General features: G+C 39.3%; 1 protein-coding gene and 1 long non-coding RNA gene across 2 annotated transcripts; one reads left to right on the top strand and one right to left on the bottom strand.

Moving 5' to 3' along the window:
* Positions 1–58939: 58939 nt before the first annotated feature.
* npy2rl (neuropeptide Y receptor Y2, like) lies at positions 58940–121073 on the bottom strand. Its single transcript, XM_042401802.1, has 6 exons — positions 120566–121073; positions 77647–77875; positions 76018–76150; positions 65823–65988; positions 62189–62342; positions 58940–60768 (listed from the first exon to the last, which is right to left on the bottom strand). Exons 2-6 carry the CDS (start codon positions 77824–77826, stop codon positions 60175–60177), a joined length of 1227 nt encoding a protein of 408 aa, XP_042257736.1. The 5' UTR covers positions 77827–77875; positions 120566–121073; the 3' UTR covers positions 58940–60174.
* Positions 121074–125893: 4820 nt separating this feature from the next.
* On the top strand, positions 125894–139457 carry LOC121889818. The gene is made up of 3 exons (XR_006093645.1): positions 125894–126620; positions 126730–126801; positions 137510–139457. It is a non-coding gene; the product is annotated as an uncharacterized LOC121889818 (long non-coding RNA).
* The last annotated feature ends 4722 nt before the right edge of the window (positions 139458–144179 follow it).

Raw genomic sequence — 144179 nt, 5'->3', positions numbered from 1 at the left:
AACAAGATTTTCAGGGGTATTTAAGTCACTCTTTCTATCAGAATAATTAAATTGTCCAGGTTTTATTCAGCCCAATGCCGTCATGTAGTCCGTCTTCTGTCTCTCGTGACACCTGTGACGAGGTGCTGCAGGAGGCAGCAGCTCTTACCGCAGTGTGAGCAGTGATACGGTTTCTCTCCAGAGTGAATCATCAAGTGCTTCTTTAAGTTGTTCCTGAGGCTGAAGGCTTTGGGGCACAGAGTGCATTTGAAGGGTTTCTCTCCAGTGTGGGTGAACTGGTGCGCCACCAGTGACTCCTGGAGTCTAAACTGCTTTGGACAACACAAACACTGGTACGGTTTCTCCCCTGTGTGGATGCCTCAGCTGCTTCAGTTTTGCCAGCTGCTTGAAGGTTTTGGTACAGTAGTAACACATGCTAAGTGTGTCTTAGCATGTGTTACTACTCCTTTCAGATCTCCTTTCCAGGCGCAGTTCTTGCCGCACTGCTCGCATTTGAAGGGTTTCTCCCCCAGTGTGGACCAGCTGGTGCTCCTTCAGAGTGCCCTCTCTCTCTGCTTTTCCCTCTTTTTGAGTTCTTTAGTGGCTTTAAAAAAAAGAGAATAAAAACTTTGAATAGAAAAAAGAGCTGTTAGAAATGTTTTTTAATAAAACTTCACTAGTTCCAGATAATGACGATCAGTCAACTAAACAACTGCTGGTTTTAACTGGAAAGTTATTCTGATGATTACACAAGTAGCCATACAGGAACTCTGCCTAAATAAAATTGGCTAAAATTAGCTTTTTTAAAAATTTAAATCATGAACTATCTGATAACAGAAACAACTCAAATAACGATCATATTAACTTTGGATTCATCTGCTGAGCTTCTTTTAAATGAATTGTCTGAAAACAGTGAAAAGAGAGAATAGTGACATTTTCCTTGTTGATGTCATCTAATTTTTTTGGATGTTTTGTCAACCAACAGTCTAAAACCCAAAGATGTTATTATTCTCATTATTCATTACTCTTTGATTATTTTCTCCATGAATCATTTTGTCCATAAAATGTCAGAAAAAAGTGAAAATGCTGTTATAATTCAGTTTATGACACTTAAAATCTTCACATTCTCACATTTGAGGAGTTGGAATCAGGAACTGCAACGAGCATTTGATTATCTAAATAGTTTTATTAGTTTTCCAACAATCAACTAATTGATTAACTGACTAATCATTGCAGCTGTACGGTGTTAACCAACAGGGTGATACTGACATCTGACATATTTGGAAGTTTGAATATTAAGATATAAGTCATGATATGAGTCCCGTAGCTGATATGAAGCTTCAGCGTCCAAATGAGTCAAATCAAGTAGATATCTTTCAACGTTACAGTCTTTTTAGTGCCAAAGTCCCTCTTTTTGTTACTATACTTCCTTCTTCCAAACACAAAGAGGGAATTTGATGCTAAAAAGACTGTAAATGTGTCAGATATCCACTTGATATGACTAACTCAGACTGCTGAAGCCTCAAATAAGCTTCACATCAACTTTTAAATGACTGTGTGGACACACTGTGGACGCCTGACTGATCCTTTAATGTCAGAAAACCTAAATGTATCCAAGTAAAGGTTTGTGTGGCTGCTGCATTAGTGACCTTTACTAAATAACCGTCCTGAACAGGTTATTTAGATGAAAGCTGTCGGGTGTCAGCGGCTGCCGCTGTTAGACTGGAAGTCAATAAACCTGCTGACACGAGAGTGATTCAGCATCGAGTGTTTGTGTCTCCTGCTGAGAAGTCAGAAAAGCTTTTATATCTACAAAGACTCACTTACCGTCTACATCCAACATCCCGTCTCAGCCTTTCCAACACGTTTCAACACCACACAGAACCAGCTTTAATACCTGAAACCTATTATTTATTATTACATCACATCAGATGATGTCGTTAATTCAATTAATGGGGCCTGAATACAGATGAGCAACAGGAAATGAATGAATGTTTTAACTATTTCAAATACAAAGAAAAGTTACAGCTGATGTTATTGTCTACAGCAGGAAATAAACAGTACTTAAGTGTTTAATTTAAAACATTTTAATACTTTTTACAGACTTTTTCTTGATGAAACTGAGTTTTATGCTGTTTTAAGACATTTTAAGAGCTGCAGACCAGTCAGAAGCCTCAACGCAGCAGTCAGTCAGTCAGACTGTGATTTTATATTACAGCTGCAACTTATGATTATTTTAATTATTGATTATTTTCCCAGAGTCAAAGGTTTCATCTTTAAAATCTCTATTTTTGGTGAACAAACAATCTAAAAGCCAAAGACATTCATCAACTTTTAAATATATTTTTGCACATTTGAAGGATCTTTTAATATCCAGTATGAACAGGAGGAATGATTACAGCGAGGAAAACCTCTTTCATTGTTCATATGGACACCTGACTGCTGGTTTAAGACACTGGAAACACTGGGAACCTCCTTTGAGTAAAAGCTAATTTTAGCTGACAGCACCTCGTTTAGGACGAAAAGAACACAATATGCGTTTTACCTGAACTAGCTAAAGGTTTCGTAACACTTAAATTGCATTTTAAAAACTAAATCTTTAAATAAAGTCAGGGTATCTACAGGTTTCTAAAAGTCTTAAAAAGCATTGAATTCACTTCCCTAAAAAAGAAGACATCTATTTAAATTTCTTAAAATTTAATTTACAAAGAGCTTTACTTTTTTCCTTTCCTGCTGTTTATACCCAGTGGAGGAAAGTAACTATGTCCATATGCTCAAGTACTGTACTTAAGTACAGTTTTGAGGTACTTGTACTTTACTTGAGTATTTCCATGTGATGCTACTTTCTACATTTCAGAGGGAAATATTGTACTTTCTACTCCACTACATTTATTTGACAGCTTTAGTTACTTTTCAGATGAAGATTTGACACAATGGATAATATAACAAGCTTTTAAAATACAACACATTGTTAAAGATGAAACCAGTGGTTTCCAACCTTTTTGGCTTTTGAGGTCTTACAAAAAGCAGTGTGTAGTCGGGGTCACATTTCACATGTCTATGAGTTGTTAACAGCTCCACCAAATAGTGATTTTTCCCTCTAAACTTCTCACATGCTTTCATTTCAATAAATGTTCAAATGATCCAATATTTCAGCAAAAATCAAAGATTAGAGAAAAAGTCCAAAAACTGAAAACAGATTTGTGTATCAGAACTTTGTTTTTTCTTCTTTCCTCTCCCATTAATCATCTCACCACCCCTCAGATTTATCTGCTGACCCTTTGGAGGGGCCCGACCCCTAGGTTGGGAACCACTGGACTAAACTAGTTAACTGTATATAAAGTAGTTGAAACTAGCTCCACCTCCATAAAACAACATACACATCACAAACTTGTCCATATGAAGTCAATACACTAAACTAAAAAAATACACATTCAAAACAGCATGAAACATGGACATGCAGAAACACAATCAATCAAATCATAAATTAAAATAAAACAAACTGCACAGGCAAGATGTTAGACAGAAAACTGAAACATGTCCTCAGTCCTTGGGGTGGCTTTGGCTCCACTAATCAGAGGATCGGTGGTTCAGTCTCTGGCTCCTTCAGTATCGTGTCAAATCTTTAGATCTCAGTTGAAAAAAGTTTCAGATCAGCTCAAGAAAAAAAAAAACTTCTCTTTGGTGTCCAAAAAAGAATCATCAGGGGTTCTGAGCAGCAAAATGTACTTTAATGCCGGCAAAAAAGCAGAGCAGTTACAGCGCACACAAGGTTCACCAAACTCACTCTGAATCATAATATTTAGCGCCCCTTCTTTTATACTGTTTTGGCACGCATAGGGCACGCCTATTGTACAACCTCTTCACACTTGACCAATTACACCATTATAATCTCTTTACATCGCCTGTTGCAGACCCAAAGTCCTAAAAATAGGTTTTGGGCAGAACAGGACATGTCTGGGAATATCCTGTTCTATCCAGTCATGTCCTTTTTTATTCTTTATAATTGTTCAGGTTTATTTTACACTATTATTTCCAAATTCTCCTCTAGTTTTAGCTTTAGTTATTGTTGCCATTTTACACCCTTATTTCTTGATCCTCTCTTGAGGTTATTTTTATTTTTTAAGTTTTAATCCAAACACTTACAGTTTCACCCAGTGCTCTGAGTGTGATTATCTTTAACATACTTTGTGCCCTTACATCAATCACATGTTTCTGTGAGGTACACATACAATATGATAGTAATTCAGCATATTTCCACTTAATGCTTATCAAGGAAACAGTAATCATTTGCATTGCATTTTTATCTTTCTTCCAGCACATCATATGTCTGGAAAAATTATACCACACCAGTCCGCATGTCGAAGTGTCCTTGAGCAAGATACTGAACCCCAAACTGCTCCTGAAGGCTGTAACATCAGTGTGTGAATGTTGGCATGTAGTGAAGCACTTTGTGGTCATTTATTCTGTGTCACTTCTCTACAAACCACTAGATGGAGCCACATGATCAGTGTTTTGCTCTTTACAGTCACTACTGTACATCCTCTGTGCAAAGGCTTTGATTTGAAGAAAGGGTTTGTAATCATTTAAAAAAAAAGACACAAGTTGAGCTTCATGAGAAGTTAAAAGTCACTGTTCACTGTGAAGAGAAACATCTGTCCACTGTGCTGCTGCAGTGGATCAGTGAGATTAAAAGAAAGGACTGAAATAGATTCAGAGCCTCAGAAAGAAAAGACATCCTGCCTGCGGGTCTTCAGGCTGATAGCGGATAAAGACTTGAACAATCGTTGTACTGCAACAGCACAAGAGTGACAAACACACACTGGCGCTCAAACACACTCGAACGCCCCCAAACACACACAAATCCACTGAGTCCTTTGATAATTTGCTCTTTTGAAGACGGACGTTATTGAAGTCCCTTTGAAGTGACTTTTACTGATGTTGTTAAGTTTGTGAGCCTCAATTAATTGACTCAATTATTTCAAATTCAAAGACTTGTCTTTGTGCGTATATAATTGATTAATATATAATGTAGAATAGCTGGAATATGCTGAAAAGTGCAGCGCGACATGAACATGTCTTTAATCCTCTGAGCGGCTGGAGCACATCGCCACAGGACTGGCCTACTGGAGAACAGCATGTGTGCTTATTTGCTCTTGAAATAAAATAAAATAACCTTTTAAAAAATGAAAAAAAAGCTTCTATGAGAGCTGTGTTTATAACCCAAGAGACGAATGCCCAGGTAGGAAAGAGTAATAATACCCTAAAACAATCTGAGAGGAGAAAATTGCTCTTTAATTGAACCGCCCGCAACGAGGAGATATTGCTTCATATTAAAAGGTTAGAGGCAAAAAAAAAGCTCGAGAACCAGTGAATTAGAGCAAATCCAGCAACCCTGTCTCCCATAAATTACATTTACTAAATTGTTTTTCTAGTTATGTTGCGTTGACGAGGTAGACACAGGCAACATTTATGTAAAACACTGAGGTCGTAAGGAGACGGTCAAGGTTGAGTCCTGAGTCCTGTGTGTGTGTGTTTAGGCCACAAAAGCACTTTGATTAGTGAAAGATTGTGGTTTCTGTTGATAATGAGTGCTTTTAAAGATAGATGAGAACTCCAGCAACACTTGTAGTACCGACGCGTTTCGGCTTGTGGCCTTCATCAGGGTCATCCAATGTCATCCAATGACCCTGGTCGGTCAACTAATAAAGTTGTTCTTTATACTACAAGTGTTGCTGGAGTTCTCATCTCTCTAGACTTCTTTCCCTTCTCCGTGCACCTTGGAGGTAGGTGAAGTTGTGCCAGAGACCCTCACTCTGCTTTTCAAGATACTCAAAGACGTTTTACACAACAAGTTGTACCCTCTTCCTTTACCAGACTTTGTTTACTTTTGTTCGGAGAACAAGAAGAATAAAATCCTCCACAATATCCTTGAAGAGAGATTGTTCTATATGCTTCTATAAGCCACAACTCAGTGGAACGCAATACCAGACAATATAAATACCCCATTTACACCTGGCGTAAATGTACTCTGAACACATTGTGATCAGATCAGCCAGACCACATTTGGAGGTGGTCTGGCTGGTGTTGTGATCGGTCCATTAAGTTGAAAGGTCAACTATAGCTCCGCCTCTTCCTGCCAGCTAAAGCGAACCCTGTAAAAACTACAAGTAGCAGCAGCAGCTAGAAGTCTTCCCATCAAACAGTGATTTAGAAATGACTGACGTCCGTTCATGGTTGCAGTTTCCTTGAACTGGGAGTTGACAAGTCTGTGTAACTAATTAGCATATTGAGATCCGATCACAATGCTGACACAGCTGAGCAAACGAGATATCAGATGTAAATTCAAAGACCCATTGATTAGATGTCCAGATTATCCACATAATGTATCCAGACAGAGATCACATGTCAATACCAGGTCGATATGGGGCCAAAAGGTCACCAAAGTCGGTAGTATTCATCCTCAAGGGACCATGAATGTACCAAAAAAGAGTTTTCTAAGTGTTTCTACAAATGAACTTCTACACACGTTGTCATTTTTAGATTTTATGATTATTTTGGTCTAAAGATGCTTTTGGGAAACATTGAGTTCCTGCTTTGAAGCTCAGCTGGGTCTGTTTACTCTGTCAAACCAGAACAACTCTTTCATTGTGGCTTTCATGGCTTTTTTTTGTGCACAGTCATCAGACAACAAACACTAGTGGACACCTTTGGGACCATTAAATGACATTTCTGTACCACTTTCTCTGCACTCTCTGGGATGCATTTACTACTTCCTGTGTGGAGAGGAATTTCCCAGCAGTGCGAGCACCAGACACCTAAATCCTAATTTGGCGAACAAAGCAAATCTCCTGTGTCTTAGTTAGTGGGGATGATGTTGTTGTAGTCGCAGCTCCAGTCTGTGAGTTGATGTTTGCAGAAAACTCTTTAAACGGTTTAAACAGTTTTAACATCTTAAACAAACTGATCAGCCAACAGGAGCCACACAAAAACTAACTTACTACCTCGGCTAGTGTGGATCCCAGTACTGCTACTGGTTATATTAAAGTGATACACATCAAACTCTTAACATGCTAAAGTAGATCAATGCCAGTGTCTTGTGTTCAAAATCTTACTTAAGTAAAAGTACATCAGAATTAGTTGTAAAATGTACTTAAAAGTACTCATTATGCAAAATGGCCCCTCTCAACAGAAAAAGACCCTTACAAGGTGAAAAGAAATCTTTATAAAGTAATTTAAATTAATTACAATATAAAATATATGATCTGTTCTACTCATAAAATCGAAATCTGAAAAGTAACTATAGCTGTGGAGTAAAAAGTTTAATATTTCCCTCTGAAACGTAGTGAGGTGGAAGTATAAAATGGCATCAAATGGAGATACACATCTGGAAAGTGCTTGCAGTACTGTGATTGGCCACTGGGGGGAAACTGGGAGCGAGGCTAAGTGGTGTCTTAACACATCCATGTTGTAAGATTTAACTTTCACAGTGGCTGCATGTCGCTACTGTGCCGTTTTCTACTTGCACGTTTGTTCTTGTCGTCTTTGTAAACACATTGATTATCTGTGATTATCAGTGTTTCAGGTGGAAGAGGAAGTGATTGAGGTCAGAGGTCCCAAACACAATCATCGACAAGTTGACTGTTTGCAGAGTCTGCTGCAAGACGCATGAAACCAGCTCTCTGGATCACAGGTGTCTCCCTTCATTCCTCCCAATCAGCATCTAACCTTTAAATAACACAGATGGCTGCTAGCTGCTCCAACTGACTCCCATTTAAAAAGCCTCAACTTCTCTCTAGAAATACTGAGTCAATCATTGTTTTCCAAGTAATTATAGTCCCGATCTCTAAATGTGGACCCTCTAATAAGTGTGCTGGTGGTCATTTTGGAAATTATTGCTCCGTTAAGAAGATATGAAGACTTATAGTAGCTTTGATGTCTGCTGTGTGGGCGTTGATTGACAGCTGTGATTGACAGTCGGCTCCAGGACTCACTGAGTCGGACTATTGTCACAATATTTCACTAAGTTTATTGTTCTTGATAATATCTGCCCTGTTAGTACAGAACCAGAACCAGAAGGTCACGCAGGTTTTGAAGCATGACGAACACACAAACACTCATAAGAAATCCCTTTAACACGGAGATGTTTAAATTCACTTATTAGTATTCAGTCTGCGAGTGTTTGCGTGAAGCAGTCTGACATTTTGACCTCAATTTCACACATCCCCCCAGCGAACGTTTAACACACACACATAAATACATACAAACACACACACAAGCCCCCTGGTGCCCTGCAAGATTACAGAGGTTTACATCTTCCTCCATCTTCAAAACCCTTTTACAAGTTAATACCTCAGGTGCAAACATGCTCAAATACACGCACATAAACAGCAGGCAGGTCAGCATTTGCACACAAATTGCCTTGGCTGCTGCCGTGTGTGTGTTTTGGTGAAACCTCGGGAGGATTCGAATCTTGAGATGCCGACATATTTTCAGGGAAATAAAATCCCAGCAGGAAACCAGGTCTGTCTTCAGATCATCTCTGAAGAGCTTCATATAAAGAACAATCACCTCCCCCGTCGCCGTCTGTCTCACCTTCATTCATGACTCGCTCCCTGCAGAGAGAGCAGAGAGGAAGGTGGAGATAAGTTTCAAAGTTTTCTTCAACATAGTTTCTTATTTTTAAGATCTGACCAGGACGGCAGGATAAAACGTTACAGACAGGACAATAAAACATCAGGCACACATTCAAATATAGTAAAAACCAGGGAACAATACTAAGAAGACTAAAATTACCTCAATAATAAGCAGTTCTGAATGTGTTCTGTATGAAATGACTACTTTATTTCAATATACAGTATTGATGTTTTTCCTGTAATAAAGTTACACCTGTAGAGGCAACTGTAAGCTGAGCTCTTAAAATTAAACATATCATATGTAAACAAGTGTATTAAAGTAGACTAAACTCCTTTGCTGCATTATATATATTAAACTTCAATGGTACATTGTTGCACTACTTTCTTGTCGGTATTTATGCACTAGTCTACTTCCAATCATTTCTTATTCTAATAATAATGATATAAAACTTCTGTCTAGTGTCTTTCTCACTTGTTGTATCACTTGATTATCTCGTCTGGCTTGTAAGTCTCTTTGGATAAAAGCCAAATGACAAAAATGTCAAAAAGTTTGGGATTTAAGTCAGTTGTGAGCAGTTCAAACACTTGTATTGAAGTATTTCACAAGAAAAAAACTAAAGATTAGAGAAAAGTCTTTAAAAATTAACATAATTTTTTATATTTTGTATCGTCTCTCTGGTTTATCTTGCAACCTTTTGGGGGTCTCAACCCTCAGGTTGGACACTGCTCTCAGCTGACGACAGTGTGTTCACCTGCGACGCAGAGCAGAAACTTTAGATGCAAGTGGACACAAATTCACATGAGACGACATGAACTGAGGCCCAAGTTTATGAGCCGAGCTTAACTTCATGAACGCAGAATCCCTCACTGCCTTCAGGTTTCACTTCCTCCTTCCTTTTATACTGCCTCAACATCTTTCTTTCTTTCACTTCTCATATTAATCGTCACTTCCTTCCCTTTTTCATGTCTCTCTTCCTGCACATTTCTGTCTTCCTCCGTCGTGTCCACGTCTCTTGTGATCTCTCCTTACTCGCTTGTTCGCGTTGTTCTGGAGTCTAATTGGCTTCTGATGCATTTTTAATGTCCAGTCACCCGAACCCCGGTCTGCTTCCACCAGGTTCGGTGTGAGCATCAAAGTAAGTGTGAAAAAATAATGTAATTGTGTGTTTGTGTGTCTGTATTTATACTGCTGTTTGTGTATAAGTGTGTGTGTGTGTGTATGTGTGTAATCTTGTGACAGGAAGTCAATTTGCACTCATCTCTTCTTGCTTCAATCCACACTCTCGGCGGACGCCTTAATGGCAAACGGAGAGAGTTGAGTAACAGACAGGAAGTCAAGAGTGTTTCATGTCCTTTGCTGCTGAAAGTTGGTGGTTAACAGCTTTTCCTCAAACTATTTGACGGTGGCTCAGCTTCATTACATGAACTCACAGTGTCCCGCCGAGCTGCCAGCAAACTGGGTCACATCAATGTGTAAGTGAGAGTTGTTTTTTTTAATTTTTTTTTTTAAATTACATTTATTTTTCAGCTCCACTCACCCTGCCATCAATATAATACAGAGTGTTTGTGTCACTCTCAGGGGTCCAAACTAGAGATGTCCTGAACCAATATAGATCTCCAAATATATTGGATCGGCTTCATTTCAGCTGATATTGATCCTTTAATATTTTAAAGGATCAATATCAATATCAATATCAGCTGAAATGAAGCCGATCCAGTGTATTTGGATGTTAGGGATGTGCAGAGAGTCCAGTATTTGTATTTGTATCTGTATTTGTTGAAGCAGCACAATTATTTGTATTTGCATTTGAATAAAAGTGGAAAGAGGTTTAAAAATCCTGTTTTTGCCTTTATTACGCTTTTAATTTTAGAAAATTAAATTGTTACAATAAGTGTTTATGAATAAAACTCCCAGACTCCCAGATCATAGACAACTACTGAGCTAAACTTTACTCTTCACGTCTTTGCAGACAGACCTCTAACTAACAAATATTTTTAAAAATATTTGTATGGAACAAATATTCGTAAAAAAACCCACTATTTGTGCTTTGCCAAATAATGTACTTGTATTCGGGCACACCCCTATCGGATGTCTCTAACTCTCTCTGGGAGGGTTTTTTTTATGCAATCTCTCAGTTCGCACATTAAAAAATGTGAGTGGAAATTTGATAATTAGCATGTGTGATAATCATGATTGGATGAGTCTATTTTCATGGTGTAAAGACAGTAAACCTTTCATTGCTGAAGTAAACTTACTGGAAAATGAGGCTAAAATTAGAAGAAGAAGAGAATAATTATTAAATGACAGATATTATATATAGTATTTAAAATGCTGATATGTCTCTGAAGGGTTCCTCTCTGTTATATCTGTATTGAAGCCACAGATGGTTTTTGTTTTGCTGACTTGAGCCTGTGAGTCTTGGATGCCTGCTGGACTGGTAATATTTCAGATTTCAGTCGTCCTTTTGGTCAGTTTATTGTACATTGTACTTTTTGCACAGAGGACATAATCTGTATGAATTTTTATTTATTTTGTTTTTCTGTAAAACTTGAAAGAAAAGCAGGGAACCTGGTAAAAAGTGCTTCAATGCTGTTGTTCAACAAAGAGTTCACATTGACAAGATTTACGTTTATTTTTGTATAATGTATTTATTAAAATTAATTTTCTGTTTGCAGCTCAGAAATCCTAACAGAATTTTAAGTTTAAGTGAACTTTGAAGTTCAAAATATTAACTTGATTCATATTGTGATATATATCGATATCGACTGATATGGAAAAAATTACTGTAACAAATTTTTTTGCCATATTGCCCAGTTGTAATAGAAACACACATTAATTTGCATTTTCTTTTATCAATTTTCTGAAATTTTGGTTAAATTTGTGATACATTTGGATGGAAGTCTGACTTCTGTCTCATTAGCAAAGAGCAGCAGAGTAAAAAAAAGCTGATTGCTGAACTTTTACCAGTTAAAACGACAAATGTCGCCAGCAGCGGATCATATCTGCTGTCACTCATTAACTCTGTGAATAACCTGATGAGTCGCCATAGTGACGGTTTTGTTCCATTTACAGTAGATGCAGCACATTTGGACTCTACCTGTGGAGCATACGTCCTTCTTAAAATCAACCTTAAAAAATCTACTCAGATATGTGCTCATGTTTTTTTATTGATCAACTTTGACTTTATTTATAGTGTTTTATTGTCTGATTGTTGGTTGTTAACAGTAGTTACTGTTTGTGCTTATTTTGATTTAACATCTATGAATCAAGTGCTTTATCTATTTGTCAATTTTAAATTGGTACTACAAGTGCAAATTAGCTTTTAAGCCAACCCCAGCACATATACATTGATGTTGTTGATTAATGTGCACTATCCCCTATAAATAAACAAATAAATAACTACAAATACAAAAACCACAACCTTCGCTCACTGACAACCTACATTACAGCTGGACATGCTGCACATTCGACTGGGCGGATGGATACGCTGTTGTTCATCAAAACATAGTTCCACTACATAATTCCCCTCTAACACCATAAATGGTTGGTTGGTACATTTTCTGCTCTGAATAAATATCATGTGTGAGAGGATATACTGTGTATGGGTCTTAATTACCATATAAAGTGTGAATGTGTTCATGTAAGTGTGAATTCTTGCTTGGGTCTGCAGCTCATTAATGAAGTGTGGACGTGTGAATATGGTGTTATGTAAAAAAAAAAAAAACTCTGAATACACAAAATTGTGTATGTGGATTTTGTCAGAAGAAATTAATTAGGTTGACTGCAAACTGTGTGTGTGTGAAGCAAAGAGAAGATGAATGATCCAGAATGAAGTTTCCATTAATTATTCTTGAATAATTTCTCACACATCACTGATTTCTACGAGAGAGTGAAGAAGATAAATTGCAGACAACAGACAGATTCTTGTCACAATGAGATGATCTTGCTTTTTGTGTTCATGTTTCAGTTGTGGGTACGTTCGCCTTCATTATTCTTGCATTGTTAATGATTGTTGTTTGTTTTCATGTTGTTCTCGAATGATTTTTTTGACACAACCAACTGTTGTGCTTTGTAATTTTCATTGCATTGCAATAACTGCATTATAGACGCACGCATAATGAATTATGAATCAATCAGTCAGCAACATTTCCCGACAGATCTAGACTATGAATCCAGTCATTAACTTACCAATGCTCTTGTGTGTGTATATATATATAAAGACAGGTAAGAATGATACAAGAGATGAGATAGACAGGTACATTGCACACTTAATTACAGTTTGAATAGGAAGATAGCTTCAATTTTTCTTACATGGTTTTTCATTGTGTGTGTGTGTGTGTGTGTGTGTGTGGGACGGCTGTACTGTACTGTCAGCAGGAAGTTGTGATGCGTCCAGTGCTTTCTGCTAAGCGAGCTATTCCATGTAGAGATGCCTGCAATCCACCTCCTTCAGCTTCTGCCGCTGGCAACCCCAACCAGGGTCCATGAAGGAAATGTTTATGTCTTCTGTGGTCAGTACGTAGCTTCTCCCTCACCAAGACTCCTACTATGCCTCCTTGTGGTGCACCATGGGAGGTATGATGGTTGCTCCCTCCCCCTAAAGCCCTGTAGCAATATGGAATGGCAGCAGGTACAGGCCAAAGATGTTCCTAGCCAAACCATGCACACGGGTGGAAATGGAGTGATGGTTATTGAGATTAGGGGATGGAGCTTCTATTGCGTCTGAGCAGCCCCACACTGCTCACCCCTGATGGGGAAGGACTGAGAAAAGGTGGTCCAAAATTCATCTGCTAACTCCAGACCGTAAGCAAACCAAAATTTACCTACACGTTGCTTTGTGCAATGACTGAACACTCCTGGATATGGCTGAAACACCTGGCAGCACTTGTGGCCCTCGAACTTTTCAAGTACAACGTTGACATTGCAGCACTCAGCGAGACCAGAGGACTCCCTGACAGAAGTTGGTGCCAGTACACTTTCTTCTGGAAAGGAGTAGCCGAAGGTACACGTCACCTCCACAGAGAAGGCTTCGCTATGAAGACCCAACTGCTGCAGTGCATCCCAGAATTTAACCTTAAACCTAAAACTAAACCACGTTAACCCTCAAAGTGCTGTTTGAAGAAGTGGGACAAAATGCCCTCACTTCACAAAAATGGCCACACAATCCACCAATGTCCTCACTTTTCCAAAGGGGCTTTTTTTCCAGAAATGCCTTTGTAAAAATATTGTCACTTTCTTCACTGTCTTCACTTTACAAATATGTACCCATTTTCCAGAAATTTGTAAATAAAGTCTTGACTTTACAAATGTCCTCACTGTCCAAGAATGTCCTTCCTTCTTAAAACTGTCCTTTCTTTCCCAAAAGAATCCTCACTTTTTAAAAAATAGCTTCACTTTACAAACAGATCCTCATAGTCAACGTCCCCCCTTCTCACAAATGTCCTCGCTTTGGAAAATATTATCACTTCTCAAAAATATCATAATTTTCCAGAAACATCTTTTATAAAAATGTCTTCACTTCCCTCAAACGTCCTCATGATCCAAAAAGTGTCCTCAATCTCAAAATGAGCTCAATTTACAAAATCTTCACTCTCCAAGTATGTCTCCTCTTTTCCACGTCTTTGTAAAAATGTCTTCACTCTTCTTCAGTGTCTAAGTATAAAACTGTAATTGGCCGTAGAGAAATACAAGTATAATAATAGCACACACACACACACACACACACACACACACACACACACGTAAATTACCCTCCAGCGAGACCACATCAGTGGTTTTTCATGCTGGTGGTTTTTCAGTGTTGTGTTTTTTTTTTTTTTACATTACTGCCCAAGGTTTTAAATTAATGTCATACCTTCCAGGGACCCATCATTCAGTTATTTTCAACACATTATGAAAATGCATATAAATGAATAAAAACACTTTCTCTGTTCATGGAGATAATACAACACACTTGAGGTTAAAAAGGCAGAAAATGTTTATTTTACAGAAACACTGTTTCTGTTTCTTTGGACAACCCACAGACCTTGTTGTGAACAGTTTTTATTGAGAAAAAACAGAAAAATAGCATCTTACATGGACAAAAAAATAAATAACAGAAACATCTTTTCAAACTGAGAGGGGCCACAGGAAAGCAAGGTCATAGTTCAAAGTCTCCTCCTGGGTAACCTCTGAGTGTTTCCTCCTTCTTTAACATGAAACCTGCTGCGCTGTAACACACTGAGCTGCATCTGGGCCTCAACATTCATTCTGAGAGAAGAGTTACTTCCCCACAGAGCGCCGAGGAGGTCAAGAGTTCAGTACAAAACAAAAACACTATCTCCTACATCATTATGACACTGAGGGAGATTTAATAATTTCAGAATGTGTTGTGGGATTTGAATCCAGACTCAGAATCTGGTGAGCTGATAAATTATGGATGGACTGAAGGGTAGGTCTTGCAGATGGAACATAATCTTTTGGCATCATATCTTTTCTCTGAGGATTGCACTGTATCGCAATTTACTGACTCAAAAAAAACAGGCGCTACATTGAAAATGTTATATCCCTTGTATCTATGTGGCATCAACAGAAACTAGAATGAAATTTGGTGGATAAACAGGAAGAGAAACTTTATCAAGTTATGTTTATGAAAAGGAATGTATGAAGGTAAGAAAGGAAAAATAAATACCACACAAGCCTTGTGTGTATATAGGGCAAAGTAAAAGAAGTAGTTTATCTGTTGGAGGTTTGCTGGTCATCTGCAGCTCTTCTTCAAACAACATCATCATCATTGTGGCTGTTTCTGCTTGTACTATTCTTACCTGCATTATTACTAACTGATCCACTCAACAAACAGCTCCAAATATCTCCATATCTTGTTGTGTCGCCCGGTTTTTAGCACCACTAATGAAGCTTTGCTAGTTCAGTGAGGAACATGTTTCACTTCCTGTAAGTTGTTCAGAATAAAGTCTCCTATTATTTAGTCATTTAAAAGCTTTTAATAAGAAGCAATAAAGCAGGAAATGTTGGGTTTGCATCAGCGGTAATTTAACACAACTCTGATACGGATTCCCCTGGGCAGGCTTCCTGAAAGCTGGCCAATCAGAAGAGAGTGGGCTCATCAGGAGGCGGGGCCTTAAAGAGACACGAGCTAAGACTGCCTGTTAGAGACAGAGGCTGAACTGAGGGGCTGCATAAAGGACCAGTATGAGATAACTTTTTGAACTGTAAATTATGCAAAGCTGCTCTAGTGGCATAAAAATATAGAGCTGGAAATAAGCATAATAGGTCCCCTTTGACTACGTCTCCCAAGGTGCATTTTGGTTAGAAACAGCCAATCATCGAGCTCACAAATATGTAAAATATTGTAGATGACGTGAAGCTTACCAATTTACACACCCTGTTAGCTCTTAATTAGCTTAATTGAAGCATTCAACAACTGTCCAGAAAAAACAGAACAAATGTGATGCCATTAACTTTACACTTGTTATACAAACGAGATATAACTGTTGTGCAGTACTTGGTCATATGTAAAAAAAACTTCACCAAGGAAAGTAAAGAGGTGATGAATTCCATGCCTTTTACAGCCACCATTTAGAAAAAATAAAGGCAAAACCTCCCCAAATGAGACCAAAACAAGGCTGATGGGAATATTTATGACCAAATACCTGCAAGTAGCGCTGGATGAAAAGTTGAGGGATCACCAAACTTATTAGAGTTCAATCTTATCTCACATGTGTGTACCAAATTTCATGGCAATTCATCCAACTTTTAAGTCAAAAACCATTAATGTGATCTTCACAGTGGCATTAAATCAAAAAATCAGGAGAACACCAACTCATTAGGATGCATCATCTGGGAACAATGTCTCCACAAAATAATGTGCTAATCCGTTTAACGGATGTTGAGATATTTCACTTGATTAGTGAATATTTTGACCTGATGCTGGCGCTAGATGAAAAGTCATAATCAGGCTTCATGAATGTCTGTAGTTGTTGAGATATTTCAGTCTGGAACACTTTGGTGGCCATCATTTATCCAGACTGGTAGACTGATCGATAGACCATCCATGACACTGTGCAGAAAGATAAAAGGATACATTTCTGTTATAAAATATACGAAAATGAACAGCGTTTAGTTGGCAAAAATAACCCCAGGACACAAGATAACATGGGAAATGCATTTTTCATTTCATGGGACCTTTTTTAATTCCTGAGCATCATGGCTCAGTTGTTCTGTTGTTGTGTATTTATAAGTAGAACTGCTTCCCCAAGGAGAACAGTGGTCCTGAGTTCAGCTGTAACAACAAAGCCTGTCTCTTTGCATTATCCTGGCGTCGTGAGGTTTTACCAGGCCACGGCCTCTGAAGCTTCCCTTTGCTCTGCTCAGCTCATATTCTGCCTTGTCAAGCTTCTGTCTCAGGACTCTGCCCTGTGATGACGGTAATCAGGAAGCAGCAGTGTCCTTCTGTTTGACTCTATGGATAAAAGTGCCTGCTAGAACATAACTAAGATGTAAATGCAAACAACTGTATAGTATTTAAAACTGCGTTATTCAATTTTTGGCAGCCAGGGGGCAGAATCATTAATCTGGCTAACTTTAGCAAATGTTGTCCTCTCCAATCAAGCAGACACAGAGTGACATTATCACCCCACTGCAGTCATGTTTTTGTCTCTTTTGCTGCTAGATGCTACATTTTCTTCACCAGCTAGTAAACATATCACAACCTCGTGACTTTGTACTGAAGTTCTTTGAGAAATTTGCCATGTAGCACAAAGAAGTTGTGATATGAAGCACAAAAAGCTAGTAAAGCTCTGTAAATGGAACCGAGTTCCCGCACATGCTCAGTGGCGTCTGCCTAACACAGAACTACTCTCTGGAGACTGACAGACATGATCACTGTTATTAGTCTTTGGAGTCGTTTCTAAACAAACTCTTATGACCAAACTCTTCATAATGAAGGAACATGTCACCCAGTGCAGCGGTGTGACTCATTGACGTGTTTTTAATAGTTTTTTGACAACAACAGAGGTCTACAGCACAGAGGAATAAGATATATCAGGCTTTGGATACACACACAGTACTTGTTAGTAGATCAGTTCATTGTTGATTTGACAGCTATATCCGTTAAGTAGATTAAATATTTCAAAACATCACACATTTTTGAACAATCCCGTCCATCCTATTCAAAGAATTTACCCTTTTTTCTCCATAACTGAAGATTGATCCCTCACTGTTTCAACAGGAAACACATAACGTGGACTTGTTTGTGTTTTCTTGTGCTTGCATCTCAGTCACTTAACCTTAAAAGACCTATACCCTTGCAAAATCATAATTAAGATTAATAACAATCATAATTCTAATAGACCTCTCTTGTGTGCCCAACGAGGAGGACTATTTCCCTATTAATATACATACTCTAATATGAGTTATGTCACTGGGTGAATAATTTCATGTTGGAGTTGTGCACAATAATAATTCATAATTCCCCTCATAAAATCATAAAGATATTTGAGTGCACAAATTCCTAGAACAGGATTTCATGGGACTTTAAATCATACCCTGAGTCAGTAGTAGAAGGTCTAGTGGCTTTCAGCTACACCAAGAGAAGCTGGATGCTTGCCAGCACCTTGTTTCCACTGATAATAATCAGGTACAAACATGTTCTTTCATAATTGTTTGTTTGAATTGGGAGAAGATACGACAAGTTGAAGAAAGCAATAAAATAGAGAAACTTTTAATGATTTCTAAAGTCTCTTGACTGTTAGACCAGATAATATTTTGACAAGAAATCTGTCTCCCCAACCTGAAGTGAGTACCTAAGCACTCACTAATCTGGGATCAGAACAGCCCAACACACATATACACATATATACACACACATGCACACTGTTACCTCTCCCAACATCTCAAAGTAATTTGGAGAAACAAACAGTGGTTGCTGCAGGGAAATAAAGGCAGGATGAAAGGAGAATGCTAATGATGTCACTGTGGGACATCTGCACATTGCCTGCACACTCGAACCAAACCTCAGATGGACAAAAGGAAATGAAAGTCTACAGTAAAATGTACCCAGACACAACCCTATCACAGTGGAATCCAATAAAAAAGATTAGTCTTTTATAGATATATATCTAATCGTCAATGTGTGTTCAGAATGAATGCAAAGCAATTTTAGAAGCAGCACAATTTCATTTGCCTGGTTTAAGACATCTGTACTACTTTCCCCATATCTGATTCATCCAGCGTTTCACATTGGTCTGGTGTTGGGTATTTGTGGCTGTTTTTTCCTGTTGAAGAAACAATTGACCAATCATAACCTTGTATGAAGGATTAAGAATGGAAACACCATTTTCCTACATATCTACCTGGCTTCATTAAAAAGTATAGAAAAACGGCCACAAAAATGGAAACAAATGTGTTTCTTGTAAGTAGACTTGCAGAGTTTAAGTTAAGTGTTCCTATAGCAAATGCTTCTACAGCTTCTGGGTTGATTGGAAAAAGATTTTGGTGGGACAAATATATAAGTCATAGCAAAAAAAAAAAAACACAAAGCCCTGCACACTTGGGCTAACGTTAGCTAACTAACACAGCAGGCATTATAATCAAGTAACATTCAACTTAGTGAAATATTGCGACAATAGACCGACTCAGTCCTGGAGCCAACTGTCAATCACAGCTGTCAATCAACACCCACATGGCAGACATCAAAATTATTGTAAGTCTTCAAATTTTATTAACAGAGCAATAATTTCCAAATAATTTCCAATTGTCTCTCATTTTTAGAGTCTATTGTAGCATCTTGCGGCTGCAGTGGCACTTTACGGTACTTCCGCATTAGCTTCAATTTCAAACCGTGGTTGTTGTGGCTTTTTTCAGATCTGCCCAAACTAGCCACACCAAGGAGGAAAACCAACCAAGATCCTCTTCAACCAGACTAAACTACACAGGTTTGAAAACAGCCAAAGTCCTGCGCTTTGAACGCCCACCCTGGCACACCTATGAATGAAAGGCATGTGGTACAAAAACGTAACTCAACAAAATGTTGCCAGTGAACATAACTCAGGGAACCCTACGCTTCCCTCAAAATGTATTTTGTAAAATAAATTATTAGTATAGAAACATAATTTCTAGAAAACAATGGCCTTACCACTTTTTCTGATCTATCCCCCAACATTTTTCATACAGTCTCTAATTCTGTGGATGGCAGGAACAGAAAATAAACCCAAGCAAAGAAGAAGATGATTAAAGAAAGACATACAAAAGAGGGAAAGACTGACCAGTTTGACCACCCTACGAACCCTCTAATCTCTTTACGTTGCTGTGGAACTGTGTTTGAATAGCTGATCACTATTTGAATTAAGTTTCTGGAAACCCAGCAGTAGGTTTCTTCATGGTTTAGAGATCTCAGTATGCAGCTCAGCGGGCAGCAGAGCCTGGATCCTCTGCTTGAGGCCATTGAAGTTTGGTGTAAATAACATGTTCAGGGAGTGTTTCTGATGCTTTACTTTTAATATTTGATATATTTTACCCTGAATAATTGATCAGCTCTCCCAAATTGTGAAAAACATACAGTATTTTTATCACTTACCTCTGCTGGTATCCATCCATGATTCACTGTGGAAGTTTTTTTTCCTGAAACGGAACAAATTCTGGTGGGAATATTTTCACCAATGTGAAATATGGGAGTCATACCAATTTGACACAAAATAAGAAACTGAAAGAATAATTACTTTTCGGCGGTGGCCACTCCACTGTGAACTGGAGGTCTTAGAGGATTTAGTCAGGCTCGAAGGGGCTTCGCAGGAATCTAAATCAAAGAAGATAAAGGCACGAATGGCCTTCTGTTGGGCAAAAAACAATAAGAAAATCCAAAATCAAAACATTCTTATCAGCTTAAAAAAATGCAGACTGCTTAAAAAAGTAATGTCTCTATCAACTCCAGTCCTGCTCAACACAGTTTTACTCAACGAGTCTGAGTGTGGATGTGTTGACAACAAGCAGAGGGAAACATATGTGGTCATAGCTAAAACAAGAGCAGTTTGGCTAGCAGCAGAGTTAGCAAAAGAAGGTATTTTCTAAATATAAATGAAAATATATAAACATCTACTTTTAAGACTGCTGAAACTGTGAAATATTAAGCTTGTCAGCATTGTGATCCAAATGAAATAGTCTGTTGTGTTCAAAACGTGGCTCAGACAGCCAATTTCAAACTTTTCTTTCAACAATATTCTCAATGTTACTTAACATAGAAACACAGGACTCTCCTGAATGATCCTATAGGTTCATATTATAACCACCAGTTTCTGTTTCTGAGAAAGTATGTTTTATCTGACTGCTCTAAATACCACAATACCCATGAACCTTAGCTCGTTCATTGAATTAAAAGTGAACTAGTTCACAATGTTCTGCATTTTTCTTCCCTGAAAACACAGCTTTTCCAAAAGAACTACAGAACTACTCTCTGGAGACTGAAAACATGATCACTGTTATTAGTCTTTGGAGCCGTTTCTAAACAAACTCTCATGACCAAACTCTTCATGATGAAGGAACATGTCACCCAGTGCAGCGGTGTGACTCACTGACGTGTTTTTAATAGTTTTTGGACAACAACAGAGGTCTACAGCACAGAGGAATAAGAAATATCAGGCTTTGGATACACACACAATACTTGTTAGTAGATCAGTTCATTGTTGATTTGACAGCCAGATCCATTAAGTAGATTAAATATTTCAAAACATCACACATTTTTGAACAAGAAATGACCCTTTTTTTCTCCATAATTGAAGATTGATTCCTCACTATGTTTCAAGAGGAAACACATAACGTTAAGGAAGTAATAACAGGATTTCATGGGACCTTAAATCACACACTGAGTCAGTAGTAGAAGGTCTACTGGCTTTCAGCCACACCAAGAGAAGCTGGATGTTTGGCAGCACCTTGTTTCCTCTGATAATAATCAGGTACAAACCTGTTCTTTCATAATTGTTTCTTTTAAGTTTGAATCAGGAAAAGATACGACAAGTTGAAGAAAGCAATAAAATGAAGAAACTTTTAATGATAGATTTCCAAAATGGCCTCCAGAGTGTGTAAATGTGAAAACGCCGGCTTGGTGTTGTAGTGTGTACGCGGAAACACACACACTGTATGTGTGAGGTGTCATTAAAGATGAATGTCTTCAGTAGCTGAGAGTCACAGACAGAGAGTTTTGAGAAATGGATTAACACACTGTTGGTGTTGGTCTGTTCACGGGGTTTGTTGGCAATGACTCACCCAGACTGAATGTTTAATGGATGCAACACCTGAGACTCACCTGAGAGAGAGAGTGCAGGTGTGAGCCCCCGGTGGAAACACTGTCAGGATTAATGGAGCTCTCCGCTGCAGGAAAGCAACATTAAAAATGTTTTACATGAACAGCGGGAGAGAAAAATGTTGCAGCTCACAACCTGGTTTGAACTGTAATCATGTGTGTGTGTGTGTGTAGCTAATGTGCCAAATGAGGAGGAAAGAGTGAAAATGTGCTGTTAATTATTCATACGGACACGAGAGAAAAACGGGGGTGTGTGTATGCATCTGCGGCGTCCTGCCTGAGTGCGTCTGCACACTTATTGAATCTTTCATCACTGTTAGTACATAATTGTGTTGTTGAGTGAGTTTTATCAGTCTGATCACTGTTAAGAGATGCTTGAGTCCAGCGCTGCTCTACTTGGACAATAACCTCACACTGCAGCTCCAACTTCACATTTTAAACTGATCTGATGTTTTGTAAACCAAACATTTGCATGAATTTACATGATCTTGCTCAAATGAACATATGGCATCAAACCATACTGTATCATCTGGCGTGCAACATGCTAAAATCTGAATTTCTAATGAGTAAATCTTGCCCCGCTTATGGGAGAAGTTGTCATTTTTTTGGCAACTATGGCAGCTTATTTGTTGAGATGCTTCGTTTCAGTCGGAACAAAGTCCCAAACCGGAACTGAAGTGTGTTGGAGACGTGTAACTGCTGAAATGGATGTGACGGCTCTTGTTATTCCTGTTCCCTTGTTATTCTGTTTTTTCTTCATAGCTGTCAGTTCTTATTGGTATCAAATATGCATTACATCCTAGATTAGGGTCATCCATAATAAAAAAGATTTGGAATGGAACATTACTGCTTTCTTTGGTTAAAAAAAGGGATGTTTTAGTAGATTTTGGAGACATTTTAGAGGGACTTTTTTTCCCAAAGAGGACATGTGTTTTAGAGATGAGACTTAATTTGAGCACCATGTCTGGAGAATTATCCCGCCTCCCAAACAGCCACAGGGCTCTGAAACTGTTGGACTCCTCTACAGAGTTGCCCTCCAAATAATTGATTATATTATTTATGTGCGAGTGATACCGTTAAATGTTAACAGTATTACTACCATTGTTACCAGTCAGAGACACTTTCTCTCCAGAAAAACAGCTTTGGTCATTTGTTAAAGTGGCTGGAAATTAACCATGATTCCTGTCAAACCAACCTCTTGTAGTTTTGAGAATGAGTCTTCTTCAAAAAATGACAGAATTGGGTGTTTGTTTAAACAAGACAAAGCGACATATTAAGAGTCCTCCACTGATTTAGCACTGCACTCCAATAACACAATTGGACTCATGATGGACAGTTTTTTTTAAAAAAGGGGTCAAAATTGATGCAGAACCAGAGATATTGTCTTTTTTATTGCACCACCTGGTGCCTACATTACCCACAATTCAACTCAAACCCTGGCCAGTCTTCAGCCTCAAGTGACATCATAAAACTGGAGACACAAATGACTGTATACTAGCCACAGTGCATTACACTGTATAACTCATAACAACTGACAAACTGTACATCAGGGCTTCTCAAAGTCTGGTCCTCGGTCCGCATCGGGACTGAACGGCAAGTCAATCCAGACCCAGCCAATACCTCCTGTTATGAATACAATATGTTATGAAGTGTAATGTTTTCTATTTTGAAATAAATTTTCTATTGATCAATAAATCATAAGTGACGTTGAATATACAGTGTAGCTGGAGATCATTCACAGCGATCCTGTCCTCAGATTAATGTGGTTTTAATGCGGCTCATGTCCCTATCGTTGACATTATATTATTTCTGCCGAGTTCACGCATTAATGTTACACTGGAGAATTTGCTATCAGCTCCTAAATCACATTTACAGAATGTGTCTCATGTTCTCTAGTACACAATCTCTACAACTGGTGTAAATGTAGTTGTAAGCAGAGTGAGACCCGATGGACTGGTCACTCTGTGGGCCGCTTGAGCAGCACCATTATACAAAAACAAGAGCCAGAGAGATGCGTCGTTGGCCCGCTTTGATTATGTGCACTTGAATTGTCTTTGGATGATATCATATGAGCCAAAAGTGTTTGTTTTTTTTGAGGAATATGTCATAAAGTATGCAAATTTAAACATAATATTCTATGTGTAAAACTTGTGTAGTTGTGCATGTATCCATATATGAATGTTATATAACGGTTTTCGAATGACAGGTGAGAAAAAAGCAGGAATAGCAGTTAGAGGATGTATAAAGTAAGTCTGAGGTTTTCTTTGTGTGTTTTTGTCGTTGCTGTAATCTTCAGGGACTCAATTAGAAGCGAGTGATGCTCTTCTGAGCTGGAACCCCTCTGTGTGACTTACAAAAACAACATGCGCAGTGCAGCTTTAAGGCAACACACTGAGTTTCAGATCACCAGGACGACACCTCTTTGTCTTCAAAATCTTCCAAAATGTCTGTTTCTTGCTCCTTAAGAAGCCTGTGATGCGCGGAGGCCGGTGGGCCGACTGTGGGATGTTTTAATTGTGTCCGGTCATCTTCGTCTGGCCTTTGAAGGTCTGAAGATTGTTTCTGCCTCTGGGAGGTAATTAGTTCCACCACAAGACCAGAAGGTCAGCATCTATATTATATGAGAAATGAACCAGCAACACTGATAATGACGTTTGTGTGTCAGAGATTAACTGTTGTGTAGGATGGAACTTTTCCACTGTGACATAATTTCTTCATTAAGGATTTACTGCCACTACTGCTGTGACACAGCACCTATGTGTTTTATAGATCACAATATAGTTAATTAGTGATGTAAATGTTGAGTCATTAGAATGAATATTATTTAAAATCATGTTTCTGCTCATCCCAGAAGTCTTCTTCCTCTTAGGATTTCCTGTGGATGCCCTGCGTTAAGCCTCGCAGGCAGAAATCCTTAAATTCAACTATGGTCTGAACTCTCCATGCGATCACAAGGTCACAAAAATTTGAATGTTTTTTTCCCCATTTGGCAACTTGTATTTATTTTAAGTCCAGTCTTGTGTGGCTGTAATCTTTTAGTCTTGTTTTCTTATCTTTCACCATCAGTGACGAGTGGATTCAAGGTTGTTTTCACTGAGTTGATACACAAGAGATGTTGAAACTGACATGAATGTTTTCCCCATTTTTTTTTAGCTTGTATTGATGCTAAATCTAGCATAGTGAATGCAGTGTAGCATCCTGAATCTCAAGGATGTGAAATGTTTTAATAACTATGACTTGAATCAAACACTGTATGTTTTATCATTTGCTACTTTGTTAGTGGATGATGCAGTTTCCCACTTAAAGTCCAACTGAAATGAAACCACTGTTTTTGTCAGCTACAGCAACATATCTGCTGTGAAAATCAGTTGTCCTGTTCTCCTTTTATAAAAAAATTAGAAACCAAAAAGGGAGAAATTTATATTTCAAATTCTTTGATTTCATGATGGCGCCTCCTACTTTTACCTTCTTCTGATTAAATACCGTTCCATCGCCTGTTTAAGTAGCTGGAGCCTTTATTTCTATACAGCAAATCAAATCTTTATGAAGTGATAATGTGACGTTCTATGACAGAGCAGATGGTCACACTGAGCCTGATTGCATCCTGCTACTCTGAACAACAACCCACATTAGCTTTCCTGCTAAAGTCTCCTTCTTATCTAACTTACAAACGTGAACACATGTCTTGTCCTGCAGCTTAGCCATCAAACAAACATTCACAGAGGAAAAGTGCACCGCTAACGTCATTTAGCAGCTAGATTAGCCATTTATCTGCTCAGCTGCAGCACAATAAACAGCGTATAAACATACCTGCAAATGTCATTTTGGGCCTGTTGGATGCTGGTTTGGTTCTTACTCTTTGATCCCACTACTAACTATGTGCTGTCTGTCCACGGTTTGTAGCTACAGCAGCTTGTTTGCTTTGTCTCCATTCTGTATTATGTAACACTGGTAGCCTGTCAGCTAATGTCAATGAAACACAGACACCGACACGCCCCCTCTCAGCCAGCTGAGACAAAAAGAAGCACTTTGCACTGTTTCCATGGACCTTAATTCTTCATTAGCAGTACATTTAAAAACAAATCATTATTCTTGACTGCAAAGAGGGATTATTAAATGTGATCTCAGTTCAAACTTTTATGCAACACAGTCTGGACATGATGTTTTTAATGTCAGAGAAAAACTCAATGAAAGCCGTTGGCAAGAAAAGTTTGAACATATTAATTTCAGGGGTGGAAACGACGTCAGTGTCTGAGATGGAACAATGAGTTCCCAGAGAGGGAGGAGAGACTCCGACAGAGATAAATGTCATGAAGAAAAAGAGAGACAGGATGACAGGGAGAGGAAGAGATGATTAATGTTTACAGATGGATGATACCATAGAAAAATAGAAAAGAAAGACAGAGGAAGAGGAGGAGGAAAGAGAGAGAGAGAGATGAAGATGAAAAATAGAAACAGAGAGCGACTGACGTGTGTCTATTTTAAACGGCACTGTCTCATTCTTTCTTTATCTGTATGTGTGTGTTGCCTTTGATCGCCGGTGGACGGGTTTGTCTGACAATCACATAATTAATGAGGACATTTATGAGGAAGACATTTTGAAAAGGCAGGGACATTTTTGGAGTAAGATGACTTTTGTGGAAAGTAAAGATATTTTGGGAAATGAGGACCATTTTTGGAGAAAAGGGACATTTTTTAGGAACTGAGGACATACATAGAAACTGAAGATATTGTTGGAAAATTAGGACATTTTTACAAAGTAAAAAGAATTTTTTTGTAAAGTCAGGACATTTTTTTCTCACTTCTTCAAAGGGCTGTTTGAGGGTTAACACTTGGGTTGCTTTAAGTTAATAAGAGTTAGGTTTAGGAAATGTATTACATCAAGGAGAGTCTTCTAGACATAATATAGAGTATAAATGTGTGTGTGAATCTCTAACCAGCTATCACAAAGACCTACCTGATCCTGGACTTTGTGTTCCTGCTGTTCCTGTGGTTTGAACCATTTTGCCTGTTTATCACCTGCCTATCTGCCTTGCCACTTTGAACTGGTTACCTGTTTCGCCTTCTCATTTCACCGGTCTGTCCTGTCCTCATTCGTGACATATCTCAGAGAAATGGTGCTTGATTCTTGTTTTGTCCCAAACAGATTGCTGGGCTAGCAAGGGGTCAGTAACATGCTCTCAATTATTTACAAAACACACAATAAATTCATTTAGAACAATGCAACAATAGAACAATTGTTGGACATGGAAAGATTAACTTTTACAATCAGAGACCACATAAAAAATGGAATAAGATTTACCCCAGAGATAGACTAAAATAACACATTTCAATCTACCCAAGATTTGCAATAAACAGGTACTCCTCCACCACCCTCCTTTTTGTCGTTGTTGTTGTTTTTGGTTTGGTTGACTTTGTGTCTCTTAGGTATTTTCTGTTATTTATTATCTTAACTTGTATAAAAAGTATAAAAATGTGCAATGGACTCTGAAGTATACAATTGTCTGGAAGATGATGAAAGGAACATATTGCAATAAAGTAACTTTAGACTCCAATTCGTTTGCTGTGAAATATGTCTGAACTTTTCAACTTGTACACATGGGGAGGGAAAATCTGTAGAGACAACAAGAGACAGCAGGGGGGAGAGGAATGAGTGAAAAATTAAAGATTTAGGGAGAGAGAAATATGAGTGATGAAGGAGAGAGAGGGGTCATTTGGGGGAAATTGACGTAAGCCATTTTCTTCCTTATTGATGTCCTCTGATCCACCCCTCCATCCATCCATCCAGTCATCCCTTCATCTACTATTTGAGCTTCATAAACTTTATCAATCATTCAAACTTCAATTCATCCACGTTTGCATCTATAAATAATCCATCAATCCTGCAGTCCTTTTTTTCAAGTGTTCACTCCATCCTTTGATCCATCCATTCATCAATTATTCCATTTATGTCTTTGTACTCATCCGTTTTATTTTTCCATCGTTCATTCACCTAATATCCATCCTTCCTTTTCTTCCCTCCCCATTCATCTCAGTTTTTCATCCATCAGTAAGTCAATCCATCCATCCATCCATGCTACATTGGAAAGCTTGACAGGCATAACAAGAGTAACTAAGGGGCTTTTTAGCAAGCTAGCTAGCTTGCTCTGTTTCAAACTGGACATTAAAGCCTCAGGAAATTTGGCTTGAAATAGTAAAAATACATATGATAGCAAAGTCGAGTGTCTCATTAAGCATCCACAAAAATATGAGTGAAAATAAACATTCAAAACTGTTAGAACACCTAGTTCAAAAAACAGCTAAATTTGCTGTAACAGCACTAGCTACAGGGAGCGGGCTAACTACACACGCTAGCAACTGGGTTTCCATGGTGCAGAGCTGCACTTCGAACTCACTGAGCCTCTCCAACACGGTAAATATACTACATTTATTACATGTATCATTATCACTAAAGGAGGCAGGGGAATAGCTAAACATAACATGCAACGAGCAAGAGAGAGCAGGAGAGCGAGAGGGAGAGAGGGAAGCCATCGCTAACTGCTAAGCTAACAGAACTTGCCGATCTGAAAAGCATTTAAACAACTGTGTGATTGGCAAGTAAATCGTTAAATCAAGGAGAGAGCTAAGAGTGCTTAAGCAGAACTAGTTTACTGGGTTGAGATGCAGAAACGCTACCAATAACAGACACTCCGGCAACCAGAAATGAGACAAAATGCTAACGTCAGCGTGTCACGTCCTTTATGATTGGTTCACGGAATTTATTGCTTAATTTTCATAATAAACGTCCAAGCATAACCGCGCCCAAGCCAAACCCAGGAAAGTTAACAAAATGTATTTGTTGTTGTATGTTTAAAAAATGACAATATTGTGAATTTTGATTGAAACTAATTTCTAATACTTTTTAGATGATTACTAATATGTACTCAACTATAGGCAGTCACATTGTGGCTCATATTTGAAAAGAAAAACAACTCACTTTCAGTCTAAATTTTGATATTTTTTATCCTTTGAAGCCTCCATTCTCAGTGTCGGGTCAAATTGACCCGAACAGTATGTGTGTATTATAAAATTGGAGGGGTGCAAACACATTAAATAAGTCATTCTCCATTTACATATTCATTACACTAATTAAACCCAGCAGAAAAGGTTTCATGCTCCAAAACTTATAAAATATATATATATATATTTTTTTTTTTCCCTGTATTTTTAAACTTTGATATGAGTTAATTGCACCCGCAGCATGACAGAAGGGTTAACTAAGCATTTCATCTGTCGTTATCTGACAGTCTCTGTTGTTTTGGTTCGAGTCACATAATCTGACGTTTCTTCACTGTTGTGACTGTTTGAGATGAACTGAGTGATGGAGGATCAGGTTTGTTATTTGACTTTCTTGTAACAAATCATGAATCTGAGCTGCATCACACAACATGCAATCATTTTCAGTTTTACTCCAGGAACACACACACACACACACACACACACACACACACACACACACACACACACTTCATAAACCTTAATCTTCTACACTTGCATTTCATCTGCTGGCTGATAAAACATCTGAAATGGCAAAACATTTCCTGGTAAACCCTCCAGCGTTAACTTTTTCAATCCATTTGATTGAAAACTCAATAACTCGGATCTCATTGGTTTTTACATCAAAACTGTCATTCCTGCTTTTACTCGCTCCACTTCTCCTCCGCGCTCACTCAACGTGAGCTCAATAAGCAGAAATGCAACAGTCAGATGAGAGAACACAGCATTTAAAAGTCATCTCTGAAACGATCACTGATGTTGACAAGTCATAAGTTCAGGAAATTGATTTGCAGATTGAGATTCCTTTTAGGTTTTACTAAAGCTCACAGCTGACTGAAACGACCTTCCAAAGTCCCAAATGCAGAGGTCACTGCAACTTTTAATTTAGCGCATAATCAACGAAAACATACACAGACATGGCATGTTGGCATGATGACCAAATACCATCCATCTGCTGCCCAGGATATATTTAACCTCAAAACCGAGACACGTATGGATGCACATATGGATCACATCCATACAACAATTAAAATCCTGGACACGATAAGGAACCCTCTGGGGTTTCATTAGCTGCCTCGTGTTGGGTTTTAATCCTTGCTAACAAACATTAAACTCTAATCAATCACAGTCAGATCTGTGTTCACTCTGCTGGTTTTCAGTTGGCTGCATGAGAAGAAGCCAAAAACGCCCCATGTGACTGACTTTCAAGTATCCACAGAAACTACTAATGGTGGGAAACCAAGAAATCTCTACTTGGAACCATTTTACACTGGTTGAGAACTGTTATTTTTACTGTTCAGAATATAAATTCCCCTCAAAAAGTGTTGTCTCTCTTAACCCTCGTTCAACTTGATCTTTTTCTGATGCTGAGTCAGAATCAGTACAACCAGCTGTCAAACCAAGACTTGATGGTTCATTTCTGACCATGGAAGCGAAACCACCTCATTGGAAAAGATGGCAGCACTACTTATTTGTTCCAACACGTAAAACAACGCTATATTTACCTTTTCCTGACAACTTGTGATTGTACTAATACTGACCGTCCACTCAGAAACAAGTATGACATTGTTATAGCACCAACCTGTTATGGTGAGCCTGGTCAGACCAGAACCTGGCCCAGCAAAATCCATTTGTACGTAGTGAGGAGCTAATTGGAAAGTTACTGTGGCTGGTTAGCTAAATGGTAGCATGCTAGCTAGCCGGTAACATGCTAGTGCCAGGCTGCCAAAACTAGCTTGTTAGCAAAACTAACAATGACAAAAGTGGAACAATTTGTGAAATAATTTGAATGGTGTGATACAGCTAGCATGATAGTTTTCTCCATTTTGGATTCCTTCAAAGGTTAGCATTGTCAAGAGGACACAAATTCACCAAAGTTGAGCTCCACACAAAAGATTTTAATAATAATAATAATAATAATAACTACTTTTGTTCTGAAATTCTGTTTTGATATTTGATCTAAGAAAAGGAGAAATGTACAAGCTTCTAAGTTTATATTGCAACTTTTCGACCTGCAAGGTATTTGTAGTTTATTGAAACATTGCAATAAATACTGTTTTTCTTCCTGCACTTGTATCTAACCATGGTTCAATGAGCACACTGTCCACCTCTTTTGCTTTCTTTTTTGGGGGGGGGGGGGGGTTCCTTATCCGAACCACTGGTTTTACGTTAGAGGGTATCATATACTGTATATGATTGTAAAGCCCTTTGAGGCAAATTTATGATCTTGGGTCTCATAAATAAAACTGAACTGACTTTATTGGACTTGAAAGTATCTGACTTTGATATCGGAGGCCATGGTTTGAATCCCGTCTCCTACAGTCAACGCTGGTGTCTTAACGATGACCACAATCTTTCTCCTTAATAATTAGTTTTAGTTGATTTATGCGTCTTCAACCATAGAGGTGACTTCAGAAAATGCTCACATGGGTCGTGTGAAAGGTAACGACAAACCACTGAATCTATTTTGCCTCTTTGCTTTGGGGACTTTTTAGAGTTTGGCTCCTTAAACAAAAAAAAAGTGTTGATCAAACAAAATATTTGCAAAGCCAAAGTGTCCTCCAGTGCAAGTTTCCCTAATGAATGTGGATTTGTAATCTGTTGTTAAAACTTAATTCAAAAATAATTGTGTAATTCTTCAGCTGAAGCTCAACTTCAACCATTTGAAGTTTCTTCTTGTGTTTCCTGTAGATCTGTACAAAATGTCATTAAAATATGCAAATGTTTCAGCAGTTTATCATATCAGCGTCACTGTGCAGCAGGTTCAGGGTTGACCCTTTCTGTAATATACACTTAAGTCTTAAATTTCCTGCTTTCAGAGTCCATGTGTGAACATGATGTGAGTGTTGCTTTGCTGTAAACGTCTGCAGGCAAATCTGAGGTGTCAAGTGGTGTCAAAACGTTTGACAATCTCAGCTTGAGCTTCGTTTTTGACTTCTGACATGGACAACGGCATGATGTAACACGATGAAGCAGATTAGAAAGTACAGTGGAGGAGTTTGTTTTCAAGATTTATTTTAGTGGAGCTTTAAATGGAAAAAAAAAGCCTTTCTCTCTCTTTGCTCTCTCTCCTGTGTCTGACACGTTTTTTCTCTGAGCCAGTGTTTCTGCTGTTTAAACAGCAAACACAGCCATCAACACACAGGCTCTCATCTGGTAAGACAGCTCGATTGAATTTCAAAATGAGAATGAAAGTCTCTTTTTTGAACGAATAACATCATATATTCATATAAACAAATTGCTTGGAGAAAATATTCTGCAACCCAGTAGCAGCTTCAAAAGCACCTTTAACCAATGCTAACAATAATTCCATTTCTATAGATGTGCTGTGCAGCCTGTGCATACAGAAGACTTCCAATTACAATAGGCTGCGCAAATATATTCTTACTAGAACTCATCAGAAACGAGCACAATACTCATGCAACCAAGACCAATAAATGAAATAAAGAAGCTATGGACACCACTGCAGGTATAACATGCATAAATACATAAATCAAATAACCTGGAAACTTCAATCAACAGCAGAATAGATTCATATGAACATAACAGCAGCTGCAGCTCAGCACACTTCAGAGCAGAGAGCCTGCACTTTTTTGTACGCTGCATAATGCAAACCAACAAAACCATCTTAACATTGCAGCCCATCAGCCAGGAAACATGAGCCTCAGGCGAGAACCACAGATCTGTACTTAAGAGGCATGTCTGAATGATTTAAGGAAAAGTTGTAGCCTTCATCAATTTTAGAATTTTCTTAGAAATTCTTAGAAGGCACAAACTAAATGTACGAGTTCAGACCTTCTTCACATGAGGAGAAACCAAGCAGCAACCTCCGGGGCTGTAAAATGAAGCCAAAAACTGCAGTTCCTTGAACGACCACTTGAGGCTCCAAAAGTGAGTCAATCCCCATAGACCCCCATGTTAAAATGTCCAACTTTACAGCAGAAATAAACATGTTTACAGTCTGGTACAAACAACGGTTTTGGTCTCTGTAGCTAATTTCCTCTTTCATGACAACTGTACGGGGGGTGAATTTTTTTATAATTCACCCGTTTAAATTTTATTAAGCCGTAAAGTTATGCATAATGAAGGACATGGCTGCTTTGAGTGACAGGTCCGCCAGCCGCTAGGTGGCTTGTTTCAGCCATTCGGCCCCGCCTCTTTGCCCATTTTTGATTGGCTGGGAGTTAGGCAGAGTCACGCAATGCCAAGATGGCGACGACCGGAGCGGCTCACTTTGAGCTTCAGAACCGCTCTTCAGAAACCAACGAGTGACGTCACGTTAACTACGTCCATGTTTTTATACAGTCTATGGGCATAACCCCAGATTCACAGAGTACAGGTGTAGCTGTGAAACCATGAAAGTCTTGTTAAGTGTTTGGTTGAACTAAAAGACCCTCTAAGGAGTCAAAAAAAAAGTCTTAATCTGAATGAATTTGGAGTTGAAATATGATACGAAACTAAACTAAAATAAAATATATAACTAAAGCAAACTTAATGCAAAATTCACATTCTGATCATCATATATATCACAACGCTAAGTCCTCCAAACTCGGAAAATGAGCACAACACTGACTGCTGTGAGTGATTTTGAAACTTTCTACTCCAAATTCTGCCCCTCCTCTCTGAGCCCCACTGGTTTCTTTGTATGGCTGCAGTATTTTAGATGAACACGCCGGGCATTCTGACATCTGACAATGTGAAAAAAAGATGAAAAGCTAAGAGCTCAGTCGTTTTCACATGTGATGAGATATAAACAACCTTGAGATGCTCTTGCAGATAAAGAAAAATCTCTTTTTGTACTTTCACATCTAGTTTAGTCTATGGCTGTGTGAGAAGAACATAATGTTTACGTCGAATTCGACCCATTTTTACATTTGAGAGCAGTAAAACACAATAAACACTGTTCTTTTTTTCTTTTTATATTTTTGTACATGCTATAGAGAGTGTTTGGGGTTAAATATGACCCGTATTTATTAAAAAAAAAAACACTTTTCAAAACCACTGTTGCATTCTCTACATTCAATAAAATTCACTGAAATAATTTTAGCTGTTATGTTCTTCTATTTTAGGCATGAATGTAAAGGATCTCTGCTGTCTGAAAGCTTAAGGATGAATCACCCATTTATTGATGACTGATGAGGTATTTATGAATGAAAAACAGAAACTGGTATAGAGATTAATTATGAAGGGATACTGTGAAGGGTCAGAAGGGTTAAAAAGTGGTGATATAGGAGAATATTAATAAACCATTGAGACAGACAGCGAGTCGTCCACACTGACTCACTTAAAATATTAATTCTAAAATATGATGTGATTTATATTACAACTAAAATACAAAAGATAATGAGGAGACACTGAAGTTTGTCCTGTTTTGCCAAACGTGTGTGTCTATGTGAGACGTAATTAAAGTAAAGGAAGCGGCGCTCAGTCTGAGGAATGATTCATCTTTCAGTCAGACACCTGGAGACTCAGGAATAATTCAGTCTTGACATACCAAACAGAGAAAATAGTGTTTCGCTCCGACAACTTTTCTTTTTTAATGGGAACGTGTGGATACATGTAATGAGCAGATAAAATACAGATTTCAGGAGGTGTGTATAAATGTAAAGTGCACTTCAAGAGTCAGTGAACATCAGTTTAATTTTCTTTTATTAAAGTCACTGACACGAAAAATTAAAATATTCTAACTTTATTGGCTGTTTTTTAAATGCAGAACGAGAAGATTTAAACAGACACCCGCCAATCACATTGTATCATCTATCTATACTGTCACATTTATAATTTAAATACTTAAAAAAACAGACATTTTATTTTGTTTAAACCATTTAGAAACATACAAGGCAGGTTTACTTACTATAAAACTGTGATTAGTGGGTGTCTCATGGTTTAACCCTGAGCAAGACTGAAGCTGTGCTCAGAATAAATAATCAAGTGAATTTTAGCAAATGCCTATAAAGTCAAAAAAAAAGGTTTCTCAGTTTGAGTGAAAAATTTATTCTTAGCCTGAAGCTTTATGGCTGCAGTTCATAAACATACGGAGACAAGAAGAAAACAACATAAGAAGTCTGAGGCTCAGCTGACCAGCACACAGTCATGCCAGTCGTACCAGTGAACAGTTGTATTATTGATATTTCAGTAACAGGAAGTGTAAGAGATTACACATTACAGTCTGTGCGTTCAGCTGACAGACGCTCCAGACGAGGAGAAATTAGACTCACGGTGATTCCAAAAGTTGTGTTGTAGCTTAGCTGTCTTGCTAACGTTAGCCTACGTTCAGGACTCACCTGACGCTGGTTTAGCTCGTAGTTGGAGGGTTTGTGAATCGTGCAGCTGAGGTCCAAACTGTCTCCCGCCTGCTTGTTAAACCAGAAATGTTTCACTTTCTATTTCTACGTGTTAAATGCAAAGATGCAACGTGTGGATGATTCTGAGCTGATGGCTGAGTAACAAAGTAATGAGTAATACAACACGTTACTTTTGCAGCTGAGCAGTAGGTTAAGTAATGTAATTACTTTTACAATGCGTAATGTGTAATCAGTAATGAATTAAAATTTTTAAGTAACTTGCCCAACACTGGTCGGTTGTCGTGGAAAAATCTTCAGATGGGCCAATAAATCACCCACAACTTAGTATAAAACTCAAAACTTATAAGAGAAAGACTCAAAAAAGTGAAATGTGAATAGGTTTACTGTGTATATAAAACAATACAGAGCAAACCGAGGCCTTTTTGTCCCGGGACAAAGAAAAACCTGATGCAAAATCATTAAACTTCATATTATATACTTTTCATAATTCCTCCTACTGTGGAGCTTAGTTTCTAGTCTCCGCCTCATTTTTAATTGAATTCAACCATCTGGTCATTACTTCTGAGTTCATAAGTGACCTCAACGCTTTGGTGATAATACAAAGGTGACTTATCTTCACACATCTTCTTCACACAGAAAACCAAATTGCTATATCACAGATTAGCCTTCTTGCTAACTCCCTGGGAACTGTGTCTTATTGGCGTAATGCTATCTTTGCACACTCACTGGCACATTCGTCATGGGAAGGCAGTTTCAACCACACGGTACGTTAGCTGTTCAGGGACAACACTACTTATTAACACTAGCAAGTAACTATGGATTTCGTGTTCAGTCTGAACACATCTTAGCGGTCTACAGCCATGCTAACGGTTCTGACTGGCGAGACTTGAAAAACCCAGAAGATCATTTAAAGACACCGTTGTTCTGACGGTATTTTCAGAATCCTCAAAGATTCTTCTAAAATATTCCATCTGCTGCACAATGAAGAAGATTTTAACCAGTTTTCCAAGTCTGTTACCTCTACAGCTAGCTGACGGGCTGCCATCTTTGTTTTGATTTGGAAACTGAAACAGGCTGATTTGTACATTGTACAAACTAGTTTGTTTCAAGGATACTGAATCCTTCAACAGTTCATGTTCACCATCTTAGTTTAGTGTGCTAGCAGACTTGTATTTGTTGACCCATAAAAACACAAAGTACAGCTGAGGCTGATGGGAATTCAGTAGCTTTACAAATATTTAGTCAAAAACCAAAGAATTGGACAAACTGAAAAAAGTCAGGGGATCACCAAAGTCATCATGATTCATCTCGAGGGAAACATGACTGTGTTTACCAAATTTGATGGTTATCCATCCAGACTCTTCAGGAAATCCAGACCAACGTTGTGGACCGACCCACCGACGCGTTCCCCAGAGCTGAGACTCAAACCTGAACCACATCACAGAATTAATGTTCTGTTAATTTAACCTAATGTTATGTGATTTTACTATGACTTATCTTTCTCTACAATGTCCCCATGTAGCATCAAGTCAAATGCTTCCTCACCATTGATTTGAAGAACTGCTTGCTAGTTTTCTTCATTTTGCACCACAGAAGAGAACAACAACAGCCTAGTTTACAGATGAACACTTAGACAATATGAATTTAGAATTTTATCAGATTATTCCAGTTTTCACACGTATAATCTATAGTTTTACTTTTGAATTGAGTTTCAGATAAAATGTGACAAGCTTCTACTGCCACAAATCAGGTTGTTAACTACCCCCTCCCTTCCTGTGTGGAAACACACCATCAACAGGCTTTTTGAATATGTGACAAATGGAACACGTGTAAAAACATTCAGCGAGGTTACATCCCAGTGCCTGCTGTTTATTTTTAAAACCCTGTTTTTGGCAGCTCGAGCTTTCACAGTGGATCGCTTCACAATGAACAGTGAGCATTTCCTTTTTCCCCTAATCCAAAACACTCATTTCTGAGCTGCCGGTCCGTGTCCTGAGCCAGCATCCTATTTTCAACTGGAACTCTGTCAAATCAATCCTGAACACCATCAAAACGCTCTTTGCCTGCAAAACATAATCATGGTTCTGCATGTTTTAGTCCTCTAAACACTTTACCTAATTCTTTTTTTTCATCTCTGTAGTTTTCTGTCTTGAAATGAGCCTTGAAGTTGACTTTCATAGCAAATTGAAGGGAGGTGAAGCTGTTGCTTGTGCCTGAAATCTAAAAAAACATAAGAAATGCTTTTGGGAAATGGTCAAGCAACAAACACAATTTGTAGTTAATGGACTAAAACCGGGCTGCATGCTCTTGAAGTCAGATACGATTTGTAGAAAATGATTTCCTCAAGCACAAACTCATTTTCTCATGATAAAAAGGCTGAAATCAGCACTGAAGTGGAAGCGAGGCCTGAATCTGCCTCTGAAAAGCCGCAGAGACGATTGTGTATCATCGTGTTGACGGCGCTCACAGAGAAGGAGGTTAAAAGCAAATCCAAGTGACGCCGGTGCCAAGCATTGTCTGGGCCTCGCGGGGAGAGAACGTTCCCCCACGATGAAGACGGCCAACAAAAATCCTCTCATTAAGCAATCAGCTGAACAGCAGGAGACTGACGCTCGGCAGGGACAGAGCGGGACTTGGCCGAGCTCGCAGACAAGAAGAAGCCTCAGACCAGCGAGAGCCGGGACTCTGTCTACTTCTGTTAGAGTTAAAAACAAAACACCTCCAGTTCCAGTCGCTTTAACTAAGGATGATGGACTTTTCTGCTGTGTCAAACCGAACCGTCTCTGCTGCTCAAACACATGCAACCACTAAACCTTGTAGTGTAACGTCCAGGCTTCCAGGCAAGAGTGGCTGCTGAGGACAGATACATAACATGAAACCTGCTTAGTTCATGAGTTTTACAAAAAAACTAAACAAAACATTGGACAGATCGGTTGAAGCTGCAACTAACATTTATTTTCATTGTTGATTAATCTGCCAGTTATTTCCTCTATTGACTGATTGAACATTTTGTCTTTGCAGTGTTAGATAATTGTGAAAAATGCCCAAACAGTTGAAGGTAATGTATTCAAATTACTCGTGTTGGTCGACCAACAGTCCAAAACTCAAATATATCTATTTATTCAGATATTATCAGACAGTAGCAGGACGCAGGACTAATGAGACGGGTGGAGAAACTCAAGTGAGGAGATTAAGGAGAACAGGAAAGAAGCTGATAGGGCAGAGGAAAACGCTGAGCAGGTGTGGAGGGAAAAGTAGGACAGATGCAAGAAAAACCCAGAACAGCAGAAAATTACTATAACTAACTACTTAATTACAATTTCATAATGATGCAGTTCTTCTCACACGGCAAACAGAAGCTGCAAATTATTCACATCCAAGCAAACTTTAATATCAGCTCGGAGGGCCGACTGCCACTCAGGGAGGAAGTCTGAGGGCATCTGGCCCAACTGGTGGAGGGACATGGAGCCAGACTGGGACAGAACCATCATGTATTCTGTTTTCAGAGAAAAAACACAATTAGAGACCATCTGGTGAACAAGAGCCAGATATTTCCCTCAGGAGTTGGTGGACACTCGGGGTCAGGAAGGGGTCTTAAATGAAACCAAGTGATTGAATCGATCCATGAAAACAAGACCACGGAGCGACCAGCAGCACCTCAAAAAAGGACAGAACGCTTTTTTTTTTTTTAACGAAGATTTTTTTTTTTTTTCATGGAGGAAGATTTGCATTTGATTGGTTTCTCTCTCGGGAAACGACTGAGTGTAATTACAGGCAGCAACCGGCAATTTAACCGATCAGAGTGATCATTGCCCGTGTAATTTGCATAATTTTCTGCACTTTGCTAAATCCGTTGAAAATGTTGAGAGGTGTAATCAACCGTCTCAGCCTCTCACTGCCTCTCATACAGGCTCCCACACACACACACACACACATCTCTCTATAAAGAACACACACACACACACACACACACATCTCTCTATAAAGAACACACACACACACACACACAGTCTATTGTCTGTAGACATCTAAGACTCAAACTCTTACTGAGTGGCAACAAACCACAATTAAAAGTTTAGCAACTTTAGTGTTGGAAGGGTTCAGTATAAAGTATGTTTATTTTTTTAATTAACCATCCTTGAGTCCAACAATGTTATATAAATGCTAATGCTAACTTTATGCTAACACTCCACAACATTTCAGAGGGAAATGTACATTTGACCCCGCTACAAACCCTACGATGAGCTTATAAAATATGATGTATTATTATCTATTACTACTCATCACTACAGTACCAGTCAACCTCCAGGTGGAGATAAAATAATTCACTTATGCAGCTCTTTAAGACTTTCCAAGCGTTATTGGACCGAATGGCTCAAAATCTGATATGAAAATGAGTCATTTTGCTCAGAAATATTCATTCACTGTTTCACAGCTGCTCCTTTTTTCAGTTATTATTGTGTGTGTGTTTGGGGGGGTGAAATGCTTTTTGGGCCAGTAAGCATCAGGTGATGGACTGGTACTGTGGTACTGGAAGTTGTCATTACACAGTTTGCTCATAGCCTGACGATGTTACTGAGGGTTTAAGCAAACACACCTGAATCTCAGCTGTTTTTGGAAATGTATGGTCTGTTCTCTCAGAGTCACTGGCATTAGCATTAGCATTAGCATTAGCGTTAGCATTAGCATTAGAGCAATTACCATATTTGGATGATTTTTGTCTGAAACTATCGCAGGAACACACTAAACCATGTGCATCTTTCAGAGGCTTTAATATTGTTTCAAAACCAAAATATATGCATTCAAATGATTTATTAAGCCAACAATAATAATTTTTATTATTCATGATATTAATTATGATGGAAATAACAGCTTCTTTTTAAAAAAAAATTGCAGATAAGACAATCTTAACTTTAGGTTTCTTGAGGGCAGTCCACATTTTGGGCTCTTAGTAGTTGGTTTCCTGCATTACTGTCCAATGACCCCACAGGTTTAATACATTTTTAAATACAGATATATTACAAAAACTTATTAGATCCATATATCCTCCCAGCTCTGACTTTACCTTCACACTTAATACTGTTTCAATGTCAAACTCCTGCCTGTTTTCACACGTCTCCTCTGCCTTCACGTCTGTGAAACTGTTTCATGCATATAGAATATATGTTCAAAGGGGCAGAGAAGGTGAACCCAAGTGCAGACACTCAAGGTGAGCAAACAGGGATAAAACAGCAACAAGTTTTATATTTTCAAGGCTGTGGAAAGGGAACACAGTCCTGGGGAAGCTGGGGCTGGGGTTTGGGCTGGGGTGTGCCTGAATACAAATATGTTATTTGGCAAAGCACAGATAGTGGGGTTTTTTTAACGAATATTTGTTTCATACAAATATTTTAAAGATTATTTGTTTTCAGGAAGAAAAAGAAAAGCATGTCAAATACCAGCACGCAGGTCGGTTACATCACTATCTCAGTGTCTCTCCTCTGCTCCGCTGTGACGTCTATCAGCAGGTCTCAACGAGGGGAGTCACATCCACCTGCTACATGACGCACATTTCCTTATTTGGACATCAGTCTTGGAGTTGGGGGTGTTCCCCAGAGATAAAGCTGAACTACTGACACATGCAAAGTGCTCTCAAGAGACTCTCCATAACCTGTTGTTCCTCTTCTCCTTTCTACAAAGTTACGTTGTAAAAAATAGGCAATAAATGAAAAGTGCAAAGCAATAATCGCCTTTGAAGTTCCTCCCTACACATTACACGCTGTGCTGTCTCTGTGTTATGGGTGTATAAATAGGTAGAGGTCTTGTGACACTTTAATTTTCTAAAATTAAAAGTGTAATACAGATACAAATACGAATACTGGGCTCTCTGCACATCCCTAGAAACAACTGGCAACCAGGAGCTGAGACTTGGGCTGGAAGCTGGGTAAGAGTGGAGACAGAGAAGACGGGACTGCAGCGAACAGGAGACAGGTTTAGGTGAGGGAAAACAGGTAGTGAATGAAAAAATGAAGCTACAATCTGACACCATGGAAGTGGCAGAGCTGAGTCTTCATAGAGGATTGATTAGAGATGAGGTGCAGCTGGTGCGGTTCTGCTCCGACTCCAGCACATCTGTCTCCACTCACATTATCACCAGAAAGAGCAGCAGCAGTGTCAGACGACGTCCCAGGAGCAGATGTAACAATATATTTACATTTTAAAACACATCCCTCGCTTCTTCTCGAGTCGAGCAGAAGCTGCAGAGAAACACTGGATCATGATGGAAGTCGGTTTCAAAACGGTCCTGCGGGATTAAATATTCGCTAATGTGTTCAGTGGATCTGAATCACGCAGGAACAAGTGAGAGTCCCACAGCCAATCAGAAGCGAGAATCCCAGACCCCGGCGTCTGTATTTCCGGAGGGAATTCACAGAGATGGAAAACAATCAGAGAAGAAGAGCGGCAGCAGCCCGGATAGATTTCACCAGCATGTTTATTAATAATCGTCTTAATGGATAAATGAAGTAAGCAACTCAGCTGGGAGATGAGCTGCCTTCTGAAGAAATATGCATGAATAAAGATAATAATAATGAATAAAGATATTCCATCCGTGTGTGTGTGGCTTCATTTGTGTATGTTAATATTGAAAAGGACACTGAATATAGAATGAATGTAAATGTTAAGCTGTTGCCTCTTTAATGGCGGGAAAGAAGAACTTTTTTCACCCCTTGAGACGCCCTGAAGACTAATAAACAGGATAAAACAAGAAATATGGCGTTTTACCTCCTGGCTTCCGCATTAGTTAGCATAACAAGCAATTATATTTCCAATAAAGTGCAATTATTGGCACAGTTGGTGAACGTCCTTGGCTGAAAAAAAGAGTAAAACCGGTTTGCTGCTGCTTATTAATCAATTACGCTGGAGGCGACCTCGGAGAAACGAGCGTATAGAGCAGGAGGTGTGTGACCATGTTTAATCAAGGTAGCAGAGGAGAGATTTTAGATCGATACATGTGAATTTGCAATGATATTTCAAATGTCAATGTGTAAAAATTCCCTTAAACCCTAAAAACTTTTAAAGGAGGCGAGATGGCAGCAGGTACGTCAGGTGTGCTGGTGGATCTGTTGGTGTTACTTCTTTGTTTTAAACTTCTTCTGCTGAGAATTCGACATCATCGACATTGACCTCGGTCCGACAGCAAGTAACTAAGTACATCAACTCAAGTACTGACTTAAGTACAGTTTTGAGGTACTTGTACTTTACTTGAGTATTTCCATGTGATGCTACTTTCTACATTTCAGAGGGAAATATTGTACTTTCTACTCCACTACATTTATTTGACAGCTTTAGTTACTTTTCAGATGAAGATTTGACACAATGGATAATATAACAAGCTTTTAAAATACAACACATTGTTAAACACACAATATGTAATTTCTGCCACTAGGGGCCGCAATCATAACATTAACAAAAGACAGAGCTTGATGATGATGATGAAGGATGAAGGATCATGGGAGTCGTTGTCTTCATTGTTAAACTCTCCTGGTTGGGATTCCTTCATTCAGGATGTTTTAACCGGTTTCTGCCTCTCCAAAAAGACAGACCCGGATTAAAACAGGTAAAAACACTGAATAAAACAGTTTCATGTCAAAAATCAGTGTTTCTCCATCGATGTTCGGCAGACACTGGACATCTGGTAGGGGTTGTTAACTCTGATAACTTAAGATCCAGACGTCCGATCACTAAATGGGCGGCTGTGGCTCAGGAGGTAGAGCGGGTCGTCCACTAATTGGAAGATTGGCGGTTCGATTCCCGGCTCCTCCAGTCCACATGCCGATGTGTCCTTGGGCAAGACACTTAACCCCAAATTGCCCCTGATGGCTGTGCCATCAGTGTATGAATGTGTGTGAATGGTTAGCTTCCTCTGATGGGTAGGTTGGGACCTTGCATGGTAGCCCCTGTACCCATTCAGCGTATGAATGTGTGTGAATGGGTGAATGTGATTCGTAGTGTAAAAAGCGCTTTGAGTGGTCGGAAGACTAGAAAGGCGCTATACAAGTACAGTCCATTTACCATTTACCATTTACTAAAATCCTTCATCCAGTTAAAAGATATAATCAAAAACAACCAAGATCTAAAAAGTTTGTCCTAAAAAATGTGGCTTAAAACTGAATAAAAGTCAATTTATGACAGTTTCTGGCAGACAACCACAACACTGATGTATTACCTTGTGTTTGATACCCTTTGATAGAGGCGACCAAATGAAACAGATCGTTACCTTGATTAAAATGACAGATTTCTCTGAGTTTGGAGATTGTTGGAAACATTTGGAATAATGTAATTTACACAACTCATAGGTCTAGTTGTTTTTAGACCACAAAGCAGTGGTTTCCAACCTTTTTGTCTTTTGACGTCTTACAAAAAGCAGTGTGTAGTCGGGGTCACATTTCACATGTCTATGAGTTGTTAACAGCTCCACCAAATAGTGATTTTTCCCTCTAAACTTCTCACATGCTTTCATCTCAATAAATGTTCAAATGATCCAATATTTCAGCAAAAATCAAAGATTAGAGAAAAAGTCCAAAAACTGAAAACAGATTTGTGTATCAGAACTTTGTTTTTTCTTCTTTCCTCTCCCATTAATCATCTCACCACCCCTCAGATTTATCTGCTGACCCTTTGGAGGGCCCCGACCCCTAGGTTGGGAATTGCAATACTTTAACTACATCAAGCTCAGTAATTCTTCCACTGCATCAGTCTGATTGGACGAACCTTTCAGGAAGGTTTAAAGAATTATATTTGATAAAACACACAGGAAGTAGAGTTCAGCATCCTGACTCTGGGTAAAAGGTTGACCCAGTCTGCTCTGGCAGGTCAGAGTGTTAAAATGATCAATAACAGTCCACTGTGTATTGATCGATGCTTTTAAAAGAGTGTGCGTGTGTGTGTGATGTGTCTGTGTGAGTGCAGGAATGTGTGTTTTCTGTCCTGCTATGTGGAGTGTTTCAGTGTGTGTGTGTGTGTGTGTGTGTGTGTGTGTGGTGACAAATTATTGATGTTTCCTCAACTGGCCCAGTGTGGGACTGACTGACAAGTTTCACACTGAGCTGAGCCTGAGGGGACAGTTGTTAGGCCTCATATCTGACAGACACACACCAGCAGAAAAATACTCGCCGGAGGAAACTCACAGATACAAACAGCAGCAGCGGCACAGAGGAGGAGGAGGAGGAGGAGGAGGAAGGGTGGTGGCAGCAGCAGTGTTTGTATTAGTAGAAGTTGTTACAGTTGTAGCACTAGTTCTGTTATTTAATAGTAGTAGTTTTTTATAGTAGTAGCACTGCTTTAATGTTTATTTACTTGTGAATGTTTTCTATATTTTCTGTGTGACGCTGCTCTTCATCACCATTAATTAAACTTTATCTAATGCTCACTACTACACTCAGCTGCCAGTTTACTGACATCATTAAAAGAGCAGCAGTCAAAGCTGAAACGATGGAAAAACATGATGGAAATATGACATTTCTGTTTGTTTCATTACAGTCTCCTCATCATCGCTCCACACAGATCTGGTGTTACCGTCCCAACGCTACTACTCATCTTTTCATATATGTCATCATTTATTCAGTTTCTGTGTCGCGTTTTGTTTTTATTGATACACCAACCTTTCTATCTCAGCCAAGAGTAAAAACTGTTTTGCGATATGTAGATTTATTTTTTTGAAAAAGTTTTCGGTGTTTCCACTCAAGGTTTTTTATGTGCAAATAGAAAATGCAAATAAAAACAAGTGGATGTAATCGCACCATGTGATGACGGCATTACTGCTTTGTTCAAAGATTTGATTGGCTGCTGCATCAAAACAAGGTCGTAATCTTGGTATTTCTTTACATTAATGCAAAGCTAGGGAGCGTCATCATGAACTCAAAAGGTTTAAATATAAATTTCTCCCTTTTGGCTTCTGATTTTTTATTTTGTCAAAGGAGAACAGAAAGTAACACATCTGGGCTAACATTAGCCATTTTAGCTAAATTGTGTTAATTGATTGATCGATTTTATGTATTGAACAGGACAGTGTGCAGTATTAAGCATAAATGATGCACTGCACCAGTTACCTTGAAGCTAATTTGCATCTGTAGTCCATTACAATTAAAACATACAACAGCGCAACAACAAACAGTACAAAGCAAAAAAAAACCCCACAAAGAACACATACAAAGTACAAAGCTACCCACAACAGCACATCACATACACACACAATGTCAATGAAAAATGAATAATTAATAATGTAAACTGGGCTCAGAGGGCTGGTAATAATATGAAATATTGTGATAACAGTCGGACTCGGGGCGAGTCCTGGAGGCAGGAGGAGCAGCAGGTGAGTCGACCGTCCAACAGAGATGTTAAAGTCATTCAGTACAATCACTCATCATGTTTATCTGCAACAACAACTGGCAGAAGTAAACTGCATCCGTGGGAGACTTTACATGCTTTACATGTGCCAGTGTGGTAATGGATGGCAGGAAACAGATGGGTAACAGCTGAAGGCCAAAACATGGAAACCAGTATGTAGTACTGGATTCAGACCACAGCTGCGTGGGGGAGACCAGTTGTCTCCATCTTGAATCTATGAATTTATCCTGGATCAGTGCCAGAGTGGAGGAGTGGAAGGAAGGAAAGCTCTGTTTATTACACTGAAAACACTGAAAACTGATTGAATGTTTCCTCTAAAGTTTTTCAGCCATCTGTTCATTTAATGTGACAGCAGCCTGATGAGCAGAGATGGAAAAAGAGAGAGAGAGAGCGAGCGAGTGCCAACAGTGTGATCTAGACTTCGATGCACCATTAAATGAATCAATTTGACTGCAACCATCGTGGATCAGTTTGTATTTCAGACTCATTCCAACATCAGAAGCAGAAGCAGCTGCTGCTCACAACTCCGGCAGAAACTCATTCTGACATGTTTGTTTTCTTAAACATCATAATTTCCACTGGAGACACTTCTCAGAATCTTTAATTTGTCAACTCCGCTTTTACAGTTTCAAGTTGATTTTCCTGCTAACATTTCTGTAAACAGTGTCGCCTGACAGACAACTCCAGATCTGAGCTGATTAAAAAATGTTAATATGTTCATCTGAGTCGCTGAGAATAAGAAGAACTTATTAAGAACTGTACTCATTAATATATATTTACATAGTATTAACTATTTATTCTACTAAAATTACACTGGACAGTAGAGATGTGCTGGTATATTGTTTTTACTGCCGTGATGAAACAGTCGTATGGTAACAATGTGAAACCATTACTGTCATTATCTCCATTTTCAGAGCGCAGCGTGAACACATCGCAGCTCTCCTGTCAACTTTTACACTAGTAAAACACATCCAGACGGGAAGCTTCTGGTCTGAAAAGTGAAGCCAACGTGGAAGTGCCTTAAACCTGCTTTCTCTCTAATGGCCAGCAGGGGGCGACTCCACTGGAGAAAATGATCCTACTTCTCTCTTGGTTTATTACCTCAGTAAACACTTTCCTAATGATTTTATGATCTCAATCGCTAGTATCAAGTCTTCGTCAATACATCATGATATTCATTTTATAAATTATGGTCCCATTTTGAGTAAAATAGACAATAAAGCATCCTTGTGATTGACAGCGTTGGTGGTGTAACCCCAGATTCACAGAGTATAGGCGTAGCTGCCGCTATTTCAAAGTGTGTTTAGCATTAGCATTAGCATCATCACAGTTAACAATAGACTGTAAATGCGCTGTGCTAACCAAGCTAGCAGCTAGCATCAGCTCCACCCTCTCGTCCAAATATGGTCACTTCTTGCTCCAAAGGTCAAAGATGGCTACTTTCAAGATGGCGACGGTCATCACCCAAAGACAATCAGAACTCAGTTAAACTTTAAACAACCAGCCTGCTCTTGTTTGTGTTGTTTTTAGTGTTTTTGACACAAGTTCATTACAGTTCGTTGTTCAGTTTGTTCGGTTCGACTAAATCCAAGCCAATTATGGTGCGAAGTCATTTTACTAAACAGTAGTTTGATGATTACTGTGATAATACTGTTGATATTTTTGGCCACAAATATTGTAAAATTGTAAATTGTAAAAAATTGTAGCATGACAGTCGATGATACATCCCTCCTAGACAATAAGTAAGGCGGTTTGTAGTTAAACTGAAAATACTACTGGCTGTAATAAGTATTTGTAGCTATTAGAGCTGCAATGATTAGTCAACCAACCGAAAATGAATCTCCAACTATTTTGATAATTGATTCATTTTGAGATGTTGTCAGTAGTGTGCAACGCTGTCATCAAGGCAAACAGTGGCTACACTGAGGAATCTAATATATGAAACATATTTTGGTTGGTTTAACACTTTGAGTTCTGTATCCACGTGTTGTTTCATAGTTTTGATGTCTTCAGTATTGTTCTACAAACCCTTGAATGAGTAGATGTTTGACTGTTACTGTACTTTTATTTATTTTAACAGAAAGTCAAAGTGAGCAGCATTAAAACAACCTGGTCGAAACTGGAGAAAGTCGAGCTTATCGCAGGAAAACAACCTTTCATTCACAAATCCCTTAATAATTTCTCTTTTTATGCTGTTATCTGATTCATTTCATAATTACCAGTCTTGTCTTTTTATCTGCAGAAATGTGCCTTTTTAAATCTCTAATAGACTTTCAGTCCGTGTTCAATCACCTCAGTAAATACAAAAACACTCGTGGCTTTAATTCATCAAAATTTGTTTCAAGAATAGCAAATCTGAGCACAACAGTACAGAGAGTTTGTCACATATTGTTCAATATTTCTCAAGGTTTCTCCTCTTTTTATCCGTATGGTGACATCAACAGAAGAGCAGGACAAAGCTGTGAAGAGGAGGGTAAACACTGGTGGACTGGATGTGTCCTTGTAGCAGCTGCGTAAATGGCTTTTTGTTGCTGAAGTCTTTATGCACACAGTAATAATGTAACTCTCAAACTGGGCTAAAAAAAAAAAAGAAGATAAATATGATAGAACAAGGTCAGTGTTGATATATTTTCACAGTGGCTCTCACTGTTAAGATCATTTTCAAAGATAAGGTGGTTTAGACCTTGACTTTTCTTCCCCTTCAGCTTCACAAATGGACTTTAATAAACTGATTCTGACTCTGTGAATAAAGAGCTCAGAAAACACAAAAAAAACACCTGACAGCAGAATCAAACCTGAAGTTTGTTTCGTTCGTTCAACTTTATCGTAGAAGACTGAGTTGTGACAAACAGGAGGAAAGTTATTGACAAGGTGAAGAAGAAGAAGGAAGACAAAGACAAGAAGGAGGAGGATGAGTGTGAGGAGGAAGAGATGGTTGAAGGTGAAACAGACTAACACCGAGTCGGCGTCAGAGGCGTAGCGTTAGCAGCGTGTTAGCACGTTTGTGTGTTTACAAAGGAGGCGTTCGGGTACAGAAATGAGTGTAGGTCACCAGTGTTTTGACAGCGTTCAGAGGACAAGAGGTCTCCCACGTCCCCCTCTCATGATTTGTGGGTTAAAAATACTTTCTGACCCGAACAGCTGATGTGTGGCGTGATACAGCGTAGGGATACAGAAGTTCTACAGTTGAGAAAATGTAGTGCCATCAATAAAGAGCTGTCTGACGGCAAGGTAAAGTGGTGAAAATATTCTAAATATCGTGTACACTTAAACTGATATTGATTCTTTTAGGTTTTTCTGTTGGTCCACCGCAGTACAGTGCTTAGCTTACGTGCTGATACTCATGTCTGCTTTTCCAAACTGGGAGCATATCGACTCAAATCTACTGCAGGTAACACAATGACTCATATAACTCCACTTCAAAAAATGCGAACAATCCCGTCAAAGGCCAATAAAAACAGTGCAGGAACAGTACGGGGGGGATCGCAGAGGGAGAGACACGAGCTGAGTCATAACTCAGTCAAACCTGAACACACAGACAACATAAACATATTTAAGATTCAGTATGACTTACACTTCCTGAACGAACCTCCCTAAACCTGCTTAGAGGAAATAAAAGAAGAGGCTCCCTGTAACTGTAGAACTTGCTGATAGTCGTCTGTACATCCACGTTACACTGCAAACAGGAGCTGATAACAGATCATTCACATGACTGTCAATGGAGATGGATTTGACAACATGTAAACAAACATAGGCTTAAATAAGTTGAATCCATCACAGCATCCATTACTGTAGTTCCAAAGAATAATAATAGAAGTGACAAAATCCATGAATATAAACTTTTATGAATATTTTTATCACATCACTAACGTGGAGAATATTATATCCCTGTCGTCATTCATATACAGATATTTGTCCTGTGTTGAAGGTCAGTGAACAGAGAGACAGCTCAGTTATCACAGTTTTAAATTGACTCGGGGTTGTGACGATATACGAGGGATGTTTGAAAACCTCGCTTTAACGTCAACGTAAGCCAATCGCCGCTCGCTGTGTTGACTTTCCCGTCTCTGCTCTGACAGCTCGACCTCTTTCTCTCTCTCAAATCAAACGTTCAGGTAATCCCGCTCTGTTCACCTGTCTTGTTAAACAAGAAAAACTTCGGCGCTCGGAGACTTTATTAACATAAACGTGAAGAGTAGTTGGAGCAATCTCATTTTCCTGCGGCGTGCTTGAACGCTCCCTCGTTTAATTTGTGGCTCCCGTGTGCTGCGGAGACGTTTAAGGTTCGATCGGGTTTGTTGTCTATCACAATGGGAGTGTGTGTGTGTGTGTGTGTGTGTGTGTGTGTGTGGGTGAAGGTGTGTGAGCAAAAGTGTTAAGTGGATGAATCACTCAGCGTGTGTTTGAGTACGCAGGCGAGTGAATCACCCCGTCATTCAGCCTTTATTAGAGTGAAGAATGAGTCTGAAACACGGTGGAATTGTTCTTGACTTCACAAATTAAGCCGCTTCATCAAGAAATCTGCAGGCATGACGGCTGAATTCCAACTGTTTAATTATCTCATTTAGCTTCAGAGAGTTTTATAATGACCTATCTGGATAACATCTTACTGAGCAAACACGCCACCCTGCTTCACACACTGTCTCATAATTAAAACTGCGTGTGCGTGTTTGGTACAGTAAGCCCAGTTGTGCAGCAGCAGGCCCCCCTTAAGCAGCTCCAGAGCAGAGAAAGCAACCTGCTGAAGGGCAAAAGAGTTGCTGTGGTGTTAATGAATATCAATCCACAACCATCTGTGGCATGTTTATGGAAGTCTGGACTGTGCAGATCTGTTTTATTTGACAGTGTGTTGAATGGTGTTTTGTACTGAAATGCAAATCCAGATTTTCATTTCCTTTTACTTTTGCTTATCTTTTAGAAGGTCGCGGAGCAAAATAAAAGGTAAAAATGCAAAGTTATACTTTAAATGTGCTGTTAAATAAATAAAAAAAATACATTTTTCAAGTTCTTGTCTATGTGTCTATATGTTAATTGTTCCATTATCTCTCGTTATATGCCAAAAAAATGTCCATCATCATATAAAACTGCACTTGATCGTTAGCTTGTAGGTCATTTAGCTGCAGCAGCAGAGCGATATGTTCATATTACCATAAGAATTACCTTCATATCTACCTGCTCATCTAACGTTGTGGGTGATCACAAAGTCATGTCAACGATCCGGTTATAAGGATTTGATTTAAATCCCCTTTGTAACTAGAACCTGCTCATATATTGTTTCACTTGAAAATACTTCACATTAAAGATGCTAAAATGTTTTTTACTGTAATTTTTAAGAAAAATAAAACGGTTTTTAGCTTGATTTAGCTGGATTTCTCAGTCCAGTACCTAATATAAGAATTGAGAGTAAAACATTTCAGTCATTATATACCTGCTGATGCTCATTTTTACCATTTTTGATAAGAATCCCTTAAATTTATTTCCCTAAAAAATGTAAACAAGCTCCGTACTGAGCAGGATATTTTACAGTTCTCAGTGCTCTCTAACAGATGATGTAATGGAGACACAGTTTCAAAGACATCTGTCTATCTACTGTATCTTTGGTAATTTCTTGCTGTTGTCTGACATATATGTCAATAACAAAATATCTGCGATAATCTCGAATCAGCTGATTTAAACAGTTGGCCTCTTGTTTGGGCTTATGCTTTAATTTTAACAGCAATTATTAATTTTTCAAACATAGAAATGTTGTTGTGCATTATGTGCACAACAATATAATTGGAGGTAAAAATTTCTGTTTTCAGTTGATTAATCATAAAAAAATGTCAGTTCTGGGCTTCCATACATACGTCTCTGAATAGTCTCAATTACTTAAAAAACAATCCGTCACAGTTAGTTGTTAGAGGAGGTGTTTATTTCCTCTGATGTTCCCACTTAGAGGAGATTCACTCCAACATCTCCTGCTCACTTATCTCAATAGTCTCCTCATGATGATTAAAACTGTAATAACTGAATGTAAAACCTCCCAAAGCTCACATTCAGGGTGTTTAGCTCAAACTAAATGTGCACCGTGTGGGTACACTACCTGGGATTACAAATCCTTGCTCCTTCATTTATAAGCTGTGTGTTTTTTTGTATGAATGTCCAGTGCTGCACGGTGAGGAACATTAATTACGACTGAACCCTGATCTAAAAACAAAAACACAACTCTGATGCTTCTGCTGGACTGAATCACCTGCAGCTGCCAGATGCGAATATGTTGGATGTTACTCTGGATAATAGCATCTGTTTTTATTGTAAGTTCAACTGTTCAGTAACGCCAGATGAACAAGGTCGTGTTCAGGGTCATCTACATACGGAATATATCATCACTTCTACAAATAATATTAAAATAGGAGGTAAAAATTCTACTGACGTTTTAGGAGACATTAGCCAAAACATAAAGTGCATCATAACTGAGCACGTTTCAGTATGTCAAGTACTTGTCTGTGTACCAAGTATGATTTCTTAAGCATGTGTAGTATTTGAGATATTCATCGACCAGCATTCATGAAATTATACACTGCTCGCAGCAATCACAGTAATTATCCACAAAAGTATCTCAACACCAAACAATACGGCTCGATGTAATCTTTGTTTACCCTCGTTGTCAACACAAGAAAGCAATTTAACAAATGCAACTGTGCGCTTAAATTACAGCAGATAACTAAACAAGTGATGCAGTTTGAAGAGTTTGGTGCTTAAATTGAGCAAAAGTAATTATGTATACTTAATAGATAGAGGCGGATAATAGAGGCAAAACAAAATTAGACTTTTTAAATTATCTTCAGGTGAATTAATTCACTATAATAACTAAGAGTTATACACACTCGACTGGTGCTGAACCAAACTGTTTCATCAAAAAAAGATTAATTAAAGTATCAAATATAAACAGAAAGGCTCATACTGATCTCTTAGTCATTCTGTTTCAGTTTCATTTCAGCTCTTACAAGATCGATATTTTATATCTCTGATGAAAAATTAATTATAATTGAACAAAATGTCTATGAAGTCTTGTGTTTTGAACCTAGATGAGTTTTAAATGCAAAACTAAACTGCTGAATCTGTATTCATGTCCTGCTGCGTTTGGACAAACACTAAACTTATAGCTCTCGGGTAGGTTTGCACGATGCATATCAAAATATATAAAGTTCTCCAAACTCTGGTCGTCATGGAGATCTGCATACTCTCACAGCTAATTAGGATCTGTTGAGAATAAACTGATTATATTTGAGATGTTGGAGGCTGCCCTGCAATAAACCCTGAAACTCTCTCACACATATGTTTTTACAACCACACACAGGCTCAATATGCAGTATATTCACTATACTCAGTGTTTAACCTTAAAGGGCCAATACGTTCTTTTTGTTTGTTTGTTTGTTTTGCAAATTCAATTATAATAAATAATAATATATAATTAAATATAAATAAAGATTTATAAATGTAAAATAAATATTTTGTTTGTTGGATGACCATAAATAAAAATGAGAAATATCAACAAATGTTTAACATCATCTGAAAACATTAATAACTTCTGTTATCAGATTATTCAGTGTTTTATGTTTTGTTGAGGAAGCAACTTTACACTTTTTAAACAAACACACAAATACCTTTGCTTTGGTCAACTTAGTTGGTTTTGTGGTGTATTTTTCTGCTTTGCAACAAAAAGTAATTTAGATTCATTCTTTTATAAAACTTAAATCATAATAATAAAGGAAACATCATGTCAGCTTCACAGTTATGGAATATTAAATGATACGGTGTGCTTGATAACAGAGTCTTGAGCGTGTAATCTAAGTTTTATAAACTTGTACATTCATGTTTGTAGCTTTAGTCTTAATTCTGTAAACTTGGATATTTGTTTGTAACTGTAATCTTAGTTTTGAAAATTGTACATTTACATTTAATGTACCTGTAAATTCTGTGCTTGTACGAGTTTATAAAGATTACAGGTACAAACTCTGTTCTCAAGCACACCTTTTTGAATGATTTAATATTCGCTACCCAGTAACCTTTTGTTTTGCAGAAAAGGACAAATTATAAATGTTGTCTGAAAAGCAAATGGCTCTCACTGTCCAGAAAGTCATACTTTATGTCTGCAGCTACAAACGTTAATGATCCATTAATGAATACCCCTGAGTTTCTCACCTTTAAGCCATTAACAAAAGTTAGTAAGTTATCTGCAAATATTAATATTAAGGTCTGATTCATTAGGGATTCATATCGGTCCACAGTCTCAGGTAATGTGACTAAATTGTTAGTAAATGGATTTTGGTCCTAATGCTCTCATCTTCCTCATTAACTGAGCTAAAAGACAAAGAAACTCAGTGTAAAACACCAGCTAAATGGATTTTATCACAACCTGGCAACACATAAATTGGTCTTATCAAGGCTTTTAACTGAGCTAGAAACATTAACAAATTAATGCTTGAATGAATGAATATTGGTTCTTCTTGTAAGGAAGTGAACAATGTTCTAAACTAAAAAATACTTCCTGGTTTGTTGCCAGTTGTTGTCATCAGCATAACCTTGGCAGCACAACTTTCTGTTATTGTGAAGACTTTGTTATATAGGCCTACTACTACTACTACTACTACTACTACTACTACTACACACACACACACACAGTAAGAAAGAGCCCAGAGTCGTGTTTGTGCTTGAGAATAGTATATCAGTTGTTGGACATGGGTAAAGGCCAACAGTTTGTGCTTGGTTACAGTCTTCCACACAGTCAATATTTACACAGAATTATACAATGTACAGTACAACATTACAGCCATGTTACAAAGCAGTTTACATTCATGTTTGATAAAAGTCGAGCAGCATCTGTGTCCTCCGGTCAAACCTTGTCACAATATATCAGAACAGTACCAGCGAGGAACTGAAGAGCCTTTTTTGATTATTTTCTTTAGATAATAGAAAACAAGCTGAAAAACACACAAGGAGCGTTTCATTGCAGAGGTTCATAAAGATTACAGAGTTTGATGGCATCTTGTTTGCTCTCCGTCCTCCAAGCTCGTTCAACAGTGCTAGCCGAGGCACAGGTTACCAATATACATAAGTCCATATACATAAGATGTGCAAATGCCAACATTTTGTAAGATGGGAAATAAGTTGCTTTGATGACCCAAACGGACTCCTTTAAGGAGAACAGTAAGCAAAATACAGGTGGGCAGCGTGGTCACACTAGCTAACTCGCTAGCTCGCCCATTCACTAGCTGGCTAACACTAAAGCTTGTTAGTCTCTGCCCTCAATAGCTTTATTGTTCAGCAAAGTTACATGACTCATTTCAACCGCTTAGACTGGCATTGAGTGACACTTTTCCTTTTTTAGTCATAAGTGCAAAGCATGAAAAACTGTTATAAAACATCTGGTTCTTTGATAAAAAGTCAAAGTCAGTGGACATAAAAACTGCAGAGTAGAAGTTAACTACGACTCCCAAGTTGCATTTTGCCAAAAAACATCAAAACACCAAGTGTAAAGTTACCTGTGCTGCTAACACCATGCTAATGATTATGGGATCAGTTTGGATGAATTCAGCAGTGCTGCGTTTTGTCAAAATCAAAGTTTTGAATTCGCAGCCGCTCTGATTTGTGCCTCTGACTGGCTTTTTCTCCATAGCAACGGTGGCTGAGACTCATGGGTATCGTAGTATTCAAACTGACGGACAAAACATGATTTCTCAGAAACAAAGTTGAAATAATGAAAACTTGTGTTCATACTATAAATCTATATGATTGTTACATTATCCATTAGAATCATGAGTTTCTGTGTTCAACAACATTTAAGATATTGTTGAAAAAAAAACTTGAAACGTGAAAACAGAAACAGAAACTTATGACGCCACTTTGCAGCTGTGCTTACTAGCAAGCTTGCTAACTACTAAGCTTCCTCGTTTATTTGTTTTTTTAGCTAATTTGTTTAGCTGCCTCAATAGCAAAGCACTTTTTTGACTTTGCTTTTGGGAAATACAAACAATTCTGACTAGGAAGGTTGACATGAACACTATTGGAAACCTATTTAAACTTGTTGGTTGAATATTTCTCAGGAAGGAATAAGGAGTTGTAGTTTACTTCTATCCTGTTATGTTTTTATGTCCACAAGCTTGTGCCCTTGAGTTTTTATCAAAGAACCAGATATTTTCTAACACAGTTGTTCATATTTTGCACTGATGATTCAACCAGGAGCCTTGAAGTGCTCCAACGTTTTCCTTCCAGAAACTTGGACGCCCAGAATAAGTCCTGACAAGAGCTGACATATCCTGCACTGCATTGTGGTATAGTTTTGTTGATTCAGAGCAAAAAAAAAATCAAGATGACATCAAAACTGTCTTCCTGGACCTCCATTTAACCTGCTACTACTTTTAAATATAACTCTGTTCAAAACTCAACTGTAAAAACATCCAACTGAAATCCAGAGATTTTAACTTTTTGCTGTCATTAAACTAAAGCACACTGTGGTTCAAATTTTACAAAAAAGTTACGTTTGAGGTGGATACAGTCAGGTGTGTTTAAAATATCAATTAATGACAACATTTCAGCTGTTTGGAAAATAAATATTTCATTGGAAGCTGTTTTAAAGGACCAGTGTTTAGGATTTAGTGGCATCTAGTGGTGAGGTCACAGATTGCAACCAACTGAATACGGTCCTCTCTAGAGCCAGTGTTTGGTTTGTCCATTCTGGGCTACTGTAGAAACATGGCGGTACAACATGGCGGCTCCCTGTGTAGATATAAAGGGCTCATTCTAAGGTAACAAACACAATGATTCTTATTTTCAGGTGATTATACACTAATTAGAACATACTTATGAGTATTATATTTAATTTCTGCCACTAAATTCTACACACTGGTCCTTTAAGATGTAGTTTTTGAAAACAAAGTTTAGCAGCAGCAGTTTTTTTTGAGTATTTTTTTATCAAGAATGTTGCACTCAGTCATACCAAAATATTTTTTTTTTTGTAGTTATCTTCGGTTCGTTCTTAGAGGAAGACACCTTTTCTATATTTTGAGGCATGCATTCATAGGGAAAAAAGAGAGCGGAGAGGAGGCAGACGAGAAGCCAGAGATAAACAGCGGGTAGGTTTTGGTGGGAGGGAACAGAGGGATTGTGGGATTGCGGGTCAGGTGAGGCGGTGAAGCAGCTCAGAGAGAGAGAGACAGAGGATCCACAGATTGAAAGATTTAAAGAGGAAAAGACAAGAGGGACACCAGGGCTAAGTCTCCAAACAGAAGATGGATTTTATCTGCCGAGTGTGCGTTTGACCACTTTTAAATCTCCTGATTTGCTGGTTTATTGAACAGTTTAAATTGAGAGTTCTTGTAATATTGATTCACATCGCGTGTGTCATTATTCAGCCTGTTGTGTTTACAGTAAATTAAAGTGTTGACACAGCTCCTGCCAGAGGAAAACTGAAGGTTGTAATTACAATTGGGCAATTAAAGTTTAAACACTTAATGAAACGACCTACGGTAATAACATTCTGAACAATTCATTAACTTGTGGAAAGTGGAAATTAAGACCTAACTGCAGGATCTCTGTGCGTATGTGTGAGGAAACTCAATGGGCCTCAAGCAAGAAGCACTCATCAACAGATTTGCTTTCGAGTGGCACGTAGGACTGATGTAAGAGAATTTGTGGCGTTCCATCAATTTAGAAAACTCTCAGACGTTCAGAGCTGTTGTACGAATCATGAACAAACAATCTGACTCTCCTCACAAGGGGAACATAATACCTTCATCTGAATGAATTTTCATCTTTGTGAATGAAACCTTTCCCACAAATGGAGCAGAACAATAGACTGTATAAAAATATGGACGTAGTTACCGTGATGTCACTCGTTCGTTGGTTTCTGAAGAGCAGTTCTGAAGCTCAAAGCGAGCCGCTCCAGCCGTCGCCATCTTGGCAGTGCGTGACTCTGCCTAACTCCCAGCCAATCAAAACTGGCAAAACTGGACGTAGTTACCGTGACGTCACCTGTTGAAGCTCAAAACGAGTCACTCCGGCCGTCCAGAGACTGTAATTGCATTCTGACTGTTGCCATCTTGGATTTTTGGAGCCAGAAGTGACCATATTTGGATGAGATGGTGGCGCTAACACTAGCTGTTAGCTTGGTTGGCATGGTACATTTACCGTCTATGGTTAATTGTGATAATGCTAACGCTATTGCTAATTTTCGCTAGCGAAAAACAGGCTTAAAACCATTAAAACAAAATAAACTTACCAGAAAAACTGAACATCTGACCCCTTAGAGGGTCTTTTAGTTCAGCCAAACACTTAACAAGACTCTTTTAGGCCACCAAAATGTTACAATTAACTTTCATGGTTCCACAGCTACACCTGTACTCTGTTAATCTGGGGTTACGCCCATAGACTGACGTCACCCGTTGGTTTCTGAAGAGCGGTTTTGAAGCTCAAAGCGAGCCGCTCCGGTCGTCGCCATCTTGGCAGTGCGTGACGCTGCCTAACTTCCAGCCAATCAAAAATGGGCGAAGAGGCGGGCCGAATGGCTGAAACAAGCCACTTAGCGGCTGGCGGACCTGTCACTCAAAGCAGCCATGTCCTTCATTATGCATAACTTTACGGCTTAATAAAATTTAAACGTACAGTTGTCATGAAAGAGGAAATTAGCTACAGAGACCAAAACCGTTGTTTGTACCAGGCTGTAAACATGTTTATTTCTGCTGTAAAGTTGGACATTTTAACATGGGGGTCTATGGGGATTGACTCGCTTTTGGAGCCTCAAGTGGTCGTTCAAGGAACTGCAGCTTTTGGCTTCATTTTACAGCCCCGGAGGTTGCTGCTTGAGCAGAACAAGTCGCCTTATATGGACGTTTTAGGGACGTCGATTATGCTAATGATCAAAACTCACTAACGTTCATCTTCTTCAAATGGTAGTGAAGATGTTACTGAGGTGTGTCAAACCAGGCAGAAATAGGCCCAAAAGTGCAACTGCAGAAAAAGGTTAAGAGAGTTTGTTGAATCCGAACACTTCAGAGAGAGATATATACGATAAACATACGATAATACGTTCTTGCATGAGGCCCAATCAGAAGAGGAGTTTCCTCCACAGCAGCTGATGGTGCAGAGTCGGTCTGGTCACTGGAGGGAAACCCACAGTGTCATGATCCTCTGTGAATACGGCTTTAGATTCGTCCTCCTGTGGGTTCAACGATCTGATTTGACGATTGAAAGGTGTAAAATTTCAACGACAGTTTTGTTTTGTTGACCGACAGCTGAGAAAAGTGTCTAATGTGCCAAAATTAAAATACAAACATTCATCTGTCTGCTTTTTAAGTAAGAATCTGAAGAATCTCTGCTGTTTTAAACTGCAGCCTGTTCGTTTGAAACCTCTCTCTCTCTCTCTCTCTCTCTCTCTCTCTCTCTCGTAGGAACAGGAACATGCTGTCTTTTTGCCTCATTATCCCACATTTCATTCATTTCCCTCCTCCCGCTGATGCTCTCATTCCTTTTCTCTCTGTCCTTCATCTCTTTAAAAAAAAAAAAAAAACAAAACAAATCATCATCATTTTAAATCTGAATCATTTCTATTTTGATCACTATTTCACACTCCTTTAAGTGATCATGTCTCACAGATTTATCCAACATTTGTCCACCTCTGTCTTTTCTGTCTTTGCGGTCCTTTATCCAGTGTCCTCTATAGGATAATCCGGGAAAACCGGCTTTCACACACACAGCTGTCTTCATTACGTAACAATGTTGGGAGATTTCACAAAGCTTGCATCAGACGTCCTCGTCCAGCTTGGATCAGTCCAAAATCATCAACCGTTGTTGATGTATTTATGTTTTTGGCTCGTCTTTCGCCTGACAAAATCTTTCTGAATGGTGTTCACTCCCAGCTCATATTCCTGCTTTGTGTTAAAACGTCACATTAAAGAAGGCGCCTGTTGCTGCTGCGGAAAGGTCGTAGGTTCAAACCTGTAAGCCACTCTGGGGTTAAACGTACGGGCTGAATGCTTCACGTATGGAATGACGATGGAGTAAAGCCCTGTTTTGTTAAGATTTGCATGAAAACTGAAGTCCAAAGTTGGCGTGGAGTAAGTTTTTAAAGTTATTTTCTAAAGTTTTCCGAAAAATGAGCCATTAAATATCTCGGAAGTTTTTCCATCAATCAAAAACCGAAGTCAGAAAACAAACCTCGTCACTTTTCCGGTGTCACAAAGCTGAATTTGATGTGATAAAATCCCCCCAAAAAAGTCCTCCGTCATAACGAGGCCGGTTTTACCAAGGAGACCTTGAGTCATTCACCAGCTCTTCTTCTTCTTCTTCTTCTTTTCTCCTGTCATTCTTCTTCTAATCCCTTCTCGTCTACGCCTCCTCCTCCTATTTTCGGCTTCCAAAATCGGTTTAATCCCCTCGTCTCCTTCCTCTCACTCTGTTGTTTCTATTTTCTCTCTCATCTTTATTTCCGTTCTAGATTTTCTTCTTCTGTTTTTCACCGTCACTGTCAACGTCACCCTCTTCAGTTCCTCCTCCCTCAGGCGCTCACACGTCGGTGGCGTTCAGACAGGTGGACACCACATCCTGCGTTTCGAGCACTATCTTCTTCGTCCTCCCTCCGCCGCCTCCTCCTCCTCCTCCTCCTCCCTTGACCGGGTGAATGCTGTCCAGCCGGCCGCTCCTCCCCCTCTCGCCTCCTCTGCGACACTTGAAGACGGCGAGGAAGGCGGCGCGGTAGTTGCGGTTCATCCAGCCGTACAGCAGCGGGTTGGCGAAGGTGGAGCACATGGCGACCACGTGGAAGACGGTGTAGAGCAGGCGGAAGTCGCGCATGTCCAGCACCGTGCTGTCGATGTCGGTGGCCAGCTGGAAGGCGTGGAAGGGCAGCCAGCTGACGGCGAACACAACCACCATGGTCACCAGCATCTTGGTGGTTTTGCGGCGCCGGCGGTGGCGCTCAGAGCCGGCGCTGCTGTTGACGCCGCTCTCCGCCGGGCTGACGTGGCCGCGCAGTTTGGACCAGATGCGAGCGTAGGCGAAGGAGATGATGGACAGCGGCAGGAAGTACTGCAGGATCAACATGGAGATGCTGTAGACGGTGCCGTCGGTGTTTTTACCGGGCCACTTCTCCGTACACACCTGAGACAAGAAACACAGAGATTACTTTAGCTTTGATCAGATTTATATCAGTCATGGATTTGGATACTTTTAAGCTGTGTCTCAAATCACGTACTTCTGTTAGTACACTTTCATGTAGTTCACTATGTACTTAATGGCGTAGCGCACAAATTTCTACAGGGTAGTGTTGTCTCAAATCAAACACGGCCGTTGTGCACTTAACCGGAAATGATGATGGCAAATTAGCATTAGCTAGCGTTAGCATTAGCTAGCGTTAGCATTCACGTTATCGTTCGCGCTACCAAATCATTACAGGCTGCTAAATTAACCCAACAAACATACTGATGGCTTATATCCAACAACAGTATAGTGGTGCTTAGTGCTAAAAACACATGTATAACTAATGATTTGTATAATGCGGCGATTTTCACAGTAATTACAACGTACTCCAGTTTGAAAAGTGGTCCCTCCCCTTCCGCTACGTAGCCAAGATGGCGACCATTGAGGGCGAGACGTGTCCATAGTTCCACACTCAACTTTTTGACCGTTTTGAGTGCACCATCCGGGTTCTCACAGTGCATTTCCTGTATTTCTCAGTGTAAACGCACTTATGCGCTCAAAATGTTAAGTATGAGTGCAGAAGTATGAGATTTGGTAAAGTTTAAATGACATTTATATGTTTATGTGTGTTTAGGGCTGCAAGTTATTCATTCAGTTAATTAATTTATTTATTTTATTTTATTATTTATTTATTATTGTAAATTTGATCAATCTAGTTTAATTGCGATTATCTGAACATATTTAAATTCAGTTTAACTTTGCTTAGTTTGGGTTTAGTTTATTCTGTCAGATTAGATCCATTTAGAATTAAATCCTAAAAGAGATCACTTCAATTATATCAAGTTATTTCAGGTTAGATATTTTTAATATTAGTAGATTGAGTTTAAAATTGAAATGATTTCTTTGGGGGAAACAGAGTCAAAGCAAATAACTTTAACTAAACATCATGAAACCAATAATTCTAAAATGGGAGCACATTGAATATGATGTGCAAAGAGTTGAGCAGCATTCAGACGGAGGAGATGAAAGGAGCTACAGCTGCTTCTAACATCATGTCTATGAGGCTGATAACCTCTGATCACGTCTAGACAACCAAGTGACAACATCCAAAATGATGACAAGAGAGGAGAAAAAGCGGAGAGAGAAGAAGGACAGTGAGGAGAAGAATCCGCCAGGTTGAGTTTGGATGAAAGGCGAGTGAAGAAGAGATGAAAGAGATGAAGGGAGGAAAGGTGAGTGGCAGTGATGGAGGGGTGCCAGCGGGTAACGAGACGGAAGATCAAAGAGCTGGACGAGCAGGGAGGCGAGAGGGACTGATCTGCTCGAGTGTTTGATTCTGAAACCCGGTGTTACAGGTGTGTGTGTGTGTGTGTTTATACACCTGTATGGTGTGTCCGGGCTCCAGAGTGAAGGAGCCGTACTCTCTGAAGATGGCCAGAGGGCTGGCGAGCACGGCGCTCAGCACCCAGGTCAACGCTATGACCCCGAAACACACGTCCTTACGCATCCTGGTCTCCAGGTGGTACACAATACACCTAAAACACACAAACATAGACACACACATCAGTGATAAAGAGGACATATCTGTTATTTAAATCCTGTTCTGATGTTGGATGTTAAAGTTCCAAAACATGAGGTGAACATATGTAGAAATGCTGCCTGCAAGTCAAAATCCAGGGCTTCAATCTGATCTCAACACTTCGTTTGCAACGTTATTTTACTTTCCCGACAAAGTGACGTCAGGTTGTCACATGCCCATAAACGTGCATCTGTTCCGTAGCCTTGGTTGCTAAGGTGGTTGCTAAGGTGTTTCCACGTGTCGTCATATTTCAGATGTGATTCAGCTCCAACGTGTACGGATGGATTTGAGAAGTTGACATTTGGAGTAAAGAATGACTATCTCATTACTATAGTTTGTTTACGTAGCCTCCGGAGGCGGAGAAAGCTTCCTGAAGCTGACCAATCAGAACAGAGTGGGCTCATCAGGAGGCGGGGCCTTAAAGAGACAGGAGCTAAAACGGCCTGTTTCAGACAGAGGCTGAACTGAGGGGCTGCATAAAGGACCAGTAGAAGATAAATAAGGAGTTTTTAACTGTAAATCATGTAAAGATATTCCAGTAGAGCCCCAGAATATAAATATAGAGCTGGAAATGTGCAGAATATGTCCCCTGGATTGCTTTGATACTGAAGAAAACTAAAAAATGTGATGATTCCCAGACGAGTTCTACAGTTATAAGGAGCGTGTTGTTGTTGTTCTACGATTTCAAAGCAGATTTATGGATGTTTGTCCGTGATGCACATGAGAGATGAAGTGTAAGTCACAATGAATCCAAAAATATGTCCATCATGTCTGTTTGTTCAGATTTGACTGAGTTATGACTCAGACGGGGTATGAGTTTTGACGCTCCCTGGGGAGGCACCTCACAGTTTGAAAACTACTGGTCCAGACGTACGAGCTCAACAACTATCAGGTGCATTGCCATGAAATTTGTACAAATCGCTCTGGCAATTTAGTTTTGTTTGAGGACTTAACAGACAAATAAAACACAGAATCTATGGCATTGTATTTCCCAAAAAGTTAAACAATCCCTTTAAATATAAAGAGCTCCAGGAACAGGTTTGGTGCTTTGTTAGGACTTAAATGTTTCCTGTTGCTTTAAAATCAGCTCTGCAGGGTCACACAGGTTGTTCACCTGAACCTCACCTCACTATTACTCTTCACACTTACATTCAAACTGCCAAAACAGCAGCCAGCCAAAGCCTGACTGTGCCATCAGTGGTGCAGTGGGGCCACCAGTGAGGTTTTGGGTTTACATGTGAATCTTCATAGTTACTCTCTTCAACAGAGAAGCCGTGTTAAAGACTTTACAGTTTTGGTCATTTAGTGGACGTCAGCCCACTGTTAGCAGGCAGGTGGGGGTTCAGAGTCCAGATGGTCGACACAAACTTTTTTCAATCTTGAGTTGTTCAACTTTTGCCAAAACTAGAAACACAGAAACGGTGCTGTTTTCCAGAGCACTGGTTCCAAACCCTGAGGTCCAACCCACCCAAGGGTAACCAAAACTTCATGGGGGGTCCATGAGGCCCTCTTGATTTTAAGGAGTGTAAAAAATTATTTTTTTTACATATACAGACAAATTAAAGGAAACACCAACATAAAGTGTCTTGGCATTGATGCTATAGTCTCTGAACCCTGCTGGAGGGAGTCCAGACGTTATTAGCAAAACAACAACCAAACAAATAAATAGCTCCTACACCCATTTTCAATCTTCAAAGTTCATAGTAAATAGTAAACAATGGTTCCTTAACTTCAGACAGAAGAAAACAAAAATCGGCATCATCATCAACTCTAGCTAGCTAGCAAATTGACGTTAGCTCCATGAGTTGGTTAGAAACTCTGTCTCTGGATATCTTTTCTTAAAAAGAGAAACCAGTAAAAGTGTCTTACTTGATGGCTACATACATGTTATCATGGTAAGAGACTGAGGCTAAAGCTAACAGATCCCAGGCATCCTCACCAGTTGTCTCTTGTAGAAGAAATGCACATAAATTAGCAGCATAATTCTTGTATTGCAGGGTCTGCAGGGTTTTCATGGTTACTATATGGTCTGAATGCTTGACCCCTACAGTGCTGGTATGGTTTGGGTCAACTTAGAGGGAAGGGTCACTGCAAATCAATACAAAGTGGTTGTGAATCATCACCTTTATCCTATGATGAAACATTTCTATCCTGATGGGAGTGATCTCTTCCAGGATGACAACGCCCCATTTCACAGGGCACAAGGTAGTGCCGGGAAGGGAGGTAGCAGGGAGAGTTCAGGGACAGTACGTGTGATCAGGTCAGGGTCACAATGGTTTCCAGCCGGTCTGGTTTGAGGAGGGTGGGGCTTTTTCCACCTGTAGCTACAAGCCATTCTTCAAAAAGATACTCCCTCATCTGGTGTTGTGATGATGGTGGTGGAGAGCGCTGTCTAACACATCAGTCCTAAATCTCCCATAGGTGTTAAAGTGGGTTGAGATCTGGTGACTGAGAAGGTCAAACCATATGATTCACATCATTTTCATACTCATTAAACCATTCAGTGACCCCTCGTGCCCTGTGAATACGGGCATTGTCATCCTGGAAGAGACCACTCCCATCAGAAATGTTTCATCACAGGATAAAGGTGATCACTCAAAACAACTTTGTATTGATTAGCAGTGACCCTTCCCTCTAAGGTGACAAGTGGACCCAAACCATACCAGCAAAATGCCTCCCACATTATAACAGTGCCACCAGATCCCCTCACTGTAGGGTTCAAGCATTCAGACCTGGACCAGTTTTTCCTTTAATTTATCATCCATTTCTGTATATATACAGTATATCTCTGCATGTAATTCATTTATATGAAGAAAACAACTCAATTTAAAGATCCCCTCCAGACATGTTTTAATATGTATATAAAATACTTTGAATAATAATTTGTGTCTGTTTTGGTTTTTCCACAAAAAAAAGTTTAATTATTTTGTTATAATCCTTAAAATTACATTTTCTCCCTCATTGAAAATTCCAGAATCTATAAATATGTAAATATTGTTCAAAAGTTAAACTGTTGGACACTAGATGTAAAATCCACTCTCAGTGTTTGTGCTCTGAAGGCTTCAAGTTCCCACATCACACTTGAGTAAGTTAAATACTGGACCATGATTGGCTGTATATAAAGATGAGCCAGCTGTCAATCACAGCTGTCAATCAAACGCCCACCACCTGTAAGTCTGCAAATCTTCTTAATGGAGAAATAATTTCTTAAATCACCACCAGCACACTTATTAGAGGGCCCACATTTAGAGATTGAGACCATAATGACTCGTTGGAAACAATGATTGACAGTATATCTGGAGAGAATTGGAGGTTTTTTGGGAGTCTGTTGGAGCCGTTGGTGACACTACTGCACTTTAAAGGTATTTCTGAATGGGCTCCACTTGCTCCTGATTCAACAACCACCAACCAGCTCCTCATCTTAAGCCCCACCCACCTGTGTCGGTCCAGGGCGATGACGTTCAGCGTCACCGTGGAGACGTGGACGGCGAGCCCCTGGGCGTAGGGCAGCAGGAAGCAGAGGGTGCTGCCGAACTTCCACTCTCCCTGCAGCGTGTAGACGAGGGTGAAGGGGAGGCACAGCGTGTTGACCAGCAGGTCGGCTGCAGACACAAGACAGGAAGTTCACTCAGGACAACTTACGGACAAAAAGAGCCTGATGTCTTAAAATAGAAATTGAACTCTTTTTAGATTTTGGATAATGTTTGATTTTCTGATGAGAAAATTTGACTTTTGGCACAAACATACTGCACAGTGTTTATATTCGGGGCTTTCTGGTGGGGAGGAGGCATGTGATGTGAGATGGTAACAATCTGCTGATGCTGCTTTTACATTGCAAGAAGGATGAGGAGGAGAGAAGAAGAGAGCATCAGCCTTTAATTACATCTTGTGTTTATCACTACACTAGCTGTGTTTCCATTAGGGATGTGCAGAGAGCCCATTATTTGTATTTATATATATTTGTTGAGGCAGCAAATTTATATTTGTATTTGTATTTGAATAAAAGTGGGAGTAGGTGTAAAAATCCTGTTTTTGTTTTTTATGAATTTTAGGATATTAAAGTGTTAAAATAAGTGTTTATGAATAAACTATCTTATGAAGAAGGTCCCCACACCGGGTCTTCCAGATCATAGACGACTCATTGCAGACAGACCTCGACCTATTTATACACCCATAACACAGAGACAGCACAGCGTGTAACATGTAGGGAAGAACTTCAAAGGTGATTCTTGCTTTGCACTTTTCATTTATTGCCTATTTTTTACAACCTAACTTTGTGGAAAGGAGAAGAGGAACAACAGGTTATGGAGAGTCTCTTGAGAGCACTTCACGTGTGTCAGCAGCTCAGTTTTATCTCTGGGGAACACCCCCAACTCCAGGAGTGATGTCCAAATTAGGAAATGTGCGTCATGTAGCAGGTGGATGTGACTCCCCTCGTTGAGACCTGCTGATAGACGTCACAGCGGAGCAGAGGAGAGACACTGAGATAACGATGTAACCAACGTGCACGCTGGTATTTAACATGTTTTCTTTTCTTCCCGAAAACAAATAATTTTTAAAAATATTTATACGAAATAAATGTATAAAACCCACTATTTCTGCTTTGCCAAATAACGTATTTGGTTTCGGGGACACCCCAAGTTTCCATCAATGTATTTTTATGTGCATTCTGAAGTATCACATTAGAAAAAGTTGATGGAAACAGAAAGATTTGAAAAAAACTTCCTCAGTTCTCACACAAACACATGATCCTCATGTCATTTGAAAGGCATCTCTGTAGTTTTAAAATGTCAGAACTAGTTTAAATGAAACTGAATTGAATTTACAACTTATTTACTTAAAATATTAAACAATAAATGAATGTTTGTCTGCCATTTTTTTTAACAGCTGTCTTCTTTGCACTCCTGTAACAGCGATATCAGGATCTTAAAATGGCAACTAACAACTATTATCATTATTTTCTCAAGTAATCGATTGGTTGTTTGGTCCATAAAATCTCAGTCCATGATTCAAAGATTACTGTCATAGAAGACAAAATAAACCAGAAAACATTCAAGCTGAAACCAGAGAATTTGGACAGTTTTTATTTAAAAAAATGACTCAAAATGATTAAAATAATTATCAAAATGGTTTTCCGCTGATCTACTTACTGGTTAATCAACTAATCGTTGCAGCTCTAATGTGGTTTGAACATATGGGATCATGGGTCTTTGTGTGTTTAAACCATTCAACTGGGTGCCAGTTTTAAGGGCTTAATTGTACCAGAGTCCAGAGCCAAATTGTCCATTTTTAGACGGTTGAAACAGGCCAAGCTTTGTCTACATTTGTGCTTCTTATCCAAACGGTATTTATGTGTGTATGAAGACACAACGTGCAGGAATGTACAAACTTCATCCTCCCTTTGGGACATTTATTTTTCCCCTCAGTCACAGATAATTGAACAGGCTGTGTGCATCTCTGCTGTATGTGCTGATGTTCAGGAGGTCATCGAGGTCACTTTCACATTGTTTCTCTTCTGCTAACAAGCAGAAAATAACAAAGTGAAGGATGAGGTGAAGAAACGTGAAACCACACCGACATATCAGTACTAGGTGACCATTCTTCTCTTTTATAACTGTTTTTAAATTCTAATCACTGTTTCATTTGTTTTCTATATCCAGTGTGGTCCTTTGCTTTGGCGGTACAGATGTATTTACATGTCATCTGAGGACGCAAACAGATTCTCAGCTCTGCCCCCAATCCTCACAGAGAGAGAGAGAGAGAGAGAGAGAGAGGCCCTCTGATCCGACAGACAGCAGGTCACATGACCAGCACGGTATGTGAGTCTCAACATCTGCTGCTGCTGCTGCTGTTGAGCGTCCATTAACATCTGCATCTAAACACACAGACTGATATACAATCCTCCAGTCTTTGTTCGGTAATAAAACACAAATCAATCCCTGAAATATTTATGTGAGTTTGTTATTTTATTTCAAGTTCGTGTACATTTTCTCTCCAAAAACTGGAGTCAAAGTCAAAGTTTTACAAGTCAAAGTTAAATAAAAATCCAGCTTTCATCTCAGAGGAACACAACAAGGATCCCCCCCCCCCCCCCCACATAACTTCAGGCAGAGCTTTGCTGCCAGTTTTGTTCACCCTTTGTTCAACAAGCTCCTCTGGTTGAACATTTTTAACGTTATCAAACAGTTTCTGAAACTAATCTTTTGGTTTATGGAGCTTGTTGACAGAACAATAACACATTGTAGATAGCACCGAGGTTGAGAAGAGTCGATCTGCAGTCTTACAGACCTACACGACACCCCCCTGAACCCTAACCATAACCCTAATCCTAACCTTTAACCCTAACCATAACCCTGAACCCTAATCCTAACCCTAACCCTGAACCCTAACCATAACCCTAATCCTAACCCTAACCATAACCCTGAACCCTAATCCTAACCCTAACCATAACCCTAATCCTAACCTTTAACCCTAACCATAACCCTGAACCCTAATCCTAACCCTAATCATCCCACTGCTCATGACTAAACCTAACCAAGCGGGTGTGTCATATAGATACTGTGAGAAAAAAAGAAAAGTAAAAAAAAAAAAGAAAATAAAAGAGAAACAAAAGTATCTTACATAGAAACATGTCTTTCTTTGTGACATGCAGTAACATATACATACATATGTTTGTCTTTCGGGAGGCTGAGAAAGTGAAAGTCTGGGATTTTCTTCTCTAAATTCTTTGTATTTTTGACAACTTGTGAGAAAATGAATTTCTGTCTCAACCTCTCCTGTTCTGCAGTGAGTACAAATCCTCTTAGTTATTTCTAGCCATTGTCTCTTATGGCGACCAGTTTCTATAGCGAGTTAATGGTCACTGAGTCTATATCTAGTCAGGGTTTGTCTGTTTACAGGATGTTTAATTTGGGTTAAATATTGGGCTAATTGAAACTTTCTGTCCAGTGAATTATAGCATTCTAGTTTATTTATTGATTGGATTTCTGTTTTCCACTGCTTGAAATATCTCAGTTTATTATCTCTGTATTTGTTTTATTTGTGAGTTGGGAATTATTTTCATAGCATCACTTTGACTTATGAATATGATTTCCTCATTTGTTCCATTCCAGATGTTTTTATCTGGGTTCAGACAGCTTTGCTGCTCTAAATAAGCTCTGTGATGGTGTGAATCTGAATCTGAGGAGAAATTGGCCCAGTTCTGCTCTGCATCCGTGGTGTGGACAGTTTCTGTGGACTCTCAGTATGTTTTTACAGAACTCAAGATGGACTTTTTCAACTGGGTTTGAGTCCCAGTGCTCTTGTTCAATTAACGGGCCCCAAACTTCACTTCCGTACAATACAATAACACTTTGGAAAATTTTAAGCCAAATCTTTACTGGGGGGTTTAACTGGAAGAGGACTTTTCTTATGCAGTAATAAGCTCTAGGAGCTTTATCTGCCTGTGCACTTACAGCCTTGATGAAATGTCCTGAAGCAGTGACAGTCAGGCCGAGGTATGTGTACTCCGCTGTATGACTCAATGTTGTCTCTCCCAAAATAAACTCATGTTTTTTAGTTTGTAATCTTGCTTTTTTTTTGAAATATCATAATTTTAGTTTTATCTAGATTTACTCTGATTGCCCAGTTTTCACAGTAATCATGGAGTATGTTTGTATGTTTGTGACAGCAGCAACAGGTCATCTGCATAGAAAAGACATTTAACTTCCTTCCCCTGTAAGTCCAGTCCCGGGGCTGCAGAGTCCTCCAGTTCTCTCTGTCTCTCAAATTCACATTCAAATTCAAATAAGCTTTACTGGCAGATCAGAAACCTACAGACTTTTCTCCCCACATAGATGGGACAGTTTCTGAAGATATATGATTTATTTTTTCAAAGAAAACTTCTCTCAAATCTTTATATTTGTCACAGTATAATAGGAGGTGAGATTCTGTCTCAACTTCTCCTTTATGACAAAGTGAAGCCAGCCTGTTCTGCCTGTGACGGCCTGTTTCTATGGCCAGACTGTGTCAGGTACTCTGCCACCATGTACTCTCTCTCTGTCTCCACGTCTTTTTCACTGCTGTGTTGTTTCTCTGCTGCTCCGAGGTTTTCTAGCAGGAGATGATTCTTCATGACATCAACAAAACATCAAATATGAAAGAAATCTGCCTGTTAAATGTTGGGGAGCACCTTGTGTTTGGTTATGTTTTAGGCTACATGCTCCTTATAAATAATATAAAAAAAAATGTTATTATTTCTGGAAGCTATGACAACACTTCTCCTCCTTGACGAAATGAGAAAACGAGGTTATGGATGTCTGCGCTGCCTGCAGGATGTCCCTTTCACAGACGTGAAGAATTTCCAAAAAAATACCTCGAGGAGGCTCTGAGGTTTTTACACACAGGGGGAAAAGTACTGGTACAGTGGGAGGATAACAATGTTAAACCATAGCAACCAGTGCTGCTGAGAAGTATTCTCAGATACTGTAAACAGGTGGAACAAAGAGAAAAATGACAAAGTTTCACAGCCCATGTGGATCCTCACATACACCTGGCTCAGTGAATTCTATTAGATCCTCCAGAATATCCTCTTTATGAGATTGTACCATAACGTTTCACCGCACTGCGTTTGGGAATCAGCTTCTACTGTAACGGCCACAAATCAATGGAACATCCTGCCTGATGATGTGAGGAGCTGCAGCTTCATCAGCACTTTAACAAACAACTTAAAGAGTCTGTTAAACGCTGCTCAGCTCTGCACTCACTGATATTCATATTCTATCTTATGGACTTGCTTTAATTTGACAAACATACATCTTTGATGTGTTATTGTGTGTGTGTGTGTGTGTGTGTGTGTGTGTGTGTGTGTGTGGTCCAGGTATTCCTCACTTTGTGGGGACATAAATCTGTTTACTAAGGATGTGAAGAGAGCCCAGTATTTGTATTTGTATCTGTATTTGTTGAGGCAGCAAAATTATTTGTATTTGTATTCAAATTACACTTTTAAAGTTTATTACGCTTTTAATTTTAGAAAATTAAAGTGTTACAATAAGTGTTCATTAAGTATTCATGAAGTGTTCCTTTGGGAGCGCTTCATTTGTGTCAGTAGCTCAGCTTTATCTCTGGGGAACACCCCCAACTCCAGGAGTGATGTCCAAATTAGGAAATGTGCGTCATGTAGCAGGTGGATGTGACTCCCCTCGTTGAGACCTGCTGATAGACGTCACAGCGGAGCAGAGGAGAGACACTGAGATAGAGATGTAACCGACCTGTGTGCTGGTATTTAACATGTTTTTTTTTCTTCCAGAAAACAAATCATTTTTAAAATATTTGTATGAAACAAATATTTGCAAAAAACCCACTATTTGTGCTTTGCTGAATAACATATTTGTATTCGGGCACACCCCTACTGTTTACACAGTCATATTGTGGGGACTCGCCTCCCTTATGGGAACAAAAAGCAAATCCCCTTAAAATCATTAGTTTTAAGGTGAAGACTTGGTTTAACGTTAAGGTTAGTTTAGGGTTGTCTTAAGGTTTGGTCAATGTAATGTCCTCTGAAGTGATGGAAACATGACTGCATGTGCTGTTTCTTTGCTCTGATCCTCCAAAGGACTAAAGATGCAAATTCGCTTAAAGCTATAATCTGGTACAGTTTATCAAATGGTGATATTTATGTTTGAGTTGTCTCTTTTAAATAAATAGATAAATAAAAACATGGGGACACACGGCTACAATAAGGTCAGAAGAGGTGAATAGCTGGTTGTTCTTCACTGACTGACCTCTTGACCTTCCAGTGATCTGTGTCTGTGGGTCTATAAAGATACAGAAGATGTCAGAAGATCTTTGATTGCAACAACTGTCACAACAAGAGGTGATGGAGAATCTCACCAGTCTGTGAACACAGGGAACCGTTTCCATAGATACAGATAATGTAAAGCGCTCTGTATAAGCATGTGAGAAGTGCTTCAAGTGTTTTCATGGAGTTGATATCCTTTAAAGGACGAGTTCACAGTTTGTCAGGTCTTAAAACGACAGTCAGGAACACTGAAACATGTTTTTCTATAATCGTTCCTTCTGTTCATACTCGACGTTAACAGATTCATTCTTCTGTGCTGTCAGACACGTGAAAGCAGTGAAGTTAACAGACCTCTGAAGCTCCTCGTCGCTGCTGCAGGCTACCAGCTCCAGGCTACTTTTAGCCGCTACCAGCATAACACACTCACACATCTCGAGATAATACGTTTAGCTCTGCTGCTTTGAGTTTGATCCTTTTTTTTTAAAAAAAACTGTCTTTGTGAGTCAGACAGTGTTAAATGTTGAATCGAGACTTTTAAGACTCTGTTTAACAGCTGTGTTCAACACATACAGATAAAATGAAACTTTAGTTGAGCTCTCAGGATTTAATATCATGAATTTGTAAAACTCAAAAGGCAAAAAGAAGTTAATAATGTTTTTCCAGGACACGGCCAATCGCTGTGTGTGTGTGTGTGTGTTTATTAATGATAGCCAGCAGCAAGTTATACTCTGCATCCAATTTTCTCTACACTTTTCAGAACAACAGATACTCCAGGCGTTATACAGATCCACATCACACACACACACACAATTAAAGAAGTGCCACTTTACACTGTCTATTTATTTCTTCAACGTAATTAACTCATTTGTTTGTGAGTTTTCTTATTTCGTGGCGGCTGCAGAAAGGAGATGAGCGAACACAGAAACCAGGAGAGTAAACACTTTAATTTGAATTCCTCCTGGACAGACCCTTCAGCTCCTTTTAAACTCAACAATGACTCATAGTTAAAGAGATTTTCTGTCCGCACAGCTCAGCCAATAAACACCAAAATGTTTCCTCAACTGGAGACAAAACAACACCTTTTTCATTAGAGATTTAGTCCTGGTTTAAACACCGAGGTACAAAAGTGAAAAAGTACTTTAAAAACTTTAAAAACTTCTGACTGAACTGAACTAAATAGAGATTAATGACACTTTTATAGGAGTATTCTTCTCTTCCTCATCAATATGGGTTTCATTTGGTTATGTTTCACCTCAGAAATAGAATAATAGAGTAAGATTAAAGAAGCTGAGGTCAGTGGTTTCCCATCCTGTGGATGTCAAGATTAATATTAGGGGTCATGAGATGATTAATAAGATTGAAAAGAACATTAAACTCATTAGTTGTTTTTTTTTTCCTTCTAATGAAATGCTCGATGGTTTTCAAGCCCCAACAGTTTTTCATATTATGGATGTAATGAAGGAGGATTGTTCTTGTGGTTTTAAACTGAGATGGTTGTTAATTAAAGGCATAAATACGGTGGCCCCGAGGTGCAAAACGCAACAACATCAGACAAAACACAACATTTTAGAAAAACCTCTTTGTTACTGGCTGCAGACACAGACACGTTTTGCTGTGTTTTGCAGCTCAAGGCCACATTACAGTACATATAATTTATTTACTGAAAAGGTGATTTTTATTGTAAAGTTGTGAATCCTACAGGATTAGTAGCTGTCCGTGGTCCTGAAGTCTCTCTCCCTCTCTCTGAACCAGTCGCTCTCCATGGTGCTGGCATTTCTAAAAATGTTGTGTTTTCTGTTTTCTTGCTGTGTTTTGTGAAACGCTGCTGTCATGAAAATGTCGTCGTGTTTCCAGTGTTGTTGTTGTGTTTTGCACTAATAGACTAAATAAGAGATCATAAGCATCACTGAAATGTTCCCCCAGTGGTTTATAGCATAATAAAGTGATGTATGTGCATATAATTTACTTTATAATTTACACTTAAAAGTGATTTTTAGTGTAAAGTTGTCCCTACAGGATTGGGAACTGTCCGTGGTCCTGAAATCTCTCTCCGAGCCTGTCGCTGTCTGTGGTGCTGAAATCATCCATCCCACTGTGTGTTTGCTCGTTTGCTTTGTTTTACTTGTTTAGCATTACATTAGCATTTTTCCCTGGAGTGTGAGTGTTATGAATAAAATGTATTATTGTTCTTCTTCAGGCCTGAAAAGCTCTCTGACAGCAGAGATAATTTCCCTCCTCTGCACCACTTCACACTCAATTACTCCTCACTGTTAATGTGTCTTATTCTCTTGCTTGTGTGCTGATGTGGCGTTTATTAATTCACCTATTTATTTGTTTAGTTGTTTACATGTTAAATCATGAATTTATTTTGCTGTGATTCATTTATAATTTAGTTTTTTTATTGCTGTTGTGTTCTAGTTGATCTTTTCACTCTCGTACTGTTAATGGTTTTAATTAAAAAGTGAACTTGACTTTTTTCTTGATAAAAAAAGGAATTTTCTGTGTTTTTTGATGTTTTAGGAATTAAAACTGACTTCCCCAGTTGTTTTAAACACCTTCAGAGCCGCTAAAACGATCGTGATCCGGGCAGTAAAAGTCCAATTAATCATGCACCAGCGTGAAATTTCACAATTGAGCATCGTGTGTCACTTCGCAGGCGACGGGACTTGTGAATCTCGCCTCTTCACGCTCGTCTCATAAATAGAGCTGACGTGACATCACCCACTGTGTGTCGAGGCTGAGAAAATGATTATTTATGACACGGTACTGAACAGATGATTGGCTAAATGCTGGTTGCGCCGTCTATCGTTGCTATACTGGATATTTAAATCTTCTTTGATGTTTGAGGTCAAAGTTGAGATATTTTCCAGCTCATTAAAACATGTGAAGCTCTGCAGGCAGTTGGGCTCCGAGTCACATGATGCTGTTGAGAGCTCATCTGTAAGATCTTCCCTTTTTCTATATCTGGTATCAGTTCGCTGCCGCTGAGTCGTGGTGGCTGTTAAAGTCTGATCGATGTGTCTGAGACTGATATTATTAATTGATTGAGGCTTATCAGCAGCTATTTACAACAGCTGCACAGCCAGCAAACACACGTCTAGAAATGCTGTGGAAATTATTCCAATGATGCAACATTATATTTGCTCATTGAAGATAAGCCAGAAAGTATCTGATTTATATGTCTTATATATATATGAGCAGTAAATGGTAAAGCTTTTATGAGCTGGAAAACATTAAAAAGATAAGAAAACACTTTGAATCACTTTAAAAGAGCTTCACAAGTCAAAGCCTCTTTTGATCTTTCTATTCCCTCCGGTTCAGAAACAATAATATCAAATAAAAATAGACAGTAGGGTTAATGTATGTACAACATGAGTACATATAAACTCCCAAAACGCTCCTCTGTGCCCTTGGGAGTTCGAATTAAAGGATCTTTAAATATTTCTGTTCTGTATTCTGTATAAAATTTCTATTTATAGACTCACACAATCATATTTTGCAACAATAACTGTGGTTTCTCTTTACTTTGAGAACACACCGATAATAATTTGATTTCATCTCGCGGTCTCTTGTTCCCACAAACAGCAGCAGACATCACAGGAAAATAGCGTATAACAGCTGACAGATGTCTGAGTCACCATCATTGCCACTGACCTACAGAGGGTAACACACACACACACACACACACACACACACATTTATCTTTGGGTGTCAGGGAGCATTTCCTGTCTGTGATGATTCTGACGGCATCGAATTAGAACAAAACAAAGTGAGAGCTGCTGCTGCTGCTGCTGCTGCTGCTGCTGCTGCTGCTGTTGTGTGTTTGTGTGTTTGTTTGTGTGTGTAAACATACCAACAGCCAGGTTAGCGATGAAGAAGTTGGTGACGGTGCGGAGTGTCTTGAAGCGGTAGATGACGTAGATGACCAGAGAATTACCCAGAACCCCCAGGACGATGATGGTGCTGTAGGCCAAGATCAACACCACCTGCGAACAACAGCAGTGGTTCAGTTCACTCGACTGGAAATGATCAACTAACTGAGGGGATTCGTCACTGGACGGATTCAAGTCGAAGACACGGAGAAGGTTAATAGTTTCAGACTGTGGGAAGAGGGCAGAATAAACATTATTACAACATAAATACAAACATAAACAGACTGAGGGCCATTTTTTAACCACGTTATCGCAGTGTGGTGGTGTTGGTTGTGAGCGCAGCAGCGCAAAGTGCAGAAGGGCTGAGTGAAGGTGAATATACTGTAGATCAGTCTCTCATTACTGATGTCATAGCTCTGAAACAGCTGAGCCAATCACAGTTAAGCGTGGTAATGACAGCTCAACAAAAAAAAAAAAAAAAGTGCTTCTTCAGGAAATGTCCGGACAGTTCAGATCAGCACGAATCTGCAGTCGACGACAGACGTCAAACATTCACGTCATCCATGTTTATGATTTGGCTGTCGCATAAATTATGTTATTCTTGTTATTCTTGTAGCATTCAGCTCCCATTTCAGTTAAATCTGTACATGTGTGACAGTTTAGGACCTCAACAGTCTTTACAACAGAGCAGGATACATGAATATAACTTGGTTCTGGTTTCTTTTCACGCAGAAAAATCCAAGCAAACCAAAATAAATCACTAAAAGCTCTGCTCATTGGTCAGCTGCGTCTGGGGGCGGGACCACGATCGTAAACACAGGAACAAGATCCTGAAGAAACTCTCCTACTGCCCAAATACAACGTACTATGTTGTCCGCATCCCAGCATGCAAAGCTCTCCTGGCGTACTGCTCCAGAGTTTGTTTGGAACGGATCGAGACCACCTTCTGACCAAACTAGTCACACCAACCAGAGTCTGATACAACTGGACTAAAAAGTGCAGATATGAAAACACCCTTAAAGAATCTGGATTGAGCCTGAAGGTCTGTAATGTGAACGTAGCCTGAGATAACTGTCAAACACTACAAACAGGTGAACACAATATCCAGTTAAGATGCAATAAAAGTATAAAAAATATCCAGTTAATATGTAATAAAAGAGAAAATCCAGTTCAGATGCCAGAAGAGGAATGATTTTCCAAAACTATCTCAAGTAAAGTAATAAAGATTTATTACAACGTTGGGCTGTCAGACTGCTTTAAGGCAACAGGGATTATTTTTATGAAGAGGAGTCTAATCGTTCTGTATTTGCAGTATTTACATGTCCGTGAATATTTTGTAGCACTAACAGTCAATAAAAGCTTTACAAAACGCTGCCGGCTCCTCGCGGGAGGAGCAGTGGGTGGTAAAAGGTCACAAGGAGAAACTGAGCAGTAGTTTGTGGTTGTTTAATGGAAACATTACTGTGGAAAATGAACCATATGAACAAAAACATTATGATTTATTACAGTGTTTCTTTTTTTCTTGGCTGATTGGTTTCTACAATTACTTTAATCAATATATTCAATCAGTGTTTCTAATTAGGTTTAAGGGGTAATAATGAAACTTGTACCTGTACACTCAGCAGTTTGATGGGGTCCTCTGGAAAATTCACGCCCTCGAACACCAGAGTGGGCAGAGCCGGGGGCGCTGCGCCGGCGCCGGAGTTGTAGTCGTGGTAACCGAGGTTGTCATCGTCAGGCAGGAGGCGGAGCTCGTCCTGTGTGGCGTTGGCTGTGCTGACGACCTCCATGTCCGATCATATGTGTTCAGCCGGCAGCGGCATTTTACAGACAAACAGTCTGTTAGACGGGCAAAAACAACACAGAGACACAAGATGAAGTCAGAGCAGAGAATCTGTATTAAAGCTGCATTTTTTGGCCACTAGGGGGGAGAAGATCTCCACAACAACATATTACTGCCTTCTGTTCTTTATTTACACCTCAACTTTCACCAAGTCTTGAGAGAAACATGCTAAATGCTCCACTACGTTCACCAGCTAACTGTGTCTGTTAGAGGATACATTTGCCAGAAAGCAGGAAATAGGAGTTAAATTGTGAACTGTGCAGTTTCACTTGTTTCAGAACTTTTATAAAGATGTCTGAACATCTTTGTTTTCATGCACACAAACAGCAGATCACAACAAGTCACTAGAAATGCATTTCCTGCGGAAAATGCATGTGAATGCTGAAAACTGGTAAGGAATCGCAAAGCATTGCTGAAAATACTAAACACTTGTTCAGGATCCCCAACTGTACAAATAGAATTCGATTACCATGGCATGTTACATTTAAGAGATTTGGCAGTTAATAGGCAGTATGGCGGTGTTTTATTTATGACCACAAGGTGCCATGATTCAGTATGTCGTGCAGATTCTCATGGAAAACCTGTGTACCAAGTTTCATTTCATTAAAGACAATAGAATTGCTGAAATATCATGTTATAAGGTTACTTTAGCGCCCCCTTTGGGCAGAACCTTATGTAATGTTACACAAGTCTGTAAGGTCACCTTGTGTACGACATTTCCAAATTTGGTCACAATCCGATTCAGTATTGAGGAGTTATTGACCATTAAGTGCATTAGGCCACACCTTCAAAAGTTTGCTAACCAACAGACAAACCGTAAGTGATATCTGAAAACAAATGAATAAGTTGTGTTCGGGGTCCTTTAAACATGATATGTACCAAGTTTGGTGAAGATTGGATGAAATATGTGCCAACAGAAGCAAAACATATGTTTATTAATAAAAACAAAATGGCGGAAAAATTTTATGGGCGCAAATGGGCGTGGCCTATATCAGTCTACTCAGCATCATCCAAGGACCATCCTGACCAAATATTTTTTTGATAGGTCTTACGGTTCATGAGTTATTAGCCAAAAGGCTAAACGTGTAATAACTGACCACATGGTGGCGCTATAGGTACAATGTTTTAATATGTTTAGCACTTCAACATGAGACACCTGTACATCAAATATGAACAGTTTAGCACTTTTAGTTTTTGAGATATTAGCTTTCAAACATTCCTCCCATAGACTTCAGCATGCTTTCAGCATTCACACTAATCAGGTTTGAACATGTAATCATGTTATGTGAGGCTGATGACTCCAGTTTGCACAAAGTTTGGTCAGAAGCCAGATTTCCCTCCAATAAAACCTCCGGAGTTTATAATCTCAATAACAATTAATCCACTTGCAAAACAGTATCAACCTTTGTTTTATAAGTGATTAATGTCAACAGCAGCCCTGTGATCTTTCTCTTTTTAATATGTATGTATGTCAGTATGTATTATTTTTCATGTTCGTGTCCCTAAAAGTGCACAAAGTGTTTTAATGACTCAGCGGTTTTGTGTTCGTGTAATGAGGTCACTCCAGCAGGAAACTACCTGTGTTACTGGGTTATTCTTAATCCCTCAACCTAGAACGAACCGGGATTATGTGAATAAATGAGACCAGATTACTGACAAAAGTAGATCATCAGATGACATCCAGTACACTACGAACGACATTTCACCGGCAGATCAGCCGCGTCATTGAGGTTTGATTCAAGCAAAATTTGTAATTGTGATTTTTTGACCAATATTGTGATTTAAATTATGATTTTCTATCATTTGAAGCCTTTTATTTGTCATCTACATAAAAACAAAAATGTGATTATTCTTGACTTGACTCACAGTTATTAAATATTACATAAAATACTACTTAAAATTTACTCAGTAATATTCAAACATACATACAGTAGTTGTGACAGCTTGTTATGTTAACCCGTAAGAACCCAGTTCTCCTTAAAGGAAAATTATGGGGAATATAAAACAGACCAAATGAACCACAAGGAACACATTTCTGGATTTTTATTTTGAAATTCTACCTTCAGTGTCAAAGATCTGTAATGTAACATATATGTCATAACAATATTTCCTTAACGTTTTAATTCAATCAATTTGTTCAAGAAATGTGGTCAGAACAGGTTAAATGTAATACAGGACGTCTTGTTAAATGGGTTGAAACCTTCCTTTAGTGACAAAAAAACAAGAGTTTTAAAATTAGCTAGTTCTGTCACATTTGCTGACCAGGCACACTGCCGCCATTTTGGAAGTGATGTCATGGGTACACAGATTCACACATTGTCACATGACTGCAGCAGGATGTTCAGTAGATGTCACTTTAGGGACTTCATGAGTTAAAATCAAGGATAAAGCTGTTATAAGGAACTTTCTGCGTTAAAGCATCAATGTGATGATATACTTTACAACATATGTTGAGACTTTTTTATTTCACTTTTCCAACGGCAACTTTTATTAAAATGACCGGACGCCATCTTGGATGAAATTATGATGTTGTCACATCCGTGGTTGGAACTTCCTGCTCTTCGTGACAGTGCAGAGACTTAAACTCTGCGGCTCACAGGTGGGAGGATGTCACACCAGCTGTGTCATAGCGTCTTAATACACACACACACACACACACACAGCTGTGACCTCTCCATTTCACAGCTCTGTGATAGGCCAGTCCACCAGCCTCAGGAGGTGTTTCAACACACACATAAACACACACACATAAACACACAGATATTAGCGCAGGAATACTCACACAGAAAGACACTTCACACTCACACACCAACAGGGGAACGAGTGCACTCACAAACAATCTAAACGCAGTCACACACACACTCTCTCACATGGGAAAACACACACTTACACACACACACACACACACACACACACTCCAGTGAGCTGAATCACTGAGCAAGTTGCCGGAGGGCGTTCAGCTCCCTCCTGCTTCTCGCCCGGTGGATCAACACTCGTCCGCTGAAACACGACGCAGCAAGACGCTGTTTTACAAACTCACCTCGCAAAAACTCAGAGATTGGACACCATATATGCTGGTTTTTGTATATATTTAAATCTCTATGAACAGAAAGAGGCACAGAGAGGTCAGAGGTCAGAGATAAGTGTTTGTGTGTGTAGCCTCATGCTCCTCTTTCCTCCAGTCTATTCAGATTCTGTTGCGTAAATTGTTGTTGTGTAAGTTTTCACATATCGTTCAGTCATTTTATGTATAGAAATATGTGTTTAAATAGAAAGTTCTTCAGCACGACCTCAAAGTCAAGCTCAAGAGGAGTTTATCATGTAAATGAGGCTCTCGTACGTTGTTCATCTTTTTTTTATTTTCTATTAATGTTGCTGAGCAGATGTAACAGAGCCGTTCAGTGCAGCTGCTTTATGTTCAAATGTATCATTTTAAGTGCTGAAGCAATTTGTTGTAATTAGTCAATCGACTAAGAAGAAGACAATGCATCGTTTTGGAGATATCTGTGGGTTTAAGACTGTTGGTCACACAAAACAAGAAGATGTTACCTTCAGGCTCTGGTATCTTTCACTGAACAATTAATAGAGAAAAATATAACAGATTCATTTATATTTCTAAAGAAGTCATTAGTGGCGGCCTTGATAATCTTTATGTTTTGCACCAAGATTTAAATCTCGTCTGATTCAATCTTGAATCTGGCCCTGATGAAGGTCTGAGGACGGAAACGTTGTGAGTTCAGGTGACTGACGGTGCAGAGTCTATGTTACTATAAGGTGGGAGTCAAATCACAGACGCACTTCAGCCCCGTTCAAAATCAGAAGGCATCCAGTTAAACGTCTCTTTAGATACTTCAAAGTCAGATATTTTCTTCAAACCGACTCTCTGAACTTCCAAACCTTCGTCTCCTATAACTGACTCCATCTTTCGACTGACTGAGATGTCAACAGGTGTGATTTTGAAGATCTATAGAAACGTTGCTGTCCATGTTACGAGTTAGAGGCGCTTGGAGAAGATTTTCATCATCCTTTAATGCCAGACATCATTTAATACAGTTTAAAATACTCAAGGGTCAAAATGAGTCATATTGCAGTAACCTGTATTAGAATTAAGATTGAACCTGATTCTTTATACCAAACCTCCACCATTCAGACGCTGGGTCAGGGATCTGTTGATGTCTTTGGGTCTAGAGAAGATCAGGGTATATAAGGGTAAATTTAGCCTTTTTTTATAAGATCTTTACCCTGTAAAGCTTATTTTGGGAAAACATCCTGTAATTTTGCTAGCTGTGTATTTTCTATATACGACCCCTTTGTGTGTATATATGCGTTTTATCATATTTTATTAGTTTGCTTCTTTGACTGTATGTATTTTTGTGGTGTTGGAGCCTAAACTGAAAGCCACTGAGAGGCTGCAGAGACGAGTTGATAACTGACACGCTCGCTGTAACAACGCTTCCAACTGAGTCCAACTTCTGCTTCTTGCTTTCGATGGGATATTTACTGCACCATTAATGGTCTTCAACGTATTAAAGGCAAGAATCCATAACCAGTGTGTGCATAAATCTCCATTTCACCAATGAAACACAAAGCGCTCACATGGTGTGGCGGTCACCTGTCACCTGACCGAAAGTTCCTACCTACATAGTAAGTAACCCGATGCACAATTGGGACCAGTTTGGTGTCCGACATACACGTAACTCTGGAATTGGTTCCTACAGTTTGTGTATTTGTATAATTGATTGATTATTTAACGATCTATGGACCTGAATTGTTCTTGTTCTGTTTGTATTCTTAATAACAAAACCAATAAAAAACAGTTTACAACATCAGATGGAAAATCTTGGAGAGATTTGCCAAAACCAACCACAAATTACTATCCTCATGTTTATTTTCACAGACTGGTGCTGCTGGAAACTGCTGCTCTGATTCTGAAATGAAAGAGAGCTGATGATGAAAAATGTAGCATCAAAGTACAGGAAAAAAAAAAAAAAAAACAACTAATAAGAGAAAATATTAATGCAGTGTGAACTTCAAACTGGCAGCCATCAAAGACCTCCAGCTCCTCTCAGTAAACGCTGTGATGATGTGATGATTTTACACTTCCAAAATTAGGATGCGTCGCTGTGCATCATGACTGCTGACCTAAAAATAAAACATGAAGTGTTTTTCAAAGAAACACTGCCCAATTAATGCCTCCTCCCTGCAGCACACAGTCCTGACATACTTCCTACTTTAGTGGTTTTAGACCCGTCGTATCACTACAAACATCACATGTCAGACTGTCTGACTGAAATAAAGTGTTTTATTTCCCCCAGAACATCCAAAGAAGAAGAAGGTTAATTTGTGGCAGTTTAGACTTCCTGCCCTCAGAGCCACATGTTAAAAGTTGGAGTAGAAATCATCACAACATGAGTCTTTCTCTGTCTTTTCTCTGTGGCTGCAGGCATCAATCTTTCATCTGCACCAGGGAGCAGTTTTCTAAAGGCTACAGTTTGAGCTCAGTGTCAACTTTTAACTTCTTCTCTTGTTTTAGACTCGTTACGACAAACCACTCGTGGTCTGCTGATTCCCAGACATCATTAAAATGATATTTCAGATTGTAATGTTCTTAAGAACCATACTGGTGTAGTTTTCTGTAAAAAAGATTGTTTATTGAGTGGAAAGAAGTCACAGAGAGGCAGAATAAATTCATACACAGTTCTTGCAGATCTCTTTTAATAACTCTCAGAATGTCAGTGGAAATTTACACCAAAGACTAATAACAGCGATCACATTTTCAGTCTCTGGAGAGTAGTTCCTTCTACTGTAATACATTAATTCTCAAAGAACTTCAGTACAAAGTCCAGAGGTTGTGACATGTAGCACAACAAGCTAATGAAGCTGTAAACAGAACTACATCGCTGCACATGCTCAGTGGCGTCTGCCTTACCCCGGGATTCCACCGGGCGCATGTGCGGGGTGTTTTATTTTGAAAATTGACCGCATGCTCAATGCCATTTCTGTGCCTGACTTCCTGCCAGCTCGATCTGCTCTGTGCTGTTTGACGCGGCTTCTGTAAAAAAAATAGACGAGGCACCTGTCTTTAGCGCAGCGGGGAGCCGCTTCTGGGACGCTTCTGAAACATGCCGCGGCGCGCCCAGTAGAATCGGATACATCGACTAGATGGCCGAGATCAGCTCCGGCAGCCGTGTCGAACCTGGAACGCAGCGCACACGCTCCCAGTGGAAATTAGGGGTTACACAGAACTACTCCCTGGAGATTGAAAATGTGCTGTTCTTAGTCTTTGGAGCCGTTTCTAAACAAACTAACGTGACCAAACTCTTCATGATGAAGGAACATGTGACCCAGTGCAGCGCTGTGGCTCACTGACGTGTTTTTAATAGTTTCTGGACAACAACGGAGGAATAAGATATATCAGGCTTTGATACACACACAATACTTGTTAGTAGATCAGTTCATTGTTGGTTTGACTCTGCACGTATTGTAGACAATTTCAGCCTCATTCTTCAAATGGATATTGTATATTCTGACACAGATTGTGTCCAGATTGTTGTTGTCGCCTTTAGGCTTTACATTGTAGACAAGACTTGTTTGCTGTTTTTTGTTTTATGAGTCAATTTTAGAGATTTCAATCAGGTACTGATATATTGAAGTGTAGTTCAGACCCCTATCAGCATCAGTATCAGTACATGTTGTTCAGACCACTACGGAGTAAAGAACTGCATTCTCTTCAGCTGATATATGAGAAGTCTGTGCTTAGTGAGGCACCGATAATGATTATTACTAATGTAGCAAGCAGACACACATGTGTATTAATGTTTTTGTCCTGTGGGCACCCATAAGTGTTTGCTTTCATGTAATAAAATGTGTACTTTTGATGTGGTTTGTTGGCCTTTCAGACTCTCTCACTTGTTTTGTTTTTTTTGCCTGCTGTGAATTTCCTGATAGAAACAGAACAAATTCTCCTAATCTTCCTCTTGCACCTTGTACAGTTGCTTACATTGTCTGATAACTAAACATCCACTCTGTCAAACACCGTGCTTTAATTGTCTAAATTTTATTCTGTTATCTCCTAAAACCAATCCTTGTTCTTTTGTGGAATTTACTCTGAATTACTAATTCTCTCTGAGCAGAACACCAAAACTCTGCTCGCAGCATTGATGTTTGTGTGTTCAGCACAGCGCAGCACTTTGATATCATGTAATTGTTGTCAAGTGGCTTCATTGACATTCAGCGAACGAGTGAAATCTTGCTGGACCTCTCAGAGGACAGCTGTTCATTATTTATTTGCGAGAGCTGGCCCGAGTGATTAGCCTGAATGATTATCTGGGTCAAATCAAAGAGACGCAGTTATTAGAAAACATCAAGAGGCACATACAGGATGATGTATCCACTCCAGCATTAGCCAAGTGTGGGAAAACTCTTTAAATTTAATCAAATAATGGTTCTCAGAGGTGTTTGCATAAAACTGAGTGACCCAAACAGAAGCAGGGTTAATAAAGCCTTCCTTATTCGGCTGAAATTCCTCTCATCGTTTCCTTCTGAAGCCTTTCAGCAGCAGGAATCCGGTTCTCTGGGATCAGGCAGCGCTGCGGTTTGAATGCTTTCAGAACAAAGATGAGCATGAAAGTGACGGCGGCAATAACAGCAGCCGAGACACAGCGAGAATCATCTCCTACTCACGATGATCTTGCACTTTCACAGAAACGTGGACTTTCTCTCATTCATGGAGATATTCCTGACGACTCCTTGGTTCAGTGACTAATTAACTGTCTGGCCAATTCAATGGTTAATTGATCGTCAAATTAACTGGCTTCATTCAGACTGGCTGCATTTACAGAAGGAAGAACATTCACACAGGATGTTCTCAGTGGTTTATAATGGAGTGCAAACCCAGCTGACCCAACGTAAAGACTCACATGCATCTTCATTAATGTTATTAAAAAGCACAAACGATCAGAAGTGGCTTTAAACTGATGTGGGTTAATTGCAGTGGAGAAATAATACAGATTTTACTGTTTTATAGTGCAAATAGTTCCTGCTGTATTGACCATGTAGGTCAATTATGAACTAATACATACAGTGCCAGCAGACAGGAAACATGCTAAAGGTCTCCTGATGGGTAATAATGATGCAATGATGCATCTAAAGAAGCAACTTAATGTCGACACTGAAGCTGCTGAGATTGTAGACTTTCTAAAGAAACTGTTGAACTTTGGAAACATTTTTAATAGTTGCTACCATTTTTAGATAATGAAGTCTCTGTTTTTTTTAGTATTCGGTGACAGTAAACTGAATATCTTTGGGTTGTGGATAAAACAAGACATTTGAGGACGTCATCTTGGGCTTTGGGGAAACAGTGATCAACATTTTTCACCATTTTATGGGCCAAGGAACTAATCGATTAGTCGATTGTCTCTAGTGTCCCTCCCACCGGACGGTAAATGAACTATTTCAAAAGTGGTTTAAACTCAACATTGGAGCGTCAGAGTCACGCTGTCCTGTTTACATCACAGTTATGTATTTAGGTCATTTTGAGACCAGACTTTGTAGCCTCACTCTGCGTTACGATGCTGTTTACGATGATGCAGCTAAAAAAAAGCAACGATTCCAACTGATTATTCGATCATTAATCTTTATTGGGGGGTTAATGTGACATTGCGTCTTCGATTTTTCACCAATTTTGGGGGGTCAAGTGTGCAGAATTACTGGATTTTCTTTCAAAAAATAAGAAAATAATAAACCATAAAAATCATTTACCAACTTAAAAAAGCAGTAGATTTAGAGTGGAGTTTACTCTTCAAAGAGTAAGTTCACTTTCAAATTCTGCTGGGACCCCATCTTCCAGTATATTTAAATAATTCAACAGACAAGAGGGGGAGGGTTGAGGGCATCTGACTGACCATAACTGCTCGGTGAAGCATGGATAGCATCTTGTATTCCCACGGTGCTGATAGTCAGAGCTAACCAGCCATGAGCAGCTGCTGTCAGACTTGCTGTTTCTCTGCTGGAAAGACAGAATCCGGTGGAGCTTTGACAGTTACTAGAAGTATGATAATGCCCCATTGAGAGAGTTTCTATGTGGGTACTTGTGTTGTAGTTGAACAAGCAGTTTTTTGGTGAGAGGCTGTCTCATTGTGTGAGGGGAAGAGCCAGAACATGGTTGTAAATGAGTGTTTTTTGCTCTGTGAGTATCGTGAGCAGCATATTAGTTTTGTAGTACATTTGCATTAGTTATTGTTGAATTTGGTGTCATATTTAAACTCCAAATTCATTCAGATTTCGTTCGTACCTCCAAGGAAATTCAAAGAAAATTGGTGAATGTCACAAATTGTCTTGAATCACTCGTACATGCCAGTTAAAGGGGACATATTATGCTTTTTGTGATTTTCTGTTATTTTTATACTGTTGTAATGTTGGATGTCAAACATGGTCAACGTTTCAAAACTTGAGGGGAATGTATGTAAAAATGTCGCCTTCAAGTCAAAAGTCAACTAAATGCTTCGTTTGTAATGTTACCTCAACTTCCTCCTCGTGATGACGTCAGGTTATTGACACATACCTGCAACTGTGTCGTTCACGTTGTCCACTCTCATATTTAGGATCATATTCAGGCTCCAACATGTACGGATGTGTTTGAGAAGTTGACATTTGGAGTAAAGAAGGAGAAAAAGAAGTGAAATCCTGCTACTATAGTTTGTTTACGAAGCTTCCTGAAGCTGACCAATCAGAACAGAGTGGGCTCATCAGGAGGCGGGCCTTAAAGAGACAGGAGCTAAAACGGCCTGTTTCAGACAGAGGCTGAACTGAGGGGCTGCATAAAGGACCAGTAGAAGATAAATAAGGAGTTTTTAACTGGGAACCATGCAAAGATATTCCAGTAGAGCCCCAGAATATAAATATAGAGCTGGAAATGTGCAGAATGTGTCCTCTTTAAAAATAAATCAGTGAGACACTCAGAGAGATTTCTGATTGGTTCCTGACAATCTAGTATAATGTCCTTTATGATAATTTTACCTTTTTATTTATTAATATAAGTCATATAATTTTCGTTTGTCAATGCTCTGCATGTTTATAAATGATTTCACTAACTATTATATACTCTGTAACATCTGTCCTGGGACAACAGTTAAAAAAAAAATAGTCTCTTGGTGTATTTACAGCCATGTTTATTAATGTGCACCGTCCCTGTTAAATAAAACTTTAAATACAGTAAATAAGAATCTGAACTGATTTCTTTTTAAAACATCATATCTGTGACAGCACGTCCATACATGGCTTCTTCCAGGGGAAAATCAGAGGAATAAGAGTATTTTTCAACTTGCTTGAAAAATACTTCAACAAAGCCTATAATTATTTTGACATGTGTCTATTGTTTTTCTTTTTTATTAGCTATTAGGTGTTGTTTCAGTTGAGTCCCCCCCCCCCCCCTTATAGAAATTTTCCAAAATTAAGTCTGTACTCCATATTTATTTATTTATTTATTTATTTATAGGCAATAATGCATATTAATCAACTCTGACATTTTAACTACATTAATGTAAATGTGCTGGGGTAAACTCAACAAATAATTTGCACCCGTAGTCCCAAAAATAAAATTAATTTTGATAAATGGATGAAAATCTTCATATATAATAAAGCTGCAATCAATATAGGAGGAGAAAAAATATTAGAGGTTAAATGTAAACACTGCAAACACCTCCTGTGTTGTTGTTTAGAGACACAACAAAGCTCGCAGCTGGAGGTGAAACAGGAACTGGAGCAAGAAGAAAACAGCTCTGTCGCCCTGCGGCCTGCGACGCTTAAACACAGGAAGTCACGCCACGCTGAGAACGGCCATTTACTTTACTGCCGAGTGGGAAATGAAACGGTCCGAGTCGAATCAAAAATCAAAGTCACATTTAAAGTCAGTTTTATGTATCCGGGGAAAGATGAGCAACACTGTTGTGTGATCTCACCGGACCATCAGGACCAGAGCAGCTTGTCCGGGGTTGAGTGTGTGAGAGCTGAGGGATCAATAAGTGCCACTAATTCACTTTGGCATCTCAGCTTCCAGTGAAAATCTTTAAATAGATTTTCTTTAAAAAGATTCTGATCTGACTGAGGCTAAAGAAAGGATTAACTGACTACTTATTTACTGCAAACAAGTGGACATTAAGTGATACAGAATTATTCATTAGATTCATTACATCCGGTTTGAAAAGTCGTAAAAAGATCTACTGACTATATCACATATCTAGTACAGCCGAACTAGTAATTACACTGAATCTACATGATCTAAGATAGGAAAAGTAAAGATGTTGGTTTATTTCAGATATTTTAGCCAAACAGGAGTCATTCCTCAGCATTCTGCTATCCAAAACTGACAAAAAACACTTTATTTTTCAGAATCAAAGGAGAAATAATTCAAACCTTAACATGAACCTATTGCATTGTTGAGTTATCAAGGACACTTTTGTGTTTTGTGATGAGATATGTTAAAGATATCATTTAAAAAACACATAGTGACAGTGAGGATATAAGTTATTTTGGGCGGCAGGCCCTCCGGTCCACCCACCGGACTGATAAAATTAAAATAAAGAAATAAAAACCAAGGATAAAATCTTGTCATTAAATGTTGAGTTATTTAGAGGTTATAGTTTAAAAAATGACAAAACAATGAGGAAAAAACGTAGCACAAGCACGAAACATATTCCAACTGAAAAACATCAGTCTGAAAGTCGTGCTGAGTGTCACAAAAAAATGGAAAATCAACTTCATTAACTGCTGTGAGTCTGAGTTGTCACACATCACACACCACTTTTTAATTACTTATGACATTTACTAATCTCACCTTTGGATCATAGACGTCCTTCATTAAGTTTGGTGCACATTTTAACATTCTGAGATTTGGCGTTTTAACAACATTCGCCATTTCTTCATGAACTACGACATAAACGTTATCAAAAAAAGACTGAAAGTTTAAAACCATGCTAGCAGCTCTACTTAGACACTAGCTAGATAGAGCTAAATGCTAACACCAGCATGCTAATATGCTCACAATGACAATGCTAATAAGATTTAGCAGGCATAATGTTTATCATATTCAGCATCTTAGTTTAGCGTGTTAACATGCTAACATTTGCTAATCTTGGTAGTAAACACAAAGTACAGCTGAAGCTGATGTTAATCTCATTAGTTTTGCAGCTTTTGGTCAATAAAAAAAGTGTCTGATAAACTGAAACTTTGGCCAGATGACAGACTAGAGGAAAAGTCAGAGGATCACCAAAGTTATTAAAATTCAGAGAGGAACATGAAGGTCTGGACCAGATTTCATGGCGACGCATCAAGTGATTTATGAGATTTTTTGTAACTAAAAACCAAAAATGTCAACCTCACGGTATCATTAAAGGTAGAAGTAATGGGGTCACCAAAGTCAGAAGAATTCATTCTAAAGGACATAAAGTGAAATTCCATCCAATAGTTGTCCAGACAACTCACTCTGAAGTCAGCCTCATGGTGGCACTAGAGGAAACGTCAGAGGATCACTAAAGTCGTCTGGGAACCATGAACGTCTGACGCAAATTTGTAGCCAATACATGTAGCAGATGTTGAGATGCTGGTTGCACTCAAAGAAAAGTCAGAGGATCACCAACATTATTAGAATCACATATGTATTTGTTTATTTACCTTATTGGAAAGCTGCCAGCTCTTACATTACCTCCATGCTAGTTTGGTCCACTGGACTAATGACTGGCGTCTTTGCACCATCAACCTGGAACAAACTACAAAGGCCTTTGAAAATGAATTCGTTGGTATCTCTTAGTCATTTTAAATCCACTATATCAAACCTTTTAACTTGTGTTTTTACCTGTTTTAATTGATTTTGTTGTTACTCTCTTAATTGTATTTATATGTTTGTTTTAATTGATTGTCTTCTTTCTTGCTCGACATTGTAAATGAGGGCTTTGTCATCAATGTTTCCAAGTTTAAATAAAGTTATGAAACTGGTGAAAGTATCTAATTCTGGATCAAAGTGTTTGACCGACCAACACACCAACACTGCCACCCCCATGTTGTTATCTTGGCTAAAAATGAAGTGTAGAGTTTGTGTATCTGCAGTGAACTCTGAGATGTACGATACTGCAATCACATCACTCTACCACCTTGAAGAAGACACTGACCTCTGACCCCTCACACAGTCAACCTGTCTCAGGCAGAACTTAACAGATGACAACTTAGACGACATCTACTCAGAATGAAATGTTGGTAAATTGTAATCTTCACTGATCTTTCTTGACCTGCATGAGAAGTGAAGTGCATCAGAGCTGGAGGTGCACTGCAGAGGGCCCGAGGTGTTGTAAATTTAATCAGAAAGGAGAGCAGGGGACCTTGAAGGCAGCACGCTAGAGTCTCTGAATTACATTTCTACCGGAATAACAAATGGACTCCTCTGTGCTGAAGAGCTGATGGTGAGAAAACTGACATTAAACCCTGAAGATGTGGAGAAATGTGTGAACTATAAGCTTAATTTGATTGATTCAGTGATCAATGTAAATAAAAAAACAGCAACATAGGGGGTAAAAACATCAAAACAACATTCACTGCTTAAGCCCAGTGTGAAACCCCTTGGCAGCTCGCTCCCTTTCATGAGAAATCAGAGAAAAGAGAGAATAAAGGAGATAAAATATTTAAAACTACGAGGAGTTCATCCTCGGGGGCCAGATGAGCAACCGTGAAGTTCACCAACGAGTTTACGCCGCGGCATCTTCTAATCATCTTCCTGTCAGTCAAAACTCTGGGGTTTGTAGGTCTGTGTAACATAATAACGTAACATGTGATGCTTCATGGCAGTAAAAAACATGAATATGCTCTTTGGAGATCCAAACACCTCGGGCAAATGTCAACAAGTCATCATAATTGAACAACAACAAGGGAAATATCTCACCAACTTTAGCCTCTTTTAACTCAATTTTTGGTTTTACAGCACATTTCCTGTCAGGATAATAGACAAATATGTGTTTTTACCCTTTCAGTAAAAACACCCGGACCAAAGCCCCGTGCTGGAACAACTTCCTGTAATTAAACTAGTGTTGCCAAGTTGTTTTTTCATGCAGGAACAACAGCCAAGATAATAAATCTACTTGTGTTTACTAGGTCACAACTCATAGTCTGGACGACTTGGAGCTATTTATCGTCAAGTGGTTTGACTGAACTGAGCACAGTGGACAAAAAAAAAAGATTAAAAAGAGGTAAAAATGATAAACTCTCATCCAAACGCTTCAGATCCCTCAACTCATTCACTGACTCACAGACAGAAGCTTCAAACTGCTGCCCTGAAGGTTACTGACACTCTGATACCAACAGACCAGAAACCTTCGTCTCTTGATGCATGGATTTCATTACTTTGACTGCCGCACCAGGAACTGCAGGACTTAAAGGGTCTTAAGATCCTTGTAATTGTGGCCATTCTGACTTTGATTCATGCTATCTTTGTACTCGTCACTTCCATCATGGAAGAAGTTCCATATGTGTCCAAATCCAATCCCAAAACCAATGTAAGAGCTGGGTACAAAGCACAAAACAAACAATATATTAGCCACCTTACCATAGCTTAACATTAGCTCGCATTAAGCTAAAGCTAACTCTATTAGTTAAACAAACAGTAATAAAACGTTACGTAAATTACTTTAAGATATGAACCATGCGTTAATATTACAATATTACACCAAACACTAACCTTGTGCCTCATCAGGGGGGTGCTAAAACATTGCATTTTTCCCTCTTCTTTCTTTCATCTTACTGTTTATCCTTACTGTTGCATGCAGCAGGAACTGGGCGAGTACCGGAATGCCACCTTCAAAATAAAAGCCATTCTAATCAAAACAGGACATAAGGCACTATAAACCTGAAACCTGAAACCTGAAAATATGTAATAAAAGCGACAAAATGATGTTCAACAGGGCTATCTTTTCTTTAGGGCTAAAACATAAATTGGGTTATTTACAACTGCATTATTCCGGCCCTGTGTTGTAACAGTACGGTCCATAACTCCGCCCCGCCGCCATCTAGCCCAGGTTATAAAGTGGCGTGATTCAAACAGCTGCCAGACAGACTTATCAGCCAGCGATGGATGATCCTGCAGCCGCTACCAGCCAGAACAAAACCCAAACATCACCAGTTAAACCGAAAAGACGGTGTTACTAGAAGGAGCTAAAACAAGGAGAAACATGTGTTTGGCGTTTGGGAGATGGAGAGCATTAAAAGAGGAGGACGGACTGAAACTAGACGACGATGTGGCCAAACAAATGTAAATATGACCAAAAATAACGTCATAATTACCCTGTAAAGCTTGTAACTTCACATGTCTCTGAGGAAACGCTGCAGTGATCATCTGTTTTCAGCTCAATTCAGGCTTCAAACTGTTTGTTGTATCCAAGCATCTGTAGTTCGGAGGGTGTAGTTTTAGGAAATAGGACAGGAGGGGTGAGGAACGGAGTCTCACTCACCCTCTAGCAGTCAGAAAAAGTTAGTTGTAATTGCTTTAAGGAAGAGTTTTCCTTTTCTTCCTGGACAACAAAGGCTTTTCTTTGTGCTACAAGAACGTTGCTCTACTTTTTGTCTTAAATGTGAACAAAGCTTGATTTTAGGTTGTTTAAAAAACGACAGCTGATGCTGTTGTTTTTCTGCGGAATAAAGTCTAAAACTGGCACAACACTGGGAAAAAAAAAAGTAACTCAAACAGACAGTCTTGAATAATAAGTGAGACATAAATTACTTTATGATTTTAATAAGTAAATGAAAATGTGTCGCACGTCACAAAACCTGCAGAACTTTTCTGTTCCAGTTGACAGAGCATATGAAGGGAAGATGGCAAACAGAGGAAATGGGCGACGGGGGAAAAAAAAAGCTGGTGAGCGAGCGGGGGGGATATAAAAACCAATAAGACAAAGAAATTATAAGTTCTCAGACTGGTGAGAAGTGGAGCAGCAGCTTTTCCTCCAAATCCCAGCAGCTCATTAAACTTTGAAAAGTGACACTACTGTGCTGATTAACAATTGATCGTGAATGAGACTTCACATTGTTCATTACTTTGTCAGCAGGAGAAACATCGCCTCACGACACACTTGAAACCTTCTGTCATCACCAAAAGGCAAAAATGACGGATTTAATTCCAAAACAAAGCGCGGCTCAAAAACTAATTACCGCTTCTACTAATTTCTGATTTGTGACAAAAGGTCTTCTGCTGCCTCATAACCTGAGGAGCAGTGGAGGATTAATAGATTTTTAGATTTACAATCATATTCAGTGTCAGTGATTTCAAATGCCAGAGTTGTTTAAATGTCAGAATGCAGCTGGGAGAAATTAAAGTAATTATCTCTGACATTTGCATTTTTATAAATAGAGTTTTTATATTTTTCTGTTTAAAACACTCTGGTCTAGCAGCTGTTTTACAAAAAAAAACTGCAGAGAAAGTGGTTTGTTTTCAAAGTTTGTTTGGAATAAAATAAAGTAGAAGGAGAACTGAGCAATGATGTATGGACTGTATGGATTTAGAAGAAGCTGATCTGCTCATTTAGCGAAGAAAAGTAGCAGCTGATACTGTAGATTATTACATAATACAAACATCCTGTATGGATGTAGATGGATATCTCACAAATGTAGGTAACTTTAGTTATATGGATAACAGACAACAATATGTACAGTTTGCTGGTAGTAAATCTGAATGTGTGGAGATTAAATGTGGAGTTCCACAGGGATCAGTATTGGGCCCTAAACTTTTCACCTTTATATATGAAAGAGGAGATATTCTGCACATCTCCAGGTCTATGTGTATATTCTGGGGCTCTACTGGAGTATGAAACAGGCTGTTTTAGCTCCTGTCTCTTTAAGACTCTCCTCCCAAAGCTTCCTCTGGCTCAAGGCTATGTAAACAAACTACAGTAGCAGGATTTCACTTATTTTTCTCCTTCTTTTCTTTTCTCGAAATTTAAACTTCTCAAATCTGTAAATGTTGGAGCATGAGTCAGATCCAGATTATGAGAGTGGACAACTCCAGCAACAAAGATTACCGAGCAGACGGCCGTTTGTGGACATGCAGATAAAATAAATTAAAAACAAACATTGCAAATGAAGCGTCAGAGCAAGTTGAAACCTGCTCTTTGTCTTACCGGGAGCATTTGACTACGTTTAACATCCAACACCAGAACAGGATATAAATGACAGAAAATCACAAAAAAAACATGATTTGTCGTCTTTAATGTTATGATTGACAGCTGATCACTGGAAAATGTGATGCAGAAATATGACGGTAACAAGCTCTGAGCTGCAAGGATACAATTAACCGCCAGCATCCTCCATCCAGGTGTAAATCACACCCTGATTAGACGGAGAGAATAAAAATCAGCAGATCTGGCGCTTCAGTTATGGGGCTGAAAATCTTTGCTCAACCCTCAACAAGCTGCCTCTTTCAACCACAGAGGTACCACACTGCTCACCAACAACATTGCCCTCCATTTGCAGTCCCTATGATGTGTTGCGAGGATAGGTAGCACCAGTAATACCCCCCCCTCCCCAGTGACCTACTGTATCCCTAGCCCCATCCCATCATGCCTTTTCAAGTGGTTGCAGGTAGGTGATCCCATTTTATTACACAGAAAACTGCACAAAGGTCAGCCAACCATCCTAACCTGATTCAGATGAACGCCTCTCTCTCTCTCTCTTGCGGACTGCAGTCTCAGCTACTAGGCTGAATGAGAAAACTGTACAACTTGCTTTATTAAAATGTGAGACCTTTAACAGGAAAGGTTGTGCCGGTTAGAGGCCTAATTAAGCTGAAGATATTACTTCTTACTGAAACCTGGCTGGACTCTAGTGGTAGTTGTACATTTACAGAGGTTTTTAGGTCTGATAGGAGAGGTGGAGGTGTAGCAGCACTCTTCTCCGATGTGTTTTTATGCAGGAAACTCACTTTTGGTGCGTACACTTCATTATAAGACACTGAAACTCCTGTCTCATTAATCTTAGTGTATCAATAAAAACAAACAGCACTTTTATTGATGAATTCAATGACCTGTTGTGCCAAACTTCCTTAGATTTAGATTTTATATTGATTTCTGGTGACTTTAATATTCATGTAGATAACACTACAGACTACTATAGAGAGCTAAACCAGCTGGAGGCCTTTGGTCTCTCTCAGCATGTCCCACTCATAACCTTGGCTATACCTCAGGCTTAATTATATCCAAAAGGAGTTAATGTCCTTTCCCTGTCAGCACATGACGTTGCATTATAAAGACCATTACTGCATCTTTGTCATAATCAATCTTGATCCTGGAAGGGTCACCTCTGTCAAAACAGAAGCAGAAACAGTGCCTGCCTGCTAATCCAGCTGATACCTTTGCTACCAAATTCTGTATGTTGTGACGTGTGATATGTCCTGTAATGACATGATATTCACCTTTAATCAGGGTGCTAAACTGGTTTTAGATTATGTTGCTCCTGTTAAAAATCAAAGTGTTGTCTGATAAAAGTCCTTGGCTAACGGATGAATTAATAGGGAGAAAGTAAAGAGACTGCAGAAGGCTGAGCATAATGGTGTAAAACCCAGATTCAAGAGCATCTTGATATTTACAAAAATCTATTAATTTGTTATAACTCAGAAGTTAGAAAAGCAAGGCAAGAACATTTTAAAAATATAATAAACAATAATACACAGAATTCAAGGACTCTCTTTTCAAAGTTTTAAATAACTCCAGAACTTCAGTTCCAGGTGATTTTATTTCCACTGATGTGTGAGGATTTTGCAGCCTTCTTTCACAACAAAATAACGACTATTAGGGCAAATATTCCCTTAATGACTCGTGTTCCTCCCACCCTGTCTCCTTCTCAGTTCACTACCATTTAAACAAATGTTGCACCAGTTAGTGCTGATCACCTTGGAGCGGTGGTTCTTAACTGTTACACTTCTTCCCTTGATCCCATCCCCACCTCCTTTTTTAAAAAGCGTTTTTAACCGTTTAAACACCTCTTTACTATCTGGTATTTTTCCAGCTCACTCAAGTCTTCAATTGTTAAACCACTAAAGAAACCCACTCTAGACTCATCTATTATTCATACCTAAAAGACCAATCCCTTACCTCCCGTTCCTAAGCAAAGTTAGTGAAAAAGACGCCCACAAGCAGTTAATTGACCACCTGGCAACCAACAAAATACAGGATCTCTACTGATCCGGTTTTAGCGCCAACCATAGTGTAGAAACTGTCACAGTTATGCAGACGAGTGGACCCAAATGCAGAGACAACAAGCAGCTGACAGGAACTGAAGAATATAGTTATTTATTTACCAGACTCCAGTTACTGGCAGATGAAGGAAAAAAAAAAGAACTGGCTGACTTGACACATGAGGAGCAAAAAAGGTCCAAACACTGAGATACATTGACCACGAACTGACAAAGAACTCAAAGAACAGACAGGTATAAATACACAAGGAACTAATCTCAGAACAAGACAAAGCTAGAGTGGGGCAGGCACTGGAAAAGGAGGGAAACAGGTTAACAATGAAGACAACAAGAGTGTGGCAGGAAATAAACAGGACAAGGCTAACGAGACTAAACACTGAATGGATGTGAAGGGGGAAAACAGCCTGAGCAGAACTACAGCAACACATGAGAAACACAAGGTTACAAACTGTCAAGAATAAAATCAAAGCAAGGCAGAGATAAAACTCAAGAGAGCAAGAGCCCTCGACTCAAAGGAAAAAAACAATGCCAAGCTGCAGTTATCACAAACAGTCTGTAACCCAGAGCACATTCAAAACACACACAGAGCAACACCAAAACCCCCAAAACACAAAAAGTCCAGAAACAGAGTCCATGACAGAACTTAGTCAAAGTTATTAATGATTTACAAGTTAATAGTGGCAATGGTGGAGTTTCTACTTTAGTATTATTGGATCTAAGTTCAGCATTTAAAACCATTGATCATGATATTTTAATGGAGAGGCTTGAGAGGTGGGTTGGCCTATCTGGGTCAGCACTGGACTGGGTTTTTATCATACCTCAAAGGACGTGATTTTAGTGTTTGTCTTGGGAATTTTAGCTCCAAAACAATTTTTTTTCATGTGGTGTTCCCCAGGGCTCAATTTTAGGCCCATTACTGTTTAGTTAGTGTGAATGCTGAAGGCAAGCTTTTCAGCTTTCTAGAATATTCCAGTGATTTTATATATTCTTTAAAAATATTAAAATTTATAATGGGAAGTCTATGGGAGAAATGTTTGAAAGCTAATATCTCAAAAACTAAAAGTGTTAAACTGTTCATATTTGATGTACAGGTGTCTCATGTCAAAGTGCTGAACATATTAAAACATTGTAGCTATAGCGCCACCTTGTGGTCAGTTATTATACGTTTAGCCTTTTGGCTAATAAGTCATGAACCGTAAGACCTATCAAAAAAATATTTAGTCAGGATGTTCCTTGGATGATGCTGATTAGACTGATATAGGCCACGCCCATTTGTGCCTTTCAAATTTTCCCGCCATTTTGTTTTTTTTAATAAACATATGTTTTGCTTCTGTTGGCACATATTTCATGCAATCTTCACCAAACTTGGTACATATCATGTTTAAAGGACCCTGAACACAACTTATTCATTTGTTTTCAGATATCACTTACGGTTTTTCTGTTGCTTAGCAAACTTTTGAAGGCGTGGCCTAATGCACTTAATGGTCAATAACTCCTCAATACTGAATCGGATTGTGACCAAATTTGGAAATTTTGTACACAAGGTGACCTTACAGACGTGTGTAACATTTCACAAGGTTCTGTCCAAAGGGGGCGCTAAAGTAACCTTAAACATGATATTTCAGCAATTCTATTGTCTTTAATGAAATGAAACTTGGTACACAGGTTTTCCATGAGAATCTGCACGACATACTGAATCATGGCACCTTGTGGTCATAAACAAAACACCGCCATACTGCCTATTAACTGCCAAATCTCTTAAATGTAACATGCCTTGGTAATCAAATTCTATTGTACAGATGGGGATCCTGAACAAATGTTTAGTATTTTCAGCAATGCTTTGCGATTCCTTACCAGTTTTCAGCATTCACACGCTCTTTCTAGTTTGTACTTGCTGTCCTCGGGCAAACTTATCAAGATACAGAATGTGTGTTGCCATAATTATGCTGATGACACACAACTACATATTTCCCTGTCCAACAATAACCTGAGAGCTATTGACACACTATCAGAATGTATGAAGGATATTGATAACTGGATGTCTAGCAAGTTTTTACAGTTAGACAGTGACAAGACAGAAATCCTAGTTATCGGGGGAAAAGGCTAACAGACAGGAAATCTCTTTTACATTGTCACAACTGTCTCTGGAAAAGACACTCACCTCACTTTCCAGAGTCACATTAACAGCACAATTAAAACTGGATTTTATCATTTCAGAAATATCTCAAAGATGGACTTACTGCTCACAAGAATACTTAAAAAAAGCATCTCGATCGACTGCAGCTGCTGGAGTTTTAACTAGAAAAAGGAAATACAACCATATAACACCTGTGCTGAGGTCCTTATACTGGCTTCCAGTAAATATTAGAACTGATTTTAGCTTTTATGCTCCAAGCTGCTGGAACATCCTGCTCACTAATGTTGGGTCTGCTCCATCGTCTTTTAAGACTAAACTGAAAACATTCCTTTTTAGCTGCACCTTTCAGTAGTCTGGTTTGCTGGTCTTAATTATTATTTTATTCCTTCTATCCAAAAGTTTTTTAACTCACGTGTATTAATATAAGTAAGTAAGTTTGTTTTAATTGTGTTTACTTATGTCTAATGTTTGATCTTGTACACTATCCACGTAGTTTTTGTTGGCTGCAACGTCTGTGGTAGTTCACACTCTGTGAAGCAAATTGTGTTTCCACCAGGAACGAAACGTGTTATATAAATTAACTTTTGCTTGCTTGCCTGCTTTTATCCATTCTGTCTCACTGAAGCAAAGAAATTCAGTTTTACAAAAAATCAGCAGTGAGAAATGGGCTCGGTACTCCCTCTGCATGGTGATCCCAATTGTTTAGGCATGTTTTTTTCCAAACAGCTGGTAATTAAATGCCTCTGTGTCCCTGTTCATCTGTCTGAAGAACAAAAGTCGATTTTTTATTTTTTTTTAGGAATGAAAGCCGGGATCTGTAGTTTCAGCCAAAACCTTTCAAGCTCAGTCTTCCAGATATTGGAGGACTGAGTGATGATGATGATGATGAAACCTGACAGTAAAGTCAGGCCCAGACTGCACACCAGATCAAAAATGGCCCGGTCCTTTATTAAGTAACAATAACAATTTCAAGCAACAACTGTGTTACAGACAAACACGAAATACGTCTCAAAATACAGTCTCAGAATGAAACACTGCAGCTATAAATCATCAATAAAATGTTGAATACAGTCATATAAAATATTACATCCTAGAGATCCAGACTCCTTAAAACAACCCAATGATTAGATCTAAAAAAATATAAATATAACTCGTCATTTAGGTTCTAAAATATCCCAAAATACCAACAACCAGATGAGAGAACAGACACATTTAATTACTGGTTTGTCACCCTTGTGTTTTTTTCTCTTTTCGCCCACCTTTATATTTTCTTTATGTTGTTAGTATTTTATGGAACTGAACTGCATTCAAGAAAAATCATTTAGAGGCCTTATCTCGTAATTATGACTCACTAATGATTCATAATTACAAGATAGTGTTACACAGTATTCTGTGACCCGATTAGGAATTTCAGCTATATTGCCACTGCAAAGGTTTTTATCATATGTAATTGCATGTTTTAATTTGATAGTTGTTATCAAATGGTTCCATAGTATTTAGATGGGGGGTTATTAAGCATTTTGTACCAGCTGCTTCTGAATGAACTTTCAGCAGATCAGTGTGATTTCCACCTGAACAACTCTAACGACTTTTGATGCTAAATGTTTATTGTATTTTGTTACTCCTAATCTTCGTCTACATTAAGCTGGCTAAATCCCAGAATGCCGTTTTCGAGCAAAAACAACAAGTGTCCACAGCAGGAGTTTCAGCTTGTTTCTGCGAATACCTCCATCCACATTAAAACACCGAAACAGATGATTCTCCTCCTGCTGGGCATGTGCAGAGGACAGCGGAGTAAGTCAGCCACAGAAAACCAGCGAAGAAGAAACGGTGTACTGTTTCTCAGCAGATTCCGACAGTTTAAGCAGAGAAAGGTGGTAGATATCTACGTTTGACTCCAAACACACTGTCGTAGACGATAAAGAGAGCAACACTCGCATGAAGCCGTCCGCCATTGTAATGCGGCGCTACTGCCACCATCTGTTTTGTCAGCGATATGACAGCGCACAAAGCTCAGTTTTCCCCCGTACACAATACAACGCCAAGCCAGCGTTTTCACATTTACACATTCTGGAGGATGTTTCGAGAAAAGCTCAGTTTTCAGGAGATAAAAACACTGTTTTAGTCTGGACGGAGGAACAAGACAGAGAAGAAGACATAGTCTGAGAGTCAAACAGGCCAACGTAATCCCTCCAGCAATGACGTTTATGATGCTATTGCTTCATTTCACATCCGTCAACATATCAATGTCATGTACATAATTGCATCACATCATCAGAACATCTGATTGAACTAATAATAAAACCATCCACATTATCCCAGTGACAGTAATATCTCCCAGAGTCTAAAACCAAAGAGGAAATAAAAGTAAATTAAATCCGGTAGCACTCTGTCTTCTCACATAGTGATGATTAACACATCTTAACCTTTTCTCATAATTACAAGAAGTTACCTTGTAATTACGACGTACTAATTATAGAATAAGACCTCCATTTTTTTTCCCTTTGGTGAACGCTATGTGCTGCTGTACTCTCTCTGGCAAAATGATGGTCAGTCACAACCGTTTTATCTCATGGAAGACAACCAGTTTTTCATCTAGTATGCTTTTTAAGGCCCCGACAGAAAAACGAGCATGGAACTAATGCTCAGGCTTGTTCTTAGTCGGCATATAATGAGTGATTTTAAGAGAATTTGTTGAATTCAGATTTCTGGGGGATACGAGCGGAAAGTCACGAGTGATCCAGACCTGACGAACGAGCAATGAACATGAACATTTCAGACTTAACTGCCTTAAAAATGTTCTCACTAAAGACTTAAATTGAGAAAAAAACAACAACTACATATAAGTTTTTACCTTGTAAAACCTCAGAAGAAGAAGAAGAAAAATAAGACAGCGTCGCACCTTTTTAAAACATGAAATGTGATGTTCGATGTATTTGCATGGCTTGGTCTCAATTATGTAAAACAAAAAGAAAAACACTACTGCAGTGTCGCCTACACAAAATTCAGCCTGCAAACACATCATTTATCTGAGCTTCATGCACACCTTGTTCACATTAATCCCTTTAAAAAAACCTCCCTGCTCCCCGTGACATGATACATGTGCTTCAATATGTAAATCATGTGGTACTTTTAGCTAAAAGTGTGACTGTTAATTCCCAACTCGCCTCCTTTCCTGCTGAAATACTGATTATTTAACTTTAGGAAGAAAATGGTTATAAATCATGATTTTAATAGAAAACATGTCTACTTCTGTTTTCTTATCAACACCTTTTAATGAAGATAGTCAATGACATGAAAGACGTGAGATGTTCGAACGCGGCTGAAATCTGAAAAGTGCCTCCAAACAGTTGAGTGAAGCATGTTTGAGCTCGGCCTCTTTCTGCATCGCGCTGCCTGGGATGAGGACGAAAATAGAGGTGCTGCAAGTGACAGGGAAGTGAGAAAATGGGAGTGATGAATAAATCAGGGGATGGTGATGCGTAGCTAAATGGAAAGAGAGAGAATGCATTAGAGAGAAGGGTATCTGTGTATCAGTCGATGCCTGTAAATACAAAAAGCGTGCCTAACATTTTTAGCGGAGAGAAAGTGACCAGAGAGCTTTGGGGTTTTTTAGCTAAATGTAGGAGTCGTCCTCTTTACCAAAAATGACAATCAGTTGTCAGATAAAATGTTCATGGTACATGATGGGATATCTGCTTTTAAAAACAGTTGTCACACATGAAGCCTGACAATTTATTAATCAGATGAAACACATTTCATCCCTTTGAGTCCATTAAATAAGTGAGGAAGATATTTTGCAGGTTGTTAAAGCTGAGAAATTATGGCTGATTTAAATCATGATGGTAGTAAATGTCTATAATAAGGATAATAAAACAAATCATTATTCATAAAGCACCTTTTTAAAGGGGAATTCTGGTTTATCTAAACCTGACATACACTCACATAAACCAAGAACCAGAGCAGGTAGTTTGTTTACTTTCAGTCTGACTCAGTTTGAAATGACTCATGTAATGAAATCCTGTTTATATGGAAAGTTGTAGGAGTCTCAGCACTTTTCCCATAATATGTTTTTTTTTGTGTGTGTGACTCCTCGTTTCCCTGAATCTCTAAAACAGAGCGTGTGAGAGCAAAGTTAGCGTAACACACAGAACCACAATGGACATGTTAACGGGAAAAACATCAGGACAAAAGTAAACTTTACTTATTTAGACTTTAACACATTATTTTATTCTGAGAATTATGTTCGTAAGTCTTCAAGACATTTATGTAGGGCTGCAACATACAGTGATTTTCATTACTGATTAATCTGCTGATTATATTAATCATTTGGTCAATAAAAATGTCAGAAAACAGTGAAAAATGTCCATCACAGTTTTCTAAAGCCCAAGCAGAAATCTTCAGATTGGTTGTTTTGTTTCACAAACAGTCCAAAACTAAAATAGATTCACTTTACTATCATGTAAGTTAAAGAAATGCTGCAAATCTTCACAGTCCAGATGCTGGAACTTCATCGATGACTGAACAGACAGTCCAGGAGTCTGAGAGGAGCGTCAACAGGTTTGTGACTGACTCTCTACGTAAAGGTGTGAATTACCTTCTGCTTTAATGGAAGTGTTTCACTTTTACGAGATAAAAGGCTTCAAGGATTCTCGTCTCTGTGGATTATTTATATCTGAGGGAAACTTTCCCATCAATGGATCCAAAAGTCCAAAAATAGGTGTTGGATAAAGGAGGGGCTTGTCTTATAATCAGGGTGGTCTTACATTTGGCCGTGTCCACATACTTTTGGCCATACACTACACTGCAGCTGTTCTCCCTCCCTCCCTCCATTCATCTCCTGCTCTCTCTATCAGGGGAATTAATTAAAGCTGACGTTATTATTGAGGTTACGGTCGACTTGGTGGGAACATTCAGCCATAAAATTCCATGTTTATCTTCTTATCAACAACCTATTACCACACACACACGCGGGGGGGTGGTGGGGTGGGGCTGTCAGCGCTCTGTTAGCCACATGGCCACTGGCTTCGGTTCCACGTTTAATACGTTCAAATATATTGACTCATTATGGTGCTTACTGGGAAAGAGAGAGAGAGCCCAGACATCATTATTTTATAGCTACAGTAGCAAACACACATGTACACACACACACACACACACACACGGCTTCCACCCTCCTCCAACAAATACAATACAAACAGGTATATGTTCTTACTGCCAGAGGTCTTAGGTGAAGGTCTAATGAGTTTTTGGAGCAAAGACAGAATTTATTCAAGTGTTTTCTCTAGTGGATCGATGATTGGGTGTCTTTTTATTCTCTCTTCATCCTTGTATTTCTCGCTCCGATGAGGAATGCAAAAAGCACCATGTGAAGAAAAATCCATCTTGTTTTTATGTTCTTTAAGAGGAGGAACGGTTGTATTCATACAGATGTTAGACATGAATAATACTGGTGGTGGAAACTGTGTTGTGTATTGTGCACACACACAATAAACCAGACAGTTTAATTCCAGAGTGTCTTTAGACTCCAAGAAAATATATAAAACATGTTTTTTTTAAAGGACACGTTCACAATTTTTCAAGTGTGTCTTAAAAAAAGGTATAATATGTAATTATTCCACATTAAAATGTCTAAAAACAACTAGACCTATGTTATATATGTTGTTGAGTTGTGTACTTACATTATCCCAAATGAAATCTGTAATTTAATCAAAGTAACGGACCGTTTCATTTGGTCGCCTGTCGATGGCGTCATACCTCCTCTACCAAAGAGTAAACACGCACAAGATGCATACGGCGGCGCTGTGTTTGTCCGCTACAATGGCGTCTACCAAAGAGTAACTTACACACATACAAGATAATACATCGGCGTTGTGGTTGTTCCACACAAACTGTTATAAATGGACTTTTATTCGGTTTTAAGCCACATTTTCATGATAAATTTAGGTGGTTTTTAACTATATCTTTCAGCCGGAAGAAGGATTTTAGTCGTTGGACGTCTGGATCTTAAGTTATCAGAGAAATAAACTGGACAAACGTTAGCAGCAGCTCGGCTAACAGCCCCTCCAGGAAGTCCGGTGGTCACCAAACATCGTCGGAGAAACACTGATTTTTTTGGTGTGAATGAATGATGAACACTGGAGTAATCCTATCCCGGTGAAGCTGGTTATTTAACAACGAAGACAACAACTCCCATGATCCCTTGCTGCTTCACACCGTCATCACACTCCGTCTGTTGTTATTGTTTTGATTGAGACCCCTAGCGGCTGAAATTACATATTGTGCGTTTAAACCAGCAGTCAGGTGTCCATATGAACAGTGAAAGAGGTTTTCCTCGCTGTAATCATTCCTCCTGTTCATACTGGATATTAAAAGATCCTTCAAATGTGCTTTCAATGGAAGTGATGGAGGCCAAAATCCACAGTGTGTCCACACAGTCATTTAAAAGTTGATGTGAAGCTTCTATTCAGCTTCAGCAGTCTGAGTTAGTCATATCAAGTGGATATCTGACACATTTACAGTCTTTGTGTTTTCTCGGACAGTGTTTCCCTGTTGAGCTGCAGGTGGAAGTATAGTAACAAAAAGAGGAACTTTGGCACTAAAAAGACTGTAACGTTGAAAGATAACTACTTGATGAAAGTTTTATACTAAAACTAACACTTGTCCGTTATGAGAAAATTAGCTTCCTAGCCACTGTGGCTAGCACGGCCGCTAAGAAGTTAGGAAAAAGTCTCTTAACTGTCAGCTTTGTCAAGATGGTTCGGTTTTGTTCAATGACGTGAATTTCGTGGGTCACCAAAGTTGCATTCGGCGCAATTTTAATTTTTTTCACATCAAGTTTAAGTTTGCTAATTAGCCTAATTGAGCTCTTACATTTTATCTTTTGGGCATACTCTTACTCAGGCTGTTACCAGCTGAGCCTGGATATCAATAATCTTTCACATTGACTGAGACGCTTTACGACATGTAATATTTCTTCCTGTCACAGCTGTTGGTGATCAGCTTCTCTTGAAGTGTATTTATTCGTTTCATCCTCAGATGAATCTGTCTCCTCTTTTATCTGCCATCTGAGCTGAGTTTGAAGGATTTTTTCCTGGCAGGTAGCGTTGACATTTACATCCTGCAGCTAGAAAACACACTCTCCTCTCTCTTCCTCCTCTTCATTTAATTTCACTTCAGTCCACCTCGGCTTTATTGCCATGATAAATCCCAGTTACACACGCTGTCAGCCAGGTGGCCTGGAGGTGACGCAGAGAAATCACAGGTTTGAGCTCTTATCTGCTCACACAGACTGTTTGCAAGCTTTTTGTTTTTATTACTGAGTGTTCAATCATCTTCACTTTATTTCTTTCTCTCCCCGGGCTCCTTATCTTTTCTCCTTGTTTAATTCTGTCTGTCCCTCCTTTCTTAATCTCTTTCCTCCCCTCCTTGCTTTCCTTGTCTTTCATAGTGTAATCAGCTGTGTGCTGGTATTTGCCATGTTTCCCCTCCTACACCACTGCAACTGTTTTCCTCTCTTCTCCTCACTCCCTTCTCTTTTACCGCCTCCCGTTTTTGTTGCTGCCGACTTCTGTTTCTATTTTTTATCTCTTAAAAGTAGTTGCAACACCCCTGTTCTCCCTACAGTCTGCCTACTGATAGTTGATCAAAAGTCTTGATCATTGCTTGAGGCAGCAGCAGTGAAACACATCGACTTTTCATGTAATATTTAGCAAAAGCATGAAAATATTTTTAAAGCTTCTACAAACTCACAATCTACCCACACAAGGTTTTTACTTTACCTGATTGACATACTGGATTTGTTGCACCTGTAAGAGCAAGACTCTTAAAGTTCAGTTCATTACAGTCGATTCACTCACAGGGACGAAGTAAATCTGTACAAAGTTTTTGTTGTTCTGTTGGTGAACTTTGACCTGAAAACTTGCAACATTAACCAACAACAACCCGTCTCGACCAAGCCTCCAGGGACAGCACCAGGCTGCAAAGCCAATTCGACATAGCAGCCAAACGATGTCATTACAACTTTTAGGGTTGACGTGATGCAAACTGACCCGACGCGTTTCGGCTTGTGGCCTTCATCAGGGTCATCCAATGACCCTGATGAAGGCCACAAGCCGAAACGCGTCGGTCAACTAATAAAGTTGTTCTTCATACTACAAGTGTTGCTGGAGTTCTCATCTTTCTAGACTTCTTTCCCTTCTCCGTGCACCTTGGAAGTAGGTGAAGTTGTGCCAGAGACCCTCACTCTACAAACGGTGAAGATGTGTTTGAGCGAAATTACTTGTTTTATTGTCAGAGTTTGATCCATTCGGTCCGATAACAGTTGGAAAGTCTAGAAGAGCAGCACAACTAAATTATTAAAAAAAACTAAAAAACTGGAGGTGGAAGCCCGCGGAAACATGGCAGACTTTATAATGGTGCCATCTTTGAACATGGTTTCCAGGTCTCCTTAACTTTTTAACATCCACCGGGTTGCCGGCGACCTGCTTAAGCCAGTTGTAAACAGTAGAATCACACAGCAATGAGTAATGGCACAATTTGGCCAATCGGAGATGATTGGAGAGGTTCGGAGACACCAGTGACACCACAAACTAAAAACTCCCTAGCTCCCGTTAGGTTAGACCTAGAGGTCTGGAATTTTATACAGATTGACAAGATGTAGAAGGTTTATGGTGGTCTGCATAGTTCTGGTATAAAGCATGTCCTACTTATTGTTATTCAAATACGACTCATTATAGACGAGGACCAAAAACACTTTTTTGAGCCTTATTTGAACTGATGTAGTTTTGTTTGTGTTTTAGCCACATGCTAAACAAACACATTTCCAGAAACTAGAATATGTCACTTGTCAAATGAAGCCTAATACATGCATCATTGTCAGGAATGGGGAAGCAGGAGTGGACCCAAATGCAGAGGCCGGAATGCAGATTTGACGAAAATCTCCTTTAATCTTGCAACGGTCAAGAACAGAACAATGCAAACAGAGCCGAACAGAACTAGCAGACAAAACAAATGATCCAACAAAGACTGAACAAAAAAACAGGACTTAAATAGTAACTGAACTAACGAGAAGATGAGGTGCAGGTGGGGAGATGGGTGGAGAACTCAGGAGAAGGGAATGAACAGACGGACGGCGCCGATTGGCTGGGGGAACACTGGGAGCAGGGCAGGACTAACGAGGGTGATGCAGGGCAGGTCAATCAATCAATCAATCAGTTTTTATTCATATAGCGCCAAATAAAAACAAAAGTCATCTCAGGACACTTTTCACATAGAGCAGGTCAAGACCGTACTCTTCAATTTACAGAGACCGCACTCGGTGACAGCAGTAAGGAAAAACTCCCCTTTAACGGGTAGAAACCTCAAGCAGAACCCGGCTCTTGGTGGGCGGCCATCTGCTTTGACCGGAAACCCAAAAGAACACAAAAAGTACAAAAATCAAACAAAGTCCAGGCAGGATGTGACAATCATGGCCTTACAGTTCTTCTGTTTGGGTATACCAAATAGGCGAAAATTCTATGAAAAAGGGTGGATGTTGAAGGGTTAATACATCCATGGTCTCACAGAGCTGACATGTGAGGGGATGGAGAGCCAGAGAAAACAAAATGGAGGACGCTAATGTAGCTAATTAGCTGTGTATAAACTCAACAAAAGAGCAATGATTCACAGACAGGAGTCGATGGTGCAAACACATCTTTTGAATAAACTTTTTGAACTTATTGTCCCGTTAGCGACTGAGCTAAGCGAACAAGCTAATGAGTTTACTCGCTGTTAGCAAGCGTGTTAGCTCTGAGAGCTTCCCTCTTCAGTTCCTTTTATTGAACTAAACTGTGTGCAGTAGTGAACAAAATGCCAGAGGAGAGTCAACAGAACAGTAAGAGAGAAAGTTACCTGAACATTGTGACTGACTGAGTTTAGCAGTTAGCATTTAACCAGCTAACCCTGCAAGTAGTTATTGTCACCAAGCTTCATGGCCTCACGTTTTTACATGGACAAGCGAATTACACTTTGTGGTGCTTTATATTATAATTCCTTCATGAAGTTTGGTGACTTCACCAACTTTAGCAAAAGTCTGAGAGGCCACAACAGCTGAAAACACAGAAACATCACAGTCGCTTGCATTGTGTACGCCAGCTGTTTAGTTTTCTGAGAGTTTATTTCACAAAAGTTAACAAAAGCAAAGAACTCAGATCTGTTTGCTGGAACAAACACAAGACGCACATCAACAAGCCGACAACGTCCTTGAGACACTCAGTACTGACCTGCTCACTCACTGTTACTTACTGTGAATCAGACCTTCAGTTTGACTCTAGTCCATCTGTTGTTCACCCTGTCAACGGGTCCTTGAGCAAGACAATGAATCTTACTGCTGTTCAGTCACTGCAAAGCACTTCGGATCGATGCAGTTATATTTCATTAGTCAGTGAGGGAAGATGCATCAAGTTTATTTATAAAGCCTGAAAAGTTTTAGAGGGTTTTATAGTCTGTGCAGCAAACAACAAACTCTGTCCTTACAGACTTGATTCAGACAGCCTGCTCACGTACTTTCTTCTTGTACTGGGTTTGTTTTTTTTCTGGTTTGAGCCCCTTAGTTCCAACAAAAAGTGAAATCTTAGTGCTGCAGCATACAATATCATCTCAGAATATAGTGCTTTTCCAACTTTATGGCAAGTTTGAGGAAGACTTGCCAGTAAACTCAAGAGGATGAAAATGTTTTCACAAAGAAATGAGGCATCCTGGTGCAGTCTGAGATCAAAACAAGGGAGAAGAAGTAAGCTTTTTAAAACATTTCTTAATTAAAGCTGCTTTACAAATATCAAATTAAACCTCGTTATGTTTAAAAGCATCATTTTAGTGGTGAAACTCTTGTTCCACCGTCTCTAATGTGAGAATTTGCTGCTTTTTTTCATGATTATAAACTGAATATGAATTTGGGTTTTGGACTGTTGGTCGGACAAAACAAGACATTTGGAGATGTTGACTTGTGCTCAGTGAAACTGTGGATGGGATTCATTATTATTATGTAACATTATATAAACTAGATGCATAATTAATTGAAAGAATAATCAACAGATCATTTTACAATGAAAATAATTGTTAGTTGCAATAATTTCTTTTGGCCTGTGGCTCTCTGTGACTTCATACTTTTTACATTTTTTTTGTTTTTTATTGATAAAAAACAAGAATATGATACCAAAGAAAAGCCAAAATAGGCAAATTAACATGAGCTAAGCAGGGAGACGATAGATAACATGATAAGGAGGGGATTCCAGGGGTATGACGTACATTATGTGAGATATACAAGATGACAGAACGATTGGGTGTTTTGACAACCATCGTAGACTGATGCTACAACGCTTTGAGAAGCAAATCAGTCACATCCCATAGAAAATGTGTTCATTCACCCTGAGCAAACACGGCTTTCACTGTGCATAACAAAGCTAAAATTAGCTCTTGTTGGACATTTTAATGTTATTGTAGCTAAATTAAATGTCCTCACTTTATAAAAAACTGTCCTAATTTACCCCAAACTGTCCTCACAATCCCAGAAACGTCTTCCCTTTTCCAAACTGTTTCCACATAAATGTCAGTTTTAAAAAGTATCATCACCTCATTAAATGTGCTCACTAAGATAGATGAACAGCTGCACACACATCACTTCCTGCTTTTGAAGGCGATGGACACCAGCTGTTATGATACATTAGACAAAAAAATCAAGTATAGTAGATTATTATTACCTTGTGACAACGACCACAACCTTAAAGATCCAATGAAAAATGTTACTGGACCAGTGAAAAGCTTCAAAGAGTTTGTTATATTTGGCAGCCAGAAGCTAAACAAGAACATAACTGACCGTCCTTCCTTCCCTTTCTGTTGTAAACACGGAGGCCTTTTTCAGTGCTTAGTACTCTAAGCTGAACAGCTTAATGTTTCTCCTGTTTTGCCTCTTATAATGTAGACAAAGCAGGTGTTAGCTGCACATTTAGATCTATTATATATACTGTATAGTGTTTAAAATGGCAGACATTAGCAGTGTGTAAACAGTCAGACTCCTGCTCTCTGTCAGGTCTGTTAGTGTGGTCCAAGTCAAATTCCTACACAGTAGAAAAAGAAGCTCTGCCTTCTCTGGATCCTCAATCACGCACGTTTGCACTATTATTATCCTCATGGTGAAACAAAGAGGAGACACTCGGCGTCTTCTGACAACAAAACAAAATGGAGAAATAAAAATAGCCAGAAAAATGTATCTAAATGTAAAACACATGAGTAAAAGTTTGGTTTTAGCCACATGACAACATGGGTCAGATCAGTAGTCTGAAATCTCAACTACTTTCTAGACTGCCATGAAATTTTGTTCAGATATTCATGGTCCCCAGAGGATGAATACTACTGACTCTGGTGATCTTCTGTCTTTTCCTTTAGCGCCACCATGACGTTCACATTTGTGAAATCCGGCGCACACATGCTCGTCAGCCTCAGGATGAATCGTAATAACTTTGGTGATCCTCTGAGTTTTCAGCTGGTGCCAAACTTTTAATTTGTCCAATACTTTGGTTTGTGACTAATCACTTGCAAAACTAATGACATCCCTATCAGCCGCCACTGTCCTTTGTGTTTAGTGTTGATTAGCAAATGTTAGCATGCTATCTAAACTAAAACATGGTAAACATTATACCTGCTAAACATCAGCATGTTGCCGTTAGAGGTGTTTCCATCAACATATTTTATTTGTTCAATCTGAACTATCACAAGAAAGCTTTTATGCTTAGCAGAGCTGGAAAAGTTGGTGATAAAAGTAAAAAAGGGAAAAAGCTCAACGGAAACAATCTGAACAGCTGAAAACATCAGATCTGTGTGGAGTGATGATGAGGAGACTGTAACCTTCCTCAAATGAACACATGAAACAGACAGAAATGTCATATTTCCATCACGTTTTCCATCGTTTGAGCTTTGCCTGCTGCTCTTTTAATGACATCATCACGTTGTGTTTCTTCTTCTGCGACGGTTTAATGGCGCCGACTGGAGAATCAGCGCCACCTGCTGTTTATCTTGATGTCTTTTTACATAAAAGCAGTGGACAAATGGGGACAAACATTAATATGAATTTTTCTTTTGCAGATGTTCTGCATACTTTGTATATATTTGGGTTGAAACCTAACTATTGTCAGCATTTAGCTCATGCTAAGTACAGCCTCACATAGCCAATAGCATGGCTGTAGATCAGACTACACAAATTCAGCCCGATTTTGACATGATTTTGTTGTCGCCAACAAATTTCTTGTGTCGGGCCTGATTATGACCATTGGGAACAGTAAACAGGTGTGTAGTGTGACATAACTGAAGAATAGCGATGTGGCGTCTGGGATGTCCTACGACACCCTGATGAAAGGTCTAGCATGTCAGAATGTTTTGTATTGTCCTGCCTAGTGTGACATCTCCTACGATGTGTTCTTTAACATCCACCAATAGGATGACAGATGCTCTCCGGCGCACATCTGTCAACACCAACACACAAAGTCAAAGCTGTTCTCCAGCGGCTGTCTGGCCGAGCTGAGAAGCATTTACAAAACCTGCCGTCACCTGTGACTGTTTTCTTGATTTCAGTTATAATTCACTGTATAGTTTTTCAGTTATAACTGAAATAAGACAGCGGTCACTGATGACTGAATCAGCCTGTGGAGGAGGTGGAGGTGACTAAACGTGGCTTAACTCAGCCGGACAGCTTTGACTTTTGTGTCGGTGTTTACATACGTGCACCAGAGAGCACTTTGGTTACCACCTGATATTAAAACATACCTTCATTTTTTTCTCCCTGAGACCTTCTGTTTACATTAGCGGTGTGCCCGAATACAAATACGTTATTCGGCAAAGCACAGATAGGTTTTAAATGAATATTTGTTTCATACAAATATTTTAAAAATTATTTGTTGGGGGTGTTCACCAGAGATAAAGCTGAGCTACTGACACGTGCAAAGTGCTCCCACGGGAACTCTCCATAACCTGTTGTTCCTCTTCTCCTTTCCACAAAGTCAGGTTGTAAAAAATAGGCAATAAATGAAAAGTGCAAAGCAATAATCGCCTTTGAAGTTCTTCTACATGTTACACGCTGTGCTGTCTGTGTGTTATGGGTGTATAAATACGTAGAGGTCTGTCTGCAATGAGGCGATGAGTAAAGTTTTATCTCAGTAATCAGCGCAGTCGTCTATGATCTGGGAGACTCCAGTTCAAAACCCTGTGTGGGGACCTCCTTCATAAGGTAGTTTATTCATGAATTCTTATTATAATATTTTAATTTTCTAAAAATTAAAAGTGTAATAAAAACAAAAACAGGATTTTTAAGCCTCTTTCTACTTTTATTCAAATACAAATACAGATACAAATACTGGGATCTCTGAACATCCCTAGTTTACATACAGCGAATCTGGTGATGTAATGGTTTATGTAATATTCTTGACACCCAGTAACGGGTCCACAATCGCTTTGTCTTTCTTTTGTGACTTTACAGCATCACACAGAGCTTCTGTAGCCATGATTGACAGTTTCTTGACTCTCCTCCTCGACGACTTATGAACTTTCACAGGGTCGTTAATGATGATTGGTCGGGGTTGTACCTCAACCAGGACACACCAAGAACTAATCTGACATGGTGACCATCATGAAAGACAAAGATATCATGTAGTCTGATCCCGGCATTAGTCTTGAGTGAAGAGTATGCTGCATTAAAACTATATTGTATAGTTAACAAGAACTAAATGTATACCGCCGTTTTGTATTAACAGGAAGTGATGCCATATGGGCGCCAAAGGACTCAAACTGCCCCGTTGGTTGATTTCACAAAACGTAAAGGTATGCTAACATTTATAAACCATTCATCCAGATGAAACAGACAAATATAATACACACGTTATGTACATGTTTTTTTTAAAGTCAGTTAGACAAAGATGAAGAAATTTGATCTGCATTTTCCACTGAGTCACATTCGGAGGGAAATCCGCTGGATTGCTGTACGGTACAAAACAGGAAGAGGGCGCTAAAGCCTTCGGTGTTTCTTTAAAAAGGAGCGAAAGGACGACGAAAACATCCAGCATGTTTATCTTCTTCAGGGACGGGGGGGGGGGGGGGGTGGCAGGTGGGAATGGAAAAGCACTGAGAATGATGGGAAAACTGCAGAAATAGCTCCACTGATGTGAAATAGAGGACACAAATTCTTTGAACGCATCTACACACACTGTACTTTTTTTTTTTTTTTTTAAGACAGTGTTTCCTTGATTTATCTGTGACATTTTCTCTTAAATCATGGCAGCACTCGTGTTTCCTCCCCTGAAACCTTTACAGTCCTCAGAGACTCCAAAACCAGAATCACTGTTGAACACGCCTGCCAGTGTGTGTGAGTGTGTTCGCTCAGAGAAACAGGGACACGGAGGACACGTGTTGTCGACAGTTGGAGGGCAGTAAAACAGAGAGAGAGAGAGAGAGAGAGAGAGAGAGGAGGAGGATGACGGTGAGGGGGCGAGAGACCTGGCAACAGACTGGCAGAGAGAGAGAGAGAGAGAGAGAGAGAGGGATGGACGGAGATAGAGGAGAGAGATACTGAAGGGAAAAGGGCCGAGATACAGATTGTTAAATGAAGCTGAATTGATGAAACAATGAAATAAAAGATATTACAGCAGCTCACAGGGACTAATTCATATTAAAGCACATGTAGCTTTAGGAAAAAAATAACTAAAATTAAGAAGGAAACATTCAAGATAATCAGAATAATAACTGGTTTTTACTGGTTGTTATCACAGGCAGGCTGGAGGCCACAGGAGGCGCCGTTCCTCCAGAGCAGATAGATGAATGAGATAGATGATGGAGGGAATAATGGGAAAATTAATTACAACATGTTTGTCCACTAATGGGACACCTTCTGCTTCCTCCTCCTGTCTTTCCTCCTCCTCCTTCCATCCTCTTCCTCTCCTGTCACCCCCTCTTACACTCTCCTTTCTACAATCTAGGAAGTCCAGCTGGAGCTACAGATTCAGTCCTCCTCTAACCTTTCCTCTCCTCCCTCATTTACCTCCTCCTTCTCCTTCGTCCTCCCTGTCTCTCCCTGGTCCCCTACCACCTCCTCGCCTCCCCTTTCCCTCACTATTCCTACCCTACAGCTCCCCTACTCCTCTCAGCCCCCTTTTTCCCTTCCTTACTCCCTCCTGTCCCTCCCTATACCTCTCCCTTTGAGTTTCTCCCCATCCTGTTACCACTTACATCCTTCCCTACACCTCCTCATCACCTCTCTGATCTCCTCATTTCCATCCTTTTGTTGTTACTGCACCCTGACTTTGGTTTTCAGAGCTTCACAGCTACAAAATTTATCTCCCGATGGAAACCCCCCCCCCCCCCCCAGCTCACTGAGGTCCTTGAATAATAAATATAATCTATGAGCATCTATAAATAAAGAAAAGGGGACAATTCGAGTGACATTATGAATGACTGCTCGACGTTTTATGACAGTAAAAAGCAAACATTTGTCCTTCATCCAATTTACTTTCTGATAGGAGACAAATACATCACTTCATATGTTGAGAGGACTTATGAACCCTTGAGGACAAGAGGTGGACAGTCAGGATGATTGACAGGTGATGGAGGGAAGAAAGGCGGGGCTAAAACTGCATGTGTGTGTGTGTGTGTGTGTGTGTGTGCAGAGATACAATAAACACACTGTACCCTGTGGCTTTAATTGCCCAGCATCTGTAACCATGGCGCTCTCATTAGACAGATAGTGAGACAACGAGGAGAAACAGAAAGAGAGATAAAGTGACTAGTCGATACCTCACTTGGTGTTTACATGTGTCTACATCCTGGATCATGGTGTGTGTGTCTTTGCACATATGCAGTGTGTGTGTGTGTGTGTGTGTGTGTGTGCTGGTATCTGGCAACACACATTCGCAGTGGGGGGCCATTAAACGGCGATTGGCGGCAAGACCTCGGCACAGCAGGAGAGCTGCAGGCTGTTGTGATTACGTAACCGTGGCAAACGGTTACACTTGTCACTTTCAGGCGTCTGCTGAGAGAAAACGGCGCCGGTCCTGGAGAGACGATGACGTGCGTCTAACAGCTACACACACACACACACACACACACACACTCCTGGCTTCTGATTCATCACAAGGTGACGAAACATCTGGATTCATTAAGCTGAGAGTCCAAAAAAAAACCTCTTCAATCAATTTTTGGTTATTAGCGAAAAAGAAACAGATGGCTCTAAACTGTCACGATCAATAACATTTTTAAACTGTAGATTTCTGCCTTGAGTTTTTAAACAGTGCATCATGTCTGTCGTTGCCTTTTAAGCTGATTTATTCTCACTTTTAACCAAGCGGCAACTTGGCTGGGAGTTAGGCAGCGTCACGCACAAGATGGCGACGGCCGGAGCGGCTCACTTTGAGCTTCAAAACCGCTCTTCAGAAACCGAGTACAGATGTAGCCGTGGAACCATGAAGTTTATTTTGTTTTAAGGGTTTTAAGCCTGTTTTTCGCTAGCGAAAATTAGCATTAGCGTTAGCATTATCACAATTAACCATAGATTGTAAATGTACCATGCTAACCAAGCTAACAGCTAGTGTTAGCGCCACCCTCTCGTCCAAATATGGTCACTTCTGGCTCCAAAAATCCAAGCTGGCGACGGCCGGAGCGGCTCGCTTTGAGCCTCAAAACCGCTCTTCAGAAACCAACGGGTGACATCACGGTAACTACGTCCATATTTTTATACAGTCTATGGGCGTAACCCCAGATTCACAGAGTACAGGTGTAGCTGTGGAACCATGAAAGTTAATTGTGACATTTTGGTGGCCTAAAAGAGTCTTGTTAAGTGTTTGGTTGAACTAAAAGACCCTCTAAGGAGTCAGATGTTTTAAGGGTTTTAAGCCTGTTTTTCGCTAGCGAAAATTAGCATTAGCGTTAGCATTATCACAATTAACCATAGACGGTAAAAGTACCATGCTAACCAAGCTAACAGCTAGTGTTAGCGCCACCCTCTCGTCCAAATATGGTCACTTCTGGCTCCAAATATCCAAGATGGCGACGGCCGGAGCGGCTCGCTTTGAGCTTCAAAACCGCTCTTCAGAAACCAACGGGTGACGTCACGGTAACTACGTCCATATTTTTATACAGTCTATGCTTTTAACAGACAAAAACATGAAACGTTGCGTAGCATGTAAACGTTGTAGCAGCTGAGCCTAAACTTAAAGGATTACTGGCGATTTAAAGCCTGATATATCTTCTTCCTCTGTGCCGTAGACCTCCATTGATGAGTTAATAACAGCGATCACGTTTTCAGTCTCCAGAGAGTAGTTCTGTTTAAGGCAGACGCTACTGAGCATGTGCAGGAACGTGGTTCTGTGTACAGCTTTGCTAACTCATTTTTACTACAAAACACAACCTATAAATCTCTCAGAGAACTTCAAAGTCAAGAGGTTGTGATCTGGAGCACAACAAGCTAGTGACGCTCTGTTAACGGACTACAGTTCTGTACACAGGACTACTCTCCAGAGACTCACAACGTGATTGTGACGTGATCGCTGTTATTAGTCTTCGGAGCCGTTTCTAAACAAACTGACGTGACCAAACTCTTCATGATGAAGGAACATGTTACTCAGAGCAGCCGTGTGACTCACTGATGTGTTTGATTTATAGTTTTAGGACGACAACGGAGGAATAAGATACACAGTAGAGAAAACTACCAGCCACATCCTTTAAGTTTAACCGCTGCAACCTTTAAATGCTACTGATTTAATTAGCAGGTGATGTTTTGAAGGAAACACGGGTGATTTGCAGTGTAAATATTGGACATCAGGGCATCCTGAGTCCTGCAGGTGCTTATGTTTAGGCAACAAAAGCACTTTGGTTAAGATCAGTTAAATATTAATAAAGTAAACACGTCCTGTCTCGTGCTTCAAGTCACTTCTGATTTCTTTAATATTTAACAAAGACTCTGATCTTTGTTTAACTTTAACTAACTGCTGCGAAAGCTTAAACAAAAACAAAATCCTAAAAAGGATTAATCATGCTTCAGTTGCTACAAGCAGATACTAGGAAAACAACTGAAATATGTTGTCAGGGGATATTTTGCAGATATGTTCATTAAAAACGCTCATTATTTTTTTGATAAAAACAGGATAAAAGGTTTTGCTTCTGTTCAGAATTACAAAACACAAGCAGATTAAATCAGCCTGAAAAAGGCTGAAAGATTTATTTCACAGTGAAGCTGCAGCTCAGCGAACATGAGACGATGTCAGGATCTGTCAGAACGAGCTCGACGGCTTCGCTCTAATCAATCAGAGCAACATTTCACAGAGTCAGAAGGAAACAGAAACCCCCCCCCCCGAACCCCCCCCGAACCCCCCGAACCCCCCTCCCTCCGACATTTAACAACTGTAAAAGACTCCGTCAGTCACAATCAGCTGGAGATGTGAGATGATGATTTCTGCTTTCCAAGGACTCCCAACACTTCAAAGTTTTAGTTGAACTCATTACGTTTTGAACATCTCGAGCCCAAACTTTGCTTTCCAGAAGGTTCAGAGGTGAATCTCAGAGCAGAAACTTGAGTTTATGTTCATTTTTATTTCAAAATCTTCTTCTTGAACCTTTTCTAAAGATCATTTCCTTATTTCTAACAATATAAACGACTACTTTGGCAGATTCGATGAGGGATTTAAAGTGGTTTGGGTTTAATACTGAATCTATCGGAGCTGTAACTGTGAAACGTCCTCACTGTGGAAATCACAGTTTAGCAAAATAATCTTGACTCAAGGTCCATTTAGCAGCCTTTTCTGGAGCTTTCAACCACATCTCACAGCCAGAACATTTCAACTGGACAACTAAACCTTCCAACTCTGCATAATAATCTGATTATTTTGCAGGTAATCTACAGAGAAATTAACAGATTGCAGGAAATGGAACAATTTATGTCAGGCTCTTGTGCATCTGCATTAAACATCTGTTTTAAAAGATACAACTTTCACCAAATCACATGTAAAAAAAAATCACTCTTTTTGTGCATTTCAGTGTTTTTTACGAACCAAAACTACAGAAGTATGACGTGACGAGTTCCTGTATTTCCCGTCATATCATCCAACATATAATCTTCCAAACCTGCTGAGTCATAGACTTTCCGCTGGTGAGGATATTAAAATTTGTCCAGTGTGATGCATTATTAGAAGTGGGTCACCAGCTGTCAGCTTGGAGGGAAACACTGCGCCTCATTAAGCTCCTGATATGATTTTTTTTTAAAAAGATAACAATTCAGGCTATTTCCTGTTTGATCTTTTGCTCTGCAGAGCAACATCACAGTCGGACGTATGAAAGTTTCTCATTTCAGGCAGATATCGTAACTTTAAGGTCGTCTCCAGAGTCGGTACGATATATTAGCTGCTGAATAAGCTCACGGAGCACATAGTGGTGAAAATAAATCAGTGATGGACCAAAACATCTCAGGAGAAGCTGAGAGAACTGGAGCCTCCTCTGGCTTCTCCTCATCATGGAGAGGAGAAGAAGAAGAGCTGCTTTAGGCTTGTGTGTGTGTGTGTGTGTGTGTGTGTGTGTGTGTGCTTGTCATTAAACAGCATGCCAACACTACCTGTGAAAACCATGTATCTCCAAATCCTGTATTTTCTGTGATAAGAACTTATATTTTGAGCTTTTAATTAACAATCCAAGAAGCTTTAATGAGATAATCAGAGAGTCAGTGGTGAGAAGTAACTGAGTACAGAAGCAGCTGGACATAAAGTCGCTTAACTGAGCTCCACATAAACCTGAAACATCCATTTACTGGTTATAATGGAGGGTTTATACTTGTAATAGAGTATTTCTACTGTTTGTTTGTTTGTTTTCCTTGTGTTCCTCTGCGTGTTGTTGGCTGCTGTAGCTGCAATTTTCCATTTGGATTAATAATATCTATCAATCAATCAATCAATCTATCTGATAAAATCATGTTAAAAATCATCAAACTTGGAGATACGTGGTTTCCATCGGACACTACAGTGTTTCTGTTTGTCTCTAAGCACGTGCGTTTCCTCTGCGTGTGCGCGCGAGCTGTAGGTACCGTGTATCAATATATATATATCACATGCACGTGCAGACTATAGGCGCGTGTGAGTGATTACTCTGTGATGTTCTTCCAAATGCATCTGCGCACGTGTGTGTGTGTGTATGTGTGTGTTTACCACCTCATACCTGCGCGTGCCTGTATAAACGTGCAGCTGTGTATATATATATACACTCACAATATAACCTATATCACATATGCACTGAGCGTGTGCACGCGCGCGTGTGTGCGGCTGACACACTGACCTCTGTGTCTCGCGGTGTCTCCGAGGTCTTTAGGACGGAGCTCGGGTCCCGGCAGCGGTCACTGACCCCGGCTCGCTCCTCTCTGCTCCCCCAGCAGCCCGGACTGAAACCCCGCAGACTGTCACTCGGATCCCGGCTGCCATGAAACACAGATGCGTATAAACAGCCGGATGTCTGGAGATGGTTGCGAGTTTAAATCCCCATCGTCTGGCTCCGCGTGCGACCGTCCCACCACTGCCTCCTCTCTCTCTCTGTCTGATTAATTTCAAATCTAAGCCGGATCTCCCTTTTTTTATTTTAATTTTCCTGTTTTTTATTATTAAAATCACACAATTTCCTCTTCAGAGTGGCACGTTTCTGCCCACTTTGGATCCGCGGAACCAGCTGTTAAATTCGGCCACGCGTCCCGCAGAGGAAGCGCTCTGAAGACCCGAACATGTCCGACAGATTCAGCGTCCTCAACACAGGAGAAGTGGAAGGAGAAAGAAGGGCTTTTAGTTGAGGATTTGAAAACGTGAGCGATCCCCTCTCCTCCTCCTCCCTCTCTCTCTCTCTCTCTCTCTCTCTCTCTCTCTCTCTCTCTCCTCTACGCCGCCGGTGTCTCCGTCCGTGCGCTCTGGACACGGATCCGGGAGTGAAGCGCTTTACGCGCGGCGCGTAAAAGCCTAGCGGAGGATTTATTTTTCTTCTCTCCTTTATGGGGGGTGGAAGCGAGGAGGAGGAGGAAGAGGAGGAGGGGAGGAAGAGGTGGTGGGTTTTAGGGAGAAGAAGAAATTGTTTTAAAAAAGAGAAGGTGGAAAAAATGGAGAGAGAGAGAGAGAGAGAAGGAGAAGTAAATGAAAGTGGTTGTTGTTGGAGAAGAGGTGGGAAGCAGAGAGAGCAGAAACAGAGATGGAGGGAAATGTTGGAAGATTAGGAAAAGGGAAAGGGGCAGTAAGGGAGGAGAAAATGCTGAAAGGAGGGAGGAAATAAGAGGAGGAGAGGAATGGAGGAGGAACAGAGAAGCTGGTGGAGGAGGAGAGTGTAAGAGAAGGAAGGAAGGAGGCTGAAGGGAAAGAAAGAAGAGAAAACTGTGGGAGGAGAAGCAGGGAAAGATGTAGGAGCTTTAAGAGATGAAGGGATAAGAGAGGAGACGAAGAAGAGGAGGAGAGCAATGATTTTTAAAAGCGCAGGCTGCAGAGAGAAGGAGGGAAAATCTTTATTCAAATGTTGACATGAAAAAGATCGTAAGTGATCTGGCTTCTGATCAAAAAGCTGCAAATCCTCCAGAGAGAGAAACTCAACTCTTTAATGTTTGTCTGAGCATCTTTGTGTGTGTTTTGCAGCTTGAAAAACCAGCCTGTAAACGGACCGCAGGCTGTTTCCTCAGGATCAATAAATGTGTAGATATGATGTCTATCGATTACTCACCGCTACGAGCTCATGATTTGTTTCACGGTGGCGAGGCCGGAGGCGTGTCTGCAGCGATCAACACAGCGTGATGCAATTTATACGTGTCAGAAGTTAAATAGATTTTCACTTAAATCACCTTCCTGTTTCCTGGCAAACAAGACCAAAAGTCTGCAGATGCTCATTTAAACACCAAGAAACAAAAACTTTGCTGCTTAGATCTTTACTGTTCTACTGATGGGATAAAGACGTCATCGTTGTCCAGACAACAGCGACAGAGGAAAGGTCTTGTTAGCTTGTTGTGTTTTCCCTTTTTCACACAGAAAAAACGTTCAAGTGAAGCAAAATACATCTGTAAACGTGTGTTCAGGCAGAAAGTGATTTTTTTTTTTGCCTTACATCACTTGCATGTATTTAATTAATTCCTCCAAATGGCCAATTGAGCAAAAATAGCTGTAAGACAATCAACACAGCGTGCTGCAATTTACACGTGTCAGAAGTTAAATAGATTTTCACTCATGTTGCCTTCCTGTTTCCATGCAAACAAGACCAGAAGTCTGCAGATGCTCATTTAAACACCAAGAAACAAAAACTTTGCTATTGTTATATTTTTACTGTTCTACTGATGGGATACAGACGTCATCGTTGTCCAGACAACAGTGAGAGAGGAAAGGTCTCGTTAGCTTGTTGCATTTTCCCTTTTTCACACAGAAAAAAAGTTAAAGTGAAGCAAAATACATCTGTAAACGTTTGTTCAGGCAGAAAGTGATTTTTTTTTTTTGTTGCCTCACATCACTTGCATGAATTTAATTAATTCCTTCAAATAGTCAATGGAGCAAAATAGCTGTAAGCTAGCTAGCAACAGTCACACCGACCGTGTGTGTTTGTGTTCAGCTCCGACTCTTTCTTTCATTTCCCTCCAGTCTCTCAACTTTTTCTTTCTCGTCTTTGTATGAAGCAGATCCATAAAGCTCTGGGATACGCACAGATTCTTTATGTTTAAAGTTGAAACACTTGCAGACTGTCTCAACACATATCCACGTCTATCTCAATTTTATTCATTTTTCATATTGTCTTTTTAGATACAGTACTGTGCAAAGGTTTTAGGCACTTTAGATATTTCGATTCGTATCTATAATACAGCACCAACAGAGAGGCGTCTGATCGCTGCCAAATGTATCCTGCAGCATGACAACGAGCCCAAACATCCACTCATAGAGAACTATCTTCAGCAACAAGAAGAACAAGGAGTCAAATATTGATTTCATTAAGGTTTCTGTTTGCTCAACTTTTTATCAAGTGTAAAGTTAAAACTGTTCGTGACATTATTTTTTAAAATATCCTCACTTTACTTCTAGTGCCTAAAACTTCTGCACAGTGAGAGTTTCTGAACCTTTTAGAATTTCCTGCATCAGTGTGACCTGAAACGAGATCAGATTTTTACACCTAAAACTAGATAAAAGGAACTCTTTGAGACAAAAACATTAAACTTTTATTTATTGGGTAAAATGATCCAATCTTACATATTTGTTTGAGGCAAAAGTATGTGAACCCTTGCTTTCAGTAACTGGTGTGACCCCCTTTTGCAGCAATAACTTCAACCAAACGTTTCAGTAACTGTTTATCAGCTCTGCACATCAGCTCGGAGGGATTTTAGCCCGTTCCTCCTTACAGAACAGTCTCAACTCAGGGATGTTGGTGGGCTTCTCAACATGAACTACATGTTTCAGGTCCTTCCACAACATTTCTATAGGATTAAGGTCAGAACTTTGACTTGACTTTCTTCTGCTCTGATCATTCATTGGTAGACTTGTGTATTTAAGGTCGTTGTCTTACTGCATGACCCACTTTCTGTTGAGATTCAGTTCACAGATGGATACTTTGACATTTTCCTGTAGAATTTGCTGGTACGACTCGAAACTCACAGCTCCATCAATGATTGCAAGCTGTCCTGGTTCAGAGGCAGCAAAGCAGCCCAAACCATGATACTACCACCACCATGTTTCACAGATGGGTTCAGGTTCTTGTGCTGGAATACGGTGTTTGCTCATCGCCAAACAGAACGCTTCTCATTCAAGCCATTCGAATTTGGTCTCATCCATCCACAGGACATTGTTTTAATCACCTTCTAGCTTATCCATGTGGTCTTGAGTGAACCATAGACTGCAGCCATGTTCTTTTTGGAGAGAAGTGGGTTTTTCCTTGCAACTTTGCCACGAACACCATTGATGTTCAATGTTCTCCTGATGGTGGACTCATGAACATCGACTGTAGTCATTGTTAGAGAGGCCTTTAGTTTCCTAGATGTTACCCTGGGGTCCGTTGTGGCCTCCCAGAGTATTACACGCCTGCTCTCGGTGTGATCTTTGTTGTTTGACCACTCCTTGGGAGGGAAACAATGGTGTTGGATGTCTTCCATTTGTACATAATCTGCCTGACAGCAGACTGGTGGAGTCCAAACTCGTTAGAAATGGTTTTGTAACCCTTTCCAGCCTGCTAAGCTCCAGAAATCTCCTTTGTTTGAGCCATGACACACTTCCACAAACCTGTGTTGTGAAGCTCAGAGTTTGATAGTGAAGACACAGATTTCTCTTCTTTGAATAAGGCAGAGCCTCCCAGACTCTCACTTAATTGTCATCCCATTGATTGCAACACCCGACTCTAATTTCCCCTCAAATGACTTGATAATACTAGAGGTGAAGTATTACTATACTTCCACCTGCAGCTCAACAGGGAAACACTGTCCGAGGAAACACAAAGAGGGAATTTGATGCTAAAAAGACTGTAAATGTGTCAGATATCCCCTTGATATGACTAACTCAGACTGATGAAGCTGAATAGAAGCTTCACACAGACTTTTGAATGACTGTGTGGACACACTGTGGATACTCACACTAGCATGCTATGTTAGCATTAATCTTACAGTACTGCTGAAGTTTTAGAGGTCATCCAAAGTCAGTAGGATTCACCCTCTGGGGAACGTGAATATCTGAACCAAATTTCATATCAACCCATCCAATAGTTGTTGAGATATTTCAAAGGACCAGCAGCCTGAAGGACTAAAAATCAGATAATACACATGAAGGATTAAATTTCCTATGAACTCTTGTTATGGCCGGCAGCACAACTAACAACATAAATTGCAGATTTGAGGTCACTAGAGTCTGATTAGTAAAATAAATCTGAGTGCGTACGTAAAATATAATAAGAATTAAATATAAGAAAAAAAAAAAACATCACATAGTCATTTATGCTCCAGTTACAGCACAGTGCACTCCTGTTAATACGGCTCACGGAAACAAAATAAATTATTTTTCAGCCTGACTGGTTGAATTTTTCTGTGCAGTAAAATAACCGCCAGTCATGCATGAAGGTACTTTGTCTTCATCCATCACACAGAAAACGGCGGATAAAGATATCACAGTGAACAAAGTCATTCTCCTGACAGGCAGACAGAACTAAATGCTGAAGCTAAATAACAAGCTGTTAGTCACATTTAATAAATCTGCCTCAGGAAACATCTTTATCTTTTTTTTTTTTTTTTTTTTTTTTTTTTTAAAAAACTGCAGAGCTCTCAGGCTGTTTCCACACATTCACACATCGAGTCTCCCAGCAGTCATCACAGCTGGATCAGGAGGTTTCATCCGGAGAGTTTCTGCTCTGAAGCTGCAGGTCTGAACTTCTGAAACAGATCTGGAACATTTATGCACGTTGCAGCAGCACGTTTGGTGATTAAACATGTTTTACTGGAGAGGATAATTGTGATTTTCCTTGTATTTACATCCTGTAAATGCTTCTCTATATATAATTTCCATTGTTATTGGAGGAGCCAATGGGATTCACTCATACTGCATGAGATGCGGAAGATGACAATGGAAACCGTGTCGGACGATATTGTTGTGTTTAGTCTATTTTAGCTTGCTGTTTGTTTGGCTGCGCTGTAAACAAATACCCCAGTCCTTCTTCTTCTATTGTATTTCTGACAGAGTAGCTGCTCTGGTGGTCGGTACCTGGATTATTAAAACACACCTTCTGCTACCTCCGCCAACATTTTAACTTTAAACTTTTCATTAATATTGCATTTTATTAGTGTAGCACTCAGCAACAAATGAATTTAAAATGCAGAACACACAATGCACAACAAAAGTACAAAAGACATTATGCAAGAACAGTAACATAAATATGGGAATGAAGTGAAATAAAATCAGAAGATATAAAAGAATTTAGGAGGATTAAAAAACATGAGGTGAAGTAAAAACCCATAAAAACACCATCAATGCATAATACACAGCGTATAAAGCCAAACTCATGTATATTGATGAGTCAGATTAAGCTACACGGCGCTTCTCCTTCAAATAGAATCGCCCTGAAGAAGCTGGTGATGAAACTCACAGCGACAGAGGAATTTGAGGAATCTGGAGTCCACTATCCGCTGTGGGTCACAGTTTACATCATCAGTCATGTGTGAGTGTCGTCAGGAGGTCTGTTTCATATGTGTGTGTGTGTGTGTGCAGGAACTTATGCTGCACATATGCATGTGTTGGGTGGTGTGGAGAGGATATCGCATGTTGACAGTGTGTGTAAGAGTTCGGTTCAGTGATGCATGTGTGTGTGTTGGCAGGGTGCTAATCCAAAGTGCAATGATGTGTGGCTTTGTCATGCCAGAGTTAGTATATGTGTGACCGTTTTGGAAGCAGAACAGAACATTCAGAGCATCGCAGAGGGGAGACGAGGAATGAAATATTCACTGTTCTTCTCTGTAATTTAACTCTAAGTGAAATGACAGCATCCGGTGTTTGATGGACGTGGACGTCCAGCAGGATCGAAGCCTCGCCGGGGAGCTGAAGGTGAGGCAGAGATATATCCGTCAAGTCTGGACACACGGACGTGAAACACATACTGATATCATTCAGTGTGACTTAAGGCCGGCACACACACACATCCTGTAGGCGGGGTCACGGAGGGTCGTGTCAGTTCACCGGCGAGTGAGATGGACTGAAGTGCAGCTCGCAGCAGGTCTCATCCAACATCACACACACTCAATTTTTTTAAACTTCTGCCCTCTGATAGAAAACCCTCCTGTATCAGAAGAACAAGCACCTGCTTAAAAATCACAACTTGTTCCTGTGGCGCTTGACTGAAATAGAAATATGAAAACACTTTAAACCGCTTCCCGCTGAGAAAACACAGCCTATAAACATTCAGGAAAACATGAAATAGTCTGAAAAACAAAAAGCTGCTTCATGAATTTAAATGGACTCACCGGTTTGTCCAGATGTCCGAAATGGCATCGGTGTTACAACATTGATAGCAAAATCTCCAGAACTTCACAGAGAATATTCCACAAATCTTAATCTTCTTCATCTTTAATCAGGTGAATGAAAACTTTGCATCTCTGCCTCAAGTATTTTCCTACAGAGTAATAAACCAAAACACAGCAGCGAACCGCCGAATGCGTTGGAATTATTTCTGGAGGACTCGACACGCGCACCAAGGCTTCGAAAATATCAACTAGTGTGTGTTGGTCTTCGTGCTCCCAGAGGATATCATTATCTCCAATGTCCATCACCAATAAACCGCCATAAATCCAGTCAGACATCAGAGAAGAAACAACAACCTGCCTGAGAATCATCACGAGTTTTCTTCAGTATCACAGTGATGCAGTGATAGTCGTCTGTACATCATGTTACACTGTAAACAGGAGCTGCTAACAGATGAATCTGTAGCTGACATCACAACAGGGTCTCGTTCCCCTGATGCGTTTATGTTTTTCTGTCGTCGTATCAGTTCCCAAACGAGCCGATATGTCGGTGTTAGCTTGTTTCCATCTGTTAGAGTAGCAAAAATATTTTTGTGGCGGAAGGAAAAAACTCAGAGATCCACTTTAAACTACAAGAACGTTTCACCCAAAGACTGTATAAAAATATGGACGTAGTTACCGTGACGTCACCCGTTGGTTTCTGAAGAGCGGTTTTGAAGCTCAAAGTGAGCCGCTCAGGCCGTCGCCATCTTGGCAGTACGTGACGCTGCCTAACTCCCAGCCAATCAAAAATGGGCAAAGAGGCGGGGCTGAATGGCTGAAACAAGCCACCTAGCGGCTGGCGGACCTGTCACTCAAAGCAGCCATGTCCTTCATTATGCATAACTTTACGGCTTAATAACATTTAAACGGGTGAGTTATAAAAAATTCACCCCCCGTACAGTTGTCATGAAAGAGGAAATTAGCTACAGAGACCAAAACCGTTGTTTGTACCAGACTGTAAACATGTTTATTTCTGCTGTAAAGTTGGGCATTTTAACATGGGGGTCTATGGGGATTGACTCGCTTTTGGAGCCTCAAGTGGTCATTCAAGGAACTGCAGTTTTTGGCACTTCCGCATTGGCTTCATTTTACAGCCCCAGAGGTTGCCGCTTGGTTTCCACCCCACCGACGGGATTTAAATGTCAGGAGGAGCAGCAAGTTCACTGAAAAACAGTGTAATTATAACTGTGGTTGAAGGTGAAAAACATCCCACTGAGCAGCAGGTGATGTTAAAACCACCAAACCTCCTTTAGAGAAACAAATCCAACCCGAACGGAGCTTTACATCATTGTATAATATATCCAGTATGTGCTGCACAGATATAAGACAGAGGAAGAGTCTCTCCTCTTCATTCATCCAACATGGCGTTTGTGGGACATATTCGTTGCACTGTGATAGATTATTTAATAGCTTGTGTGTTGACCTCATTAAAGGGCCTATTAAGAGCACTAGTCCCTCTGTTGTTAGTCAGATGAGCGAAGCCACTGTGTTGAATTAATCAATTAATCATGGTCCTGCACACATGGAACTGTTGTTTAAACAGAGTTCCACTGACAGTATTTCACTTTTTAATTAGGATCTTTACAGTCATTTCAATGCGATTTAAAACCTGCAAATCGCCAAAACCTTCTTGAAATGTCTTAATTTTTTGTCGGGGAATATTTCTGCTGAGAAAACAGAATTTGTTCAATTCATGTCGGACTTCTAAATGTTTTAAAACTCTGCTCTTTTGTGGTGGAAGTTTGGTTCTTGCTGATGTTGCAGGACTTTACAGCGGCGTGGATTCCCTCTGCCGCCGCCGCCGCCGCCGAACGTCCCCCGTCAGAAGACAGATTAGACTTGTCAGGGACCACCAGCAGTGTGAATATCAGAGTCAAGGCTTCATCTACCCAACACGCACACACACGGTTATATAACACAGATCACACACACACACACACTCTTTCTTTCCGTCAGTCCGAGGGAATTTCATTTCCCACGGTTGTCTTAAATCTCCGCACACACATATATTAACACTCACACATGGAAACCCTCCTCGGTAGGAAACTTAGTAACGTGCCCGTGGTCTATATTTGTCACCGCGGCGGCACGCAGTCGATTCTTTTTCCTTGTCAGCGTTTGAAGCCTCGCTGTAATGAGCCTGCCAGTCACAGCGTCTGGGATTAAAACACAGAGGAAGATGCACCACAGATGATGATGATGATGATGACAGCAGCAGCCTGAGAGAGCAGAGAGGGAAGAAAAGACTTTTCTTTTAAAGAGCTACAATATGCACGTTTGTGCCTGCAGGCGGGGGGGGGGGGGGGGGGGATGTTTTGTCAGTCGAGTCCTTCCTCCCACTCAGCTGTGAGCCAGAAGTCAACTATTTTATTTTTCTCTCTTCTCTCTGTCTTTTTATTTTTTATGTTTCCCCACTCAGACTTAACCTGTCAACCTGTCATAATACTCTGCCAAAGCTGGACCTCGAAAATATTCTGTTACCTTGTGAAAAGCGATTTTTTTTTGTCACTGTGGGATAAAAAAAAAGTGTGCAAAGTTAAAAAAACAAAACAAAACGTGCATAGATTCAGTCAGGTTGTTGGATGTTAGTTTATATGTAAATGAATTTGAAGAAAAAGACGCGTAAATTGTGCAAACAACCTCAACATGTCACATGAAATAAACCATCAGCCGCCACATGTTCAACATTCAGCACAAACAAACCTGCTCAGCTGCATTTTGGATTGACGGAGCAATAAAATATAGAACAAGGAAGACAAATACTGTAGAACATCTCTCTCTTCTTCTATCCTCCCGTCGTCTGTGAGGCGTTTTATCTCTTTTCTTTCAAACAATACAAAGCAACCATAAACACCTGCATTACTCCTGAACAAGCTTTACTTGTTTATTTTCTAGTTTTTCTATCTTTTCTATTTAACTCTTGTTAGGGACCGAGCCCAAAAGGCAAAACTACTGTTGTTTTTCGTGTGTTTGTTTGTTTGTTTCTTTATTATTACACCACTTAAACCCTAAATTTGACCCCCTAAACATGCTCAAAAATTCACCAAATTTGGCACGCACATCAGGTCTGGTGAAAAATTTGATAAAATGTAAATATTAACCCCTAAAGTGCCAAAATGTGCTCTCTAGCGCCACCTATGTAACTAAAATGGCCGCCACAGCCTGTAGGAATGTCATAGAGAGATCAAACCAAAACTCAATTATTCATCTCATCAAGACCTGTAAATCGTATGCTGACACCGCTGACCTAAATCCAACAGGAAGTCCGCAATTAGCCTTTCAAATTAAGACTCTGCCCCAATTTTGGCGTTAATGATATCAGCGTCAAACTTTAATAGGTGACTTATGACACTGTGCTGAAAAAAAGTTGTTAAAAACTTTGTAATAACTCGAACGGTTTGGATTTTATCATTTTGATGACACAGGTGTGAGCAAGACAGACATGTCTCAACCTGCAGAAAATTCTCATCCTGTCAATCAAACTTTCAAAATAAAAGCACACCACACTTGTAAGAAATATCCCTCATTTTTAAAAAGCAAAATGATCTGATCCCGACGGGCCAGAGTGCGAGATCCTGACCAACGCTGCTTGCAGCTTTAATTTCTTTTTATTCACTTACTGACGTCACTGTGGACAAAAACATCTGCCAAATGAATGCAGTGTGATTAATATTTAGCATGTTGACAGACAGATAGAATATTAACATTTGAAAGGCTGTTTTGCATAAAGCGTTTCACAAATAAACAGCAGAACATGTTTGTAAGTGACGTGAATGCGGCTCCAGTCTGAACCCCCATTGATGTCTTAAACTGCCACCCATGCACACATTTAACTTCAGTTTGAGCTGCATGAATACAAGAATAACAACAATAATGTCATTTGTGCAACAGTTGAATCATAAACACAAATTGCTTCCAGTTCAGCTTCTCAATAAATGAAACTTCCTCGTCTCTCCATCGCGTCCCGTCGCTGTTGTTGTTGTTTATGTTTACCGGGCTGTGAGGCGCCGACGCTGAATGATAACGAGGCGACATGTGCTGCGGAGAAGTGAGACGTTATAAAAGTCACATGAAGTCTGATCTCAACGTTCTGACAGTGGTCTCATATCCAGAGATCAGACATGAATCAGATGTGGGACCAGATCTGATATGAAACAATCTGATCTGGTTTATTCCTGTGTCAGTTGGATGTTGGAGCCACTTCAGCATGTAACATGAACACAGATCCGCTGCTGAGATAAAGCTAATCTATAGACATAAAACCCACAGAGCTACAGGCAAACCAACAGCTGTCCCAGCTTCTAATCACGCCGATACTCACACAGCTCGCTCACCGACGCAGGCTGAAGGCTGAGCAGCACCTGCGCACCTTTGTGGACTGTAAACATCTACTCATAAGAACATGTGTGTTCTCATTGTTGTGCTAAGTGGGTCCAGAGTGACATCTGACTGCTGCCAGGCGTTAACAATAAGCTGATCTGCCGTGTTGTATCATATTATACGTATCATATTAACATTTCTACCCGTTGAATAATGATGTTTTATGGTGTCAGTGTTGTGTTTAAAAAGTAAATGAATGCAGGTTTTTAACATTCATTGTGTATTTATTAGCATATTAGGGTGTTAACAGGCTCGCTACCTTCTTTCTCTACATTTTTAGCAATGGAAACTGCTTTCTTGACATTTTCAATGATGAAATCAGAACTTTTTCAGTTGGTGCGTTTTTGACTGACAGCTGCTCGGTGCATTCAAGGTTTGCTCTCAGTGTTTAGTTTCACTATTTATTGGTGAGTTTAGTTTCTCTGCGCTGGCAGCGGCTCTATCAGTGCTGTTTATACGGAGTATATTGTTGTAAAAATGTTTTCCCTCATGAGCTGCCTTAAGAAAAATCTCTTTAGGAGAAAATAGAAGTTTCATGGAGTTCAATTACAACACCTACTTCCTAATTCATGCCGAGCAGATGGAGAGCATTCATCCAGGGGATGTTTAGCTGAGTGTTTACGCTCTTTCTGAATATACGGGATGTTTTTTTTTAATTCCATGAGAAAATGCAGAGGAGGATATGTGAGAGCTGGTGAGTTGAACAGTATCAAACATTATGCTTGTCAGCAGTAGATTAAAATGATGCGTGTGAAGCAGATGGCCCGCAGGCCGGTTTCATTTCCATAAAGCGGAATATAATCAGAGAGCTGTAAGTTTCCTAGAAGTTTAAATGATCCTTTGCTTCACAATCAAAGTTTCCAAAACAGTTTGTCCTTGTTGCTGCACAGAGCAGCTGCTGTCTTTACTGTTCGCCTCTCCGTTCAATCAGGGTGAAGCAATTCATTCTCATGGTTGTGATTTAAAGCAATCAGGCATCTTAAAACACTTATCTGATGATGTGTGGGTGGTGGAGACGAAGGAACATCATTAAAACATCATTAACACCTGATATTATTAATTTACCTCTTAGCAAATATTATTATTTGAAGTAATTAAGGACAAAAACATCTATAAAAAGCAAAAACCACCAGATTTACTGGATAAAGTTAACCTAATGTTGTACTGGTGTAACACTGGGTTACATTGACCCCCACTGGGTCAAATGTTAACCCAGTGGCTTTTATTGTGAAGAAAAATGATCAAGTTACAGATTAATTTCCTGCCAAATGTTTCAGTTCCAATTCAATTCTTATTTAATATTTCTGATCTTGTATCTTTTAAACACAAGAACAAAACTTTTTCTTCACTTAATGACCTCATGAATGCATGTAACACAATAAATTCATGGGGTTATTTTTGCATGATGAGAAATCAGCTTCTTTTCTGAAGGAATATGAACTGATTTCTTTCTTTGAAGTCGTGTATTAACGTTGCTGCTTAGTGTCCAAAAGCGAGAACATGTAAAGAAAGTGAGACGTAAAACAGGATGTTGCCTGAAACGATATGACGGTCTATTTAAACTGACAAACATCCCACTCGTCACTGACGCTGTCAGTTACCTTCAAAGCTCTGCTGCGGCGATGAGCCTTTAAGAGAAACGTTTCCTTTTGAAATCAATAAAAGCTGAAGAGCTGCCTGTGTAGTGTTGGCATTCAATCACATCTGATGGAAGAGTTTAAGCCTTCCAGTGGATGAAACACACACACATTCTCCCTCTCGTTGGTATTGTGTGCCAAGCTAACGTTAAATCAGATGAATATCCACCTACAGTGTGATATATGATCCAAAGAAGCCTACACAGTTCTCCAAACTCTATGAAGAAGATATCTGTAACATAGAATGAAAGTCTTATTTTGTCGACACATCACAAACGTCGAGGATTAGCTCGTCTCTCCGCCACAAAGCTCTCCGCGGTGCGTTTCACATTGTGTGTCATGTTTCACATTGTGCGCCGCGTCTTGTGACAGTAAATCACCGTCGTTATAACGGCAGTGACGAGCGGAGCTGCCTTCATTGGCTGGAGCTTTGTCAGTCAATATTACTGTAAATCTTTCCGGCATTTCTGCATGTTTTTCACTACACGTGTCAAGTTCAATATCATTTACAGAGTTTAAAAGGGTTTTACATGTTTTATGGTTTGTGGGGACTCTGACTACACGCTGCGTTGTGGGGAATCGACTCCTGTTAGGAAGAAAAGCAGGTTCTCATGAGGTTAAACATTTCAATTTAGGGTAAAGACTTGGTTTTAGGTTTTGTTTGAGTCAGGACATGGTTAGCTTAGCTTAGCATAAAGACTGGAAACAGCTAGCCTGGCTCTCTCCAAAGTTTAAAAATACATCTACCAAAACTTCTTAAACCGGCATTGGCTGATTCTCTGGCCACTTGGGGGCCTTTTAAGTTGATATGTTGAACTTGTTAGCAGGTAGTGTACAGTGGCTTTTTACAGCTTTTTACATTACGTAGTTTATCTTATTGTGCTATATCTTGGGTTGCCAGACACAGTTGGCATACACAGGTTCTGGTCTCTCTACAGACATGATGGAACCAAACCTGTCAACTTCAGGAAGCTGCACACAATCACTGTTGTTCCCCAAGAAATAGTTCCAACACAAAACCATCCGTGACACCTGAAATTTGTGTTTTTACATTTCTACTTGTGTTCATATTAAACAAATGAGAAACAACATATTGATTGGTGAGCTTTAGAGAGGTTTATTAAGTCAAGCTAGTAGGCTAACAACATGAGACTGATATCCATCTCCTCATCTAACGCTTGGAAGTAAGTATATTTCCAAAAATGTTTAACACCCTTTTAAGTTAAAATTAGGCTTAGGTCAATGGTTAAAGTCAATACATATTCTCACAAGAGACAAAATCAAGTTTTTGTGTTTGTAAAAACAAGTGGAAATAAATCCAGTGCAATCAGAAAAGATCTTTTTCTCAATTAAACTTGTTTCAATAATTAATAGAGGTGAGAAATGTCTTTGTATTCTAAAACAATAATGAATAAAGCAAATTAAAAAAACTGAAACTTTGTTTTAGAAAACTCTTAAAACTAGTTAATATACAAGAGACAGGTTAATTTTTTTTACTGCCCTGACAATAAGTTCAAACTAAGAATATAACAATCCAATGACTCAATAAGAGATGAAAATGACTTTATATTAGCAGGAAATTTCAAATAAGTTCTTCCTATTCTGACAACATAATGCTATCATTGTTTAAAATCTGGATAAATGTAGCAGGGAAAGACTTTCACTGCACATTTCACCTCCTCATCACTTAATTAAACCATATCATTAAACCTTTAAAATTTAAGACCAGTCATTATTTTATTAAAACAACAGCTACTAACGTTGCTGCCAACAACATCTCTGCCTTCCAGCCAATGTGAGAGTGAATCTTTTCTCAGTCAGGAGGCATCATCTCAGTCCTCTTGGCCATCAGCCTCTGCATCAATATTGAAATTTTTACATTTATTGATTGATTTTTCAGAGTCAAAGGTCCCCAAACACCCAATTTGGGCATCTCACTTGTCTTATAAATTCAGGAAACTTGTTAACAAAGTTTTAAACTATTCAGAAACAGCTTGCTTCATTTAAAAAAAACAAATAGATTTGAACGAAAACTGCAATTTTTTAGGTATATGTGTCAGTTTTATTCAGTCAGTCACTCTTTACTGTAATGTTTGTATGTTTCCAGACAATAAGTGAGATAAATTTAGTGACAAAAACAAGATTTGAAGTGACGTTTAATCTAACATACATGTCATGTGTCATTTGTAAGTGAGTTTATGGTTCATTGTTACACCTGAAGGCTTGATTTTAAACAGCCTTCCATCAATGACCTTCCTATCTATCATCTCTTTTTTTCTATTGCAGCACATTGTGAGTAATGGATAGATAGACGGTTGGACACAAATATTTAGTACCAATAAAAATGCAAAGTACCAACAGTGTTTGTTGTGTCGACACTCCAAATGTTTGGCAATGTTTTTCTTATTTCATGTCATATTCAAAAAGAAATTGTGTTCCTTGGCTGAGGTGGATAATTTGTTTTCTATTTTCCAGAAGAATGAGGAGAAAGGTAGATGAACGCAGTGTGTGTGTGTGTGTGTGTGTGCGTCATATTGATGTACGGAGGAGAGTGAATGTTGAAGGTTGTTCAGGGTTTGGAGTTGATATTAACCGCAGAGGACAGCAGGGAGGAGATGTGACTCGGTTTGTAATAGAGATGTGATGGAACGTGGGGATGCAAAGCAAGAGTCTGTGTTAGGAGGGAGAGGTAAACTACATTAAATATTAAAAATAAAAATACATCTCAGTATTCATGTTTGAGCTCATCAAGTCGTCAGTCACTCCTAAAGTATGTAAATAATATATGACATTGAACAAAACTCAAGTCAGCATCAATAACAACTTGCAGGTTTTTGACTCGGTCAGAGGTGGTGGGGGATTAGGACTCCACCGAGATGCGGATCTGCTGCCTCGGAGCCTTTTTCACCAGACTCAGATAGTCCATGAAGTGTTGTGGTTGACGGTGTCAAAAGTTGAGCTCATAGAGATTTTTGATATCGGTGTTGAACCCTTAAAGATACCCTGTGGAGGTTTCTTGTAAACAAACAAAAGTTATCATCTCATGTTTCTCACTGTGTGAATCCTTGAAGTCTAATAAAAATGTGTCAAATACATTTTCTACATCAAAAAATATTAAAAGTTTGAATTCTGTGTTCTTTACGTCAGTGATTCTCAACTGGTGGGTCGCGACCTAAAAGTGGGTCACTGACCTGTTCTGGGTGGGTCAGCTGGTCAAAAATAAATAAATAATATTTAATGCGCATCTGATGTTGGACTTGTCTTTTATTTTGAAAAAAAAAAAAAAAAAATTGACAGGCATTCAGTCTCACGCCGTAGCCATGGTAACCATCATTTGATTGACGTTGACTTTAACTATGTGTTGATGTTCGGGGGCGATGAGATGGTGAAGTGCAAATATGACCCGGAGTATTTAAGATGCGTATTTTCGTACATTGAGGATAAAAAGGGACAGAAACCCCCAGTGTGTGATATGTAGTGAAGTTCTTGCATCCAACTATCTCTGAAATGCACTTTGTACATGTAAATATATGTATTTATGTTAAAAAAAAAGATGGCATATGTGTGTTTTTTGGAGGATATTTTTGAAAAATCAATTTGCTTGGTTTGAATTCTATAAAAGTGGGTCACAACTTAATGACTATGGGAAAATGTGGGTCTCAGGGTGAGACCAGTTGACAACCCCTGCTTTACATCCATGTCATGGATGTATAAAGAGAACTGGATACAGCGTCGGAGGCGGGGCCCCGTTCATTCCTATGAAAGTAGCTCAGTGGCGCATGAAGCAATAAAAAAATCGACTTCCTGGTATGAAAGTACCCGGATCTTTGCTCCCATAGAGCGAGCGCACTAGTGACTTTCGCTGGCCGAGTCGGCTACTTCCGGTTTAGCCCTCCGTCTAACTTGAATGAGGATAAAACAATTCAATCATGCGGCTCTTCTAGGCTTTTGAAATGTGATCGGACCAAACGGGTTTAATTCTGATAGTGAGACGAGTCATTTCGCGGCAGTTGTGATGCTCAGAAAAATGTATCCGCTGATTTACAGACGTCTCTTTCACAATGTAAGTCTATGGGAACAAGTCTTTTTGGGCCAGTGTGCATCACGTGACGTTGTAATTACACGGTTTGGTCGCTATGTCAAATTGGATTCAAAGCCTGGCGCTCTTCCTGTATCCAGTTCTCTTTATACATCCATGGTCCATGTGGACTAACTTCTTCTTCTCTGCTTTTGCAGCATTTCTTGGTGCATTACCGTCACCTACAGGTCAGTGGAATATCATGAAACCATTGGTGGGAAAAAGGAGGATGGAAATTCAAATTCATTCATTCAATGAATTTGAAAATGTTTTTTTATAGTGTGGTGTTGCTACTTTTAAATAAGTAAAAGATCTCAGTACTGAACAGGCGGCTTTAGTGAGGCTACAAAGTCTTGAAGTCTTTTTGAAACGGAGAGCTGTGATGAAAGATCACGAGAAGATGAAAATCTCTATTTTACAAATATTTGTCTTTGAAAGCAATAAAACAATAAAAAAAAAAGCATCAAATATAAATTATAAAATAAAATTACTTCAAAGTAAGATCATAAAATAGGTCTTGAGCTGTTTTTTTAAAACTATCATCAGAAGTTGCTTGTCTTATTCGTGGTGGGAACATGTTGGTGAATAAAAACAGAAAACGATAACAATAACAGCAGCGATAGACGTGGAAGGACACTGACAGGACTGTGAAGGACGGCGAAGGCTCGGCCTGAAACCCAGGGTTTCCTGCCAGATGAGAAAACACAAAAAACTCAGAGGAAGAAGCCGAGTTAGTGACATGCATTGATGGTACATGAATGCATACAGATACGGTGGAAAGTCCTCCACACTCAAGGTATTATACTTGCTGCACAGTCTTATGGGCTGAGCTTTACTGGGAGAGGGGGGGCTATTCCTGTGATACTTACCATGACTGAGAGCAGTGCATTATGGATGAAGGTTCGGGGCGCCTCGCCCAAGCCTGCATGGAGGCGTTTCCACAGGAGGGACGTGTGTTTTCCCCATTCATGCACCTCGATAGTTCCCCCAAAAAGCATCAAGATTTATTAATAAAACGCTTTTCACAGAGAATACAGAGAATACACAATCTGTAATGAAATTACACAGTAAAAAAAACAGAAAAAATGAAAATAAAAATACAAAATAAAAACATGGAAACATAAAATGTCGACTTCCTCCAGGTTACTCAAACACCTGTCTAAAAAAGTGCAGAATCAGCAGAGCATTCAGAAGCTTAGGTACCACCAATTACCACGGGTCTTAAAGCTTATAACTTAAAATCAGAGCATCTGATAACTAAAATCGTTTACCTTGTTACAACATATAAATAAAACCACCAGGATCTGAAAGTGTAGCATAAATTGTGGCTTAAAACTGCATAAAAATGTCAATTAATGGCAGAACACCAACACATGCGCACTAGTCACTGGTGAAATAACACTGTTAATGAGAACTTTTACTTTTGATACTTTAAGTACATTCTGTTGTAATTGTGTAATTATGGATACACTGACTTTTAATGTATTTTTGTAGTGTGGTATCACTACTTCAATGTTACAAACGTTTGTCTTCTTCTCTTGTTGTTGCGTATTTTCTCTCTTCTCTCTGAGTCTTTGCCAAGTTTCCATCAGATCCCAGCAGGTCTGTGAACACGGACAAAAAAAACCAAAACAACAAAACCCAAAAAAAGCATTCATCAGCCGCAGCAGCAGGGAGTCGAGGTCGGCTGTGAAACGTCAACTCTGACCTGCCGAGAAGCGAGAAGAGGAGGATCGAAAGGAGTTCGCACAACGAAAACACTTTGAAATGGAAACCTTTCCTTTTTTTTTTTTTTTTTTTTTTTTTGGACATTGCAAGGTCGTCGTGTGTTTGTGTGTTTCAGACGCTGCTCGATGTTCAACACGTTGGCATTGAGCTCGCAGTAGGATGCAACACTTACTGAAAACATGTTTAGAATTTAAAAAATGTGACTGACATGAAAAACAATATAAACATATTTTACAATTACATTATATTTATACTTATTTATAATATTTATACTGTACTGTACCATCACATACCATAACATACTCATACTTTAACTATTTTTGACTTATTTCATGCTTTTGTACCTATAGTTAACATTAAAGTATGATGTAAGCATGATTTGAACATATTAAAATATGTTTTTGTTGAAGTATAAGTGTGTTGATATTCTATATTATTATTGTGTCTTCTGGTTATGTAAACAAATCTCATCTGCAGGCACAAAACAACAAAACAAGACCTCCGTTTTCATCCAAAAACTATTAAAAACACGTCAAACACGAGTCAAACTATTGCAGATCCCACATACGAAATACTCACAAAAAGCATCAGATGTGGATTAATCCGCCGCTAAAAGTAGTCCCCACAACAAATGTTTTATTTCTTCCTGTTTTTAGTAACATTTGCTAAAAACTGATACTGAAACTTAAATTAAACTATATTTGTGAAGCGTTTATACAGATTTACATCTTCAGTAGGAGCCAGTTCACTCGGAGCTCAGACAGACAGAATAACGAAGTCAGAAAGTCATTTATTTGTATTTGTGCAACGCTGCCTCACAATGAGTGAGTTATAGGTCAGCTCCATGTGGTGCTTTGCATCACAATGAAGGAACGGATCAAATATGAACTTCTACAACATTGACTCAAGGTCACAGATGATGAATTTAGTTCTGCTCAGACAGCAGGGCTCATTACAGACGACTGTAGCAGAGTACTAATGACCACCGCCGCAGCAGCACCTGGAGAGTTTATGGTCTGATCACTTAAACATTCAGTTATATGATCCAAAAGTTTGTTTGTGTTTAAAAATACAGCTAAATATTAGAAATCAGGTTTGTTCTCAAGTGTTTTCTGTGCTTTGGTCGACCGTCACTGTTGCTGACTCTGAAGTACTATCAGAGTTTCAGAACATCACGAGACAACCGGTGACATCCAGCATGGCGGATTAAACCACCTTTACTTTCTAAACTCTCCTGAAACAGCGAACTAGCAAACCAAACCGTCATTTTCCCTAAATTATACCACCGAAACTCTGGAGAACTTCGTCGTGCATCATGAGTCCACCACTGACTGGTTTTTGGCTGTTCTGTATGCTGTGTGGGTGCGTTTCCTGGATGTAGTGGAAGTTTGAACAGAGCAGCTGTTCTGAGTGATTTTTGTTATTGCTCTGATTTATACATGTGGTCTTTGACTTTGAATCTGCAGCCGTATGTTGTTGTTATTTAGAGGTTTTGAGTCTATTTCATGGTAAATCAATGAAATTTTATGAGAAAAAATTGCCCCCTCAGGCTCTTCATCCTGGCGTCGGTCCTGAGAGAGACAAAGGTTATTTTAATATCCATTTTACCAGAATAATATATATCCTGAGTGTTTGTTATCTTTGTAAAATGTTCATTTTGTGGCCTAAAGGATTTCTGCATCGTTTGTGACTTGTTTACAACATCGAGTATAAAGAAGATGCTCGAGGTTAAAATGAGCATTATGCCTGTTAAAAAGTGTTATGATGCTACAGTCGCTTTTCACTCACAAATGTTGTTTGCTGTTGCTGGGTTTTTTTTGGTGTGCGTGTTGTTTTTTGGCTAGTCACGGTTCACCACTGTTGTACATGCACACACTCCTGCAAACACACAGACATACAAGCAGAAAAACCTTTTTATGTCATCATCATTCTTCTTCTTATTGTTGTCATAATGATTCATTGAAAGTTTTCTCCCCTCATTTGATTCTATTTATTTATTTACTCATCCACTCAGTGTTTTTTCTACTGACCGTCACTGCTGCCACTAAATAATGACTCAAATACTTTAAATGTCCAAACTCACCAGACATCTCCTCCATGCACATCTACAGTTCATCTCTATTTCAATATTCTACATGTTAACCTGTATCCATCCAGCCCTCCTATCTGTCTTTCCTTTAAAATTTAAATAAAAAGAAATCAGGGTTTTTTCTTCCTGCCTTTGGGATTGTTTTCTCGTCTCATTTCTATATGTCAAAATTTTGTGTGGTAATAAATCACAGTGACAGTATCAAACAGCTGAATGACATTTTAAGGGTATAAATGTAAATGACCAAACCTCAAAAGATCTGAAACCTCCCAGAAGATCTTTTATTGGGGAAAAAATGAAGTGTGTGAAGCATCCAGAGTGGAGCAGTGACTGATGTACAGTAATCACTGAGGCGGGTATACGGCGACGTTTTCTGACATTTTGTACAGCTGCAACAATTAGTCAGTAAATCAGTAGAAAAGAAATTATGAAATGAATCATTTTGGTCATTTTTCAAACAAAAATGCAAAAATTTCTTTGCCTTCAGTGTCTAAAATATGCAGATTGTCTGTTTTTATCATATATGACAGTAAATTGAAAATCTTTTGGTTTTAGTTTGACAAAACAAGCAAACTGGAATCTGAGAAATTGTGAATGTCACCATTAATACAATTCACACATTAAAAGATGAATCAAGAAAATAACAGGCAGATTAATTAATTATGGAAATAACTGCAGCCCTGATAAGTTTTTAATAATTCATTGACAGCTGATACCCTAAAATGTCTTAATTTATGTGCAAAAACTGCAAACTTTGTTATTTTTGAATAAATAATGTGTGCGCAATAAAAACAACATTTAAATAAATATTTTATAAACTTAAAAATGTTCCAAAGAGTGAACCGAGGGGTGAAAAAGTTCTTGGCTGAGTGTGAACAATAAGACACGTTTATTTACCTACAGAGAAGAGTAAAATAACATTATTGATCACATGAAGTAACAGCCAATCAGAGATATGATCCTACGTCTGACATATTGTACATTCTTTAAATATATATAACTTAATTCTATTTGTGTGAAAATATTTAAATATGAAAGAATAATTAACATGAAATGAACAATTTAATATATTTGTACAAACAAACAGAAGACAGAAGACAGATGCTGTTATTAACTCAAAAATGCATTTTTAAGTCAAAAGACATAGTTTCTTTCTTATTTTATTTGTGAGTAAAAGTAAAAATAAAGGATTTTTACTTTTATCAGTGTGATAGATTCAGGCTCTAATTTTATAATTTTATCAACCAATAAAGACATAAATCACGTACAGATCAGATACAGGTTTATAAAGCAACAGTCTGTGGTTGTGTTGTGAACATTAATCATCCTCCCTGTGTGTATTCATTAGATGTTAAAGCAGTTTTATTGATGTGTTAATGGTAATATCATCTTCATCACCTCGACGCTCAGTAAACCAGTGAAGTCCTCAGACACCTCCGACTAATCAAAAACTTCTCTGGTTTGAACAGATTTACATACATCAGACGAATCTCCGCAGACGTTGTTGACAGCTTCGGTTTATTGCGGGAGGATGTTGAGAAAAACAATTAATTACAGGCGGCGATGCTGCACAGTCATGTTGTTTACACGTCTGATTATCACAGCGGCTGTCTGTCATATCTGTGATCTGACGCCGCGGCGTCTGTCGGGATAAATGACTCTTTCAAGACGAGCGATGAGGAATTGTGAGTGTTTAAGACTGATGGAGGAGAGCAGATAGAGTCTAAACTATTATAAGTTTATTAGATGTTCCTGCTCTATAAACTCTATATAATAGATTAATAAATGGTTTGTTGACACATATTGTACATGAATAAACACTTAATGTCCTTATATCTGCTTATAAATACATTACAGTAAATTGCTGATTTGTTTCATTAATTCTTTTACCTGTTTGGACAATAAAATATTAATGAAGACTGGCTGATATAAAATAACCTTAAAGGGGGAAAAAGATGCGTCTTTCCTGGACTTTTGCCAAACTTTCTACCAAATTCTACAGAAAATACATCAAGTATTTCAGATTTTGAGATCCAACATCTTGCTAAGTGATAAACAAACAAACATTTATACATACAAAAAACAACAAAATCCTTCCCAACACTGATTTGGTTTTAACAGGTATTTATATAAAACATAGTTAAAGCAAATTATAATTTATTTTTATTTATTTATTGTTCAGTATTCTTCTTATAATCCACTTTTTCCCCTTTACTGGTGTGTTTTCTCGTTCAAGCAGAGGACAAAACTCTGCCCCCCCAAAATTATATGTTATTTATATACTTCTACATTAACATAAAATACAGTTTTGAGGGAAACATGTTTGCTGCGAACGTGGCAACATTTTTCTAATCCAGGAAGTCTGATGTTCTTGTTCTGAACCAAACCGAGTCCAGGAAAGATTGTGGTTCTGATTAAATATTGAAAAACTCAACAGATTCTGTCTTAAAACTGTTAATCATGTAGTGAACAGAACTTTTGTATGAATATTTTGTGATGATTGCAATGATTAGAAATGTTTCCTTATTAAATTATACAGTTATTTCTTTGTTTTTTTACTGTTTTTTATCTTTCATCGTCCTTCTGTCTTCTCTCTGCTTTGCTTCTTTTGTTTTCTTGTTTTAACTTTATCTTAACTTTGCTTTTCTTTGGCTTTCTGCTGTTATATTTCCTTCTGCTTTTACTTTTGTCTGTCAAAGCACTTTGTAAACTCTATTTGTAGAGAACTTTTTAAAAACAAAGTTATTAATATATCATTTCTAGAGTTGCAGGTGAATAAAAATCAGACCTGAGTGAGTCACTGAGGTTTTTTTGTGTGTTTTAATGATCCTAAAACAGAAAGACATCAAAAACAAACAAAAGCTGCTGTTGAATTGCTGTTGAATTGTTGCAGAAGTCTGAATTCTGCCTCTTAATGTCTACTTCCTGCATCACACATTGTGTGACATGCAGCTATTCATCATCTAGGATTATTGTGATTATTGTTTTTTGTGCAATATGTTACATCTGCC

The sequence above is a fragment of the Thunnus maccoyii genome, chromosome 22 (genome assembly GCF_910596095.1).
Source record: "Thunnus maccoyii chromosome 22, fThuMac1.1, whole genome shotgun sequence".
Taxonomy (NCBI): domain Eukaryota; kingdom Metazoa; phylum Chordata; class Actinopteri; order Scombriformes; family Scombridae; genus Thunnus; species Thunnus maccoyii.
The sequence above is the reverse complement of the archived record's forward strand: the minus strand, read 5'-3'. Positions and strand labels throughout refer to the sequence as shown.

Coding starts and splice junctions, on each gene's coding strand:
- npy2rl (XM_042401802.1), bottom strand. CDS start 77,826: ATGGAGGTCGTCAGCACAGCCAACGCCACACAGGACGAGCTCCGCCTC. Junction 65,989..76,017: donor CATCGCTAACCTGGCTGTTG/GTATGTTTACAC, acceptor TTGTGTCTGCAG/CCGACCTGCTGGTCAACACG. Junction 60,769..62,188: donor AGCCCGGACACACCATACAG/GTGTATAAACAC, acceptor TTCTTGTCTCAG/GTGTGTACGGAGAAGTGGCC.